Source organism: Ambystoma mexicanum, chromosome 10, assembly GCF_040938575.1.
Source record: "Ambystoma mexicanum isolate Mex_15411 chromosome 10, UKY_AmexF1_1, whole genome shotgun sequence".
In the NCBI taxonomy this organism is placed as follows: Eukaryota; Metazoa; Chordata; class Amphibia; order Caudata; family Ambystomatidae; genus Ambystoma; species Ambystoma mexicanum.
The window spans coordinates 573,652,936-573,797,114 of NC_090932.1; positions in this window are offsets into that span (position 1 = coordinate 573,652,936).

A 144,179-nucleotide genomic window follows, 5' to 3' on the forward strand; every position below is an offset into this window, starting at 1 on the left:
CCCTTCCAAACCTGAGAGCCTTCCTATAGCATGAGATATGATATCCAAGTCCTTCCCATTCCAATCCTGGGACCCTTCCTATAACATGAGATGTGATATCCAACTCCTTCCCATTCCAACCTGAGACCCTTCCTATAGCATGAGATGGGATATCCAACTCCTTCCAGATCAAATCCTGATACCCTTCCGATAGCATGAGATGTGATATCCCAATGGTTCTACCAAACCTGAGACCCATACTATGGCATGAGTTGTGATATCAAACCCCTTCCCATTCCAATCCTGAGACCCTTCCTATAGCTTGAGATATCCAACTCCTTCCCATTCCAATTCTGAGACCCTTCCTATACCATGAGACTTGATATCTCAATGCTTCTAATACCAAACCTGAGACCCTTCCTATAGCATGAGATGTGATATCTCAATGCTTCTAATACCAAACCTGAGATCCTTCCGATAACATGAGATGTGATATCCAAATCCTTCCCCTTCCAAACCTGAGACCCTCCCTTTAGCATGAGATGTGATATCCAACTCCTTCCCATTCCCATCCTGAGACCCTTCTGATAGCATGAGATGTGATATCTCAATGCCTCCAATACCAAACCTGAGATCCTACCTCTAACATGAAATGTGATATCCACATCCTTCCCCTTCCAAACCTGAGACCCTCCCTTTAGCATGAGATGTGATATCCAACTCCGTCCCATTCCAAACCTGAGACCCTCCCTTTAGCATGAGATGTCATATCTCAATGCCTCTAATACCAAACCTGAGATCCTTCCGATAGCATGAGATGTGATATCTCAATGCTTCTAATACCAAACCTGAGATCCTTCCTATAACATGAGACGTGATATCCAAATCCTTCCCCTTCCAAACCTGAGACCCTCCCTTTGGCATGAGATGTGATATCCAACTACTTCCCATTCCAATCCTGAGACCCTTCTGATAGCATGAGATGTGATATCTCAATGCCTCTAATAGCAAACCTGAGATCCTACCTCTAACATGAAATGTGATATCCAACTCTTTCCCCTTCCAAACCTGAGAGCCTTCCTATAGCATGAGATGTGATATCCGACTCCTTCCCATTCCAATCCTGAGACCCTTCCGGAAGCATGAGATGTGATATCTCAATGCTTCTAATACCAAACCTGAGATCCTTCTTATAACATGTGATGTGATATCCAAATCCTTCCCCTTCCAAACCTGAGACCCTCCCTTTAGCATGAGATGTGATATCCAGCTCCTTCCCATTCCAATCCTGAGACCCTTATGATAGCTAGCATGAGATGTGATATCTCAATGCCTCTAATACCAAACCTGAGATACTTCCGATAGCATGAGATGTGATATCTCAATGCTTCTAATACCAAACCTGAGATCCTTCCTATAACATGAGATGTGATATCCAAATCCTTCCCCTTCCAAACCTGAGACCCTCCCTTTAGCATGAGATGTGATATCCAACTCCTTCCCATTCCAATCCTGAGACCCTTCCGATAGCATGAGATGTGATATCTCAATGCTTCTAATACCAAACCTGTGATCCTTCCTATAACAAGAGATGTGATATCCAAATCCTTCCCCTTCCAAACCTGAGACCCTCCCTTTAGCATGAGATGTGATATCTCAATGCCTCTAATACCAAACCTGAGATCCTTCCGATAACATGAGATGTGATATCTCAATGCTTCTAATACCAAACCTGAGATCCTTCCTATAACATGAGACGTGATATCCAAATCCTTCCCCTTCCAAACCTGAGACCCTCCCTTTAGCATGAGATGTGATATCCAACTCCTTCCCATTCCAATCCTGAGACCCTTCTGATAGCATGAGATGTGATATCTCAATGCCTCTAATACCAAACCTGAGATCCTACCTCTAACATGAAATGTGATATCCAACTCTTTCCCCTTCCAAACCTGAGAGCCTTCCTATAGCATGAGATGTGATATCCGACTCCTTCCCATTCCAATCCTGAGACCCTTCCGATAGCATGAGATGTGATATCTCAATGCTTCTAATACCAAACCTGAGATCCTTCTTATAACATGTGATGTGATATCCAAATCCTTCCCCTTCCAAACCTGAGACCCTCCCTTTAGCATGAGATGTGATATCCAACTCCTTCCCATTCCAATCCTGAGACCCTTATGATAGATAGCATGAGATGTGATATCTCAATGCCTCTAATACCAAACCTGAGATACTTCCGATAGCATGAGATGTGATATCTCAATGCTTCTAATACCAAACCTGAGATCCTTCCTATAACATGAGATGTGATATCCAAATCCTTCCCCTTCCAAACCTGAGACCCTCCCTTTAGCATGAGATGTGATATCCAACTCCTTCCCATTCCAATCCTGAGACCCTTCCGATAGCATGAGATGTGATATCTCAATGCTTCTAATACCAAACCTGAGATCCTTCTTATAACATGTGATGTGATATCCAAATCCTTCCCCTTCCAAACCTGAGACCCTCCCTTTAGCATGAGATGTGATATCCAACTCCTTCCCATTCCAATCCTGAGACCCTTATGATAGATAGCATGAGATGTGATATCTCAATGCCTCTAATACCAAACCTGAGATACTTCCGATAGCATGAGATGTGATATCTCAATGCTTCTAATACCAAACCTGAGATCCTACCTCTAACATGAAATGTGATATCCAACTCCTTCCCTTTCCAAACGTGAGACCCTCCCTATAGCATGAGATGTGATATCCTAGTCCTTCCCATTCCAATCCTGAGACCCTTCCTATAGCATGAGATGTGATATCTCAATGCTTCTAATACCAAACCTGAGACCCTTCCTATAACATAATATGGGATATCCAACTCCTTCCCATTCCAATCCTGAGACCCTTCCGATAGCAGAGATGTGATATCTCAATGCTTATACCAAACCTGAGACCCTTCCTGTGGCATGAGATGTGTTGGGTATTTTGTGGATATTTGGGGCTTTGCGGTATTTTCTTACCGCCAAAATACCTTTAGCAATAATCACTCTCTGTATTCATATTGGGTCACACATGACAATAATACATTGCATTATTTCAGAATTCAGACCTATTTAGATGATGTGCGCGGTAGTTTGCGTGGTTGGTTGGTATAGTGGTTGGTTTATTTGTGGCCCCAATATCCAACATCCCTTGTTTTTTATCTAGATTGTTCTTGATCACTAGAGAGACCTCAGGCCTACATTTTAGGGATACCACATTTTCAGTGTTAGTGTTGTGTGCCACCATGGGCTATTGTGGTATTTTTGTGGTAATTTCCACTACCTTATATACGGTAGGGAACTATGTCCAGGGAGTCTCTCTTCCCGTTGACTCATGTACCTCCAACAGGCTATGCTATAAACAGTCACTCACAACTGTCCATACTGAATAGAATCATGCACACATCTGTTTTAAAATGACAATTGCACTGTGTAAAAATCTACCCACGTTTAAACCTTTTCCCATGCAAAATGAAAGAGAGAAATAATACACACTAGCTATCTGTTTTCAAATGTTTTTGTATTATAGCAATTTCTTTTAAACACAGTTTAACTTTTTTTACAGAAATAAATGAAATGGTACAACATTATTTGTGATAAAATGAACAGAGAGCTGCGAGAATATATTCAATTGGTAACATTAAATATGCTGATAAGAGACTGAGACTCCCTTTAATACACTGACTGAACAGTTTCGCACACTTTCGCACAGCTCCCACTCGCTTCTGTAATTACCTTATCTGTTCAGCATGAGTTTTCTTCGGCTATTCTCTTTCTGAATTTGGCTCCCTTGAAAATCAACCCAGTGAGAACAAGCGTCTGCCGTTCTCAAACCGGGGTTATTGCCTGGAACTCTCAGCTTTTGCAGCAGGAATGCCTCAGCCAGGAAACAGATCCTTCTCCCAGCTCTGCAAGATCTCGATTGTTCTCCCTCCCCTCAAGCTTCTCCAGCAAAGTTCTAATCACAGCCTCTAGCATGATACTTGCTATGACGCTGCTCCAATCAGAATCAATCATGTCATCTCCTCCCTCACTACACAATGGCTCACTTCTACAGTAAAAATTGTAACAAACTGATTTCCTGTTCCTTCGAGCTCTTTGCTTCCTGTAGTTTTGTGGACAGAGCAGCAGAGAAAAAAAATGAATGTGCGTTTAAAAGTTCACTTTCAGAGTAGGCCTAATTCTGCAGTGGAGACACATTTTTATTAGTGGGTTATGTTAAATGAAGTTTTATTAGTCAGGTTAGTTATTAATAAGGTTAGTTATTAATTTTCAAATGTGTCTCTTGCAACATAGGCATTTCAGGTGAAAAATAGTGTGCATTTTGAATGTGCACATGTGTGCTTTTAACTGTAAAAATAGATTTGCATCTTATATGTAAAAATCGTTTTTGACTGAATAGCCTGTCTTTACTTATATGTCCATGTCACTCTGGCAACACATATAGCAATGCACCACACCCATGTGGTGGTGCTGCATCAAAAAAAAATGCTACCTGTGCAGTAGTGCTGTACTCTGTGCTATAACATGCCAAATATCCTTACAGATGTCATATACAACTCCTTCCCATTCCAATCCTGAGACCCTTCCTATAGCATGAGATGTGATATCTCAATGCTTATACCAAACCTGAGACCCTTCCTAAAGCATGAGATGTGATATCCAACTCCTTCTCATTCCAATCCTGAGACCCTTCCTATAACATGAGATGTGATGTCTCAATGCTTCTAATACCAAACCTGAGATCCTTCCTATGGCATGAGATGTGATATCTCAATGCTTCTAATACCAAACCTGAGATCATTCCTATAACACGAGATGTAATATCCAAATCCTTCCCCTTCCAAACCTGAGACCCTCCCTTTAGCATGAGATGTGATATCCAACTCCTTCCCATTCCAATCCTGAGACACTTCCTATAGCATGAGATGTGATGTCTCGATGCTTCTAATACCAAACCTGAGATCCTTCCTATAACATGAGATGTGATATCCAACTCCTTCCAATTCCAATCCTGAGACACTTCCTATAGCATGAGAAGTGATATCTCCATGCTTATACCAAACCTGAGACCCTTCCTATAGCATGAGATGTGATATCCAAATCCTTCCCATTCCAATCCTGAGACCCTTCCTATAGCATGAGATGTGATATCTCAATGCTTATACCAAACCTGAGAGCCTACCTATAGCATGAGATGTGATATCCAAGTCCATCCCATTCCAATCCTTAGACCCTTCCTACAGCATGCGATGTGATATCTCAATGATTCTAATACCAAACCAGAGACCCGTCCTATAACATGAGATGGGATATCCAACTCCTTCCCATTCCAATCCTAAGCCACTTCCGATAGCAGAGATGTGATATCTCAATGCTTATACCAAACCTGAGACCCTTCCTATAACATGAGATGTGATATCCAACTCCTTCCCGTTCCAAACCTGAGACCCTTCCTATAGCATATGTGATATCCAACTCCTTCCCATTCCAAACATGAGACCCTTCCTATAGCAAGAATGTAATATCCAACTCCTACCCATTCCAATCCTGAGACCATTCCTATAGCATGAGATGTGATATCTCAATGCTTCTAATACCAAACCTGAGATACTTCCTATGACATGAGATGTGATATCCAATTCCTTCCCATTCCAAACCTGAGATCCTTCCTACAGCATGCGATGTGATATCTCAATGCTTTTAATACCAAACCTGAGACCCGTCCTATAACATGAGATGTGATATCCAACTCCTTCCCGTTCCAAACCTGATACCCTTCCTATAGCATGAGATGTGATATCCAACTCCTTCCCATCCCAATCCTGAGACACCTCCGATAGCAGAGATGTGATATCTCAATGCTTATACCAAACCTGAGACTCTTCCTATAACATGAGATGTGATATCCAACTCCTTCCCGTTCCAAACCTGAGACCCTTCCTATAGCATGAGATGTGATATCCAACTCCTTCCCATTCCAATCCTGAGACCCTTCCGATAGCATGAGATGTGATATCTCAATGCTTATAATACCAAACCTGTGATCCTTCCTATAACATAAGATGTGATATCCAATCCTTCCCCTTCCAAACCTGAGACCCTCCCTTTAGCATGAGATGTGATATCCAACTCCTTCCCATTCCAATCCTGAGACCCTTCCTACAGCATGAGATGTGATATCTCAATGCTTCTAATACCAAACCTGAGACCCTTCCTATAACATGAGATGGGAATATCCAACTCCTTCCCATTCCAATCCTGAGACCCGTCCGATAGCAGAGATGTGATATCTCAATGCTTATACCAAACCTGAGATCCTTCCTATAACATGAGATGTGATATCCAACTCCTTCCCATTCCAATCCTGAGACCCTTCCTATAGCATGAGATGTGATATCTCACTGCTTATACCAAACCTGAGACCCTTCCTATAGCATGAGATGTGATATCCAACTCCTTCCCATTCCAATCCTGAGACCCTTCCTATAGCATGAGATGTGATATCTCAATGCTTCTAATATCAAACTTGAGACCCTCCCTATAGCATGAGATGTGATATCCAAGTCCTTCCCATTCCAATCCTGAGACACTTCCTACAGCATGAGATGTGATATCTCAATGCTTCTAATACCAAACCTGAGACTCTTCCTATAACATGAGATGGGATATCCAACTCCTTCCCATTCCAATCCTGAGACCCTTCCGATAGCAGAGATGTGATATCTCAATGCTTATACCAAACCTGAGACCCTTCCTACGGCATGAGATGTCATATACAACTCCTTTCCATTCCAATCCTGAGACCCTTCCTATAGCATGAGATGTGATATCCAACTCCTTCCCATTCCAATCCTGAGACCCTTCCTATAGCATGAGATGTGATGTCTCAATGCTTCTAATACCAAACCTGAGATCCTTCCTATAACATGAGATGTGATATCCAACTCCTTCCATTCCAATCCTGAGACCCTTCCTATAGCATGAGATGTGATAACTCAATGCTTATACCAAACCTGAGACCTTCCTATAGCATGAGATGTGATACCCAACTCCTTCCCATTCCAATCCTGAGACCCTTCCTATAGCATGAGATGTGATATCTCAATGCCTCTAATACCAAACCTAAGATCCTTCCTCTAACATGAAATGTGATATCCAACTCCTTCCCTTTCCAAACCTGAGAGCCTATCTATAGCATGAGATGTGATATCCAAGTCCTTCCCATTCCAATCCTTAGACCCTTCCTACAGCATGCAATATGATATCTCAATGATTCTAATAACAAACCTGAGACCCGTCCTATAACATGAGATGGGATATCCAACTCCTTCTCATTCCAATCCTGAGACACTTCCGATAGCAGAGATGTGATATCTCAATGCTTATACCAAACCTGAGACCCTGCCTATAACATGAGATGTGATATCCAACTCCTTCCCATTCCAAACCTGAGAGCCTTACTTTAGCATGAGATGTGACATCCAGCTCCTTCCCATTCCAATCCTGAGACACTTCCGATAGCATGAGATGTAATAACTCAATGCTTCTAATATCAAAACTGAGACCCTCCCTATAGCATGAGATGTGATATTTCAATGCTTCTACAAAACCTGAGACCCTTCCTTTAGCATGAGATGTGATATCCAACTCCTTCCCATTCCAATCCTGAGACCCTTCCTATAGCATGAGATGTGATATCTCAATACTTCTAATACCAAACCTGATATCCTTCCGATAACATGAGATGTGATATCCAAATCCTTCCCCTTCCAAACCTGAGACCCTCCCTTTAGCATGAGATGTGATATCCAACTCCTTCCCATACCAATCCTGAGACCCTTCTGATAGCATTAGATGTGATATCTCAATGCTTCTAATACCAAACCTGAGATCCTTCCGATAGCATGAGATGTGATATCCAACTCCTTCCCATTCCAACCTGAGACCCTTCCTATAGCATGAGATGGGATATCCAACTCCTTCCAAATCCAATCCTGATACCCTTCCGATAGCATGAGATGTGATATCCCAATGCTTCTACCAAACCTGAGACCCATACTATGGCATGAGATGTGATATCAAACTCCTTCCCATTCCAATCCTGAGACCCTTCCTATAGCTTGAGATGTGATATCCAACTCCTTCCCATTCCAATTCTGAGACCCTTCCTATACCATGAGACTTGATATCTCAATGCTTCTAATACCAAACCTGAGACCCGTCCTATAACATGAGATGTGATATCCAAATCCTTCCCCTTCCAAACCTTAGACCCTTCCTTTATCATGAGATGTGATATCCAGCTCCTTCCCATTCCAATCCTGAGACACTTCCGATAGCATGAGATGTGATATCTCAATGCTTCTAATATCAAAACTGAAACCCTCCCTATAGCATGATATGTGATACCTAAGTCCTTCCCATTCCAATCCTAAAACCCTTCCTATAGCATGAGATGTGATATCTCAATGCTTCTACCAAACCTGAGACCCTTCCTTTAGCATGAGATGGGATATCCAACTCCTTCCCATTCCAATACTGAGACCCTTCCTATAGCATGAGATGTGATATCTCAATACTTCTATTACCAAACCTGAGATCCTTCTCAATAACATGAGATGTGATATCCAAATCCTTCCCCTTCCAAACCTGAGACCCTCCCTTTAGCATGAGATGTGATATCCAACTCCTTCCCATTCCAATCCTGAGAGCCTTCTGATAGCATGAGATGTGATATCTCAATGTTTCTAATACCAAACCTGAGATCCTTCCGATAGCATGAGATGTGATATCTCAATGCTTCTAATACCAAACCTGAGATCCTTCCTATAACATGAGATGTGATATCCAAATCCTTCCCCTTCCAAACCTGAGACCCTCCCTTTAGCATGAGATGTGATATCCAACTCCTTCCCATTCCAATCCTGAGACCCTTCTGATAGCATGAGATGTGATATCTCAATGTCCCTAATACCAAACCTGAGATCCTACCTCTAACATGAAATGTGATATCCAACTCTTTCCCCTTCCAAACCTGAGAGCCTTCCTATAACATGAGATGTGATATCCAACTCCTTCCCATTCCAACCTGAGACCCTTCCTATAGCATGAGATGTGATATCTCAATGCCTCTAATACCAAACCTGAGATCCTTCCTGTAACATGAAATGTGATATCCAACTCCTTCCCTTTCCAAACCTGAGAGCCTATCTATAGCATGAGATGTGAAATCCAAGTCCTTCCCATTCCAATCCTTAGACCCTTCCTACAGCATGCAATATGATATCTCAATGATTCTAATAACAAACCTGAGACCCGTCCTATAACATGAGATGGGATATCCAACTCCTTCCCATTCCAATCCTGAGACACTTCCGATAGCAGAGATGTGATATCTCAATGCTTATACCAAACCTAAGATCCTTCCTATAACATGAGATGTGATATCCAACTCCTTCCCGTTCCAAAGCTGAGAGCCTTCCTTTAGCATGAGATGTGATATCCAGCTCCTTCCCATTCCAATACTGAGACACTTCCGATAGCATGAGATGTGATATCTCAATGCTTCTAATATCAAAACTGAGACCAACAAAAATGATATGTGATATCTAAGTCCTTCCCATTCCAATCCTGAGACCCTTCCTATAGCATGAGATGTGATATCTCAATGCTTCTAATTTCAAACTTGAGACCCTCCCTATAGCATGAGATGTGATATCCAAGTCCTTCCCATTCCAATCCTGAGACACTTCCTATAGCATGAGATGTGATATCTCAATGCTTCTAATACCAAACCTGAGACTCTTCCTATAACATGAGATGGGATATCCAACTCCTTCCCATTCCAATCCTGAGACTCTTCCGATAGCAGAGATGTGATATCTCAATGCTTATACCAAACCTGAGACCCTTCCTACGGCATGAGATGTCATATACAACTCCTTCCCATTCCAATCCTGAGACCCTTCCTATAGCATGAGATGTGATATCTCAATGCTTATACCAAACCTGAGACCCTTCCTATAGCATGAGATGTGATATCCAACTCCTTCCCATTCCAATCCTGAGACCCTTCCTATAGCATGAGATGTGATGTCTCAATGCTTCTAATACCAAACCTGAGATCCTTCCTATAACATGAGATCTGATATCCAACTCCTTCCATTCCAATCCTGAGACCCTTCCTATAGCATGAGATTTGATATATCAATGCTTATACCAAACCTGAGACCCTTCCTATAGCATGAGATGTGATATCCAACTCCTTCCCGTTCCAAACCTGAGACCCTTCCTTTAGCATGAGATGTGATATCCAGCTCCTTCCCATTCCAATCCTGAGACCCTCCCTATAGCATGAGATGTGATATCCAAGTCCTTCCCATTCCAATCCTGAGACCCTTCCTATAGCATGAGATGTGATATCTCAATGCTTCTAATACCAAACCTGAGACCCTTCCTATAACATGAGATGGGAATATCCAACTCCTTACCATTCCAATCCTGAGACCCTTCCAATAGCAGAGATGTGATATCTCAATGCTTATACCAAACCTGAGATCCTTCCTATAACATGAGATGTGATATCCAACTCCTTCCCATTCCAATCCTGAGACCCTTCCTATAGCATGAGATGTGATATCTCACTGCTTATACCAAACCTGAGACCCTTCCTATAGCATGAGATGTGATATCCAACTCCTTCCCATTCCAATCCTGAGACCCTTCCTATAGCATGAGATGTGATATCTCACTGCTTATACCAAACCTGAGACCCTTCCTATAGCATGAGATGTGATATCCAACTCCTTCCCATTCCAATCCTGAGACCCTTCCTATAGCATGAGATGTGATATCTCAATGCTTCTAATATCAAACTTGAGACCCTCCCTATAGCATGAGATGTGATATCCAAGTCCTTCCCATTCCAATCCTGAGACACTTCCTATAGCATGAGATGTGATATCTCAATGCTTCTAATACCAAACCTGAGACTCTTCCTATAACATGAGATGGGATATCCAACTCCTTCCCATTCCAATCCTGAGACCCTTCCGATAGCAGAGATGTGATATCTCAATGCTTATACCAAACCTGAGACCCTTCCTACGGCATGAGATGTCATATACAACTCCTTCCCATTCCAATCCTGAGACCCTTCCTATAGCATGAGATGTGATATCTCAATGCTTATACCAAACCTGAGACCCTTCCTATAGCATGAGATGTGATATCCAACTCCTTCCCATTCCAATCCTGAGACCCTTCCTATAGCATGAGATGTGATGTCTCAATGCTTCTAATACCAAACCTGAGATCCTTCCTATAACATGAGATGTGATATCCAACTCCTTCCATTCCAATCCTGAGACCCTTCCTATAGCAGAGATGTGATATCTCAATGCTTATACCAAACCTGAGACCCTTCCTATAACATGAGATCGGATATCCAACTCCTTCCCGTTCCAAACCTGAGACCCTTCCTTTAGCATGAGATGTGATATCCAGCTCCTTCCCATTCCAATCCTGAGACACTTCCGATAGCATGAGATGTGATATCTCAATGCTTCTAATATCAAATCTGAAACCCTCCCTATAGCATGATATGTGATATCTAAGTACTTCCCATTCCAATCCTAAGACCCTTCCTATAGCATGAGATGTGATATCTCAATGCTTCTACCAAACCTGAGACCCTTCCTTTAGCATGAGATGTGATATCCAACTCCTTCCCATTCCAATCCTGAGACCCTTCCTATAGCATGAGATGTGATATCTCAATACTTCTAATACCAAACCTGAGATCCTTCCGATAACATGAGATGTGATATCCAAATCCTTCCCCTTCCAAACCTGAGACCCTCCCTTTAGCATGAGATGTGATATCCAACTCCTTCCCATTCCAATCCTGAGACCCTTCTGATAGCATGAGATGTGATATCTCAATGTTTCTAATAATAAACCTGAGATCCTTCCGATAGCATGAGATGTGATATCTCAATGCTTCTAATACCAAACCTGAGATCCTTCCTATAACATGAGATGTGATATCCAAATCCTTCCCCTTCCAAACCTGAGACCCTCCCTTTAGCATGAGATGTGATATCCAACTCCTTCCCATTCCAATCCTGAGACCCTTCTGATAGCATGAGATGTGATATCTCAATGCCTCTAATACCAAACCTGAGATCCTACCTCTAACATGAAATGTGATATCCAACTCTTTCCCCTTCCAAACCTGAGAGCCTTCCTATAACATGAGATGTGATATCCAACTCCTTCCCATTCCAACCTGAGACCCTTCCTATAGCATGAGATGTGATATCTCAATGCCTCTAATACCAAACCTGAGATCCTTCCTCTAACATGAAATGTGATATCCAACTCCTTCCCTTTCCAAACCTGACAGCCTATCTATAGCATGAGATGTGATATCCAAGTCCTTCCCATTCCAATCCTTAGACCCTTCCTACAGCATGAGATGTGATATCTCAATACTTCTAATACCAAACCTGAGATCCTTCCGATAACATGAGATGTGATATCCAAATCCTTCCCCTTCCAATCCTGAGACCCTTCTGATAGCATGAGATGTGATATCTCAATGCTTCTAATACCAAACCTGAGATCCTTCCGATAGCATGAGATGTGATATCTCAATGCTTCTAATACCAAACCTGAGATCCTTCCTATAACATGAGATGTGATATCCAAATCCTTCCCCTTCCAAACCTGAGACCCTCCCTTTAGCATGAGATGTGATATCCAACTCCTTCCCATTCCAATTCTGAGCCCCTTCCTATACCATGAGACTTGATATCTCAATGCTTCTAATACCATACCTGAGACCCGTCCTATAACATGAGATGTGATATCCAAATCCTTCCCCTTCCAAACCTTAGACCCTTCCTTTATCATGAGATGTGATATCCAACTCCTTCCCATTCCAATCCTGAGACGCTGCCGATATCATGAGATGTGATATCTCAATGCTTCTAATATCAAACTTGAGACCCTCCCTATAGCATGAGATGTGATATCCAAGTCCTTCCCATTCCAATCCTGAGACCCTTCCTATAGCTTGAGATGTGACATCCAACTCCTTCCCATTCCAATTCTGATCCCCTTCCTATACCATGAGACTTGATATCTCAATGCTTCTAATACCAAACCTGAGACCCGTCCTATAACATGAGATGTGATATCCAAATCCTTCCCCTTCCAAACCTTAGACCCTTCCTTTATCATGAGATGTGATATCCAACTCCTTCCCATTCCAATCCTGAGACCCTTCCGATATCATGAGATGTAATATCTCAATGCTTCTAATATCAAACTTGAGACCCTCCCTATAGCATGAGATGTGATATCCAAGTCCTTCCCATTCCAATCCTGAGACCCTTCCTATAGCATGAGATGTGATATCTCAATGCTTCTAATACCAAACCTGAGACCCTTCCTATAACATGAGATTGGAATATCCAACTCCTTTCCATTCCAATCCTGAGACCCTTCCGATAGCAGAGATGTGATATCTCAATTCTTATACCAAACCTGAGATCCTTCCTATAACATGAGATGTGATATCCAAATCCTTCCCATTCCAATCCTGAGACACTTCCTATAGCATGCAATGTGATATCTCACTGCTTATACCAAACCTGAGACCCTTCCTATAGCATGAGATGTGATATCCAACTCCTTCCCATTCCAATCCTGAGACCCTTCCTATAGCATGAGATGTGATATCTCAATGCTTCTAAACCAAACCTGAGACTCTTCCTATAACATGAGATGGGATATCCACCTCCTTCCCATTCCAATCCTGAGACCCTTCCGATAGCAGAGATGTGATATCTCAATGCTTCTAATACCAAACCTGAGACCCTTCCTACAGCATGCGATGTGATATCTCAATGCTTCAAATATCAAACCTGAGACCCGTCCTATAACATGTGATGGGATATTCAACTCCTTCCCGTTCCAAACCTGATACCCTTCCTATAGCATGAGATGTGATATCCAATTCCTTCCCATCCCAATCCTGAGACACCTCCGATAGCAGAGATGTGATATCTCAATGCGTATACCAAACCTGAAACTCTTCCTATAACATAAGATGTGATATCCAACTCCTTCCCGTTTGAAACCTGAGACCCTTCCGATAGCATGAGATGTGATATCTCAATGCTTCTAATACCAAACCTGTGATCCTTCCTATAACAAGAGATGTGATATCAAAATCCTTCCCCTTCCAAACCTGAGACCCTCCCTTTAGCATGAGATGTGATATCTCAATGCCTCTAATACCAAACCTGAGATCCTTCCGATAGCATGAGATGTGATATCTCAATGCTTCTAATACCAAACCTGAGATCCTTCCTATAACATGAGATGTGATATCCAAATCCTTCCCCTTCCATTCCTGAGACCCTCCCTTTAGCATGAGATGTGATATCCAAGTCCTTCCCATTCCAATCCTGAGACCCTTCCTATAGCATGAGATGTGATATCTCAATACTTCTAATACCAAACCTGAGACCCTTCCTATAACATAAGATGGGATATCCAACTCCTTCCCATTCCAATCCTGAGACCCTTCCGATAGCAGAGATGTGATATCTCAATGCTTATACCAAACCTGAGACCCTTCCTGTGGCATGAGATGTCATATACAACTCCTTCCCATTCCAATCCTGAGACCATTCCTATAGCATGAGATGTGATATCGAACTCCTTCCCATTCCAATCCTGAGACCCTTCCTATAGCATGAGTTTTGATATCTCAATGCTTCTCATGCTAAAGGGAGGGTCTCAGGTTTGGAAGGGGAAGGATTTGGATATCACATCTCTTGTTATAGGAAGGATCACAGGTTTGGTATTAGAAGCATTGAGATATCACATCTCATGCTATCGGAAGGGTCTCAGGATTGGAATGGGACGGAGTTGGATATCACATCTCATGCTAAAGGGAGGGTCTCAGGTTTGGAAGGGGAAGGATGTGGATATCACATTTCATGTTAGAGGTAGGATCTCAGGTTTGGTATTGGAGGCATTGAGATATCACATCTCATGCTATCAGAAGGGTCTCAGGATGGGAATGGGAAGGAGTTGGATATCACATCTCATGCTAAAGGGAGGGTCTCAGGTTTGGAAGGGGAAGGATTTGGATATCACATCTCATGTTATCGGAAGGATCTCAGGTTTGGTATTAGAAGCATTGAGATATCACATCTCATGCTATAGGAAGGGTCTCAGGTTTGGTATTAGAAGCATTGAGATATCAAGTCTCATGGTATAGGAAGGGTCTCAGAATTGGAATGGGAAGGAGTTGGATATCTCAAGCTATAGGAAGGGTCTCAGGATTGGAATGGGAAGGGGTTTGATATCACAACTCATGCCATAGTATGGGTCTCAGGTTTGGTAGAAACATTGGGATATCACATCTCATGCTATCGGAAGGGTATCAGGATTTGATTTGGAAGGAGTTGGATATCCCATCTCATGCTATAGAAAGGGTCTCAGGTTGGAATGGGAAGGAGTTGGATATCACATCTCATGTTATAGGAAGGGTCCCAGGATTGGAATGGGAAGGACTTGGATATCATATCTCATGCTATAGGAAGGCTCTCAGGTTTGGAACGGGAAGGAGTTGGATATCACATTTCATGTTAGAGGAAGGATCTCAGGTTTGGTATTAGAGGCATTAAGATATCACATCTCATGTTATAGGAAGGGTCTCACGTTTGGTATAAGCATTGAGATATCACATCTCATGCTATAGGAAGGGTCTCAGGATTGGAATGGGAAGGAGTTGGATATCACATCTCAAGCTATAGGAAGGGTCTCACGTTTGGTATAAGCATTGAGATATCACATCTCATGCTATAGGAAGGGTCTGAGGATTGGAATGGGAAGGTGTTGGATATCACATCTCATGTTATAGGAAAGATCTCAGGTTTGGTATTAGAAGCATTGCGACATCACATCTCATGTTATAGGAAGGGTCTCAGGATTGGAATGGGAAGAAGTTGGCTATCACATCTCATGCTATAGGAAGGGTCTCAGGTTTGGTATAAGCATTGAGATATCACATCTCATGCTATAGGAAGGGTCTCAGGATTGGAATGGGAAGGAGTTGTATATGACATCTCATGCCATAGGAAGGGTCTCAGGTTTGGAATAAGCATTGAGATATCACATCTCATGCTATAGGAAGGGTCTCAGGATTGGAATGGGACGGACTTGGATATCACATCTCATGCTATAGGGAAGGTCTCAGGTTTGGAAGGGGAAGGATTTGGATATCACATCGCATGTTATAGGAAGGATCTCAGGTTTGGTAAGGGAAGGAGTTGGATATCACATTTCATGTTAGAGGTAGGATCTCAGGTTTGGTATTAGAGGCATTGAGGTATCACATCTCATGCTATCAGAAGGGTCTCAGGATTGGAATGGGAAGGAGTTGGATATCACATCTCATGCTAAAGGGAGGGTCTCAGGTTTGGAAGGGGAAGGATTTGGATATCACATCGCATGTTATAGGAAGGATCTCAGGTTTGGTATTAGAATCATTGAGATATCACATCTCATGCTATCGGAAGTATCTCAGGTTTGGTATTAGAGGCATTGAGATATCACATCTCATGCTATCATAAGGGTCTCAGGATTGGAATGGGAAGGAGTTGGATATCACTTCTCATGCTAAAGGGAGGGTCTCAGGTTTGGAAGGGGAAGGATTTGGATATCACATCACATGTTATAAGAAGGATCTCAGGTTTGGTATTAGAAGCATTGAGATATCACATCTCATGCTATCAGAAGGGTCTCAGGATTGGAATGGGAAGGAGTTGGATATCACATCTCATGCTATAGGAAGGGTCTCAGGTTTGGAACGGGAAGGAGTTGGATATCACATCTCATGTTATAGGAAGAGTCTCAGGTTTGGTATAAGCATTGAGATATCACATCTCTGCAATCGGAAGTGTCTCAGGATTGGGATGGGAAGGAGTTGGATATCACATCTCATGCTATAGGAAGGGTCTCAGGTTTGGAACGGGAAGGAGTTGGATATCCCATCTCATGTTATAGGACGGGTCTCAGGTTTGGTATTAGAAGCATTGAGATATCACATCGCATGCTGTAGGAAGGGTCTCAGGATTGGAATGGGAAGGAGTTGGATATTACATCTCATGCTATAGGAAGGGTCTCAGGTTTGGTATAAGCATTGAAATATCACATCTCTGCTATCGGAAGTGTCTCAGGATTGGAATGGGAAGGAGTTGGATATCCCATCTCATGTTATAGGACGGGTCTCAGGTTTGTTATTAGAATCATTGAGATATCATATTGCATGCTGTAGGAAGGGTCTAAGGATTGGAATGGGAAGGACTTGAATATCACATCTCATGCTATAGGTAGGCTCTCAGGTTTGGAAAGGGAAGGAGTTGGATATCACATTTCATGTTAGAGGAAGGATCTCAGGTTTGGTATTAGAGGCATTGAGATATCACATCTCATGCTATAGGAAGGGTCTCAGGATTGGAATGGGAAGGAGTTGGATATCACATCTCATGCTATAGGAAGGGTCTCAGGTGTGGTATAAGCATTGAGATGTCACATCTCATGCTATAGGAAGGGTCTCAGGATTGGAATGGGAAGGAGTTGGATATCACATCTCATGTTATAGGAAGGATCTCAGGTTTGGTATTAGAAGCATTGAGATATCACATCTCATGCTATAGGAAGGGTCTCAGGATTGGAATGGGAAGGAGTTGTATATGACATCTCATGCCATAGGAAGGGTCTCAGGTTTGGTATAAGCATTGAGATATCACATCTCTGCTATTGGAAGGGTCTCAGGATTGGAATGGGAAGGAGTTGGATATCCCATCTCATGTTATAGGAAGAGTCTCAGGTTTGGTATTAGAAGCATTGAGATATCACATCTGATGCTATAGGAAGTGTCTCAGGATTGGAATGGGAAGGAGTTTGATATCACATCTAATGCCATGTATGGGTCTCAGGTTTTGTAGAAGCATTGGGATATCACATCTCATGCTATCGGAAGGGTATCAGGATTGGATTTGGAAGGAGTTGGATATCACATCTCATGTTATAGGAAGGGTCTCAGGATTGGAATGGGAAGGACTTGGATATCACATCTCATGCTATAGGAAGGCTCTCAGGTTTGGAAGGGGAAGGAGTTGGATATCACATTTCATGTTATAGGAAGGATCTCAGGTTTGGTATTAGAAGCATTGAGATATCACATCTCATGCTATAGGAAGGGTCTCAGGATTGGAATGGGAAGGAGTTGGATATCACATCTCATGCTAAAGGGAGGGTCTCAGGTTTGGAAGGGGAAGGATTTGGATATCACATCTCATGTTATAGGAAGGATCTCAGGTTTGGTATTAGAAGCATTGAGATATCACATCTCATGCTATCGGAAGGATCTCAGGTTTGGTATTAGAAGCATTGAGATATCACATCGCATGCTGTAGGAAGGGTCTCAGGATTGGAATGGGAAGGAGTTGGATATTACATCTCATGCTATAGGAAGGGTCTCAGGTTTGGTATAAGCATTGAAATATCACATCTCTGCTATCGGAAGTGTCTCAGGATTGGAATGGGAAGGAGTTGGATATCCCATCTCATGTTATAGGACGGGTCTCAGGTTTGTTATTAGAATCATTGAGATATCATATTGCATGCTGTAGGAAGGGTCTAAGGATTGGAATGGGAAGGACTTGAATATCACATCTCATGCTATAGGTAGGCTCTCAGGTTTGGAAAGGGAAGGAGTTGGATATCACATTTCATGTTAGAGGAAGGATCTCAGGTTTGGTATTAGAGGCATTGAGATATCACATCTCATGCTATAGGAAGGGTCTCAGGATTGGAATGGGAAGGAGTTGGATATCACATCTCATGCTATAGGAAGGGTCTCAGGTGTGGTATAAGCATTGAGATGTCACATCTCATGCTATAGGAAGGGTCTCAGGATTGGAATGGGAAGGAGTTGGATATCACATCTCATGTTATAGGAAGGATCTCAGGTTTGGTATTAGAAGCATTGAGATATCACATCTCATGCTATAGGAAGGGTCTCAGGATTGGAATGGGAAGGAGTTGTATATGACATCTCATGCCATAGGAAGGGTCTCAGGTTTGGTATAAGCATTGAGATATCACATCTCTGCTATTGGAAGGGTCTCAGGATTGGAATGGGAAGGAGTTGGATATCCCATCTCATGTTATAGGAAGAGTCTCAGGTTTGGTATTAGAAGCATTGAGATATCACATCTGATGCTATAGGAAGTGTCTCAGGATTGGAATGGGAAGGAGTTTGATATCACATCTAATGCCATGTATGGGTCTCAGGTTTTGTAGAAGCATTGGGATATCACATCTCATGCTATCGGAAGGGTATCAGGATTGGATTTGGAAGGAGTTGGATATCACATCTCATGTTATCAGAAGGGTCTCAGGATTGGAATGGGAAGGAGTCGGATATCACATCTCATGCTAAAGGGAGGGTCTCAGGTTTGGAAGTGGAAGGATTTGGATATCACATCTCATGTTATAGGAAGGATCTCAGGTTTGGTATTAGAAGCATTGAGATATCACATCTCATGCTATAGGAAGGGTCTCAGGATTGGAATGGGAAGGAGTTGGATATCACATCTCAAGCTATAGAAAGGGTCTCAGGATTGGAATGGGAAGGAGTTGGATATCACATCTCAAGCTATAGTAAGGGTCTCAGGATTGGAATGGGAAGGAGTTGGATATCACATCTCATGCTATAGGAAGGGTCTCAGGTTTGGTATTAGCATTGAGATATCCCATCTCATGCTATAGGAAGGGTCTCGGGTTTGGAATCGGAAGGAGTTGTATATGACATCTCATGCCATAGGTAGGGTGTCAGGTTTGGTATAAGCATTGAGATATCACATCTCTGCTATCGGAAGGGTCTCAGGATTGGAATGGGAAGGAGTTGGATATCCCATCTCGTTATAGGAAGGGTCTCAGGTTTGGTATTAGAAGCATTGAGATATCACATCTCATGGTATAGGACGGGTCTCAGAATTGGAATGGGAAGGAGTTGGATATCACATCTCAAGCTATAGGAAGGGTCGCAGGATTGGAATGGGAAGGACTTGGATATCACATCTCATGTTATAGGAAGGGTCTCAGGTTTGGTATTAGAAGCATTGAGATATCACATCTCATGCTATAGGAAGGGTCTTAGGATTGGAATGGGAAGGAGTTATATATCACATCTCAAGCTATAGGAAGGGTCTCAGGATTGGAATGGGAAGGACTTGGATATCACATCTCATGATATAGGAAGGGTCTCAGGTTTGGTATTAGAAGCATTGAGATATCACATCTCATGCTATAGGAAGGGTCTCAGGATTGGAATGGGAAGGACTTGGATAACACATCTCATGTTATAGGAAGGGTCTCAGGTTTGGTATTAGAAGCATTGAGATATCACATCTCATGCTATAGGAAGGGTCTCAGAATTGGAATGGGAAGGAGTTGGATATCACATCTCAAGCTATAGGAAGGGTCTCAGGATTGGAATGGGAAGGAGTCGGATATCACATCTCATGCTAAAGGGAGGGTCTCAGGTTTACTATTAGAAGCATTGAGATATCACATCTCATGTTATAGGAAGGAACTCAGGTTTGGTATTAGAGGCATTGAGATATCACATCTCATGCTATCAGAAGGGTCTCAGGATTGGAATGGGAAGGAGTCGGATATCACATCTCATGCTAAAGGGAGGGTCTCAGGTTTACTATTAGAAGCATTGAGATATCACATCTCATGTTATAGGAAGGAACTCAGGTTTGGTATTAGAGGCATTGAGATATCACATCTCATGCTATCAGAAGGGTCTCAGGATTGGAATGGGAAGGAGTCGGATATCACATCTCATGCTAAAGGGAGGGTCTCAGGTTTGGAAGGGGAAGGATTTGGATATCACATCTCATGTTATAGGAAGGATCTCAGGTTTGGTATTAAAAGCATTGAGATATCACATCTCATGCTATCGGAAGGATCTCAGGTTTGGTATTAGAGGCATTGAGATATCACATCTCATGCTATCAGAACGGTCTCGGGATTGGAATGGTAAGGAGTTGGATATCACATCTCATGCTAAAGGGAGGGTCTCGAGTTTGGAAGGGGAAGGATTTGGATATCACATATCATGTTATAGGAAGGATCTCAGGTTTGGTATTAGCATTGAGATATCCCATCTGATGCTATAGGAAGGGTCTCAGGTTTGGAATCGGAAGGAGTTGTATATGACATCTCATGCCATAGGAAGGGTCTCAGGTTTGGTATAAGCATTGAGATATCCCATCTGATGCTATAGGAAGGGTCTCAGGTTTGGAATCGGAAGGAGTTGTATATGACATCTCTGCTATCGGAAGGGTCTCAGGATTGGAATGGGAAGGAGTTGGATATCCCATCTCGTTATAGGAAGGATCTCAGGTTTGGTATTAGAAGCATTGAGATATCACATCTCATGGTATAGGACGGGTCTCAGAATTGGAATGGGAAGGAGTTGGATATCACATCTCAAACTATAGGAAGGGTCTCCGGATTGGAATGGGAAGGACTTGGATATCACATCTCATGTTATAGGAAGGGTCTCAGGTTTGGTATTAGAAGCATTAAGATATCACATCTCATGCTATAGGAAGGGTCTCAGGATTGGAATGGGAAGGACTTGGATATCACATCTCATGTTATAGGAAGGGTCTCAGGTTTGGTATTAGAAGCATTGAGATATCACATCTCATGCTAAAGGAAGGGTCTCTGGATTGGAATGGGAAGGACTTGGATATCACATCTCATGATAAAGGAAGGGTCTAAGGTTTGGAAGGGGAAGGATTTGGATATCACATCTCATGTTATAGGACCGGTCTCAGGTTTGGTATTAGAAGCATTGAGATATCAAGTCTCATGGTATAGGACGGGTCTCAGAATTGGAATGGGAAGCAGTTGGATATCACATCTCAAGCTATAGGAAGGGTCTCAGGATTGGAATGGGAAGGAGTTTGATATCACATCTCATGCCATGTATGGGTCTCAGGTTTTGTAGAAGCATTGGGATATCACATCTCATGCTATCGGAAGGGTATCAGGATTGGATCTGGAAGGAGTTGGATATCCCATCTCATGCTATAGAAAGGGTCTCAGGTTGGAATGGGAAGGAGTTGGATATCACATCTCATGTTATAGGAAGGGTCTCAGGATTGGAACGGGAAGGACTTGGATATCACATCTCGTGCTATAGGAAGGCTCTCAGGTTTGGAAGGGGAAGGAGTTGGATATCACATTTCATGTTAGAGGAAGGATCTCAGGTTTGGTATTAGAGGCATTGAGATATCACATCTCATGCTATCAGAAGGGTCTCAGGATTGGAATGGGAAGGAGTTGGATATCACATCTCATGCTAAAGGAAGGGTCTCAGGATTGGAATGGGAAGGAGTTTGATATCACATCTCATGCCATTTATGGGTCTCAGGTTTTGTAGAAGCATTGGGATATCACATCTCATGCTTTCGGAAGGGTATCAGGATTGGATCTGGAAGGAGTTGGATATCACATTTCATGTTAGAGGAAGGATCTCAGGTTTGGTATTAGAAGCATTGAGATATCAAGTCTCATGGTATAGGACGGGTCTCAGAATTGGAATGGGAAGGAGTTGGATATCACATCTCAAGCTATAGGAAGGGTCTCAGGATTGGAATGGGAAGGAGTTTGATATCACATCTCATGCCATGTATGGGTCTCAGGTTTTGTAGAAGCATTGGGATATCACATCTCATGCTATCGGAAGGGTATCAGGATTGGATCTGGAAGGAGTTGGATATCCCATCTCATGCTATCAGAAGGGTCTCAGGATTGGAATGGGAAGGTCTTGGATATCACATCTCATGATAAAGGAAGGGTCTAAGGTTTGGAAGGGGAAGGATTTGGATATCACATCTCATGTTATAGGACCGGTCTCAGGTTTGGTATTAGAAGCATTGAGATATCAAGTCTCATGGTATAGGACGGGTCTCAGAATTGGAATGGGAGGAGTTGGATATCACATCTCAAGCTATAGGAAGGGTCTCAGGATTGGAATGGGAAGGAGTTTGATATCACATCTCATGCCATGTATGGGTCTCAGGTTTTGTAGAAGCATTGGGATATCACATCTCATGCTATCGGAAGGGTATCAGGATTGGATCTGGAAGGAGTTGGATATCCCATCTCATGCTATAGGAAGGGTCTCAGGTTGGAATGGGAAGGAGTTGGATATCACATCTCATGTTATAGGAAGGGTCTCAGGATTGGAATGGGAAGGACTTGGATATCACATCTCATGCTATAGGAAGGCTCTCAGGTTTGGAAGGGGAAGGAGTTGGATATCACATTTCATGTTAGAGGAAGGATCTCAGGTTTGGTATTAGAGGCATTGAGATATCACATCTCATGCTATCAGAAGGGTCTCAGGATTGGAATGGGAAGGAGTTGGATATCACATCTCATGCTAAAGGGAGGGTCTCAGGTTTGGAAGGGGAAGGATTTGGAGATCACATCTCATGTTATAGGAAGAATCTCAGGTTTGGTATTAGAAGCATTGAGATATCACATCTCATGCTATCGGAAGGATCTCAGGTTTGGTATTAGAGGCATTGAGATATCACATCTCATGCTATCCGAAGGGTCTCAGGATTGGAATGGGAAGGAGTCGGATATCACATCTCATGCTAAATGGAGGGCCTCAGGTTTGGAAGTGGAAGGATTTGGATATCACATCTCATGTTATAGGAAGGATCTCAGGTTTGGTATTAGAAGCATTGAGATATCACATCTCATGCTATAGGAAGGGTCTCAGGATTGGAATGGGAAGGAGTTGGATATCACATCGCAAGCTATAGGAAGGGTCTCAGGATTGGAATCGGAAGGAGTTGGATATCACATCTCAAGCTATAGGAAGGGTCTCAGAATTGGAATGGGAAGGAGTTGGATATCACATCTCATGCTATAGGAAGGGTCTCAGGTTTGGTATAAGCATTGAGATATCCCATCTCATTCTATAGGAAGGGTCTCAGGTTTGGAATCGGAAGGAGTTGTATATGACATCTCATGCCATAGGAAGGGTCTCAGGTTTGGTATAAGCATTGAGATATCACATCTCTGCTATCGGAAGGGTCTCAGGATTGGAATGGGAAGGAGTTGGATATCCCATCTCGTTATAGGAAGGGTCTCAGGTTTGGTATTAGAAGCATTGAGATATCACATCTCATGCTATGGGAAGGGTTTCAGAATTGGAATGGGAAGGAGTTGGATATCACATCTCAAGCTATAGGAAGGGTCTCAGGATTGGAATGGGAAGGACTTGGATATCACATCTCATGTTATAGGAAGGGTCTCAGGTTTGGTATTAGAAGCATTGAGATATCACATCTCATGCTATAGGAAGGGTCTCAGGATTGGAATGGGAAGGACTTGGATATCACATCTCATGTTATAGGAAGGGTCTCAGGTTTGGTATTAGAAGCATTGAGATATCACATCTCATGCTATGGGAAGGGTCTCAGAATTGGAATGGGAAGGAGTTGGATATCACATCTCAAGCTATAGGAAGGGTCTCAGGATTGGAATGGGAAGGAGTTTGATATCAAATCTCATGCCATGTATGGGTCTCAGGTTTTGTATAAGCATTGGGATATCACATCTCATGCTATCGGAAGGGTATCAGGATTGGATTTGGAAGAAGTTGGATATCCCATCTCATGCTATAGGAAGGGTCTCAGGTTGGAATGGGAAGGAGTTGGATATCACATCTCATGTTATAGGAAGGATCTCAGGTTTGGTATTAGAAGCATTGAGATATCACATCTCATGCTATAGGAAGGGTCTCAGGATTGGAATGGGAAGGAGTTGGATATCACATCTCAAGCTATAGGAAGGGTCTCAGGATTGGAATCGGAAGGAGTTGGATATCACATCTCAAGCTATAGGAAGGGTCTCAGAATTGGAATGGGAAGGAGTTGGATATCACATCTCATGCTATAGGAAGGGTCTCAGGTTTGGTATAAGCATTGAGATATCCCATCTCATTCTATAGGAAGGGTCTCAGGTTTGGAATCGGAAGGAGTTGTATATGACATCTCATGCCATAGGAAGGGTCTCAGGTTTGGTATAAGCATTGAGATATCACATCTCTGCTATCGGAAGGGTCTCAGGATTGGAATGGGAAGGAGTTGGATATCCCATCTCGTTATAGGAAGGGTCTCAGGTTTGGTATTAGAAGCATTGAGATATCACATCTCATGCTATGGGAAGGGTTTCAGAATTGGAATGGGAAGGAGTTGGATATCACATCTCAAGCTATAGGAAGGGTCTCAGGATTGGAATGGGAAGGACTTGGATATCACATCTCATGTTATAGGAAGGGTCTCAGGTTTGGTATTAGAAGCATTGAGATATCACATCTCATGCTATAGGAAGGGTCTCAGGATTGGAATGGGAAGGACTTGGATATCACATCTCATGTTATAGGAAGGGTCTCAGGTTTGGTATTAGAAGCATTGAGATATCACATCTCATGCTATGGGAAGGGTCTCAGAATTGGAATGGGAAGGAGTTGGATATCACATCTCAAGCTATAGGAAGGGTCTCAGGATTGGAATGGGAAGGAGTTTGATATCAAATCTCATGCCATGTATGGGTCTCAGGTTTTGTATAAGCATTGGGATATCACATCTCATGCTATCGGAAGGGTATCAGGATTGGATTTGGAAGAAGTTGGATATCCCATCTCATGCTATAGGAAGGGTCTCAGGTTGGAATGGGAAGGAGTTGGATATCACATCTCATGTTATAGGAAGGGTCTCAGGATTGGAATGGGAAGGACTTGGATATCACATCTCATGCTATAGGAAGGCTCTCAGGTTTGGAAGGGGAAGGAGTTGGATATCACATTACATGTTAGAGGTAGTATCTCAGGTTTGGTATTAGAGGCATTGAGATATCACATCTCATGCTATCAGAAGGATCTCAGGATCAGAATGGGAAGGAGTTGGATATCACATCTCATGCTAAAGGGAGGGTCTCAGGTTTGGAAGAGGAAGGATTTGGATATCACATCTCATGTTATAGGAAGGATCTCAGGTTTGGTATTAGAAGCATTGAGATATCACATCTAATGCTATAGGAAGGGTCTCAGGATTGGAATGGGAAGGAGTTGGATATCACATCTCAAGCTATAGGAAGGGTCTCAGGATTGGAATCGGAAGGAGTTGGATATCACATCTCAAGCTATAGGAAGGGTCTCAGGATTGGAATGGGAAGGAGTTGGATATCACATCTCATGCTATAGGAAGGGTCTCAGGTTTGGTATTAGAAGCATTGAGATATCACATCTCATTCTATAGGAAGGGTCTCAGGTTTGGAATCGGAAGGAGTTGTATATGACATCTCATGCCATAGGAAGGGTCTCAGGTTTGGTATAAGCATTGAGATATCACATCTCTGCTATCGGAAGGGTCTCAGGATTGGAATGGGAAGGAGTTGGATATCCCATCTCGTTATAGGAAGGGTCTCAGGTTTGGTATTAGAAGCATTGAGATATCACATCTCATGCTATGGGAAGGGTTTCAGAATTGGAATGGGAAGGAGTTGGATATCACATCTCAAGCTATAGGAAGGGTCTCAGGATTGGAATGGGAAGGACTTGGATATCACATCTCATGCTATAGGAAGGCTCTCAGGTTTGGAAGGGGAAGGAGTTGGATATCACATTACATGTTAGAGGTAGTATCTCAGGTTTGGTATTAGAGGCATTGAGATATCACATCTCATGCTATCAGAAGGATCTCAGGATCAGAATGGGAAGGAGTTGGATATCACATCTCATGCTAAAGGGAGGGTCTCAGGTTTGGAAGAGGAAGGATTTGGATATCACATCTCATGTTATAGGAAGGATCTCAGGTTTGGTATTAGAAGCATTGAGATATCACATCTAATGCTATAGGAAGGGTCTCAGGATTGGAATGGGAAGGAGTTGGATATCACATCTCAAGCTATAGGAAGGGTCTCAGGATTGGAATCGGAAGGAGTTGGATATCACATCTCAAGCTATAGGAAGGGTCTCAGGATTGGAATGGGAAGGAGTTGGATATCACATCTCATGCTATAGGAAGGGTCTCAGGTTTGGTATTAGAAGCATTGAGATATCACATCTCATGCTATCGGAAGGATCTCAGGTTTGGTATTAGAGGCATTGAGATATCACATCTCATGCTATCCGAAGGGTCTCAGGATTGGAATGGGAAGGAGTCGGATATCACATCTCATGCTAAATGGAGGGCCTCAGGTTTGGAAGTGGAAGGATTTGGATATCACATCTCATGTTATAGGAAGGATCTCAGCTTTGGTATTAGAAGCATTGAGATATCACATCTCATGCTATAGGAAGGGTCTCAGGATTGGAATGGGAAGGAGTTGGATATCACATCTCAAGCTATAGGAAGGGTCTCAGGATTGGAATCGGAAGGAGTTGGATATCACATCTCAAGCTATAGGAAGGGTCTCAGGATTGGAATGGGAAGGAGTTGGATATCACATCTCATGCTATAGGAAGGGTCTCAGGTTTGGTATAAGCATTGAGATATCCCATCTCATTCTATAGGAAGGGTCTCAGGTTTGGAATCGGAAGGAGTTGTATATGACATCTCATGCCATAGGAAGGGTCTCAGGTTTGGTATAAGCATTGAGATATCACATCTCTGCTATCGGAAGGGTCTCAGGATTGGAATGGGAAGGAGTTGGATATCACATCTCAAGCTATAGGAAGGGTCTCAGGATTGGAATGGGAAGGACTTGGATATCACATCTCATGTTATAGGAAGGGTCTCAGGTTTGGAATGGGAAGGACTTGGATATCACATCTCATGTTATAGGAAGGGTCTCAGGTTTGGTATTAGAAGCATTGAGATATCACATCGCATGCTATAGGAAGGGTCTCAGGATTGGAATGGGAAGGACTTGGATATCACATCTCATGTTATAGGAAGGGTCTCAGGTTTGGTATTAGAAGCATTGAGCTATCACATCTCATGCTATGGGAAGGGTCTCAGAATTGGAATGGGAAGGAGTTGGATATCACATCTCAAGCTATAGGAAGGGTCTCAGGATTGGAATGGGAAGGAGTTTGATATCAAATCTCATGCCATGTATGGGTCTCAGGTTTTGTAGAAGCATTGGGATATCACATCTCATGCTATCGGAAGGGTATCAGGATTGGATTTGGAAGAAGTTGGATATCCCATCTCATGCTATAGGAAGGGTCTCAGGTTGGAATGGGAAGGAGTTGGATATCACATCTCATGTTATAGGAAGGGTCTCAGGATTGGAATGGGAAGGACTTGGATATCACATCTCATGCTATAGGAAGGCTCTCAGGTTTGGAAGGGGAAGGAGTTGGATATCACATTACATGTTAGAGGTAGGATCTCAGGTTTGGTATTAGAGGCATTGAGATATCACATCTCATGCTATCAGAAGGATCTCAGGATCAGAATGGGAAGGAGTTGGATATCACATCTCATGCTAAAGGGAGGGTCTCAGGTTTGGAAGAGGAAGGATTTGGATATCACATCTCATGTTATAGGAAGGATCTCAGGTTTGGTATTAGACGCATTGAGATATAACATCTCATGCTATCGGAAGGATCTCAGGTTTGGTATTAGAGGCATTGAGATATCACATCTCATGATATCAGAAGGGTCTCAGGATTGGAATGGGAAGGAGTCGGATATCACATCTCATGCTAAAGGGAGGGTCTCAGGTTGGGTATTAGAAGCATTGAGATATCACATCTCATGTTATAGGAAGGGTCTCAGGTTTGGTATTAGAAGCATTGAGACATCACATCTCATGCTATCAGAAGGGTCTCAGGATTGGAATGGGAAAGAGTCGGATATCACATCTCATGCTAAAGGGAGGTTCTCAGGTTTGGAAGGGGAAGGATTTGGATATCACATCTCATGTTATAGGAAGGATCTCAGGTTTGGTATTAGAAGCATTGAGATATCAGATCTCATGCTATCGGAAGGATCTCAGGTTTGGTATTAGAGGCATTGAGATATCACATCTCATGCTATCAGAAGGGTCTCGGGATTGGAATGGGAAGGAGTTGGATATCACATCTCATGTGGGTCTCGGGTTTGGAAGGGGAAGTATTTGGATATCACATCTCATGTTACAGGAAGGATCTCAGGTTTGGTATTAGCATTGAGATATCACATCTCATGCTATCGGAAGGGTATCAGGATTGGATCTGGAAAGAGTTGGATATCCCATCTCATGCTATAGGAAGGGTCTCAGGTTTGGTATAAGCATTGAGATATCCCATCTCATGCTATAGGAAGGGTCTCAGGTTTGGAATCGGAAGGAGTCGTATATGACATCTCATGCCATAGGAAGGGTCTCAGGTTTGGTATAAGCATTGAGATATCACATCTCTGCTATCTGAAGGGTCTCAGGATTGGAATGGGAAGGAGTTGGATACCCCATCCCGTTATAGGAAGGGTCTCAGGTTTGGTATTAGAAGCATTGAGATATCACATCTCATGGTATAGGACGGGTCTCAGAATTGGAATGGGAAGGAGTTGGATATCACATCTCAAGCTATAGGAAGGGTCTCAGTATTGGAATGGGAAGGACTTGGATATCACATCTCATGTTATAGGAAGGATCTCAGGTTTGGTATTAGAAGCATTGAGATATCACATCTCATGCTATAGGAAGGGTCTCAGGATTGGAATGGGAAGGACTTGGATATCACATCTCATGTTATAGGAAGGGTCTCAGGTTTGGTATTAGAAGCATTGAGATATCATATCTCATGCTATGGGAAGGGTCTCAGAATTGGAATGGGAAGGAGTTGGATATCACATCTCAAGCTATAGGAAGGGTCTCAGAATTGGAATGGGAAGGAGTTGGGTATCACATCTCATGCTATAGGAAGGGTCTCAGGTTTGGTATAAGCATTGAGATATCCCATCTCATTCTATAGGAAGGGTCTCAGGTTTGGAATCGGAAGGAGTTGTATATGACATCTCATGCCATAGGAAGGGTCTCAGGTTTGGTATAAGCATTGAGATATCACATCTCTGCTATCGGAAGGGTCTCAGGATTGGAATGGGAAGGAGTTGGATATCAGGGTCTCAGGTTTGGTATTAGAAGCATTGAGATATCACATCTCATGCTATGGGAAGGGTTTCAGAATTGGAATGGGAAGGAGTTGGATATCACATCTCAAGCTATAGGAAGGGTCTCAGGATTGGAATGGGAAGGACTTGGATATCACATCTCATGTTATAGGAAGGGTCTCAGGTTTGGTATTAGAAGCATTGAGATATCACATCTCATGCTATAGGAAGGGTCTCAGGATTGGAATGGGAAGGACTTGGATATCACATCTCATGTTATAGGAAGGGTCTCAGGTTTGGTATTAGAAGCATTGAGATATCACATCTCATGCTATGGGAAGGGTCTCAGAATTGGAATGGGAAGGAGTTGGATATCACATCTCAAGCTATAGGAAGGGTCTCAGGATTGGAATGGGAAGGAGTTTGATATCAAATCTCATGCCATGTATGGGTCTCAGGTTTTGTAGAAGCATTGGGATATCACATCTCATGCTATCGGAAGGGTATCAGGATTGGATTTGGAAGAAGTTGGATATCCCATCTCATGCTATAGGAAGGGTCTCAGGTTGGAATGGGAAGGAGTTGGATATCACATCTCATGTTATAGGAAGGGTCTCAGGATTGGAATGGGAAGGACTTGGATATCACATCTCATGCTATAGGAAGGCTCTCATGTTTGGAAGGGGAAGGAGTTGGATATCACATTACATGTTAGAGGTAGGATCTCAGGTTTGGTATTAGAGGCATTGAGATATCACATCTCATGCTATCAGAAGGATCTCAGGATCAGAATGGGAAGGAGTTGGATATCACATCTCATGCTAAAGGCAGGGTCTCAGGTTTGGAAGAGGAAGGATTTGGATATCACATCTCATGTTATAGGAAGGATCTCAGGTTTGGTATTAGAAGCATTGAGATATCACATCTAATGCTATAGGAAGGGTCTCAGGATTGGAATGGGAAGGAGTTGGATATCACATCTCAAGCTATAGGAAGGGTCTCAGGATTGGAATCGGAAGGAGTTGGATATCACATCTCAAGCTATAGGAAGGGTCTCAGGATTGGAATGGGAAGGAGTTGGATATCACATCTCATGCTATAGGAAGGGTCTCAGGTTTGGTATTAGAAGCATTGAGATATCACATCTCATGCTATCGGAAGGATCTCAGGTTTGGTATTAGAGGCATTGAGATATCACATCTCATGCTATCCGAAGGGTCTCAGGATTGGAATGGGAAGGAGTCGGATATCACATCTCATGCTAAATGGAGGGCCTCAGGTTTGGAAGTGGAAGGATTTGGATATCACATCTCATGTTATAGGAAGGATCTCAGGTTTGGTATTAGAAGCATTGAGATATCACATCTCATGCTATAGGAAGGGTCTCAGGATTGGAATGGGAAGGAGTTGGATATCACATCTCAAGCTATAGGAAGGGTCTCAGGATTGGAATCGGAAGGAGTTGGATATCACATCTCAAGCTATAGGAAGGGTCTCAGGATTGGAATGGGAAGGAGTTGGATATCACATCTCATGCTATAGGAAGGGTCTCAGGTTTTGTATAAGCATTGAGATATCCCATCTCATTCTATAGGAAGGGTCTCAGGTTTGGAATCGGAAGGAGTTGTATATGACATCTCATGCCATAGGAAGGGTCTCAGGTTTGGTATAAGCATTGAGATATCACATCTCTGCTATCGGAAGGGTCTCAGGATTGGAATGGGAAGGAGTTGGATATCCCATCTCGTTATAGGAAGGGTCTCAGGTTTGGTATTAGAAGCATTGAGATATCACATCTCATGCTATGGGAAGGGTTTCAGAATTGGAATGGGAAGGAGTTGGATATCACATCTCAAGCTATAGGAAGGGTCTCAGGATTGGAATGGGAAGGACTTGGATATCACATCTCATGTTATAGGAAGGGTCTCAGGTTTGGTATTAGAAGCATTGAGATATCACATCTCATGCTATAGGAAGGGTCTCAGGATTGGAATGGGAAGGACTTGGATATCACATCTCATGTTATAGGAAGGGTCTCAGGTTTGGTATTGGAAGCATTGAGCTATCACATCTCATGCTATGGGAAGGGTCTCAGAATTGGAATGGGAAGGAGTTGGATATCACATCTCAAGCTATAGGAAGGGTCTCAGGATTGGAATGGGAAGGAGTTTGATATCAAATCTCATGCCATGTATGGGTCTCAGGTTTTGTAGAAGCATTGGGATATCACATCTCATGCTATCGGAAGGGTATCAGGATTGGATTTGGAAGAAGTTGGATATCCCATCTCATGCTATAGGAAGGGTCTCAGGTTGGAATGGGAAGGAGTTGGATATCACATCTCATGTTATAGGAAGGGTCTCAGGATTGGAATGGGAAGGACTTGGATATCACATCTCATGCTATAGGAAGGCTCTCAGGTTTGGAAGGGGAAGGAGTTGGATATCACATTACATGTTAGAGGTAGGATCTCAGGTTTGGTATTAGAGGCATTGAGATATCACATCTCATGCTATCAGAAGGATCTCAGGATCAGAATGGGAAGGAGTTGGATATCACATCTCATGCTAAAGGGAGGGTCTCAGGTTTGGAAGAGGAAGGATTTGGATATCACATCTCATGTTATAGGAAGGATCTCAGGTTTGGTATTAGACGCATTGAGATATAACATCTCATGCTATCGGAAGGATCTCAGGTTTGGTATTAGAGGCATTGAGATATCACATCTCATGATATCAGAAGGGTCTCAGGATTGGAATGGGAAGGAGTCGGATATCAAATCTCATGCTAAAGGGAGGGTCTCAGGTTGGGTATTAGAAGCATTGAGATATCACATCTCATGTTATAGGAAGGGTCTCAGGTTTGGTATTAGAAGCATTGAGACATCACATCTCATGCTATCAGAAGGTTCTCAGGATTGGAATGGGAAAGAGTCGGATATCACATCTCATGCTAAAGGGAGGTTCTCAGGTTTGGAAGGGGAAGGATTTGGATATCACATCTCATGTTATAGGAAGGATCTCAGGTTTGGTATTAGAAGCATTGAGATATCAGATCTCATGCTATCGGAAGGATCTCAGGTTTGGTATTAGAGGCATTGAGATATCACATCTCATGCTATCAGAAGGGTCTCGGGATTGGAATGGGAAGGAGTTGGATATCACATCTCATGTGGGTCTCGGGTTTGGAAGGGGAAGTATTTGGATATCACATCTCATGTTACAGGAAGGATCTCAGGTTTGGTATTAGCATTGAGATATCACATCTCATGCTATCGGAAGGGTATCAGGATTGGATCTGGAAAGAGTTGGATATCCCATCTCATGCTATAGGAAGGGTCTCAGGTTTGGTATAAGCATTGAGATATCCCATCTCATGCTATAGGAAGGGTCTCAGGTTTGGAATCGGAAGGAGTCGTATATGACATCTCATGCCATAGGAAGGGTCTCAGGTTTGGTATAAGCATTGAGATATCACATCTTTGCTATCTGAAGGGTCTCAGGATTGGAATGTGAAGGAGTTGGATATCCCATCCCGTTATAGGAAGGGTCTCAGGTTTGGTATTAGAAGCATTGAGATATCACATCTCATGGTATAGGACGGGTCTCAGAATTGGAATGGGAAGGAGTTGGATATCACATCTCAAGCTATAGGAAGGGTCTCAGTATTGGAATGGGAAGGACTTGGATATCACATCTCATGTTATAGGAAGGATCTCAGGTTTGGTATTAGAAGCATTGAGATATCACATCTCATGCTATAGGAAGGGTCTCAGGATTGGAATGGGAAGGACTTGGATATCACATCTCATGTTATAGGAAGGGTCTCAGGTTTGGTATTAGAAGCATTGAGATATCATATCTCATGCTATGGGAAGGGTCTCAGAATTGGAATGGGAAGGAGTTGGATATCACATCTCAAGCTATAGGAAGGGTCTCAGGATTGGAATGGGAAGGAGTTTGATATCACATCTCATGCCATGTATGGGTCTCAGGTTTTGTAGAAGCATTGGGATATCACATCTCATGCTATCGGAAGGGTATCAGGATTGGATTTGGAAGGAGTTGGATATCCCATCTCATGCTATAGGAAGGGTCTCAGGTTGGAATGGGAAGGAGTTGGATATCACATCTCATGTTATAGGAAGGGTCTCAGGATTGGAATGGGAAGGACTTGGATATCACATCTCATGCTATAGGAAGGCTCTCAGGTTTGGAAGGGGAAGGAGTTGGATATCACATTACATGTTAGAGGTAGGATCTCAGGTTTGGTATTAGAGGCATTGAGATATCACATCTCGTGCTATCAGAAGGATCTCAGGATCGGAATGGGAAGGAGTTGGATATCACATCTCATGCTAAAGGGAGGGTCTCAGGTTTGGAAGGGGAAGGATTTGGATATCACATCTCATGTTATAGGAAGGATCTCAGGTTTGGTATTAGAAGCATTGAGATATCAGATCTCATGCTATCGGAAGGATCTCAGGTTTGGTATTAGAGGCATTGAGATATCACATCTCATGCTATCAGAAGGATCTCGGGATTGGAATGGGAAGGAGTTGGATATCACATCTCATGTGGGTCTCGGGTTTGGAAGGGGAAGTATTTGGATATCACATCTCATGTTACAGGAAGGATCTCAGGTTTGGTATTAGCATTGAGATATCACATCTCATGCTATCGGAAGGGTATCAGGATTGGATCTGGAAGGAGTTGGATATCCCATCTCATGCTATAGGATGGGTCTCAGGTTTGGTATAAGCATTGAGATATCCCATCTCATGCTATAGGAAGGGTCTCAGGTTTGGAATCGGAAGGAGTCGTATATGACATCTCATGCCATAGGAAGGGTCTCGGGTTTGGTATAAGCATTGAGATATCACATCTCTGGTATCTGAAGGGTCTCAGGATTGGAATGGGAAGGAGTTGGATATCCCATCTCGTTATAGGAAGGGCCTCAGGTTTGGTATTAGAAGCATTGAGATATCACATCTCATGGTATAGGACGGGTCTCAGAATTGGAAGGGGAAGGAGTTGGATATCACATCTCAAGCTATAGGAAGGGTCTCAGTATTGGAATGGGAAGGAGTTGGATATCCCATCTCGTTATAGGAAGGGTCTCAGGTTTGGTATTAGAAGCATTGAGATATCACATCTCATGCTATAGGAAGGGTCTCAGGATTGGAATGGTAAGGACTTGGATATCACATCTCATGTTATAGGAAGGGTCTCAGGTTTGGTATTAGAAGCATTGAGATATCATATCTCATGCTATGGGAAGGGTCTCAGAATTGGCATGGGAAGGAGTTGGATATCACATCTCAAGCTATAGGAAGGGTCTCAGGATTGGAATGGGAAGGAGTTTGATATCACATCTCATGCCATGTATGGGTCTCAGGTTTTGTAGAAGCATTGGGATATCACATCTCATGCTATCGGAAGGGTATCAGGATTGGATTTGGAAGGAGTTGGATATCCCATCTCATGCTATAGGAAGGGTCTCAGGTTGGAATGGGAAGGAGTTGGATATCACATCTCATGTTATAGGAAGGGTCTCAGGATTGGAATGGGAAGGACTTGGATATCACATCTCATGCTATAGGAAGGCTCTCAGGTTTGGAAGGGGAAGGAGTTGGATATCACATTACATGTTAGAGGTAGGATCTCAGGTTTGGTATTAGAGGCATTGAGATATCACATCTCATGCTATCAGAAGGATCTCAGGATCGGAATGGGAAGGAGTTGTATATCACATCTCATGCTAAAGGGAGGGTCTCAGGTTTGGAAGGGGAAGGATTTGGATATCACATCTCATGTTATAGGAAGGATCTCAGGTTTGGTATTAGATGCATTGAGATATCACATCTCATGCTATCGGAAGGATCTCAGGTTTGGTATTAGAGGCATTGAGATATAACATCTCATGCTATCAGAAGGGTCTCAGGATTGGAATGGGAAGGAGTCGGATATCACATCTCATGCTAAAGGGAGGGTCTCAGGTTTGGTATTAGAAGCATTGAGATATCACATCTCATGTTATAGGAAGGATCTCAGGTTTGGTATTAGAGGCATTGAGATATCACATCTCATGCTATCAGAAGGGTCTCAGGATTGGAATGGGAAGGAGTCGGATATCACATCTCATGCTAAAGGGAGGTTCTCAGGTTTGGATGGGGAAGGATTTGGATATCACATCTCATGTTATAGGAAGGATCTCAGGTTTGGTATTAGAAGCATTGAGATATCACATCTCATGCTATCGGAAGGATCTCAGGTTTCGTATTAGAGGCATTGAGATATCACATCTCATGCTATCAGAAGGGTCTCGGGATTGGAATGGGAAGGAGTTGGATATCACATCTCATGCTAAAGTGAGGGTCTCAGGTTTGGAAGGGGAAGGATTTGGATATCACATCTCATGTTATAGGAAGGACCTCAGGTTTGGTATTAGCATTGAGATATCCCATCTGATGCTATAGGAAGGGTCTCAGGTTTGGAATCGGAAGGAGTTGTATATGACATCTCATGCCATAGGAAGGGTCTCAGGTTTGGTATAAGCATTGAGATATCACATCTCTGCTATCGGAAGGGTCTCAGGATTGGAATGGGAAGGAGTTGGATATCCCATCTCGTTATAGGAAGGGTCTCAGGTTTGGTATTAGAAGCATTGAGATATCAAATCTCATGGTATAGGACGGGTCTCAGAATTGGAATGGGAAGGAGTTGGATATCACATCTCAAGCTATAGGAAGGGTCTCAGGATTGGAATGGGAAGGTTTTGGATATCACATCTCATGTTATAGGAAGGGTCTCAGGTTTGGTATTAGAAGCATTGAGATATCACATCCCATGCTATAGGAAGGGTCTCAGGATTGGAATGGGAAGGACTTGGATATCACATCTTATGTTATAGGAAGGGTCTCAGGTTTGGTATTAGAAGCATTGAGATATCACATCTCATGCTATAGGAAGGGTCTCAGGATTGGAATGGGAAGGTCTTGGATATCACATCTCATGATAAAGGAAGGGTCTAAGGTTTGGAAGGGGAAGGATTTGGATATCACATCTCATGTTATAGGACCAGTCTCAGGTTTGGTATTAGAAGCATTGAGATATCAAGTCTCATGGTATAGGATGGGTCTCAGAATTGGAATGGGAAGGAGTTGGATATCACATCTCAAGCTATAGGAAGGGTCTCAGGATTGGAATGGGAAGGAGTTTGATATCACATCTCATGCCATGTATGTGTCTCAGGTTTTGTAGAAGCATTGGGATATCACATCTCATGCTATCGGAAGGGTATCAGGATTGGATCTGGAAGGAGTTGGATACCCCATCTCATGCTATAGGAAGGGTCTCAGGTTGGAATGGGAAGGAGTTGGATATCACATCTCGTGTTATAGGAAGGGTCTCAGGATTGGAATGGGAAGGACTTGGATATCACATCTCATGCTATAGGAAGGCTCTCAGGTTTGGAAGGGGAAGGAGTTGGATATCACATTTCATGTTAGAGGAAGGATCTCACGTTTGGTATTAGAGGCATTGAGATATCACATCTCATGCTATCAGAAGCGTCTCAGGATTGGAATGGGAAGGAGTTGGATATCACATCTCATGCTAAAGGGAGGGTCTCAGGTTTGGAAGGGGAAGGATTTGGAGATCACATCTCATGTTATAGGAAGGATCTCAGGTTTGGTATTAGAAGCATTGAGATATCACATCTCATGCTATCGGAAGGATCTCAAGTTTGGTATTAGAGGCATTGAGATATCACATCTCATGCTATCAGAAGGGTCTCAGGATTGGAATGGGAAGGAGTCGGATATCACATCTCATGCTAAAGGGAGGGTCTCAGGTTTGGAAGTGGAAGGATTTGGATATCACATCTCATGTTATAGGAAGGATCTCAGGTTTGGTATTAGAAGCATTGAGATATCACATCTCATGCTATAGGAAAGGTCTCAGGATTGGAATGGGAAGGAGTTGGATATCACATCTCAAGCTATAGGAAGGGTCTCAGGATTGGAATGGGAAGGAGTTGGATATCACATCTCAAGCTATAGGAAGGGTTTCAGGATTGGAATGGGAAGGAGTTGGATATCAAATCTCATGCTATAGGAAGGGTCTCAGGTTTGGTATAAGCATTGAGATATCCCATCTCATGCTATAGGAAGGGTCTCAGGTTTGGAATCGGAAGGAGTTGTATATGACATCTCATGCCATAGGAAGGGTCTCAGGTTTGGTATAAGCATTGAGATATCACATCTCTGCTATCGGAAGGGTCTCAGGATTGGAATGGGAAGGAGTTGGATATCCCATCTCGTTATAGGAAGGGTCTCAGGTTTGGTATTAGAAGCATTGAGATATCACATCTCATGGTATAGGACGGGTCTCAGAATTGGAATGGGAAGGAGTTGGATATCACATCTCAAGCTATAGGAAGGGTCTCAGGATTGGAATGGGAAGGACTTGGATATCACATCTCATGTTATAGGAAGGGTCTCAGGTTTGGTATTAGAAGCATTGAGATATCACATCTCATGCTATAGGAAGGGTCTTAGGATTGGAATTGGAAGGACTTGGATATCACATCTCATGTTATAGGATGGGTCTCAGGTTTGGTATTAGAAGCATTGAGATATCAAATCTCATGGTATAGGACGGGTCTCAGAATTGGAATGGGAAGGAGTTGGATATCACATCTCAAGCTATAGGAAGGGTCTCGGGATTGGAATGGGAAGGACTTGGATATCACATCTCATGTTATAGGAAGGGTCTCAGGTTTGGTATTAGAAGCATTGAGATATCACATCTCATGCTATAGGAAGGGTCTTAGGATTGGAACGGGAAGGACTTGGATATCACATCTCATGTTATAGGATGGGTCTCAGGTTTGGTATTAGAAGCATTGAGATATCACATCTCATGCTATCGGAAGGGTATCAGGATTGGATTTGGAAGGAGTTGGATATCCCATCTCATGCTATAGGAAGGGTCTCAGGTTGGAATGGGAAGGAGTTGGATATCACATCTCATGTTATAGGAAGGGTCTCAGGATTGGAATGGGAAGGACTTGGATATCACATCTCATGCTATAGGAAGGCTCTCAGGATTAGAAGGGGAAGGAGTTGGATATCACATTACATGTTAGATGTAGGATCTCAGGTTTGGTATTAGAGGCATTGAGATATCACATCTCCTGCTATCAGAAGGATCTCAGGATCGGAATGGGAAGGAGTTGGATATCACATCTCATGCTAAAGCGAGGGTCTCGGGTTTGGAAGGGGAAGGATTTGGATATCACATCTCATGTTATAGGAAGGATCTCAGGTTTGGTATTAGACGCATTGAGATATCACATATGCTATCGGAAGGATCTCAGGTTTGGTATTAGAGGCATTGAGATATCACATCTCATGCTATAGGAAGGGTCTCAGGATTGGAATGGGAAGGACTTGGATATCACATCTCATGTTATAGGAAGGGTCTCAGGTTTGGTATTAGAAGCATTGAGATATCATATCTCATGCTATGGGAAGGGTCTCAGAATTGGAATGGGAAGGAGTTGGATATCACATCTCAAGCTATAGGAAGGGTCTCAGGATTGGAATGGGAAGGAGTTTGATATCACATCTCATGCCATGTATGGGTCTCAGGTTTTGTAGAAGCATTGGGATATCACATCTCATGCTATCGGAAGGGTATCAGGATTCGATTTGGAAGGAGTTGGATATCCCATCTCATGCTATAGGAAGGGTCTCAGGTTGGAATGGGAAGGAGTTTGATATCACATCTCATGTTATAGGAAGGGTCTCAGGATTGGAATGGGAAGGACTTGGATATCACATCTCATGCTATAGGAAGGCTCTCAGGTTTGGAAGGGGAAGGAGTTGGATATCACATTACATGTTAGAGGTAGGATCTCAGGTTTGGTATTAGAGGCATTGAGATATCACATCTCATGCTATCAGAAGGATCTCAGGATCGGAATGGGAAGGAGTTGGATATCACATCTCATGCTAAAGGGAGGGTCTCAGGTTTGGAAGGGGAAGGATTTGGATATCACATCTCATGTTATAGGAAGGATCTCAGGTTTGGTATTAGATGCATTGAGATATCACATCTCATGCTATCGGAAGGATCTCAGGTTTGGTATTAGAGGCATTGAGATATAACATCTCATGCTATCAGAAGGGTCTCAGGATTGGAATGGGAAGGAGTCGGATATCACATCTCATGCTAAAGGGAGGGTCTCAGGTTTGGTATTAGAAGCATTGAGATATCACATCTCATGTTATAGGAAGGATCTCAGGTTTGGTATTAGAGGCATTGAGATATCACATCTCATGCTATCAGAAGTTTCTCAGGATTGGAATGGGAATGAGTCGGATATCACATCTCATGCTAAAGGGAGGGTCTCAGGTTTGGAAGGGGAAGGATTTGGATATCACATCTCATGTTATAGGAAGGACCTCAGGTTTGGTATTAGCATTGAGATATCCCATCTGATGCTATCAGAAGGGTCTCGGGATTGGAATGGGAAGGAGTTGGATATCACATCTCATGACAAAGGGAGGGTCTCGGGTTTGGAAGGGGAAGGATTTGGATATCACATCTCATGTTACAGGAAGGACCTCAGGTTTGGTATTAGCATTGAGATATCCCATCTGATGCTATAGGAAGGGTCTCAGGTTTGGAATCGGAAGGAGTTGTATATGACATCTCATGCCATAGGAAGGGTCTCAGGTTTGGTATAAGCATTGAGATATCACATCTCTGCTATCGGAAGGGTCTCAGGATTGGAATGGGAAGGAGTTGGATATCCCATCTCGTTATAGGAAGGGTCTCAGGTTTGGTATTAGAAGCATTGAGATATCACATCTCATGATATAGGACGGGTCTCAGAATTGGAATGGGAAGGAGTTGGATATCACATCTCAAGCTATAGGAAGGGTCTCAGGATTGGAATGGGAAGGTTTTGGATATCACATCTCATGTTATAGGAAGGGTCTCAGGTTTGGTATTAGAAGCATTGAGATATCACATCTCATGCTATAGGAAGGGTCTCAGGATTGGAATGGGAAGGACTTGGATATCACATCTCATGTTATAGGAAGGGTCTCAGGTTTGGTATTAGAAGCATTGAGATATCACATCTCATGCTATAGGAAGGGTCTCAGGATTGGAATGGGAAGGTCTTGGATATCACATCTCATGATAAAGGAAGGGTCTAAGGTTTGGAAGGGGAAGGATTTGGATATCACATCTCATGTTATAGGACCAGTCTCAGGTTTGGTATTCGAAGCATTGAGATATCAAGTCTCATGGTATAGGATGGGTCTCAGAATTGGAATGGGAAGGAGTTGGATATCACATCTCAAGCTATAGGAAGGGTCTCAGGTTGGAATGGGAAGGAGTTGGATATCACATCTCATGTTATAGGAAGGGTCTCAGGATTGGAATGGGAAGGACTTGGATATCACATCTCATGCTATAGGAAGGCTCTCAGGTTTGGAAGGGGAAGGAGTTTGATATCACATTTCATGTTAGAGGAAGGATCTCACGTTTGGTATTAGAGGCATTGAGATATCACATCTCATGCTATCGGAAGGATCTCAGGTTTGGTATTAGAGGCATTGAGATATCACATCTCATGCTATCAGAAGGGTCTCAGGATTGGAATGGGAAGGAGTCGGATATCACATCTCATGCTAAAGGGAGGGTCTCAGGTTTGGAAGTGGAAGGATTTGGATATCACATCTCATGTTATAGGAAGGATCTCAGGTTTGGTATTAGAAGCATTGAGATATCACATCTCATGCTATAGGAAAGGTCTCAGGATTGGAATGGGAAGGAGTTGGATATCACATCTCAAGCTATAGGAAGGGTCTCAGGATTGGAATGGGAAGGAGTTGGATATCACATCTCAAGCTATAGGAAGGGTCTCAGGATTGGAATGGGAAGGAGTTGGATATCACATCTCATGCTATAGGAAGGGTCTCAGGTTTGGTATAAGCATTGAGATATCCCATCTCATGCTATAGGAAGGGTCTCAGGTTTGGAATCGGAAGGAGTTGTATATGACATCTCATGCCATAGGAAGGGTCTCAGGTTTGGTATAAGCATTGAGATATCACATCTCTGCTATCGGAAGGGTCTCAGGATTGGAATGGGAAGGAGTTGGATATCCCATCTCGTTATAGGAAGGGTCTCAGGTTTGGTATTAGAAGCATTGAGATATCACATCTCATGGTATAGGACGGGTCTCAGAATTGGAATGGGAAGGAGTTGGATATCACATCTCATGTTATAGGAAGGGTCTCAGGTTTGGTATTAGAAGCATTGAGATATCACATCTCATGCTATAGGAAGTGTCTTAGGATCAGAATGGGAAGGACTTGGATATCACATCTCATGTTATAGGATGGGTCTCAGGTTTGGTATTAGAAGCATTGAGATATCACATCTCATGCTATGGGAAGGGTCTCAGAATTGGAATGGGAAGGAGTTGGATATCACATCTCAAGCTATAGGAAGGGTCTCAGGATTGGAATGGGAAGGAGTTTGATATCACATCTCATGCCATGTATGGGTCTCAGGTTTTGTAGAAGCATTGGGATATCACATCTCATGCTATCGGAACGGTATCAGGATTGGATTTGGAAGGAGTTGGATATCCCATCTCATGCTATAGGAAGGGTCTCAGGTTGGAATGGGAAGGAGTTGGATATCACATCTCATGTTATAGGAAGGGTCTCAGGATTGGAATGGGAAGGACTTGGATATCACATCTCATGCTATAGGAAGGCTCTCAGGTTTAGAAGGGGAAGGAGTTGGATATCACATTACATGTTAGATGTAGGATCTCAGGTTTGGTATTAGAGGCATTGAGATATCACATCTCCTGCTATCAGAAGGATCTCAGGATCGGAATGGGAAGGAGTTGGATATCACATCTCATGCTAAAGCGAGGGTCTCAGGTTTGGAAGGGGAAGGATTTGGATATCACATCTCATGCTAAAGGGAGGGTCTCAGGTTTGGTATTAGAAGCATTGAGATATCACATCTCATGTTATAGGAAGGATCTCAGGTTTGGTATTAGAGGCATTGAGATATCACATCTCATGCTATCAGAAGTTTCTCAGGATTGGAATGGGAATGAGTCGGATATCACATCTCATGCTAAAGGGAGGGTCTCAGGTTTGGAAGGGGAAGGATTTGGATATCACATCTCATGTTATAGGAAGGACCTCAGGTTTGGTATTAGCATTGAGATATCCCATCTGATGCTATCAGAAGGGTCTCGGGATTGGAATGGGAAGGAGTTGGATATCACATCTCATGACAAAGGGAGGGTCTCGGGTTTGGAAGGGGAAGGATTTGGATATCACATCTCATGTTACAGGAAGGACCTCAGGTTTGGTATTAGCATTGAGATATCCCATCTGATGCTATAGGAAGGGTCTCAGGTTTGGAATCGGAAGGAGTTGTATATGACATCTCATGCCATAGGAAGGGTCTCAGGTTTGGTATAAGCATTGAGATATCACATCTCTGCTATCGGAAGGGTCTCAGGATTGGAATGGGAAGGAGTTGGATATCCCATCTCGTTATAGGAAGGGTCTCAGGTTTGGTATTAGAAGCATTGAGATATCACATCTCATGATATAGGACGGGTCTCAGAATTGGAATGGGAAGGAGTTGGATATCACATCTCAAGCTATAGGAAGGGTCTCAGGATTGGAATGGGAAGGTTTTGGATATCACATCTCATGTTATAGGAAGGGTCTCAGGTTTGGTATTAGAAGCATTGAGATATCACATCTCATGCTATAGGAAGGGTCTCAGGATTGGAATGGGAAGGACTTGGATATCACATCTCATGTTATAGGAAGGGTCTCAGGTTTGGTATTAGAAGCATTGAGATATCACATCTCATGCTATAGGAAGGGTCTCAGGATTGGAATGGGAAGGTCTTGGATATCACATCTCATGATAAAGGAAGGGTCTAAGGTTTGGAAGGGGAAGGATTTGGATATCACATCTCATGTTATAGGACCAGTCTCAGGTTTGGTATTAGAAGCATTGAGATATCAAGTCTCATGGTATAGGATGGGTCTCAGAATTGGAATGGGAAGGAGTTGGATATCACATCTCAAGCTATAGGAAGGGTCTCAGGTTGGAATGGGAAGGAGTTGGATATCACATCTCATGTTATAGGAAGGGTCTCAGGATTGGAATGGGAAGGACTTGGATATCACATCTCATGCTATAGGAAGGCTCTCAGGTTTGGAAGGGGAAGGAGTTTGATATCACATTTCATGTTAGAGGAAGGATCTCACGTTTGGTATTAGAGGCATTGAGATATCACATCTCATGCTATCGGAAGGATCTCAGGTTTGGTATTAGAGGCATTGAGATATCACATCTCATGCTATCAGAAGGGTCTCAGGATTGGAATAGGAAGGAGTCGGATATCACATCTCATGCTAAAGGGAGGGTCTCAGGTTTGGAAGTGGAAGGATTTGGATATCACATCTCATGTTATAGGAAGGATCTCAGGTTTGGTATTAGAAGCATTGAGATATCACATCTCATGCTATAGGAAAGGTCTCAGGATTGGAATGGGAAGGAGTTGGATATCACATCTCAAGCTATAGGAAGGGTCTCAGGATTGGAATGGGAAGGAGTTGGATATCACATCTCAAGCTATAGGAAGGGTCTCAGGATTGGAATGGGAAGGAGTTGGATATCACATCTCATGCTATAGGAAGGGTCTCAGGTTTGGTATAAGCATTGAGATATCCCATCTCATGCTATAGGAAGGGTCTCAGGTTTGGAATCGGAAGGAGTTGTATATGACATCTCATGCCATAGGAAGGGTCTCAGGTTTGGTATAAGCATTGAGATATCACATCTCTGCTATCGGAAGGGTCTCAGGATTGGAATGGGAAGGAGTTGGATATCCCATCTCGTTATAGGAAGGGTCTCAGGTTTGGTATTAGAAGCATTGAGATATCACATCTCATGGTATAGGACGGGTCTCAGAATTGGAATGGGAAGGAGTTGGATATCACATCTCATGTTATAGGAAGGGTCTCAGGTTTGGTATTAGAAGCATTGAGATATCACATCTCATGCTATAGGAAGTGTCTTAGGATCAGAATGGGAAGGACTTGGATATCACATCTCATGTTATAGGATGGGTCTCAGGTTTGGTATTAGAAGCATTGAGATATCACATCTCATGCTATGGGAAGGGTCTCAGAATTGGAATGGGAAGGAGTTGGATATCACATCTCATGCCATGTATGGGTCTCAGGTTTTGTAGAAGCATTGGGATATCACATCTCATGCTATCGGAACGGTATCAGGATTGGATTTGGAAGGAGTTGGATATCCCATCTCATGCTATAGGAAGGGTCTCAGGTTGGAATGGGAAGGAGTTGGATATCACATCTCATGTTATAGGAAGGGTCTCAGGATTGGAATGGGAAGGACTTGGATATCACATCTCATGCTATAGGAAGGCTCTCAGGTTTAGAAGGGGAAGGAGTTGGATATCACATTACATGTTAGATGTAGGATCTCAGGTTTGGTATTAGAGGCATTGAGATATCACATCTCCTGCTATCAGAAGGATCTCAGGATCGGAATGGGAAGGAGTTGGATATCACATCTCATGCTAAAGCGAGGGTCTCAGGTTTGGAAGGGGAAGGATTTGGATATCACATCTCATGTTATAGGAAGGATCTCAGGTTTGGTATTAGACGCATTGAGATATCACATATCATGCTATCGGAAGGATCTCAGGTTTGGTATTAGAGGCATTGAGATATCACATCTCATGCTATCAGAAGGGTCTCAGGATTGGAATGGGAAGGAGTCGGATATCACATCTCATGCTAAAGGGAGGGTCTCAGGTTTGGTATTAGAAGCATTGAGATATCACATCTCATGTTATAGGAAGGATCTCAGGTTTGGTATTAGAGGCATTGAGATATCACATCTCATGCTATCAGAAGGGTCTCAGGATTGGAATGGGAAAGAGTCGGATATCACATCTCATGCTAAAGGGGGGTCTCAGGTTTGGAAGGGGAAGGATTTGGATATCACATCTCATGTTATAGGAAGGATCTCAGGTTTGGTATTAGAAGCATTGAGAAATCACATCTCATGCTATCGGAAGGATCTCAGGTTTGGTATTAGAGGCATTGAGATATCACATCTCATGCTATCCGAAGGGTCTCGGGATTGGAATGGGAAAGAGTTGGATATCACATCTCATGCTAAAGGGAGGGTCTCCGGTTTGGAAGGGGAAGGATTTGGATATCACATCTCATGTTACAGGAAGGATCTCAGGTTTGGTATTAGCATTGAGATATCCCATCTGATGCTATAGGAAGGGTCTCAGGTTTGGAATCGGAAGGAGTTGTATATGACATCTCATGCCATAGGAAGGGTCTCAGGTTTGGTATAAGCATTGAGATATCACATCTCTGCTATCGGAAGGGTCTCAGGATTGGAATGGGAAGGAGTTGGATATCCCATCTCGTTATAGGAAGGGTCTCAGGTTTGGTATTAGAAGCATTGAGATATCACATCTCATGGTATAGGACGGGTCTCAAATTGGAATGGGAAGGAGTTGGATATCACATCTCAAGCTATAGGAAGGGTCTCAGGATTGGAATGGGAAGGAGTTGGATATCACATCTCATGCTATAGGAAGGGTCTCAGGAATGGAATGGGAAGGAGTTTTATATGACATCTCATGCCATAGGAAGGATCTCAGGTTTGGTATTAGAAGCATTGAGACATCACATCTCATGTTATAGGAAGGGTCTCAGGATTGGAATGGGAAGGAGTTGGATATCACATCTCATGCTATAGGAAGGGTCTCAGGTTTGGTATAAGCATTGAGATATCACATCTCATGCTATAGGAAGGGTCCCAGGATTGGAATGGGAAGGAGTTGTATATGACATCTCATGCCATAGGAAGGGTCTCAGGTTTGGTATAAGCATTGAGATATCACATCTCTGCTATCGGAAGGGTCTCAGGATTGGAATGAGAAGGAGTTGGATATCCCATCTTATGTTATAGGAAGGGTCTCAGGTTTGGTATTAGAAGCATTGAGATATCACATCTCATGCTATAGGAAGGGTCTCAGGATTGGAATGGGAAGGAGTTGGATATCCCATCTCGTTATAGGAAGGGTCTCAGGTTTGGCATTAGAAGCATTGAGATATCACATCTCATGATAAAGGAAGGGTCTAAGGTTTGGAAGGGAAAGGATTTGGATATCACATCTCATGTTATAGGACCAGTCTCAGGTTTGGTATTAGAAGCATTGAGATATCAAGTCTCATGGTATAGGACGGGTCTCAGAATTGGAATGGGAAGGAGTTGGATATCACATCTCAAGCTATAGGAAGGGTCTCAGGATGGGAATGGGAAGGTGTTTGATATCACATCTCATGCCATGGTATGGGTCTCAGGTTTTGTAGAAGCATTGGGATATCACATCTCATGCTATCGGAAGGGTATCAGGATTGGATTTGGAAGGAGTTGGATATCCCATCTCATGCTATAGGAAGGGTCTCAGGTTGGAATGGGAAGGAGTTGGATATCACATCTCATGTTATAGGAAGGGTATCAGGATTGGAATGGGAAGGACTTGGATATCACATCTCATGCTATAGGAAGGCTCTCAGGTTTGGAAGGGGAAGGAGTTGGATATCACATTTCATGTTAGAGGTAGGATCTCAGGTTTGGTATTAGAGGTATTGAAATATCACATCTCATGCTATCAAAAGGGTCTCAGGATTGGAATGGGAAGGAGTTGGATATCACATCTCACGCTAAAGGGAGGGTGTCAGGATTGGAAAGGGAAGGAGTTGGATATCACATTTCATGTTAGAGGAAGGATCTCAGGTTTGGTATTAGAGGCATTGAGATATCACATCTCATGCTATAGGAAGGGTCTCAGGATTGGAATGGGAAGGATTTGGATATCACATCTCATGCTATAGGAAGGATCTCAGGTTTGGTATAAGCATTGAGATATCACATCTCATGCTATAGGAAGGGTCTCAGGATTGGAATGGGAAGGAGTTGGATATCACATCTCAGGTTATAGGAAGGATCTCAGATTTGGTATTAGAAGCATTGAGACATCACATCTCATGCTATAGGAAGGGTCTCAGAATTGGAATGGGAAGGAGTTGGATATCACATCTCATGTTATAGGAAGGGTCTCAGGATTGGAATGGGAAGGACTTCGATATCACATCTCATGTTATAGGAAGGCTCCCAGGTTTGGAAGGGGAAGGAGTTGGATATCGCATTTCATGTTAGAGGTAGGATCTCACGTTTGGTATTAGAGGCATTGAGATATAACATCTCATGCTATCAGAAGGGTCTCAGGATTGGAATGGGAAGGAATTGGATATCACATCTCATGCTAAAGGGAGGGTCTCAGGTTTGGAAGGGGAAGGATTTGGATATCACATCTCGTGTTATAGGAAGGATCTCAGGTTTGGTATTAGAAGAATTGAAATATCACATCTCATGCTAGCGGAAGGATCTCAGGTTTGGTATTAGAAGCATTGAGATATCACATCTCATGCTATCAGAACGGTCTCAGGATTGGAATGGGAAGGAGTTGAATATCACATCTCATGCTAAAGGGAGGGTCTCTGGTTTGGAAGGGGAAGGATTTGGATATCACATTTCATGTTATAGGAAGGATCTCATGTTTGGTATTAGAAGCATTGAGATATCACATCTCATGCTATAGGAAGGGTCTCAGGATTGGAATGGGAAGGAGTTGGATATCACATCTCATGCTATAGGAAGGGTCTCAGGAATGGAATGGGAAGGAGTTTTATATGACATCTCATGCCATAGGAAGGATCTCAGGTTTGGTATTAGAAGCATTGAGACATCACATCTCATGTTATAGGAAGGGTCTCAGGATTGGAATGGGAAGGAGTTGAATATCACATCTCATGCTATAGGAAGGGTCTCAGGTTTGGTATAAGCATTGAGATATCACATCTCATGCTATAGGAAGGGTCTCAGGAATGGAATGGGAAGGAGTTGTATATGACATCTCATGCCATAGGAAGGGTCTCAGGTTTGGTATAAGCATTGAGATATCACATCTCTGCTATCGGAAGGGTCTCAGGATTGGAATGAGAAGGAGTTGGGTATCCCATCTTATGTTATAGGAAGGGTCTCAGGTTTGGTATTAGAAGCATTTAGATATCACATCTCATGCTATAGGAAGGGTCTCAGGATTGGAATGGGAAGGACGTGAATATCACATCTCATGCTATAGGGAGGCTCTCACGTTTGGAAAGGGAAGGAATTGGATATCACATTTCATGTTAGAGGTAGGATCTCAGGTTTGGTATTAGAGGCATTGAATATCACATCTCATGCTATCAGAAGGGTCTCAGGATTGGAATGGGAAGGAGTTGGATATCACATCTCATGCTAAAGGGAGGGTCTCAGGTTTGGAAGGGGAAGGATTTTGATATCACATCTCATGTTATAGGAAGGATCTCAGGTTTGGTATTAGAAGCATTGAGATATCACATCTCATGCTATCGGAAGGATCTCAGGTTTGGTATTAGAGGGATTGAGATATCCCATCTCATGCTATCGGAAGGGTATCAGGATTGGATTTGGAAGTAGTTGGATATCCCATCTCATGCTATAGGAAGGGTCTCAGGTTGGAATGGGAAGGAGTTGGATATCACATCTCATGTTATAGGATGGGTCTCAGGATTGGAATGGGAAATACTTCAATATCACATCTCATGCTATAGGAAGGCTATCAGGTTTGGAAGGGGAACGAGTTGGATATCACATTTCATGTTAGAGGTAGGATCTCAGGTTTGGTATTAGAGGCATTGAGATATCACAACTCATGCTATCAGAAGGCTCTCAGGATTGGAATGGGAAGGGCTTGGATATCACATCTCATGCTAAAGGGAGGGTCTCAGGTTTGGAAGGGGAAGGATTTGGCTATCACATCTCGTGTTATAGGAATGATCTCAGGTTTGGTATTAGAAGCATTGAGATATCAAATCTCATGCTATAGGAAGGGTCTCAGGATTGGAATCGGAAGGAGTTGGATATCACATCTCATGCTATAGGAAGGGTCTCAGGATTGGAATGGGAAGGAGTTTTATATGACATCTCATGCCATAGGAACGATCTCAGGTTTGGTATTAGAAGCATTGAGACATCACATCTCATGTTATAGTTAGGGTCTCAGGATTGGAATGGGAAGGAGTTGGATATCACATCTCATGTTATAGGAAGGGTCTCAGGTTTGGTATAAGCATTGAGATATCACATCTCTGCTATCGGAAGTGTCTCAGGATTGAAATGGGAAGGAGTTGGATATCCCATCTCATGTTATAGGACGGGTCTCAGGTTTGGTATTAGAATCATTGAGATATCACATCTCATGCTGTAGGAAGTGTCTAAGGATTGGAATGGGAAGGACTTGGATATCACATCTCATGCTATAGGTAGTCTCTCAGGTTTGGAAAGGGAAGGAGTTGGATATCACATTTCATGTTAGAGGAAGGATCTCAGGTTTGGTATTAGAGGCATTGAGATATCACATCTCATGCAATAGGAAGGGTCTCAGGATTGGAATGGGAGGATTTGGATATCACATCTCATGCTATAGGAAGGGTCTCAGGTTTGGTATAAGCATTGAGATATCACATCTCATGCTATAGGAAGGGTCTCAGGATTGGAATGGGAAGGAGTTGGATATCACATCTCATGCTATAGATAGGCTCTCAGGTTTGGAAAGGGAAGGATTTGGATATCACATTTCATGTTAGAGGAAGGATCTCAGGTTTGGTATTAGAGGCATTGAGATATCACATCTCATGCTATAGGAAGGGTCTCAGGATTGGAATGGGAAGGATTTGGATATCACATCTCATGCTATAGGAAGGGTCTCAGGTTTGGTATAAGCATTGAGATATCACATATCATGCTATAGGAAGGGTCTCAGGATTGGAATGGGAAGGAGTTGGATATCACATCTCATGTTATAGGAAGGATCTCAGATTTGGTATTAGAACCATTGAGACATCACATCTCATGCTATAGGAAGGGTCTCAGGATTGGAATGGGAAGAAGTTGGATATCACATCTCATGTTATAGGAAGGCTCCCAGGTTTGGAAGGGGAAGGAGTTGGATATCACATTTCATGCTATAGGAAGGGTCTCAGGTTTGGTATAAGCATTGAGATATCACATCTCATGCTAGAGGAAGGGTCTCAGGATTGGAATGGGAAGGAGTTGGATATCACATCTCATGCTATAGATAGGCTCTCAGGTTTGGAAAGGGAAGGATTTGGATATCACATTTCATGTTAGAGGAAGGATCTCAGGTTTGGTATTAGAGGCATTGAGATATCACATCTCATGCTATAGGAAGGGTCTCAGGATTGGAATGGGAAGGATTTGGATATCACATCTCATGCTATAGGAAGGGTCTCAGGTTTGGTATAAGCATTGAGATATCACATATCATGCTATAGGAAGGGTCTCAGGATTTGAATGGGAAGGAGTTGGATATCACATCTCATGTTATAGGAAGGATCTCAGATTTGGTATTAGAACCATTGAGACATCACATCTCATGCTATAGGAAGGGTCTCAGGATTGGAATGGGAAGAAGTTGGATATCACATCTCATGTTAGAGGTAGGATCTCAGGTTTGGTATTAGAGGCATTGAGATATAACATCTCATGCTATCAGAAGGGTCTCAGGATTGGAATGGGAAGGAGTTGGATATCACATCTCATGCTAAAGGGAGGGTCTCAGGTTTGGAAGGGGAAGGATTTGGATATCACATCTCATGTTATAGGAAGGATCTCAGGTTTATTATTAGAAGCATTGAGATATCACATCTCATGCTATAGGAAGGGTCTCAGGATTGGAATGGGAAGGAGTTGGATATCACATCTCATGCTATAGGAAGGGTCTCAGGTTTGGAAGGGGAAGGATTTGGATATCACATCTCGTGTTATAGGAATGATCTCAGGTTTGGTATTAGAAGCATTGAGATATCACATCTCATGTTATAGGAAGGGTCTCAGGATTGGAATGGGAAGGAGTTGGATATCACCTTTCATGTTAGAGGAAGGATCTCAGGTTTGGTATTAGAGGCATTGAGATATCACATCTCATGCTATAGGAAGGGTCTCAGGATTGGAATGGGAAGGATTTGGATATCACATCTCATGCTATAGGAAGGGTCTCAGGTTTGGTATAAGCATTGAGATATCACATCTCATGCTATAGGAAGGGTCTCAGGATTGGAATGGGAAGGAGTTGGATATCACATCTCATGCTATAGGAAGGGTCTCAGGTTTGGTATAAGCATTGAGATATCACATCTCATGCTATAGGAAGGGTCTCAGGATTGGAATGGGAAGGAGTTGGATATCACATCTCATGTTATAGGAAGGATCTTAGATTTGGTATTAGAAGCATTGAGACATCACATCTCATGCTATAGGAAGGGTCTCAGGATTGGAATGGGAAGGAGTTGGATATCACATCTCATGTTATAGGAAGGGTCTCAGGATTGGAATGGGAAGGACTTCGATATCACATCTCATGTCATAGGAAGGCTCCCAGGTTTGGAAGGGGAAGGAGTTGGATATCACATTTCATGTTAGAGGTAGTATCTCAGGTTTGGTATTAGAGGCATTGAGATATAACATCTCATGCTATCAGAAGGGTCTCAGGATTGGAATGGGAAGGAGTTGGATATCACATCTCATGCTAAAGGGAGGGTCTCAGGTTTGGAAGGGGAAGGATTTGGATATCACATCTCGTGTTATAGGAAGGATCTCAGGTTTGGTATTAGAAGAATTGAAATATCACATCTCATGCTATCAAAAGGATCTCAGGTTTGGTATTAGAAGCATTGAGATATCACATCTCATGCTATCAGAACGGTCTCAGGATTGGAATGGGAAGGAGTTGGATATCACATCTCATGCTAAAGGGAGGGTCTCTGGTTTGGAAGGGGAAGGATTTGGATATCACATCTCATGTTATAGGAAGGATCTCAGGTTTGTTGTTAGAAGCATTGAGATATCACATCTCATGCTATAGGAAGGGTCTCAGGGTTGGAATGGGAAGGAGTTGGATATCACATCTCATGCTATAGGAAGGGTCTCAGGAATGGAATGGGAAGGAGTTTTATATGACATCTCATGCCATAGGAAGGATCTCAGGTTTGGTATTAGAAGCATTGAGACATCACATCTCATGTTATAGGAAGGGTCTCAGGATTGGAATGCGAAGGAGTTGGATATCACATCTCATGCTATAGGAAGGGTCTCAGGTTTGGTATAAGCATTGAGATATCACATCTCATGCTATAGGAAGGGTCTCAGGATTGGAATGGGAAGGAGTTGGATATCCCATCTTATGTTATAGGAAGGGTCTCAGGTTTGGTATAAGCATTGAGATATCACATCTCTGCTATTGGAAGGGTCTCAGGATTGGAATGGGAAGGAGTTGGATATCCCATCTTATGTTATAGGAAGGGTCTCAGGTTTGGTATTAGAAGCATTGAGATATCACATCTCATGCTATAGGAAGGGTCTCAGGATTGGAATGGGAAGGACTTGAATATCACATCTCATGCTATATGGAGGCTCTCACGTTTGGAAAGGGAAGGAGTTGGATATCACATTTCATGTTAGAGGTAGGATCTCAGGTTTGGTATTAGAGGCATTGAAAATCACATCTCATGCTATCAGAAGGGTCTCAGGATTGGAATGGGAAGGAGTTGGATATCACATCTCATGCTAAAGGGAGGGTCTCAGGTTTGGAAGGGGAAGGATTTTGATATCACATCTCATGTTATAGGAAGGATCTCAGGTTTGGTATTAGAAGCATTGAGATATCACATCTCATGTTATCGGAAGGATCTCAGGTTTGGTATTAGAGGGATTGAGATATCACATCTCATGCTATTGGAAGGGTATCAGGATTGGACTTGGAAGTAGTTTGATATCCCATCTCATGCTATAGGAAGGGTCTCAGGTTGGAATGGGAAGGAGTTGGATATCACATCTCATGTTATAGGAAGGGTCTCAGGATTGGAATGGGAAATACTTCGATATCACATCTCATGCTATAGGAAGGCTCCAGGTTTGGAAGGGGAAGGAGTTGGATATCACATTTCATGTTAGAGGTAGGATCTCAGGTTTGGTATTAGAGGCATTGAGATATCACATCTCATGCTATAGGAAGGGTCTCAGGATTGGAATGGGAAGGAGTTGGATATCACATTTCATGTTAGAGGAAGGATCTTAGGTTTGGTATTAGAGGCATTGAGATATCACATCTCATGCTATAGGAAGGGTCTCAGGATTGGAATGGGAAGGATTTGGATATCACATCTCATGCTATAGGAAGGGTCTCAGGTTTGGTATAAGCATTGAGATATCACATCTCATGTTATAGGAAGGGTCTCAGGATTGGAATGGGAAGGAGTTGGATATCACATTTCATGTTAGAGGAAGGATCTCAGGTTTGGTATTAGAGGCATTGAGATATCACATCTCATGCTATAGGAAGGGTCTCAGGATTGGAATGGGAAGGATTTGGATATCACATCTCATGCTATAGGAAGGGTCTCAGGTTTGGTATAAGCAATGAGATATCACATCTCATGCTATAGGAAGGGTCTCAGGATTGGAATGGGAAGGAGTTGGATATCACATCTCATGTTATAGGAAGGATCTTAGATTTGGTATTAGAAGCATTGAGACATCGCATCTCATGCTATATGAAGGGTCTCAGGATTGGAATGGGAAGGAGTTGGATATCACATCTCATGTTATAGGAAGGGTCTCAGGATTGGAATGGGAAGGACTTCGATATCAAATCTCATGTTATAGGAAGGCTCCCAGGTTTGGTATAAGCATTGAGATATCACATCTCATGCTATAGGAAGGGTCTCAGGATTGGAATGGGAAGGAGTTGGATATCACATCTCACGCTAAAGGGAGGGTCTCAGGATTGGAAAGGGAAGGAGTTGGATATCACATTTCATGTTAGAGGAAGGATCTCAGGTTTGGTATTAGAGGCATTGAGATATCACATCTCATGCTATAGGAAGGGTCTCAGGATTGGAATGGGAAGGATTTGGATATCACATCTCATGCTATAGGAAGGATCTCAGGTTTGGTATAAGCATTGAGATATCACATCTCATGCTATAGGAAGGGTCTCAGGATTGGAATGGGAAGGAGTTGGATATCACATCTCAGGTTATAGGAAGGATCTCAGATTTGGTATTAGAAGCATTGAGACATCACATCTCATGCTATAGGAAGGGTCTCAGAATTGGAATGGGAAGGAGTTGGATATCACATCTCATGTTATAGGAAGGGTCTCAGGATTGGAATGGGAAGGACTTCGATATCACATCTCATGTTATAGGAAGGCTCCCAGGTTTGGAAGGGGAAGGAGTTGGATATCGCATTTCATGTTAGAGGTAGGATCTCACGTTTGGTATTAGAGGCATTGAGATATAACATCTCATGCTATCAGAAGGGTCTCAGGATTGGAATGGGAAGGAATTGGATATCACATCTCATGCTAAAGGGAGGGTCTCAGGTTTGGAAGGGGAAGGATTTGGATATCACATCTCGTGTTATAGGAAGGATCTCAGGTTTGGTATTAGAAGAATTGAAATATCACATCTCATGCTAGCGGAAGGATCTCAGGTTTGGTATTAGAAGCATTGAGATATCACATCTCATGCTATCAGAACGGTCTCAGGATTGGAATGGGAAGGAGTTGAATATCACATCTCATGCTAAAGGGAGGGTCTCTGGTTTGGAAGGGGAAGGATTTGGATATCACATTTCATGTTATAGGAAGGATCTCAGGTTTGGTATTAGAAGCATTGAGATATCACATCTCATGCTATAGGAAGGGTCTCAGGATTGGAATGGGAAGGAGTTGGATATCACATCTCATGCTATAGGAAGGGTCTCAGGAATGGAATGGGAAGGAGTTTTATATGACATCTCATGCCATAGGAAGGATCTCAGGTTTGGTATTAGAAGCATTGAGACATCACATCTCATGTTATAGGAAGGGTCTCAGGATTGGAATGGGAAGGAGTTGAATATCACATCTCATGCTATAGGAAGGGTCTCAGGTTTGGTATAAGCATTGAGATATCACATCTCATGCTATAGGAAGGGTCTCAGGAATGGAATGGGAAGGAGTTGTATATGACATCTCATGCCATAGGAAGGGTCTCAGGTTTGGTATAAGCATTGAGATATCACATCTCTGCTATCGGAAGGGTCTCAGGATTGGAATGAGAAGGAGTTGGGTATCCCATCTTATGTTATAGGAAGGGTCTCAGGTTTGGTATTAGAAGCATTTAGATATCACATCTCATGCTATAGGAAGGGTCTCAGGATTGGAATGGGAAGGACGTGAATATCACATCTCATGCTATAGGGAGGCTCTCACGTTTGGAAAGGGAAGGAATTGGATATCACATTTCATGTTAGAGGTAGGATCTCAGGTTTGGTATTAGAGGCATTGAATATCACATCTCATGCTATCAGAAGGGTCTCAGGATTGGAATGGGAAGGAGTTGGATATCACATCTCATGCTAAAGGGAGGGTCTCAGGTTTGGAAGGGGAAGGATTTTGATATCACATCTCATGTTATAGGAAGGATCTCAGGTTTGGTATTAGAAGCATTGAGATATCACATCTCATGCTATCGGAAGGATCTCAGGTTTGGTATTAGAGGGATTGAGATATCCCATCTCATGCTATCGGAAGGGTATCAGGATTGGATTTGGAAGTAGTTGGATATCCCATCTCATGCTATAGGAAGGGTCTCAGGTTGGAATGGGAAGGAGTTGGATATCACATCTCATGTTATAGGATGGGTCTCAGGATTGGAATGGGAAATACTTCAATATCACATCTCATGCTATAGGAAGGCTATCAGGTTTGGAAGGGGAACGAGTTGGATATCACATTTCATGTTAGAGGTAGGATCTCAGGTTTGGTATTAGAGGCATTGAGATATCACAACTCATGCTATCAGAAGGGTCTCAGGATTGGAATGGGAAGGGCTTGGATATCACATCTCATGCTAAAGGGAGGGTCTCAGGTTTGGAAGGGGAAGGATTTGGCTATCACATCTCGTGTTATAGGAATGATCTCAGGTTTGGTATTAGAAGCATTGAGATATCAAATCTCATGCTATAGGAAGGGTCTCAGGATTGGAATCGGAAGGAGTTGGATATCACATCTCATGCTATAGGAAGGGTCTCAGGATTGGAATGGGAAGGAGTTTTATATGACATCTCATGCCATAGGAACGATCTCAGGTTTGGTATTAGAAGCATTGAGACATCACATCTCATGTTATAGTTAGGGTCTCAGGATTGGAATGGGAAGGAGTTGGATATCACATCTCATGTTATAGGAAGGGTCTCAGGTTTGGTATAAGCATTGAGATATCACATCTCTGCTATCGGAAGTGTCTCAGGATTGAAATGGGAAGGAGTTGGATATCCCATCTCATGTTATAGGACGGGTCTCAGGTTTGGTATTAGAATCATTGAGATATCACATCTCATGCTGTAGGAAGTGTCTAAGGATTGGAATGGGAAGGACTTGGATATCACATCTCATGCTATAGGTAGTCTCTCAGGTTTGGAAAGGGAAGGAGTTGGATATCACATTTCATGTTAGAGGAAGGATCTCAGGTTTGGTATTAGAGGCATTGAGATATCACATCTCATGCAATAGGAAGGGTCTCAGGATTGGAATGGGAGGATTTGGATATCACATCTCATGCTATAGGAAGGGTCTCAGGTTTGGTATAAGCATTGAGATATCACATCTCATGCTATAGGAAGGGTCTCAGGATTGGAATGGGAAGGAGTTGGATATCACATCTCATGCTATAGATAGGCTCTCAGGTTTGGAAAGGGAAGGATTTGGATATCACATTTCATGTTAGAGGAAGGATCTCAGGTTTGGTATTAGAGGCATTGAGATATCACATCTCATGCTATAGGAAGGGTCTCAGGATTGGAATGGGAAGGATTTGGATATCACATCTCATGCTATAGGAAGGGTCTCAGGTTTGGTATAAGCATTGAGATATCACATATCATGCTATAGGAAGGGTCTCAGGATTGGAATGGGAAGGAGTTGGATATCACATCTCATGTTATAGGAAGGATCTCAGATTTGGTATTAGAACCATTGAGACATCACATCTCATGCTATAGGAAGGGTCTCAGGATTGGAATGGGAAGAAGTTGGATATCACATCTCATGTTATAGGAAGGCTCCCAGGTTTGGAAGGGGAAGGAGTTGGATATCACATTTCATGCTATAGGAAGGGTCTCAGGTTTGGTATAAGCTTTGAGATATCACATCTCATGCTAGAGGAAGGGTCTCAGGATTGGAATGGGAAGGAGTTGGATATCACATCTCATGCTATAGATAGGCTCTCAGGTTTGGAAAGGGAAGGATTTGGATATCACATTTCATGTTAGAGGAAGGATCTCAGGTTTGGTATTAGAGGCATTGAGATATCACATCTCATGCTATAGGAAGGGTCTCAGGATTGAAATGGGAAGGATTTGGATATCACATCTCATGCTATAGGAAGGGTCTCAGGTTTGGTATAAGCATTGAGATATCACATATCATGCTATAGGAAGGGTCTCAGGATTGGAATGGGAAGGAGTTGGATATCACATCTCATGTTATAGGAAGGATCTCAGATTTGGTATTAGAACCATTGAGACATCACATCTCATGCTATAGGAAGGGTCTCAGGATTGGAATGGGAAGAAGTTGGATATCACATCTCATGTTAGAGGTAGGATCTCAGGTTTGGTATTAGAGGCATTGAGATATAACATCTCATGCTATCAGAAGGGTCTCAGGATTGGAATGGGAAGGAGTTGGATATCACATCTCATGCTAAAGGGAGGGTCTCAGGTTTGGAAGGGGAAGGATTTGGATATCACATCTCATGTTATAGGAAGGATCTCAGGTTTATTATTAGAAGCATTGAGATATCACATCTCATGCTATAGGAAGGGTCTCAGGATTGGAATGGGAAGGAGTTGGATATCACATCTCATGCTATAGGAAGGGTCTCAGGTTTGGAAGGGGAAGGATTTGGATATCACATCTCGTGTTATAGGAATGATCTCAGGTTTGGTATTAGAAGCATTGAGATATCACATCTCATGTTATAGGAAGGGTCTCAGGATTGGAATGGGAAGGAGTTGGATATCACCTTTCATGTTAGAGGAAGGATCTCAGGTTTGGTATTAGAGGCATTGAGATATCACATCTCATGCTATAGGAAGGGTCTCAGTATTGGAATGGGAAGGATTTGGATATCACATCTCATGCTATAGGAAGGGTCTCAGGTTTGGTATAAGCATTGAGATATCACATCTCATGCTATAGGAAGGGTCTCAGGATTGGAATGGGAAGGAGTTGGATATCACATCTCATGCTATAGGAAGGGTCTCAGGTTTGGTATAAGCATTGAGATATCACATCTCATGCTATAGGAAGGGTCTCAGGATTGGAATGGGAAGGAGTTGGATATCACATCTCATGTTATAGGAAGGATCTTAGATTTGGTATTAGAAGCATTGAGACATCACATCTCATGCTATAGGAAGGGTCTCAGGATTGGAATGGGAAGGAGTTGGATATCACATCTCATGTTATAGGAAGGGTCTCAGGATTGGAATGGGAAGGACTTCGATATCACATCTCATGTTATAGGAAGGCTCCCAGGTTTGGAAGGGGAAGGAGTTGGATATCACATTTCATGTTAGAGGTAGTATCTCAGGTTTGGTATTAGAGGCATTGAGATATAACATCTCATGCTATCAGAAGGGTCTCAGGATTGGAATGGGAAGGAGTTGGATATCACATCTCATGCTAAAGGGAGGGTCTCAGGTTTGGAAGGGGAAGGATTTGGATATCACATCTCGTGTTATAGGAAGGATCTCAGGTTTGGTATTAGAAGAATTGAAATATCACATCTCATGCTATCAAAAGGATCTCAGGTTTGGTATTAGAAGCATTGAGATATCACATCTCATGCTATCAGAACGGTCTCAGGATTGGAATGGGAAGGAGTTGGATATCACATCTCATGCTAAAGGGAGGGTCTCTGGTTTGGAAGGGGAAGGATTTGGATATCACATCTCATGTTATAGGAAGGATCTCAGGTTTGTTGTTAGAAGCATTGAGATATCACATCTCATGCTATAGGAAGGGTCTCAGGGTTGGAATGGGAAGGAGTTGGATATCACATCTCATGCTATAGGAAGGGTCTCAGGAATGGAATGGGAAGGAGTTTTATATGACATCTCATGCCATAGGAAGGATCTCAGGTTTGGTATTAGAAGCATTGAGACATCACATCTCATGTTATAGGAAGGGTCTCAGGATTGGAATGCGAAGGAGTTGGATATCACATCTCATGCTATAGGAAGGGTCTCAGGTTTGGTATAAGCATTGAGATATCACATCTCATGCTATAGGAAGGGTCTCAGGATTGGAATGGGAAGGAGTTGGATATCCCATCTTATGTTATAGGAAGGGTCTCAGGTTTGGTATAAGCATTGAGATATCACATCTCTGCTATTGGAAGGGTCTCAGGATTGGAATGGGAAGGAGTTGGATATCCCATCTTATGTTATAGGAAGGGTCTCAGGTTTGGTATTAGAAGCATTGAGATATCACATCTCATGCTATAGGAAGGGTCTCAGGATTGGAATGGGAAGGACTTGAATATCACATCTCATGCTATATGGAGGCTCTCACGTTTGGAAAGGGAAGGAGTTGGATATCACATTTCATGTTAGAGGTAGGATCTCAGGTTTGGTATTAGAGGCATTGAAAATCACATCTCATGCTATCAGAAGGGTCTCAGGATTGGAATGGGAAGGAGTTGGATATCACATCTCATGCTAAAGGGAGGGTCTCAGGTTTGGAAGGGGAAGGATTTTGATATCACATCTCATGTTATAGGAAGGATCTCAGGTTTGGTATTAGAAGCATTGAGATATCACATCTCATGTTATCGGAAGGATCTCAGGTTTGGTATTAGAGGGATTGAGATATCACATCTCATGCTATTGGAAGGGTATCAGGATTGGACTTGGAAGTAGTTTGATATCCCATCTCATGCTATAGGAAGGGTCTCAGGTTGGAATGGGAAGGAGTTGGATATCACATCTCATGTTATAGGAAGGGTCTCAGGATTGGAATGGGAAATACTTCGATATCACATCTCATGCTATAGGAAGGCTCCAGGTTTGGAAGGGGAAGGAGTTGGATATCACATTTCATGTTAGAGGTAGGATCTCAGGTTTGGTATTAGAGGCATTGAGATATCACATCTCATGCTATAGGAAGGGTCTCAGGATTGGAATGGGAAGGAGTTGGATATCACATTTCATGTTAGAGGAAGGATCTTAGGTTTGGTATTAGAGGCATTGAGATATCACATCTCATGCTATAGGAAGGGTCTCAGGATTGGAATGGGAAGGATTTGGATATCACATCTCATGCTATAGGAAGGGTCTCAGGTTTGGTATAAGCATTGAGATATCACATCTCATGTTATAGGAAGGGTCTCAGGATTGGAATGGGAAGGAGTTGGATATCACATTTCATGTTAGAGGAAGGATCTCAGGTTTGGTATTAGAGGCATTGAGATATCACATCTCATGCTATAGGAAGGGTCTCAGGATTGGAATGGGAAGGATTTGGATATCACATCTCATGCTATAGGAAGGGTCTCAGGTTTGGTATAAGCAATGAGATATCACATCTCATGCTATAGGAAGGGTCTCAGGATTGGAATGGGAAGGAGTTGGATATCACATCTCATGTTATAGGAAGGATCTTAGATTTGGTATTAGAAGCATTGAGACATCGCATCTCATGCTATATGAAGGGTCTCAGGATTGGAATGGGAAGGAGTTGGATATCACATCTCATGTTATAGGAAGGGTCTCAGGATTGGAATGGGAAGGACTTCGATATCAAATCTCATGTTATAGGAAGGCTCCCAGGTTTGGTATAAGCATTGAGATATCACATCTCATGCTATAGGAAGGGTCTCAGGATTGGAATGGGAAGGAGTTGGATATCACATCTCATGTTATAGGAAGGATCTTAGATTTGGTATTAGAAGCATTGGGATATCACATCTCATGCCATCGGAAGGGTATCAGGATTGGATTTGGAAGGAGTTGGATATCCCATCTCATGCTATAGGAAGGGTCTCAGGTTGGAATCGGAAGGAGTTGGATATCACATCTCATGTTACAGGAAGGGTCTCCGGATTGGAATGAGAAGGACTTGGATATCACATCTCATGCTATAGGAAGGCTCTCAGGTTTGGAAAGGGAAGGAGTTGGATATCACATTTCATGTTAGAGGTAGTATCTCAGGTTTGGTATTACAGGCATTGAGATATAACATCTCATGCTATCAGAAGGGTCTCAGGATTGGAAGGGGAAGGATTTGGATATCACATCTCGTGTTATAGGAAGGATCTCAGGTTTGGTATTAGAAGAATTGAAATATCACATCTCATGCTATCAAAAGGATCTCAGGTTTGGTATTAGAAGCATTGAGATATCACATCTCATGCTATCAGAACGGTCTCAGGATTGGAATGGGAAGGAGTTGGTTATCACATCTCATGCTAAAGGGAGGGTCTCTGGTTTGGAAGGGGAAGGATTTGGATATCACATCTCATGTTATAGGAAGGATCTCAGGTTTGTTGTTAGAAGCATTGAGATATCACATCTCATGCTATAGGAAGGGTCTCAGGATTGGAATGGGAAGGAGTTGGATATCACATCTCATGCTATAGGAAGGGTCTCAGGAATGGAATGGGAAGGAGTTTTATATGACATCTCATGCCATAGGAAGGATCTCAGGTTTGGTATTAGAAGCATTGAGACATCACATCTCTTGTTATAGGAAGGGTCTCAGGATTGGAATGGGAAGGAGTTGGATATCACATCTCATGCTATAGGAAGGGTCTCAGGATTGGAATGGGAAGGAGTTGTATATGACATCTCATGCCATAGGAAGGGTCTCAGGTTTGGTATAAGCATTGAGATATCACATCTCTGCTATTGGAAGGGTCTCAGGATTGGAATGGGAAGGAGTTGGATATCCCATCTTATGTTATAGGAAGGGTCTCAGGTTTGGTATTAGAAGCATTGAGATATCACATCTCATGCTATAGGAAGGGTCTCAGGATTGGAATGGGAAGGACTTGAATATCACATCTCATGCTATATGGAGGCTCTCACGTTTGGAAAGGGAAGGAGTTGGATATCACATTTCATGTTAGAGGTAGGATCTCAGGTTTGGTATTAGAGGCATTGAAAATCACATCTCATGCTATCAGAAGGGTCTCAGGATTGGAATGGGAAGGTGTTGGATATCACATCTCATGCTAAAGGGAGGGTCTCAGGTTTGGAAGGGGAAGGATTTTGATATCACATCTCATGTTATAGGAAGGATCTCAGGTTTGGTACTAGAAGCATTGAGATATCACATCTCATGCTATCGGAAGGATCTCAGGTTTGGTATTAGAGGGATTGAGATATCACATCTCATGCTATCGGAAGGGTATCAGGATTGGACTTGGAAGTAGTTTGATATCCCATCTCATGCTATAGGAAGGGTCTCAGGTTGGAATGGGAAGGAGTTGGATATCACATCTCATGTTATAGGAAGGGTCTCAGGATTGGAATGGGAAATACTTCGATATCACATCTCATGCTATAGGAAGGCTCCAGGTTTGGAAGGAGAAGGAGTTGGATATCACATTTCATGTTAGAGGTAGGATCTCAGGTTTGGTATTAGAGGCATTGAGATATCACATCTCATGCTATCAGAAGGGTCTCAGGATTGGAATGGGAAGGAGTTGGATATCACATCTCATGCTAAAGGGAGGGTCTCAGGTTTGGAATGGGAGGATTTGGATATCACATCTCATGCTATAGGAAGGGTCTCAGGTTTGGTATAAGCATTGAGATATCACATCTCATGCTATAGGAAGGGTCTCAGGATTGGAATGGGAAGGAGTTGGATATCACATCTCATGCTATAGATAGGCTCTCAGGTTTGGAAAGGGAAGGATTTGGATATCACATTTCATGTTAGAGGAAGGATCTCAGGTTTGGTATTAGAGGCATTGAGATATCACATCTCATGCTATAGGAAGGGTCTCAGGATTGGAATGGGAAGGATTTGGATATCACATCTCATGCTATAGGAAGGGTCTCAGGTTTGGTATAAGCACTGAGATATCACATATCATGCTATAGGAAGGGTCTCAGGATTGGAATGGGAAGGAGTTGGATATCACATCTCATGTTATAGGAAGGATCTCAGATTTGGTATTAGAACCATTGAGACATCACATCTCATGCTATAGGAAGGGTCTCAGGATTGGAATGGGAAGAAGTTGGATATCACATCTCATGTTATAGGAAGGCTCCCAGGTTTGGAAGGGGAAGGAGTTGGATATCACATTTCATGCTATAGGAAGGGTCTCAGGTTTGGTATAAGCATTGAGATATCACATCTCATGCTATAGGAAGGGTCTCAGGATTGGAATGGGAAGGAGTTGGATATCACATCTCATGCTATAGATAGGCTCTCAGGTTTGGAAAGGGAAGGATTTGGATATCACATTTCATGTTAGAGGAAGGATCTCAGGTTTGGTATTAGAGGCATTGAGATATCACATCTCATGCTATAGGAAGGGTCTCAGGATTGGAATGGGAAGGATTTGGATATCACATCTCATGCTATAGGAAGGGTCTCAGGTTTGGTATAAGCATTGAGATATCACATATCATGCTATAGGAAGGGTCTCAGGATTGGAATGGGAAGGAGTTGGATATCACATCTCATGTTATAGGAAGGATCTCAGATTTGGTATTAGAACCATTGAGACATCACATCTCATGCTATAGGAAGGGTCTCAGAATTGGAATGGGAAGAAGTTGGATATCACATCTCATGTTAGAGGTAGGATCTCAGGTTTGGTATTAGAGGCATTGAGATATAACATCTCATGCTATCAGAAGGGTCTCAGGATTGGAATGGGAAGGAGTTGGATATCACATCTCATGCTAAAGGGAGGGTCTCAGGTTTGGAAGGGGAAGGATTTGGATATCACATCTCATGTTATAGGAAGGATCTCAGGTTTATTATTAGAAGCATTGAGATATCACATCTCATGCTATAGGAAGGGTCTCAGGATTGGAATGGGAAGGAGTTGGATATCACATCTCATGCTATAGGAAGGGTCTCAGGTTTGGAAGGGGAAGGATTTGGATATCACATCTCGTGTTATAGGAATGATCTCAGGTTTGGTATTAGAAGCATTGAGATATCACATCTCATGTTATAGGAAGGGTCTCAGGATTGGAATGGGAAGGAGTTGGATATCACATTTCATGTTAGAGGAAGGATCTCAGGTTTGGTATTAGAGGCATTGAGATATCACATCTCATGCTATAGGAAGGGTCTCAGGATTGGAATGGGAAGGATTTGGATATCACATCTCATGCTATAGGAAGGGTCTCAGGTTTGGTATAAGCATTGAGATATCACATCTCATGCTATAGGAAGGGTCTCAGGATTGGAATGGGAAGGAGTTGGATATCACATCTCATGCTATAGGAAGGGTCTCAGGTTTGGTATAAGCATTGAGATATCACATCTCATGCTATAGGAAGGGTCTCAGGATTGGAATGGGAAGGAGTTGGATATCACATCTCATGTTATAGGAAGGATCTTAGATTTGGTATTAGAAGCATTGAGACATCACATCTCATGCTATAGGAAGGGTCTCAGGATTGGAATGGGAAGGAGTTGGATATCACATCTCATGTTATAGGAAGGGTCTCAGGATTGGAATGGGAAGGACTTCGATATCACATCTCATGTTATAGGAAGGCTCCCAGGTTTGGAAGGGGAAGGAGTTGGATATCACATTTCATGTTAGAGGTAGTATCTCAGGTTTGGTATTAGAGGCATTGAGATATAACATCTCATGCTATCAGAAGGGTCTCAGGATTGGAATGGGAAGGAGTTGGATATCACATCTCATGCTAAAGGGAGGGTATCAGGTTTGGAAGGGGAAGGATTTGGATATCACATCTCGTGTTATAGGAAGGATCTCAGGTTTGGTATTAGAAGAATTGAAATATCACATCTCATGCTATCAAAAGGATCTCAGGTTTGGTATTAGAAGCATTGAGATATCACATCTCATGCTATCAGAACGGTCTCAGGATTGGAATGGGAAGGAGTTGGATATCACATCTCATGCTAAAGGGAGGGTCTCTGGTTTGGAAGGGGAAGGATTTGGATATCACATCTCATGTTATAGGAAGGATCTCAGGTTTGTTGTTAGAAGCATTGAGATATCACATCTCATGCTATAGGAAGGGTCTCAGGGTTGGAATGGGAAGGAGTTGGATATCACATCTCATGCTATAGGAAGGGTCTCAGGAATGGAATGGGAAGGAGTTTTATATGACATCTCATGCCATAGGAAGGATCTCAGGTTTGGTATTAGAAGCATTGAGACATCACATCTCATGTTATAGGAAGGGTCTCAGGATTGGAATGCGAAGGAGTTGGATATCACATCTCATGCTATTGGAAGGGTCTCAGGTTTGGTATAAGCATTGAGATATCACATCTCATGCTATAGGAAGGGTCTCAGGATTGGAATGGGAAGGAGTTGTATATGACATCTCATGCCATAGGAAGGGTCTCAGGTTTGGTATAAAATTTGAGATATCACATCTCTGCTATTGGAAGGGTCTCAGGATTGGAATGGGAAGGAGTTGGATATCCCATCTTATGTTATAGGAAGGGTCTCAGGTTTGGTATTAGAAGCATTGAGATATCACATCTCATGCTATAGGAAGGGTCTCAGGATTGGAATGGGAAGGACTTGAATATCACATCTCATGCTATATGGAGGCTCTCACGTTTGGAAAGGGAAGGAGTTGGATATCACATTTCATGTTAGAGGTAGGATCTCAGGTTTGGTATTAGAGGCATTGAAAATCACATCTCATGCTATCAGAAGGGTCTCAGGATTGGAATGGGAAGGAGTTGGATATCACATCTCATGCTAAAGGGAGGGTCTCAGGTTTGGAAGGGGAAGGATTTTGATATCACATCTCATGTTATAGGAAGGATCTCAGGTTTGGTATTAGAAGCATTGAGATATCACATCTCATGTTATCGGAAGGATCTCAGGTTTGGTATTAGAGGGATTGAGATATCACATCTCATGCTATCGGAAGGGTATCAGGATTGGACTTGGAAGTAGTTTGATATCCCATCTCATGCTATAGGAAGGGTCTCAGGTTGGAATGGGAAGGAGTTGGATATCACATCTCATGTTATAGGAAGGGTCTCAGGATTGGAATGGGAAATACTTCGATATCACATCTCATGCTATAGGAAGGCTCCAGGTTTGGAAGGGGAAGGAGTTGGATATCACATTTCATGTTAGAGGTAGGATCTCAGGTTTGGTATTAGAGGCATTGAGATATCACATCTCATGCTATAGGAAGGGTCTCAGGATTGGAATGGGAAGGAGTTGGATATCACATTTCATGTTAGAGGAAGGATCTCAGGTTTGGTATTAGAGGCATTGAGATATCACATCTCATGCTATAGGAAGGGTCTCAGGATTGGAATGGGAAGGATTTGGATATCACATCTCATGCTATAGGAAGGGTCTCAGGTTTGGTATAAGCATTGAGATATCACATCTCATGTTATAGGAAGGGTCTCAGGATTGGAATGGGAAGGAGTTGGATATCACATTTCATGTTAGAGGAAGGATCTCAGGTTTGGTATTAGAGGCATTGAGATATCACATCTCATGCTATAGGAAGGGTCTCAGGATTGGAATGGGAAGGATTTGGATATCACATCTCATGCTATAGGAAGGGTCTCAGGTTTGGTATAAGCAATGAGATATCACATCTCATGCTATAGGAAGGGTCTCAGGATTGGAATGGGAAGGAGTTGGATATCACATCTCATGTTATAGGAAGGATCTTAGATTTGGTATTAGAAGCATTGAGACATCACATCTCATGCTATATGAAGGGTCTCAGGATTGGAATGGGAAGGAGTTGGATATCACATCTCATGTTATAGGAAGGGTCTCAGGATTGGAATGGGAAGGACTTCGATATCAAATCTCATGTTATAGGAAGGCTCCCAGGTTTGGTATAAACATTGAGATATCACATCTCATGCTATAGGAAGGGTCTCAGGATTGCAATGGGAAGGAGTTGGATATCACATCTCATGTTATAGGAAGGATCTTAGATTTGGTATTAGAAGCATTGGGATATCACATCTCATGCCATCGGAAGGGTATCAGGATTGGATTTGGAAGGAGTTGGATATCCCATCTCATGCTATAGGAAGGGTCTCAGGTTGGAATCGGAAGGAGTTGGATATCACATCTCATGTTACAGGAAGGGTCTCCGGATTGGAATGAGAAGGACTTGGATATCACATCTCATGCTATAGGAAGGCTCTCAGGTTTGGAAAGGGAAGGAGTTGGATATCACATTTCATGTTAGAGGTAGTATCTCAGGTTTGGTATTAGAGGCATTGAGATATAACATCTCATGCTATCAGAAGGGTCTCAGGATTGGAATGGGAAGGAGTTGGATATCACATCTCATGCTAAAGGGAGGGTCTCAGGTTTGGAAGGGGAAGGATTTGGATATCACATCTCGTGTTATAGGAAGGATCTCAGGTTTGGTATTAGAAGAATTGAAATATCACATCTCATGCTATCAAAAGGATCTCAGGTTTGGTATTAGAAGCATTGAGATATCACATCTCATGCTATCAGAACGGTCTCAGGATTGGAATGGGAAGGAGTTGGATATCACATCTCATGCTAAAGGGGGGGTCTCTGGTTTGGAAGGGGAAGGATTTGGATATCACATCTCATGTTATAGGAAGGATCTCAGGTTTGTTGTTAGAAGCATTGAGATATCACATCTCATGCTATAGGAAGGGTCTCAGGATTGGAATGGGAAGGAGTTGGATATCACATCTCATGCTATAGGAAGGGTCTCAGGAATGGAATGGGAAGGAGTTTTATATGACATCTCATGCCATAGGAAGGATCTCAGGTTTGGTATTAGAAGCATTGAGACATCACATCTCTTGTTATGGGAAGGGTCTCAGGATTGGAATGGGAAGGAGTTGGATATCACATCTCATGCTATAGGAAGGGTCTCAGGATTGGAATGGGAAGGAGTTGTATATGACATCTCATGCCATAGGAAGGGTCTCAGGTTTGGTATAAGCATTGAGATATCACATCTCTGCTATTGGAAGGGTCTCAGGATTGGAATGGGAAGGAGTTGGATATCCCATCTTATGTTATAGGAAGGGTCTCAGGTTTGGTATTAGAAGCATTGAGATATCACATCTCATGCTATAGGAAGGGTCTCAGGATTGGAATGGGAAGGACTTGAATATCACATCTCATGCTATATGGAGGCTCTCACGTTTGGAAAGGGAAGGAGTTGGATATCACATTTCATGTTAGAGGTAGGATCTCAGGTTTGGTATTAGAGGCATTGAAAATCACATCTCATGCTATCAGAAGGGTCTCAGGATTGGAATGGGAAGGTGTTGGATATCACATCTCATGCTAAAGGGAGGGTCTCAGGTTTGGAAGGGGAAGGATTTTGATATCACATCTCATGTTATAGGAAGGATCTCAGGTTTGGTACTAGAAGCATTGAGATATCACATCTCATGCTATCGGAAGGATCTCAGGTTTGGTATTAGAGGGATTGAGATATCACATCTCATGCTATCGGAAGGGTATCAGGATTGGACTTGGAAGTAGTTTGATATCCCATCTCATGCTATAGGAAGGGTCTCAGGTTGGAATGGGAAGGAGTTGGATATCACATCTCATGTTATAGGAAGGGTCTCAGGATTGGAATGGGAAATACTTCGATATCACATCTCATGCTATAGGAAGGCTCCAGGTTTGGAAGGAGAAGGAGTTGGATATCACATTTCATGTTAGAGGTAGGATCTCAGGTTTGGTATTAGAGGCATTGAGATATCACATCTCATGCTATCAGAAGGGTCTCAGGATTGGAATGGGAAGGAGTTGGATATCACATCTCATGCTAAAGGGAGGGTCTCAGGTTTGGACGGGGAAGGATTTGGATATCACATCTCATGTTATAGGAAGGATCTCAGGTTTGTTGTTAGAAGCATTGAGATATCACATATCATGCTATAGGAAGGGTCTCAGGATCGGAATGGGAAGGAGTTGGATATCACATCTCATGCTATAGGAATGGTCTCAGGAATGGAATGGGAAGGCGTTTTAAATGACATCTCATGCCATAGGAAGGATCTCAGGTTTGGTATTAGAAGCATTGAGACATCACATCTCATGTTATAGGAAGGGTCTCAGGATTGGAATGGGAAGGAGTTGGATATCACATCTCATGCTATAGGAAGGGTCTCAGGTTTGGTATAAGCATTGAGATATCACATCTCATGCTATAGGAAGGGTCTCAGGATTGGAATGGGAAGGAGTTGTATATGACATCTCATGCCATAGGAAGGGTCTCAGGTTTGGTATAAGCATTGAGATATCACATCTCTGCTATCGGAAGGGTCTCAGGATTGGAATGGGAAGGAGTTGGATATCCCATCTTATGTTATAGGAAGGGTCTCAGGTTTGGTATTAGAAGCATTGAGATATCACATCTCATGCTATAGGAAGGGTCTCAGGATTGGAATGGGAAATACTTCGATATCACATCTCATGCTATAGGAAGGCTCTCAGGTTTGGAAGGGGAAGGAGTTGGATATCAAATTTCATGTTAGAGGTAGGATCTCAGGTTTGGTATTAGAGGCATTGAGATATCACATCTCATGCTATCAGAAGGGTCTCAGGATTGGAATGGGAAGAAGTTGGATATCACATCTCATGCTAAAGGGAGGGTCTCAGGTTTGGAAGGCGAAGGATTTGGATATCACATCTCGTGTTATAGGAATGATCTCAGGTTTGGTATTAGAAGCATTGAGATATCACATCTCATGCTATCGGAAGGATCTCAGGTTTGGTATTAGAAGCATTGAGATATCAAATCTCATGCTATAGGAAGGGTCTCAGGATTGGAATGGGAAGGAGTTGGATATCACATCTCATGCTATAGGAAGGGTCTCAGGATTGGAATGGGAAGGAGTTGGATATCACATCTCATGCCATAGGAAGGATCTCAGGTTTGGTATTAGAAGCATTGAGACATCACATCTCATGCTATCGGAAGGATCTCAGGTTTGGTATTAGAGGGATTGAGATATCACATCTCATGCTATCGGAAGGGTATCAGGATTGGACTTGGAAGTAGTTTGATATCCCATCTCATGCTATAGGAAGGGTCTCAGGTTGGAATGGGAAGGAGTTGGATATCACATCTCATGTTATAGGAAGGGTCTCAGGATTGGAATGGGAAATACTTCGATATCACATCTCATGCTATAGGAAGGCTCCAGGTTTGGAAGGAGAAGGAGTTGGATATCACATTTCATGTTAGAGGTAGGATCTCAGGTTTGGTATTAGAGGCATTGAGATATCACATCTCATGCTATCAGAAGGGTCTCAGGATTGGAATGGGAAGGAGTTGGATATCACATCTCATGCTAAAGGGAGGGTCTCAGGTTTGGACGGGGAAGGATTTGGGTATCACATCTCATGTTATAGGAAGGATCTCAGGTTTGTTGTTAGAAGCATTGAGATATCACATATCATGCTATAGGAAGGGTCTCAGGATCGGAATGGGAAGGAGTTGGATATCACATCTCATGCTATGAATGGTCTCAGGAATGGAATGGGAAGGCGTTTTAAATGACATCTCATGCCATAGGAAGGATCTCAGGTTTGGTATTAGAAGCATTGAGACATCACATCTCATGTTATAGGAAGGGTCTCAGGATTGGAATGGGAAGGAGTTGGATATCACATCTCATGCTATAGGAAGGGTCTCAGGTTTGGTATAAGCATTGAGATATCACATCTCATGCTATAGGAAGGGTCTCAGGATTGGAATGGGAAGGAGTTGTATATGACATCTCATGCCATAGGAAGGGTCTCAGGTTTGGTATAAGCATTGAGATATCACATCTCTGCTATCGGAAGGGTCTCAGGATTGGAATGGGAAGGAGTTGGATATCCCATCTTATGTTATAGGAAGGGTCTCAGGTTTGGTATTAGAAGCATTGAGATATCACATCTCATGCTATAGGAAGGGTCTCAGGATTGGAATGGGAAATACTTCGATATCACATCTCATGCTATAGGAAGGCTCTCAGGTTTGGAAGGGGAAGGAGTTGGATATCAAATTTCATGTTAGAGGTAGGATCTCAGGTTTGGTATTAGAGGCATTGAGATATCACATCTCATGCTATCAGAAGGGTCTCAGGATTGGAATGGGAAGAAGTTGGATATCACATCTCATGCTAAAGGGAGGGTCTCAGGTTTGGAAGGCGAAGGATTTGGATATCACATCTCGTGTTATAGGAATGATCTCAGGTTTGGTATTAGAAGCATTGAGATATCACATCTCATGCTATCGGAAGGATCTCAGGTTTGGTATTAGAAGCATTGAGATATCAAATCTCATGCTATAGGAAGGGTCTCAGGATTGGAATGGGAAGGAGTTGGATATCACATCTCATGCTATAGGAAGGGTCTCAGGATTGGAATGGGAAGGAGTTGGATATCACATCTCATGCCATAGGAAGGATCTCAGGTTTGGTATTAGAAGCATTGAGACATCACATCTCATGTTATAGGAAGGGTCTCAGGATTGGAATTGGAAGAAGTTGGATATCACATCTCATGCTATAGGAAGGGTCTCAGGTTTGGTATAAGCATTGAGATATCACATCTCATGCTATAGGAAGGGTCTCAGGATTGGAATGGGAAGGAGTTGTATATGACATCTCATGCCATAGGAAGGGTCTCAGGTTTGGTATAAGCATTGAGATATCACATCTCTGCTATCGGAAGGGTCTCAGGATTGGAATGGGAAGGAGTTGGATATCACATCTCTTGCTATAGGAAGGGCCTCAGGTTTTGAATTAGAAGCATTGAGACATCACATCTCATGCTATAGGAAGGGTCTCAGGTTTGGTATAAGCATTGAGATATCACATCTCTGCTATCGGAAGGGTCTCAGGATTGGAATGGGAAGGAGTTGGATATCCCATCTCATGTTATAGGAAGAGTCACAGGTTTGGTATTAGAAGCATTGAGATATCACATCTCATGCTATAGGAAGGGTCTCAGGATTGGAATGGGAAGGACTTGGATATCACATCTCATGCTATAGGGAGGGTGTCAAGTTTGATATTAGAAGCATTGAGATAACAAATCTCATGATATCGGAAGGGTCTCAGGATTGGAATGGGAAGGAGTTGGATATCACATCTCATGATAAAGTAAGGGTCTAAGGTTTGGAAGGGGAAGGATTTGGATATCACATCTCATGTTAGAGGAAGGGTCTCAGGATTGGAATGGGAAGGAGTTTAATATCACATCTCATGCCATAGTATGGGTCTCAGGTTTGGTAGAAGCATTGAGATACAACATCTCTGCTATTGGAAGGGTCTCAGGATTGGAATGGGAAGGAGTTGGATATCCCATCTTATGTTATAGGAAGGGTCTCAGGTTTGGTATTAGAAGCATTGAGATATCACATCTCATGCTATAGGAAGGGTCTCAGGATTGGAATGGGAAGGACTTGAATATCACATCTCATGCTATATGGAGGCTTTCACGTTTGGAAAGGGAAGGAGTTGGATATCACATTTCATGTTAGAGGTAGGATCTCAGGTTTGGTATTAGAGGCATTGAAAATCACATCTCATGCTATCAGAAGGGTCTCAGGATTGGAATGGGAAGGAGTTGGATATCACATCTCATGCTAAAGGGAGGGTCTCAGGTTTGGAAGGGGAAGGATTTTGATATCACATCTCATGTTATAGGAAGGATCTCAGGTTTGGTATTAGAAGCATTGAGATATCACATCTCATGCTATCGGAAGGAACTCAGGTTTGGTATTAGAGGGATTGAGATATCACATCTCATGCTATCGGAAGGGTATCAGGATTGGACTTGGAAGTAGTTTGATATCCCATCTCATGCTATAGGAAGGGTCTCAGGTTGGAATGGGAAGGAGTTGGATATCACATCTCATGTTATAGGAAGGGTCTCAGGATTGGAATGGGAAATACTTCGATATCACATCTCATGCTATAGGAAGGCTCCAGGTTTGGAAGGGGAAGGAGTTGGATATCACATTTCATGTTAGATGTAGGATCTCAGGTTTGGTATTAGAGGCATTGAGATATCACATCTCATGCTATCAGAAGGGTCTCAGGATTGGAATGGGAAGGAGTTGGATATCACATCTCATGCTAAAGGGAGGGTCTCAGGTTTGGACGGGGAAGGATTTGGATATCACATCTCATGTTATAGGAAGGATCTCAGGTTTGTTGTTAGAAGCATTGAGATATCACATATCATGCTATAGGAAGGGTCTCAGGATCGGAATGGGAAGGAGTTGGATATCACATCTCATGCTATAGGAAGGGTCTCAGGAATGGAATGGGAAGGCGTTTTAAATGACATCTCATGCCATAGGAAGGATCTCAGGTTTGGTATTAGAAGCATTGAGACATCACATCTCATGTTATAGGAAGGGTCTCAGGATTGGAATGGGAAGGAGTTGGATATCACATCTCATGCTATAGGAAGGGTCTCAGGTTTGGTATAAGCATTGAGATATCACATCTCATGCTATAGGAAGGGTCTCAGGATTGGAATAGGAAGGAGTTGTATATGACATCTCATGCCATAGGAAGGGTCTCAGGTTTGGTATAAGCATTGAGATATCACATCTCTGCTATCGGAAGGGTCTCAGAATTGGAATGGGAAGGAGTTGGATATCCCATCTTATGTTATAGGAAGGGTCTCAGGTTTGGTATTAGAAGCATTGAGATATCACATCTCATGCTCATAGGAAGGGTCTCAGGATTGGAATGGGAAGGACTTGAATATCACAACTCATGCTATATGGAGGCTCTCAAGTTTGGAAAGGGAAGGAGTTGGATATCACATTTCATGTTAGAGGTAGGATCTCAGGTTTGGTATTAGAGGCATTGAATATCACATCTCATGCTATCAGAAGGGTCTCAGGATTGGAATGGGAAGGAGTTGGATATCACATCTCATGCTAAAGGGAGGGTTTCAGGTTTGGAAGGGGAAGCATTTTGATATCACATCTCATGTTATAGGAAGGAACTCAGGTTTGGTATTAGAAGCATTGAGATATCACATCTCATGCTATCGGAAGGATCTCAGGTTTGGTATTAGAGGGATTGAGATATCACATCTCATGCTATCGGGAGGGTATCAGAATTGGATTTGGAAGTAGTTGGATATCCCATCTCATGCTATAAGAAGGGTCTCAGGTTGGAATAGGAAGGAGTTGGATATCACATCTCATGTTATAGGAAGGGTCTCAGGATTGGAATGGGAAATACTTCGATATCACATCTCATGCTATAGGAAGGCTCTCAGGTTTGGAAGGGGAAGGAGTTGGATATCAAATTTCATGTTAGAGGTAGGATCTCAGGTTTGGTATTAGAGGCATTGAGATATCACATCTCATGCTATCAGAAGGGTCTCAGGATTGGAATGGGAAGGAGTTGGATATCACATCTCATGCTAAAGGGAGGGTCTCAGGTTTGGAAGGCGAAGGATTTGGATATCACATCTCGTGTTATAGGAATGATCTCAGGTTTGGTATTAGAAGCATTGAGATATCACATCTCATGCTATCGGAAGGATCTCAGGTTTGGTATTAGAAGCATTGAGATATCACATCTCATGCTATCAGAACGGTCTCAGGATTGGAATGGGAAGGAGTTGGATATCACATCTCATGCTAAAGGGGGGGTCTCTGGTTTGGAAGGGGAAGGATTTGGATATCACATCTCATGTTATAGGAAGGATCTCAGGTTTGTTGTTAGAAGCATTGAGATATCACATCTCATGCTATAGGAATGGTCTCAGGATTGGAATGGGAAGGAGTTGGATATCACATCTCATGCTATAGGAAGGGTCTCAGGAATGGAATGGGAAGGAGTTTTATATGACATCTCATGCCATAGGAAGGATCTCAGGTTTGGTATTAGAAGCATTGAGACATCACATCTCTTGTTATGGGAAGGGTCTCAGGATTGGAATGGGAAGGAGTTGGATATCACATCTCATGCTATAGGAAGGGTCTCAGGATTGGAATGGGAAGGAGTTGTATATGACATCTCATGCCATAGGAAGGGTCTCAGGTTTGGTATAAGCATTGAGATATCACATCTCTGCTATTGGAAGGGTCTCAGGATTGGAATGGGAAGGAGTTGGATATCCCATCTTATGTTATAGGAAGGGTCTCAGGTTTGGTATTAGAAGCATTGAGATATCACATCTCATGCTATAGGAAGGGTCTCAGGATTGGAATGGGAAGGACTTGAATATCACATCTCATGCTATATGGAGGCTCTCACGTTTGGAAAGGGAAGGAGTTGGATATCACATTTCATGTTAGAGGTAGGATCTCAGGTTTGGTATTAGAGGCATTGAAAATCACATCTCATGCTATCAGAAGGGTCTCAGGATTGGAATGGGAAGGTGTTGGATATCACATCTCATGCTAAAGGGAGGGTCTCAGGTTTGGAAGGGGAAGGATTTTGATATCACATCTCATGTTATAGGAAGGATCTCAGGTTTGGTACTAGAAGCATTGAGATATCACATCTCATGCTATCGGAAGGATCTCAGGTTTGGTATTAGAGGGATTGAGATATCACATCTCATGCTATCGGAAGGGTATCAGGATTGGACTTGGAAGTAGTTTGATATCCCATCTCATGCTATAGGAAGGGTCTCAGGTTGGAATGGGAAGGAGTTGGATATCACATCTCATGTTATAGGAAGGGTCTCAGGATTGGAATGGGAAATACTTCGATATCACATCTCATGCTATAGGAAGGCTCCAGGTTTGGAAGGAGAAGGAGTTGGATATCACATTTCATGTTAGAGGTAGGATCTCAGGTTTGGTATTAGAGGCATTGAGATATCACATCTCATGCTATCAGAAGGGTCTCAGGATTGGAATGGGAAGGAGTTGGATATCACATCTCATGCTAAAGGGAGGGTCTCAGGTTTGGACGGGGAAGGATTTGGATATCACATCTCATGTTATAGGAAGGATCTCAGGTTTGTTGTTAGAAGCATTGAGATATCACATATCATGCTATAGGAAGGGTCTCAGGATCGGAATGGGAAGGAGTTGGATATCACATCTCATGCTATAGGAATGGTCTCAGGAATGGAATGGGAAGGCGTTTTAAATGACATCTCATGCCATAGGAAGGATCTCAGGTTTGGTATTAGAAGCATTGAGACATCACATCTCATGTTATAGGAAGGGTCTCAGGATTGGAATGGGAAGGAGTTGGATATCACATCTCATGCTATAGGAAGGGTCTCAGGTTTGGTATAAGCATTGAGATATCACATCTCATGCTATAGGAAGGGTCTCAGGATTGGAATGGGAAGGAGTTGTATATGACATCTCATGCCATAGGAAGGGTCTCAGGTTTGGTATAAGCATTGAGATATCACATCTCTGCTATCGGAAGGGTCTCAGGATTGGAATGGGAAGGAGTTGGATATCCCATCTTATGTTATAGGAAGGGTCTCAGGTTTGGTATTAGAAGCATTGAGATATCACATCTCATGCTATAGGAAGGGTCTCAGGATTGGAATGGGAAATACTTCGATATCACATCTCATGCTATAGGAAGGCTCTCAGGTTTGGAAGGGGAAGGAGTTGGATATCAAATTTCATGTTAGAGGTAGGATCTCAGGTTTGGTATTAGAGGCATTGAGATATCACATCTCATGCTATCAGAAGGGTCTCAGGATTGGAATGGGAAGAAGTTGGATATCACATCTCATGCTAAAGGGAGGGTCTCAGGTTTGGAAGGCGAAGGATTTGGATATCACATCTCGTGTTATAGGAATGATCTCAGGTTTGGTATTAGAAGCATTGAGATATCACATCTCATGCTATCGGAAGGATCTCAGGTTTGGTATTAGAAGCATTGAGATATCAAATCTCATGCTATAGGAAGGGTCTCAGGATTGGAATGGGAAGGAGTTGGATATCACATCTCATGCTATAGGAAGGGTCTCAGGATTGGAATGGGAAGGAGTTGGATATCACATCTCATGCCATAGGAAGGATCTCAGGTTTGGTATTAGAAGCATTGAGACATCACATCTCATGCTATCGGAAGGATCTCAGGTTTGGTATTAGAGGGATTGAGATATCACATCTCATGCTATCGGAAGGGTATCAGGATTGGACTTGGAAGTAGTTTGATATCCCATCTCATGCTATAGGAAGGGTCTCAGGTTGGAATGGGAAGGAGTTGGATATCACATCTCATGTTATAGGAAGGGTCTCAGGATTGGAATGGGAAATACTTCGATATCACATCTCATGCTATAGGAAGGCTCCAGGTTTGGAAGGAGAAGGAGTTGGATATCACATTTCATGTTAGAGGTAGGATCTCAGGTTTGGTATTAGAGGCATTGAGATATCACATCTCATGCTATCAGAAGGGTCTCAGGATTGGAATGGGAAGGAGTTGGATATCACATCTCATGCTAAAGGGAGGGTCTCAGGTTTGGACGGGGAAGGATTTGGATATCACATCTCATGTTATAGGAAGGATCTCAGGTTTGTTGTTAGAAGCATTGAGATATCACATATCATGCTATAGGAAGGGTCTCAGGATCGGAATGGGAAGGAGTTGGATATCACATCTCATGCTATAGGAATGGTCTCAGGAATGGAATGGGAAGGCGTTTTAAATGACATCTCATGCCATAGGAAGGATCTCAGGTTTGGTATTAGAAGCATTGAGACATCACATCTCATGTTATAGGAAGGGTCTCAGGATTGGAATTGGAAGGAGTTGGATATCACATCTCATGCTATAGGAAGGGTCTCAGGTTTGGTATAAGCATTGAGATATCACATCTCATGCTATAGGAAGGGTCTCAGGATTGGAATGGGAAGGAGTTGTATATGACATCTCATGCCATAGGAAGGGTCTCAGGTTTGGTATAAGCATTGAGATATCACATCTCTGCTATCGGAAGGGTCTCAGGATTGGAATGGGAAGGAGTTGGATATCCCATCTTATGTTATAGGAAGGGTCTCAGGTTTGTTATTAGAAGCATTGAGATATCACATTTCATGCTATAGGAAGGGTCTCAGGATTGGAATGGGAAATACTTCGATATCACATCTCATGCTATAGGAAGGCTCTCAGGTTTGGAAGGGGAAGGAGTTGGATATCAAATTTCATGTTAGAGGTAGGATCTCAGGTTTGGTATTAGAGGCATTGAGATATCACATCTCATGCTATCAGAAGGGTCTCAGGATTGGAATGGGAAGAAGTTGGATATCACATCTCATGCTAAAGGGAGGGTCTCAGGTTTGGAAGGCGAAGGATTTGGATATCACATCTCGTGTTATAGGAATGATCTCAGGTTTGGTATTAGAAGCATTGAGATATCACATCTCATGCTATCGGAAGGATCTCAGGTTTGGTATTAGAAGCATTGAGATATCAAATCTCATGCTATAGGAAGGGTCTCAGGATTGGAATGGGAAGGAGTTGGATATCACATCTCATGCTATAGGAAGGGTCTCAGGATTGGAATGGGAAGGAGTTGGATATCACATCTCATGCCATAGGAAGGATCTCAGGTTTGGTATTAGAAGCATTGAGATATCACATCTCATGCTATCGGAAGGATCTCAGGTTTGGTATTAGAAGCATTGAGATATCAAATCTCATGCTATAGGAAGGGTCTCAGGATTGGAATGGGAAGGAGTTGGATATCACATCTCATGCTATAGGAAGGGTCTCAGGATTGGAATGGGAAGGAGTTGGATATCACATCTCATGCCATAGGAAGGGTCTCAGGTTTGGTATAAGCATTGAGATATCACATCTCATGCTATAGGAAGGGTCTCAGGATTGGAATGGGAAGGAGTTGTATATGACATCTCATGCCATAGGAAGGGTCTCAGGTTTGGTATAAGCATTGAGATATCACATCTCTGCTATCGGAAGGGTCTCAGGATTGGAATGGGAAGGAGTTGGATATCACATCTCTTGCTATAGGAAGGGCCTCAGGTTTTGAATTAGAAGCATTGAGACATCACATCTCATGCTATAGGAAGGGTCTCAGGTTTGGTATAAGCATTGAGATATCACATCTCTGCTATCGGAAGGGTCTCAGGATTGGAATGGGAAGGAGTTGGATATCCCATCTCATGTTATAGGAAGAGTCACAGGTTTGGTATTAGAAGCATTGAGATATCACATCTCATGCTATAGGAAGGGTCTCAGGATTGGAATGGGAAGGACTTGGATATCACATCTCATGCTATAGGGAGGGTGTCAAGTTTGATATTAGAAGCATTGAGATAACAAATCTCATGATATCGGAAGGGTCTCAGGATTGGAATGGGAAGGAGTTGGATATCACATCTCATGATAAAGTAAGGGTCTAAGGTTTGGAAGGGGAAGGATTTGGATATCACATCTCATGTTAGAGGAAGGGTCTCAGGATTGGAATGGGAAGGAGTTTAATATCACATCTCATGCCATAGTATGGGTCTCAGGTTTGGTAGAAGCATTGAGATACAACATCTCTGCTATTGGAAGGGTCTCAGGATTGGAATGGGAAGGAGTTGGATATCCCATCTTATGTTATAGGAAGGGTCTCAGGTTTGGTATTAGAAGCATTGAGATATCACATCTCATGCTATAGGAAGGGTCTCAGGATTGGAATGGGAAGGACTTGAATATCACATCTCATGCTATATGGAGGCTTTCACGTTTGGAAAGGGAAGGAGTTGGATATCACATTTCATGTTAGAGGTAGGATCTCAGGTTTGGTATTAGAGGCATTGAAAATCACATCTCATGCTATCAGAAGGGTCTCAGGATTGGAATGGGAAGGAGTTGGATATCACATCTCATGCTAAAGGGAGGGTCTCAGGTTTGGAAGGGGAAGGATTTTGATATCACATCTCATGTTATAGGAAGGATCTCAGGTTTGGTATTAGAAGCATTGAGATATCACATCTCATGCTATCGGAAGGAACTCAGGTTTGGTATTAGAGGGATTGAGATATCACATCTCATGCTATCGGAAGGGTATCAGGATTGGACTTGGAAGTAGTTTGATATCCCATCTCATGCTATAGGAAGGGTCTCAGGTTGGAATGGGAAGGAGTTGGATATCACATCTCATGTTATAGGAAGGGTCTCAGGATTGGAATGGGAAATACTTCGATATCACATCTCATGCTATAGGAAGGCTCCAGGTTTGGAAGGGGAAGGAGTTGGATATCACATTTCATGTTAGATGTAGGATCTCAGGTTTGGTATTAGAGGCATTGAGATATCACATCTCATGCTATCAGAAGGGTCTCAGGATTGGAATGGGAAGGAGTTGGATATCACATCTCATGCTAAAGGGAGGGTCTCAGGTTTGGACGGGGAAGGATTTGGATATCACATCTCATGTTATAGGAAGGATCTCAGGTTTGTTGTTAGAAGCATTGAGATATCACATATCATGCTATAGGAAGGGTCTCAGGATCGGAATGGGAAGGAGTTGGATATCACATCTCATGCTATAGGAAGGGTCTCAGGAATGGAATGGGAAGGCGTTTTAAATGACATCTCATGCCATAGGAAGGATCTCAGGTTTGGTATTAGAAGCATTGAGACATCACATCTCATGTTATAGGAAGGGTCTCAGGATTGGAATGGGAAGGAGTTGGATATCACATCTCATGCTATAGGAAGGGTCTCAGGTTTGGTATAAGCATTGAGATATCACATCTCATGCTATAGGAAGGGTCTCAGGATTGGAATGGGAAGGAGTTGTATATGACATCTCATGCCATAGGAAGGGTCTCAGGTTTGGTATAAGCATTGAGATATCACATCTCTGCTATTGGAAGGGTCTCAGGATTGGAATGGGAAGGAGTTGGATATCCCATCTTATGTTATAGGAAGGGTCTCAGGTTTGGTATTAGAAGCATTGAGATATCACATCTCATGCTATAGGAAGGGTCTCAGGATTGGAATGGGAAGGACTTGAATATCACATCTCATGCTATATGGAGGCTCTCACGTTTGGAAAGGGAAGGAGTTGGATATCACATTTCATGTTAGAGGTAGGATCTCAGGTTTGGTATTAGAGGCATTGAAAATCACATCTCATGCTATCAGAAGGGTCTCAGGATTGGAATGGGAAGGAGTTGGATATCACATCTCATGCTAAAGGGAGGGTCTCAGGTTTGGAAGGGGAAGGATTTTGATATCACATCTCATGTTATAGGAAGGATCTCAGGTTTGGTATTAGAAGCATTGAGATATCACATCTCATGCTATCGGAAGGATCTCAGGTTTGGTATTAGAGGGATTGAGATATCACATCTCATGCTATCGGAAGGGTATCAGGATTGGACTTGGAAGTAGTTTGATATCCCATCTCATGCTATAGGAAGGGTCTCAGGTTGGAATGGGAAGGAGTTGGATATCACATCTCATGTTATAGGAAGGGTCTCAGGATTGGAATGGGAAATACTTCGATATCACATCTCATGCTTTTGGAAGGCTCCAGGTTTGGAAGGAGAAGGAGTTGGATATCACATTTCATGTTAGAGGTAGGATCTCAGGTTTGGTATTAGAGGCATTGAGATATCACATCTCATGCTATCAGAAGGGTCTCAGGATTGGAATGGGAAGGAGTTGGATATCACATCTCATGCTAAAGGGAGGGTCTCAGGTTTGGACGGGGAAGGATTTGGATATCACATCTCATGTTATAGGAAGGATCTCAGGTTTGTTGTTAGAAGCATTGAGATATCACATATCATGCTATAGGAAGGGTCTCAGGATCGGAATGGGAAGGAGTTGGATATCACATCTCATGCTATAGGAATGGTCTCAGGAATGGAATGGGAAGGCGTTTTAAATGACATCTCATGCCATAGGAAGGATCTCTGGTTTGGTATTAGAAGCATTGAGACATCACATCTCATGTTATAGGAAGGGTCTCAGGATTGGAATGGGAAGGAGTTGGATATCACATCTCATGCTATAGGAAGGGTCTCAGGTTTGGTATAAGCATTGAGATATCACATCTCATGCTATAGGAAGGGTCTCAGGATTGGAATGGGAAGGAGTTGTATATGACATCTCATGCCATAGGAAGGGTCTCAGGTTTGGTATAAGCATTGAGATATCACATCTCTGCTATCGGAAGGGTCTCAGGATTGGAATGGGAAGGAGTTGGATATCCCATCTTATGTTATAGGAAGGGTCTCAGGTTTGGTATTAGAAGCATTGAGATATCACATCTCATGCTATCAGAAGGGTCTCAGGATTGGAATGGGAAGAAGTTGGATATCACATCTCATGCTAAAGGGAGGGTCTCAGGTTTGGAAGGTGAAGGATTTGGATATCACATCTCGTGTTATAGGAATGATCTCAGGTTTGGTATTAGAAGCATTGAGATATCACATCTCATGCTATCGGAAGGATCTCAGGTTTGGTATTAGAAGCATTGAGATATCAAATCTTATGCTATAGGAAGGGTCTCAGGATTGGAATGGGAAGGAGTTGGATATCACATCTCATGCTATAGGAAGGGTCTCAGGATTGGAATGGGAAGGAGTTGGATATCACATCTCATGCCATAGGAAGGATCTCAGGTTTGGTATTAGAAGCATTGAGACATCACATCTCATGTTATAGGAAGGGTCTCAGGATTGGAATTGGAAGAAGTTGGATATCACATCTCATGCTATAGGAAGGGTCTCAGGTTTGGTATAAGCATTGAGATATCACATCTCATGCTATAGGAAGGGTCTCAGGATTGGAATGGGAAGGAGTTGTATATGACATCTCATGCCATAGGAAGGGTCTCAGGTTTGGTATAAGCATTGAGATATCACATCTCTGCTATCGGAAGGGTCTCAGGATTGGAATGGGAAGGAGTTGGATATCACATCTCTTGCTATAGGAAGGGCCTCAGGTTTTGAATTAGAAGCATTGAGACATCACATCTCATGCTATAGGAAGGGTCTCAGGTTTGGTATAAGCATTGAGATATCACATCTCTGCTATCGGAAGGGTCTCAGGATTGGAATGGGAAGGAGTTGGATATCCCATCTCATGTTATAGGAAGAGTCACAGGTTTGGTATTAGAAGCATTGAGATATCACATCTCATGCTATAGGAAGGGTCTCAGGATTGGAATGGGAAGGACTTGGATATCACATCTCATGCTATAGGGAGGGTGTCAAGTTTGATATTAGAAGCATTGAGATAACAAATCTCATGATATCGGAAGGGTCTCAGGATTGGAATGGGAAGGAGTTGGATATCACATCTCATGATAAAGTAAGGGTCTAAGGTTTGGAAGGGGAAGGATTTGGATATCACATCTCATGTTAGAGGAAGGGTCTCAGGATTGGAATGGGAAGGAGTTTGATATCACATCTCATGCCATAGTATGGGTCTCAGGTTTGGTAGAAGCATTGAGATACAACATCTCTGCTATTGGAAGGGTCTCAGGATTGGAATGGGAAGGAGTTGGATATCCCATCTTATGTTATAGGAAGGGTCTCAGGTTTGGTATTAGAAGCATTGAGATATCACATCTCATGCTATAGGAAGGGTCTCAGGATTGGAATGGGAAGGACTTGAATATCACATCTCATGCTATATGGAGGCTTTCACGTTTGGAAAGGGAAGGAGTTGGATATCACATTTCATGTTAGAGGTAGGATCTCAGGTTTGGTATTAGAGGCATTGAAAATCACATCTCATGCTATCAGAAGGGTCTCAGGATTGGAATGGGAAGGAGTTGGATATCACATCTCATGCTAAAGGGAGGGTCTCAGGTTTGGAAGGGGAAGGATTTTGATATCACATCTCATGTTATAGGAAGGATCTCAGGTTTGGTATTAGAAGCATTGAGATATCACATCTCATGCTATCGGAAGGATCTCAGGATCGGAATGGGAAGGAGTTGGATATCACATCTCATGCTATAGAAAGGGTCTCAGGAATGGAATGGGAGGCGTTTTAAATGACATCTCATGCCATAGGAAGGATCTCAGGTTTGGTATTAGAAGCATTGAGACATCACATCTCATGTTATAGGAAGGGTCTCAGGATTGGAATGGGAAGGAGTTGGATATCACATCTCATGCTATAGGAAGGGTCTCAGGTTTGGTATAAGCATTGAGATATCACATCTCATGCTATAGGAAGGGTCTCAGGATTGGAATGGGAAGGAGTTGTATATGACATCTCATGCCATAGGAAGGGTCTCAGGTTTGGTATAAGCAATGAGATATCACATCTCTGCTATCGGAAGGGTCTCAGGATTGGAATGGGAAGGAGTTGGATATCCCATCTTATGTTATAGGAAGGGTCTCAGGTTTGGTATTAGAAGTATTGAGATATCACATCTCATGCTATAGGAAGGGTCTCAGGATTGGAATGGGAAGGACTTGAATATCACATCTCATGCTATATGGAGGCTCTCACGTTTGGAAAGGGAAGGAGTTGGATATCACATTTCATGTTAGAGGTAGGATCTCAGGTTTGGTATTAGAGGCATTGAATATCACATCTCATGCTATCAGAAGGGTCTCAGGATTGGAATGGGAAGGAGTTGGATATCACATCTCATGCTAAAGGGAGTGTCTCAGGTTTGGAAGGGGAAGGATTTTGATATCACATCTCATGTTATAGGAAGGATCTCAGGTTTGGTATTAGAAGCATTGAGATATCACATCTCATGCTATCGGAAGGATCTCAGGTTTGGTATTAGCGGGAATGAGATATCACATCTCATGCTATCGGAAGGGTATCAGAATTGGATTTGGAAGTAGTTGGATATCCCATCTCATGCTATAGGAAGGGTCTCAGGTTGGAATGGGAAGGAGTTGGATATCACATCTCATGTTATAGGAAGGGTCTCAGGATTGGAATGGGAAATACTTCGATATCACATCTCATGCTATAGGAAGGCTCTCAGGTTTGGAAGGGGAAGGAGTTGGATATCAAATTTCATGTTAGAGGTAGGATCTCAGGTTTGGTATTAGAGGCATTGAGATATCACATCTCATGCTATCAGAAGGGTCTCAGAATTGGAATGGGAAGGAGTTGGATATCACATCTCATGCTAAAGGGAGGGTCTCAGGTTTGGAAGGCAAAGGATTTGGATATCACATCTCGTGTTATAGGAATGATCTCAGGTTTGGTATTAGAAGCATTGAGATATCACATCTCATGCTATCGGAAGGATCTCAGGTTTGGTATTAGAAGCATTGAGACATCACATCTCATGTTATAGGAAGGGTCTCAGGATTGGAATGGGAAGGAGTTGGATATCACATCTCATGCAATAGGAAGGGTCTCAGGATTGGAATGGGAAGGAGTTTTATATGACATCTCATGCCATAGGAAGGATCTCAGGTTTGGTCTCAGAAGCATTGAGACATCACATCTCATGTTATAGGAAGGGTCTCAGGATTGGAATGGGAAGAAGTTGGATATCACATCTCATGCTATAGGAAGGGTCTCAGGTTTGGTATAAGCATTGAGATATCACATCTCATGCTATAGGAAGGGTCTCAGGATTGGAATGGGAAGGAGTTGTATATGACATCTCATGCCATAGGAAGGGTCTCAGGTTTGGTATAAGCATTGAGATATCACATCTCTGCTATCGGAAGGGTCTCAGGATTGGAATGGGAAGGAGTTGGATATCACATCTCTTGCTATAGGAAGGGCCTCAGGTTTTGAATTAGAAGCATTGAGACATCACATCTCATGCTATAGGAAGGGTCTCAGGTTTGGTATAAGCATTGAGATATCACATCTCTGCTATCGGAAGGGTCTCAGGATTGGAATGGGAAGGAGTTGGGTATCCCATCTCATGTTATATTAAGAGTCTCAGGTTTGGTATTAGAAGCATTGAGATATCATATCTCATGCTATAGGAAGGGTCTCAGGATTGGAATGGGAAGGACTTGGATATCACATCTCATGCTATAGGGAGGGTGTCAAGTTTGATATTAGAAGCATTGAGATAACAAATCTCATGATATCGGAAGGGTCTCAGGATTGGAATGGGAAGGAGTTGGATATCACATCTCATGATAAAGTAAGGGTCTAAGGTTTGGTAGGGGAAGAATTTGGATATCACATCTCATGTTAGAGGAAGGGTCTCAGGATTGGAATGGGAAGGAGTTTGATATCACATCTCATGCCATAGTATGGGTCTCAGGTTTGGTAGAAGCATTGAGATATCAAGTCTCATGGTATAGGAAGGGTCTCCGAATTGGAAAGGGAAGGAGTTGGATATCACATCTCAAGCTATAGGAAGGGTCTCAGGATTGGAATGGGAAGGAGTTTGATATCAGATCTCATGTCATAGTATGGGTCTCAGGTTTGGTAGAAGCATTGGGATATCACATCTCATGCCATCGGAAGGGTATCAGGATTGGATTTGGAAGTAGTTGGATATCCCATCTCATGCTATAGGAAGGGTCTCAGGTTGGAATGGGAAGGAGTTGGATATCACATCTCATGTTATAGGAAGGGTCTCAGGATTGGAATGGGAAATACTTCGATATCACATCTCATGCTATAGGAACGCTCTCAGGTTTGGAAGGGGAAGGAGTTGGATATCAAATTTCATGTTAGAGGTAGGATCTCAGGTTTGGTATTATAGGCATTGAGATATCACATCTCATGCTATCAGAAGGGTCTCAGGATTGGAATGGGAAGGAGTTGGATATCACATCTCATGCTAAAGGGAGGGTCTCAGGTTTGGAAGGCGAAGGATTTGAATATCACATCTCGTGTTATAGGAATGATCTCAGGTTTGGTATTAGAATCATTGATATATCACATCTCATGCTATCGGAAGGATCTCAGGTTTGGTATTAGAAGCATTGAGATATCAAATCTCATGCTATAGGAAGGGTCTCAGGATTGGAATTGGAAGGAGTTGGATATCACATCTCATGCTATAGGAAGGGTCTCAGGATTGGAATGGGAAGGAGTTTTATATGACATCTCATGCCATAGGAAGGATCTCAGGTTTGGTATTAGAAGCATTGAGACATCACATCTCATGTTATAGGAAGGGTCTCAGGATTGGAATGGGAAGAAGTTGGATATCACATCTCATGCTATAGGAAGGGTCTCAGGTTTGGTATAAGCATTGAGATATCACATCTCATGCTATAGGAAGGGTCTCAGGATTGGAATGGGAAGGAGTTGTATATGACATCTAAAGCCATTGGAAGTGTCTCAGGTTTGGTATAAGCATTGAGATATCACATCTCTGCTATCGGAAGGGTCTCAGGATTGGAATGGGAAGGAGTTGGATATCACATCTCTTGCTATAGGAAGGGCCTCAGGTTTTGAATTAGAAGCATTGAGACATCACATCTCATGCTATAGGAAGGGTCTCAGGTTTGGTATAAGCATTGAGATATCACATCTCTGCTATCGGAAGGGTCTCAGGATTGGAATGGGAAGGAGTTGGATATCCCATCTCATGTTATAGGAAGAGTCTCAGGTTTGGTATTAGAAGCATCACATCTCATGCTATAGGAAGCGTCTCAGGATTGGAATTGGAAGGACTTGGATATCACATCTCATGCTATAAGGAGGGTGTCAAGTTTGATATTAGAAGCATTGAGATAACAAATCTCATGATATCGGAAGGGTCTCAGGATTGGAATGGGAAGGAGTTGGATATCACATCTCATGATAAATTAAGGGTCTAAGGTTTGGAAGGGGAAGGATTTGGATATCACATCTCATGTTAGAGGAAGGGTCTCAGGATTGGAATGGGAAGGAGTTTGATATCACATCTCATGCCATAGTATGGGTCTCAGGTTTGGTAGAAGCATTGAGATATCAAGTCTCATGTTATAAGAAGAGTCTCCGAATTGGAAAGGGAAGGAGTTGGATATCACATCTCAAGCTATAGGAAGGGTCTCAGGATTGGAATGGGAAGGAGTTTGATATCAGATCTCATGTCATAGTATGGGTCTCAGGTTTGGTAGAAGCATTGGGATATCACATCTCATGCCATCGGAAGGGTATCAGGATTGGATTTGGAAGGAGTTGGATATCCCATCTCATGCTATAGGAAGGGTCTCAGGTTGGAATCGGAAGGAGTTGGATATCACATCTCATGTTATAGGAAGGGTCTCCGGATTGGAATGAGAAGGACTTGGATATCACATCTCATGCTATAGGAAGGCTCTCAGGTTTGGAAAGGGAAGGAGTTGGATATCACATTTCATGTTAGAGGTAGGATCTCAGGTTTGGTATTAGAGGCATTGAGATATCACATCTCATGCTATCAGAAGGGTCTCAGGATTAGAATGGGAACGAGTTGGATATCAAATCTCATGCTAAAGGGAAGGTCTCAGGTTTGGAAGGGGAAGGATTTGGATATCACATCTCATGTTACAGGAAGGATCTCAGGTTTGGTATTAGAAGCATTGAGATATCACATCTCATGCTATCGGAAGGATCTCAGGTTTGGTATTAGAGGCATTGAGATATCACATCTCATGCTATCGGAAGGGTCTCAAATTGGAATGGGAAGGAGTTGGATATCACATCTCATGCTATAGGAAGGTTCTCAGGTTTGGAACGGGAAGGAGTTGGATATCACATCTCATGTTATAGGAAGGGTCTCAGGTTTGGTATAAGAATTGAGATATCACATCTCTGCTATCGAAAGTGTCTCAGTATTGGGATGGGAAGGAGTTGAATATCACATCTCATGCTATAGGAAGGGTCTCAGGTTTTGAACAGGAAGGAGTTGGATATCCCAACTCATGTTATAGGACAGGTCTCAGGTTTGGTATTAGAAGCATTGAGATATCACATCACATGCTGTAGGAAGGGTCTCAGGTTTGGAATGGGAAGGAATTGGATATCACATCTCATGTAATAGGAAGGATCTCAGGTTTGGTATTAGAAGCATTGAGATATCACATCTCATGCTATAGGAATGGTCTCAGGATTGGAATGGTAAGGAGTTGGATATTACATTCTTGCCATAGGAAGGGTCTCATGTTTGGAATGGGAAGGAGTTGGATATCACATATGCTATAGGAAGGGTCTCAGGTTTGGAACGGGAAGGAGTTGGATATCACATCTCATGTTATAGGAAGGGTCTCAGGTTTGGTATAAGCATTGAGATATCACATTTCTGCTATCGGAAGTGTCTCAGGATTGAAATGGGAAGGAGTTGGATATCCCATCTCATGTTATAGGACGGGTCTCAGGTTTGGTATTAGAATCATTGAGATATCACATCTCATGCTGTAGGAAGTGTCTAAGGATTGGAATGGGAAGGACTTGGATATCACATCTCATGCTATACGTAGGCTCTCAGGTTTGGAAAGGGAAGGAATTGGATATCACATTTCATGTTAGAGGAAGGATCTCTGGTTTGGTATTAGAGGCATTGAGATATCACATCTCATTCTATAGGAAGGGTCTCACGATTGGAATGGGAAGGAGTTGGATATCACATCTCATGCTATAGGAAGGGTCTCAGGTTTGGTATAAGCATTGAGATATCACATCGAATGCTATAGGAAGGGTCTCAGGATTGGAATGGGAAGGAGTTGTATATGACATCTCAGGCCATAGCAAGGGTCTCAGGTTTGGTATAAGCATTGAGAGATCACATCTCTGCTATCGGAAGGGTCTCAGGATTGGCATGGGAAGGAGTTGGATATCCCATCTCATGTTATAGGAAGGGTCTCAGGTTTGGTATTAGAAGCATTGAGATATCACATCTCATGCTATAGGAAGGGTCTCAGGATTCGAATGGGAAGGAGTTGGATATCCCATCTTATGTTATAGGAAGGGTCTCAGGTTTGGTATTAGAAGCATTGAGATATCACATCTCATGCTATAGGAAGGGTCTCAGGATTGGAATGGGAAGGACTTGAATATCACATCTCATGCTATATGGAGGCTCTCACGTTTGGAAAGGGAAGGAGTTGGATATCACATTTCATGTTAGAGGTAGGATCTCAGGTTTGGTATTAGAGGCATTGAAAATCACATCTCATGCTATCAGAAGGGTCTCAGGATTGGAATGGGAAGGAGTTGGATATCACATCTCATGCTAAAGGGAGGGTCTCAGATTTGGAAGGGGAAGGATTTTGATATCACATCTCATGTTATAGGAAGGATCTCAGGTTTGGTATTAGAGGGATTGAGATATCACATCTCATGCTATCGGAAGCGTATCAGGATTGGACTTGGAAGTAGTTTGATATCCCATCTCATGCTATAGGAAGGGTCTCAGGTTGGAATGGGAAGGAGTTGGATATCACATCTCATGTTATAGGAAGGGTCTCAGGATTGGAATGGGAAATACTTCGATATCACATCTCATGCTATAGGAAGGCTCCAGGTTTGGAAGGGGAAGGAGTTGGATATCACATTTCATGTTAGAGGTAGGATCTCAGGTTTGGTATTAGAGGCATTGAGATATCACATCTCATGCTATCAGAAGGGTCTCAGGATTGGAATGGGAAGGAGTTGGATATCACATCTCATGCTAAAGGGAGGGTCTCAGGTTTGGACGGGGAAGGATTTGGATATCACATCTCATGTTATAGGAAGGATCTCAGGTTTGTTGTTAGAAGCATTGAGATATCACATATCATGCTATAGGAAGGGTCTCAGGATCGGAATGGGAAGGAGTTGGATATCACATCTCATGCTATAGGAAGGGTCTCAGGAATGGAATGGGAAGGCGTTTTAAATGACATCTCATGCCATAGGAAGGATCTCAGGTTTGGTATTAGAAGCATTGAGACATCACATCTCATGTTATAGGAAGGGTCTCAGGATTGGAATGGGAAGGAGTTGGATATCACATCTCATGCTATAGGAAGGGTCTCAGGATTGGAATGGGAAGGAGTTGTATATGACATCTCATGCCATAGGAAGGGTCTCAGGTTTGGTATAAGCATTGAGATATCACATCTCTGCTATCGGAAGGGTCTCAGGATTGGAATGGGAAGGAGTTGGATATCCCATCTTATGTTATAGGAAGGGTCTCAGGTTTGGTATTAGAAGCATTGAGATATCACATCTCATGCTATAGGAAGGGTCTCAGGATTGGAATGGGAAGGACTTGAATATCACATCTCATGCTATATGGAGGCTCTCACGTTTGGAAAGGGAAGGAGTTGGATATCACATTTCATGTTAGAGGTAGGATCTCAGGTTTGGTATTAGAGGCATTGAATATCACATCTCATGCTATCAGAAGGGTCTCAGGATTGGAATGGGAAGGAGTTGGATATCACATCTCATGCTAAAGGGGGGGTTTCAGGTTTGGAAGGGGAAGCATTTTGATATCACATCTCATGTTATAGGAAGGATCTCAGGTTTGGTATTAGAAGCATTGAGATATCACATCTCATGCTATCGGAAGGATCTCAGGTTTGGTATTAGAGGGATTGAGCTATCACATCTCATGCTATCGGAAGGGTATCAGAATTGGATTTGGAAGTAGTTGGATATCCCATCTCATGCTATATGAAGGGTCTCAGGTTGGAATAGGAAGGAGTTGGATATCACATCTCATGTTATAGGAAGGGTCTCAGGATTGGAATGGGAAATACTTCGATATCACATCTCATGCTATAGGAAGGCTCTCAGGTTTGGAAGGGGAAGGAGTTGGATATCAAATTTCATGTTAGAGGTAGGATCTCAGGTTTGGTATTAGAGGCATTGAGATATCACATCTCATGCTATCAAAAGGGTCTCAGGATTGGAATGGGAAGGAGTTGGATATCACATCTCATGCTAAAGGGAGGGTCTCAGGTTTGGAAGGCGAAGGATTTGGATATCACATCTCGTGTTATAGGAATGATCTCAGGTTTGGTATTAGAAGCATTGAGATATCACATCTCATGCTATCGGAAGGATCTCAGGTTTGGTATTAGAAGCATTGAGATATCAAATCTCATGCTATAGGAAGGGTCTCAGGATTGGAATGGGAAGGAGTTGGATATCACATCTCATGCTATAGGAAGGGTCTCAGGATTGGAATGGGAAGGAGTTTTATATGACATCTCATGCCATAGGAAGGATCTCAGGTTTGGTATTAGAAGCATTGAGACATCACATCTCATGTTATAGGAAGGGTCTCAGGATTGGAATTGGAAGAAGTTGGATATCACATCTCATGCTATAGGAAGGGTCTCAGGTTTGGTATAAGCATTGAGATATCACATCTCATGCTATAGGAAGGGTCTCAGGATTGGAATGGGAAGGAGTTGTATATGACATCTCATGCCATAGGAAGGGTCTCAGGTTTGGTATAAGCATTGAGATATCACATCTCTGCTATCGGAAGGGTCTCAGGATTGGAATGGGAAGGAGTTGGATATCACATCTCTTGCTATAGGAAGGGCCTCAGGTTTTGAATTAGAAGCATTGAGACATCACATCTCATGCTATAGGAAGGGTCTCAGGTTTGGTATAAGCATTGAGATATCACATCTCTGCTATCGGAAGGGTCTCAGGATTGGAATGGGAAGGAGTTGGATATCCCATCTCATGTTATAGGAAGAGTCACAGGTTTGGTATTAGAAGCATTGAGATATCACATCTCATGCTATAGGAAGGGTCTCAGGATTGGAATGGGAAGGACTTGGATATCACATCTCATGCTATAGGGAGGGTGTCAAGTTTGATATTAGAAGCATTGAGATAACAAATCTCATGATATCGGAAGGGTCTCAGGATTGGAATGGGAAGGAGTTGGATATCACATCTCATGATAAAGTAAGGGTCTAAGGTTTGGAAGGGGAAGGATTTGGATATCACATCTCATGTTAGAGGAAGGGTCTCAGGATTGGAATGGGAAGGAGTTTGATATCACATCTCATGCCATAGTATGGGTCTCAGGTTTGGTAGAAGCATTGAGATATCACATCTCTGCTATTGGAAGGGTCTCAGGATTGGAATGGGAAGGAGTTGGATATCCCATCTTATGTTATAGGAAGGGTCTCAGGTTTGGTATTAAAAGCATTGAGATATCACATCTCATGCTATAGGAAGGGTCTCAGGATTGGAATGGGAAGGACTTGAATATCACATCTCATGCTATATGGAGGCTCTCACGTTTGGAAAGGGAAGGAGTTGGATATCACATTTCATGTTAGAGGTAGGATCTCAGGTTTGGTATTAGAGGCATTGAAAATCACATCTCATGCTATCAGAAGGGTCTCAGGATTGGAATGGGAAGGAGTTGGATATCACATCTCATGCTAAAGGGAGGGTCTCAGGTTTGGAAGGGGAAGGATTTTGATATCACATCTCATGTTATAGGAAGGATCTCAGGTTTGGTATTAGAAGCATTGAGACATCACATCTCATGTTATAGGAAGGGTCTCAGGATTGGAATGGGAAGGAGTTGGATATCACATCTCATGCTATAGGAAGGGTCTCAGGTTTGGTATAAGCATTGAGATATCACATCTCATGCTATAGGAAGGGTCTCAGGATTGGAATGGGAAGGAGTTGTATATGACATCTCATGCCATAGGAAGGGTCTCAGGTTTGGTATAAGCATTGAGATATCACATCTCTGCTATCGGAAGGGTCTCAGGATTGGAATGGGAAGGAGTTGGATATCCCATCTTATGTTATAGGAAGGGTCTCAGGTTTGGTATTAGAAGCATTGAGATATCACATCTCATGCTATAGGAAGGGTCTCAGGATTGGAATGGGAAGGACTTGAATATCACATCTCATGCTATATGGAGGCTCTCACGTTTGGAAAGGGAAGGAGTTTGATATCACATTTCATGTTAGAGGTAGGTTCTCAGGTTTGGTATTAGAGGCATTGAATATCACATCTCATGCTATCAGAAGGGTCTCAGGATTGGAATGGGAAGGAGTTGGATATCACATCTCATGCTAAAGGGAGGGTCTCAGGTTTGGAAGGGGAAGGATTTGGATATCACATCTCATGTTATAGGAAGGATCTCAGGTTTGGTATTAGAAGCATTGAGATATCACATCTCATGCTATCGGAAGGATCTCAGGTTTGGTATTAGCGGGAATGAGATATCACATCTCATGCTATCGGAAGGGTATCAGAATTGGATTTGGAAGTAGTTGGATATCCCATCTCATGCTATAGGAAGGGTCTCAGGTTGGAATGGGAAGGAGTTGGATATCACATCTCATGTTATAGGAAGGGTCTCAGGATTGGAATGGGAAATACTTCGATATCACATCTCATGCTATAGGAAGGCTCTCAGGTTTGGAAGGGGAAGGAGTTGGATATCAAATTTCATGTTAGAGGTAGGATCTCAGGTTTGGTATTAGAGGCATTGAGATATCACATCTCATGCTATCAGAAGGGTCTCAGGATTGGAATGGGAAGGAGTTGGATATCACATCTCATGCTAAAGGGAGGGTCTCAGGTTTGGAAGGCGAAGGATTTGGATATCAGATCTCGTGTTATAGGAATGATCTCAGGTTTGGTATTAGAAGCATTGAGTATCACATCTCATGCTATCGGAAGGATCTCAGGTTTGGTATTAGAAGCATTGAGATATCAAATCTCATGCTATAGGAAGGGTCTCAGGATTGGAATGGGAAGGAGTTGGATATCACATCTCATGCAATAGGAAGGGTCTCAGGATTGGAATGGGATGGAGTTTTATATGACATCTCATGCCATAGGAAGGATCTCAGGTTTGGTCTCAGAAGCATTGAGACATCACATCTCATGTTATAGGAAGGGTCTCAGGATTGGAATGGGAAGAAGTTGGATATCACATCTCATGCTATAGGAAGGGTCTCAGGTTTGGTATAAGCATTGAGATATCACATCTCATGCTATAGGAAGGGTCTCAGGATTGGAATGGGAAGGAGTTGTATATGACATCTCATGCCATAGGAAGGGTCTCAGGTTTGGTATAAGCATTGAGATATCACATCTCTGCTATCGGAAGGGTCTCAGGATTGGAATGGGAAGGAGTTGGATATCATATCTCTTGCTATAGGAAGGGCCTCAGGTTTTGAATTAGAAGCATTGAGACATCACATCTCATGCTATAGGAAGGGTCTCAGGTTTGGTATAAGCATTGAGATATCACATCTCTGCTATCGGAAGGGTCTCAGGATTGGAATGGGAAGGAGTTGGATATCCCATCTCATGTTATATTAAGAGTCTCAGGTTTGGTATTAGAAGCATTGAGATATCACATCTCATGCTATAGGAAGGGTCTCAGGATTGGAATGGGAAGGACTTGGATATCACATCTCATGCTATAGGGAGGGTGTCAAGTTTGATATTAGAAGCATTGAGATAACAAATCTCATGATATCGGAAGGGTCTCAGGATTGGAATGGGAAGGAGTTGGATATCACATCTCATGATAAAGTAAGGGTCTAAGGTTTGGTAGGGGAAGAATTTGGATATCACATCTCATGTTAGAGGAAGGGTCTCAGGATTGGAATGGGAAGGAGTTTGATATCACATCTCATGCCATAGTATGGGTCTCAGGTTTGGTAGAAGCATTGAGATATCAAGTCTCATGGTATAGGAAGGGTCCCCGAATTGGAAAGGGAAGGAGTTGGATATCACATCTCAAGCTATAGGAAGGGTCTCAGGATTGGAATGGGAAGGAGTTTGATATCAGATCTCATGTCATAGTATGGGTCTCAGGTTTGGTAGAAGCATTGGGATATCACATCTCATGCCATCGGAAGGGTATCAGGATTGGATTTGGAAGTAGTTGTATATCCCATCTCATGCTATAGGAAGGGTCTCAGGTTGGAATGGGAAGGAGTTGGATATCACATCTCATGTTATAGGAAGGGTCTCAGGATTGGAATGGGAAATACTTCGATATCACATCTCATGCTATAGGAACGCTCTCAGGTTTGGAAGGGGAAGGAGTTGGATATCAAATTTCATGTTAGAGGTAGGATCTCAGGTTTGGTATTATAGGCATTGAGATATCACATCTCATGCTATCAGAAGGGTCTCAGGATTGGAATGGGAAGGAGTTGGATATCACATCTCATGCTAAAGGGAGGGTCTCAGGTTTGGAAGGCGAAGGATTTGAATATCACATCTCGTGTTATAGGAATGATCTCAGGTTTGGTATTAGAATCATTGAGATATCACATCTCATGCTATCGGAAGGATCTCAGGTTTGGTATTAGAAGCATTGAGATATCAAATCTCATGCTATAGGAAGGGTCTCAGGATTGGAATGGGAAGGAGTTTTATATGACATCTCATGCCATAAGAAGGATCTCAGGTTTGGTATTAGAAGCATTGAGACATCACATCTCATGTTATAGGAAGGGTCTCAGGATTGGAATGGGAAGAAGTTGGATATCACATCTCATGCTATAGGAAGGGTCTCAGGTTTGGTATAAGCATTGAGATATCACATCTCATGCTATAGGAAGGGTCTCAGGATTGGAATGGGAAGGAGTTGTATATGACATCTCATGCCATAGGAAGGGTCTCAGGTTTGGTATAAGCATTGAGATATCACATCTCTGCTATCGGAAGGGTCTCAGGATTGGAATGGGAAGGAGTTGGATATCACATCTCTTGCTATAGGAAGGGCCTCAGGTTTTGAATTAGAAGCATTGAGACATCACATCTCATGCTATAGGAAGGGTCTCAGGTTTGGTATAAGCATTGAGATATCACATCTCTGCTATCGAAAGTGTCTCAGTATTGGGATGGGAAGGAGTTGAATATCACATCTCATGCTATAGGAAGGGTCTCAGGTTTTGAACGGGAAGGAGTTGGATATCCCACTTCATGTTATAGGACAGGTCTCAGGTTTGGTATTAGAAGCATTGAGATATCACATCACATGCTGTAGGAAGGGTCTCAGGTTTGGAATGGGAAGGAATTGGATATCACATCTCATGTAATAGGAAGGATCTCAGGTTTGGTATTAGAAGCATTGAGATATCACATCTCATGCTATAGGAATGGTCTCAGGATTGGAATGGTAAGAAGTTGGATATTACATTCTTGCCATAGGAAGGGTCTCATGTTTGGAATGGGAAGGAGTTGGATATCACATATGCTATAGGAAGGGTCTCAGGTTTGGAACGGGAAGGAGTTGGATATCACATCTCATGTTATAGGAAGGGTCTCAGGTTTGGTATAAGCATTGAGATATCACATTTCTGCTATCGGAAGTGTCTCAGGATTGAAATGGGAAGGAGTTGGATATCCCATCTCATGTTATAGGACGGGTCTCAGGTTTGGTATTAGAATCATTGAGATATCACATCTCATGCTGTAGGAAGTGTCTATGGATTTGAATGGGAAGGACTTGGATATCACATCTCATGCTATACGTAGGCTCTCAGGTTTGGAAAGGGAAGGAATTGGATATCACATTTCATGTTAGAGGAAGGATCTCAGGTTTGGTATTAGAGGCATTGAGATATCACATCTCATTCTATAGGAAGGGTCTCACGATTGGAATGGGAAGGAGTTGGATATCACATCTCATGCTATAGGAAGGGTCTCAGGTTTGGTATAAGCATTGAGATATCACATCGAATGCTATAGGAAGGGTCTCAAGATTGGAATGGGAAGGAGTTGTATATGACATCTCAGGCCATAGCAAGGGTCTCAGGTTTGGTATAAGCATTGAGAGATCACATCTCTGCTATCGGAAGGGTCTCAGGATTGGCATGGGAAGGAGTTGGATATCCCATCTCATGTTATAGGAAGGGTCTCAGGTTTGGTATTAGAAGCATTGAGATATCACATCTCATGCTATAGGAAGGGTCTCAGGATTGGAATGGGAAGGACTTGGATGTCACATCTCATGCTATAGGGAGGGTCTCAAGTTTGATATTAGAAGCATTGAGATAACAAATCTCATGATATCGGAAGGGTCTCAGGATTGGAATGGGAAGGAGTTGGATATCACATCTCATGATAAAGTAAGGGTCTAAGGTTTGGAAGGGGAAGGATTTGGATATCACATCTCATGTTAGAGGAAGGGTCTCAGGATTGGAATGGGAAGGAGTTTGATATCACATCTCATGCCATAGTATGGGTCTCAGGTTTGGTAGAAGCATTGAGATATCAAGTCTCATGGTATAGGAAGGGTCTCCGAATTGGAAAGGGAAGGAGTTGGATATCACATCTCAAGCTATAGGAAGGGTCTCAGGATTGGAATGGGAAGGAGTTTGATATCAGATCTCATGTCATAGTATGGGTCTCAGGTTTGGTAGAAGCATTGGGATATCACATCTCATGACATCGGAAGGGTATCAGGATTGGATTTGGAAGGAGTTGGATATCCCATCTCATGCTATAGGAAGGGTCTCAGGTTGGAATCGGAAGGAGTTGGATATCACATCTCATGTTATAGGAAGGGTCTCCGGATTGGAATGAGAAGGACTTGGATATCACATCTCATGCTATAGGAAGGCTCTCAGGTTTGGAAAGGGAAGGAGTTGGATATCACATTTCATGTTAGAGGTAGGATCTCAGGTTTGGTATTAGAGGCATTGAGATATCACATCTCATGCTATCAGAAGGGTCTCAGGATTAGAATGGGAATGAGTTGGATATCAAAACTCATGCTAAAGGGAAGGTCTCAGGTTTGGAAGGGGAAGGATTTGGATATCACATCTCATGTTACAGGAAGGATCTCAGGTTTGGTATTAGAAGCATTGAGATATCACATCTCGTGCTATCGGAAGGATCTCAGGTTTGGTATTAGAGGCATTGAGATATCACATCTCATGCTATCGGAAGGGTCTCAAATTGGAATGGGAAGGAGTTGGATATCACATCTCATGCTATAGGAAGGTTCTCAGGTTTGGAACGGGAAGGAGTTGGATATCACATCTCATGTTATAGGAAGGGTCTCAGGTTTGGTATAAGAATTGAGATATCACATCTCTGCTATCGAAAGTGTCTCAGTATTGGGATGGGAAGGAGTTGAATATCACATCTCATGCTATAGGAAGGGTCTGAGGTTTTGAACGGGAAGGAGTTGGATATCCCAACTCATGTTATAGGACGGGTCTCAGGTTTGGTATTAGAAGCATTGAGATATCACATCACATGCTGTAGGAAGGGTCTCAGGTTTGGAATGGGAAGGAATTGGATATCACATCTCATGTCATAGGAAGGATCTCAGGTTTGGTATTAGAAGCATTGAGATATCACATCTCATGCTATAGGAATGGTCTCAGGATTGGAATGGTAAGGAGTTGGATATTACATTCTTGCCATAGGAAGGGTCTCATGTTTGGAATGGGAAGGAGTTGGATATCACATATGCTATAGGAAGGGTCTCAGGTTTGGAACGGGAAGGAGTTGGATATCACATCTCATGTTATAGGAAGGGTCTCAGGTTTGGTATAAGAATTGAGATATCACATCTCTGCTATCGGAAGTGTCTCAGGATTGAAATGGGAAGGAGTTGGATATCCCATCTCATGTTATAGGACCGGTCTCAGGTTTGGTATTAGAATCATTGAGATATCACATCTCATGCTGTAGGAAGTGTCTAAGGATTGGAATGGGAAGGACTTGGATATCACATCTCATGCTATACGTAGGCTCTCAGGTTTGGAAAGGGAAGGAATTGGATATCACATTTCATGTTAGAGGAAGGATCTCAGGTTTGGTATTAGAGGCATTGAGATATCACATCTCATTCTATAGGAAGGGTCTCACGATTGGAATGGGAAGGAGTTGGATATCACATCTCATGCTAAAGGGAGAGTCTCAGGTTTGGTATAAGCATTGAGATATCACATCTCATGCTATAGGAAGGGTCTCAGGATTGGAATGGGAAGGAGTTGGATATCCCATCTCATGTTATAGGAAGGGTCTCAGGTTTGGTATTAGAAGCATTGAGATATCACATCTCATGCTATAGGAAGGGTCTCAGGATTGGAATGGGAAGGACTTGGATGTCACATCTCATGCTATAGGGAGGGTCTAAGGTTTGGAAAAGGAAGGATTTGAATATCACATCTCATGTTATAGGAAGCATTGAGATATCACATCTCATGCTATAGGAAGTGTCTCAGGATTGGAATGGGAAGGAGTTTGATATCACATCTCCTGCCATGTATGGGTCTCAGGTTTTGCAGAAGCATTGGGATATCACATCTCATGCTATCGGAAGGGTATCAGGATTGGATTTGGAAGGAGTTGGATATCCCATCTCATGCTATAGGAAGGGTCTCAGGTTGGAATGGGAAGGAGTTGGATATCACATCTGATGTTATAGGAAGGGTCTCAGGATTGGAATGGGACGGACTTGGATATCACATCTCATGCTATAGGAAGGCTCTCAGGTTTGGAAGGGGAAGGAGTTGGATATCACATTTCATGTTAGAGGTAGGATCTCAAGTTTGGTAAAGAGGCATTGAGATATCACATCTCATGCTATAGGAAGGGTCTCAGGATTGGAATGGGAAGGAGTTGGATATCACATCTCATGTTATAGGAAAGATCTCAGGTTTGGTATTAGAAGCATTGAGACATCACATATCATGTTATAGGAAGGGTCTCAGGATTGGAATGGGAAGGACTTGGATATCACATCTCATGCTATAGGAAGGCTCTCAGATTTGGAAGGGGAAGGAGTTGGATATCACATTTCATGTTAGAGGTAGGATCTCAGGTTTGGTAAAGAGGCATTGAGATAATACATCTCATGCTATCGGAAGGGTCTCAGGATTGGAATGGGAAGGAGTTGGATATCACATCTCATGCTATAGGAAGGGTCTCAGGTTTGGAACGGGAAGGAGTTGGATATCCCATCTCATGTTATAGGAAGAGTCTCAGGTTTGGTATAAGCATTGAAATATCACATCTCTGCAATCGGAAGTGTCTCAGGATTGGAATGGGAAGGAGTTGGATATCACATCTCATGCTATAGGAAGGGTCTCAGGTTTGGTATAAGCATTGAGATATCACATCTCATGCTATAGGAAGGGTCTCAGGATTGGAATGGGAAGGAGTTGTATGTGACATCTCATGCCGTAGGAAGGGTCTATGGTTTGGTATAAGCATTGAGATATCACATCTCTGCTATCGGAAGGGTCTCGGGCTTGGAATGGGAAGGAGTTGGATATCCCATCTCATGTTATAGGAAGAGTCTTAGGTTTGGTATTAGAAGCATTGAGATATCACATCTCATGCTATAGGAAGTGTCTCAGGATTGGAATGGGAAGGACTTGGATATCACATCTCATGCTATAGGGAGGGTCTCAAGTTTGATATTAGAAGCATTGAGATATCACATCTCATGCTATAGGAATGGTCTCAGGATTGGAATGGGAAGGAGTTGGATATCACATCTCATGCTATAGGAAGGGTCTCAGGTTTGGTATAAGCAGTGAGATATAACATATCATGCTATAGGAAGGGTCTCAGGATTGGAATGGGAAGGAGTTGGATATTCCCATCTCATGTTGTAGGAAGGGTCTCAGGATTGGAATGGGAAGGAGTTGGATATCACATCTCATGCTATAGGAAGGGTCTCAGGTTTGGAACGGGAAGGAGTTGGATATCACATCTCATGTTATAGTAAGAGTCTCAGGTTTGGTATAAGCATTGAGATATCACATCTCTGCTATCGGAGGTGTCTCAGGATTGGGATGGGAAGGAATTGGATATCACATCTCATGCTATAGGAAGGGTATCAGGTTTGGAACGGGAAGGAGTTGGATATCCCATCTCATGTTATAGGACGGGTCTCAGGTTTGATATTAGAAGCATTGAGATATCACATCGCATGCTGTAGGAAGGGTCTCAGGTTTGGAATGGGAAGGATTTGAATATCACATATCATGTCATAGGAAGGATCTCAGGTTTGGTATTAGAAGCATTGATATATCACATCTCATGCTATAGGAATGGTCTCAGGATTGGAATGGGTAGGAGTTGGATATTACATTCTTGCTATAAGAAGGGTCTCATGTTTGGAATGGGAAGGAGTTGGATATCACATATGCTATAGGAAGTGTCTCAGGTTTGGAACGGGAATGAGTTGGATATCACATCTCATGTTATAGGAAGGGTCTCAGGTTTGGTATAAGCATTGAGATATCACATCTCTGCTATTGGAAGTGGCTCAGGATTGGAATGGGAAGGAGTTGGATATCCCATCTCATGTTATAGGACGGGTCTCTGGTTTGGTAAGCATTGAGATATCACATCTCATGCTATCGGAAGGGTATCAGGATTGGATTTGGAAGGAGTTGGATATCCCATCTCATGCTATAGGAAGGGTCTCAGGTTGGAATGGGAAGGAGTTGGATATCACATCTGATGTTATAGGAAGGGTCTCAGGATTGGAATGGGACGGACGGGTCTCAGGTTTGGTATTAGAAGCATTGAGATATCAAGTCTCATGGTATAGGAAGGGTCTCAGAATTGGAATGGGAAGGAGTTGGATATCACATCTCAAGCTATAGGAAGGGTCTCAGGATTGGAATGGGAAGGAGTTTGATATCACATCTCATGCCATAGTATGCGTCTCAGGTTTGGTAGAAGCATTGGGATATCACATCTCATGCTATCGGAAGGGTATCAGGATTGGATTTGGAAGGAGTTGGATCTCCCATCTCATGCTATAGGAAGGGTCTCAGGTTGGAAAGATTTCGTAATTGTAGGGAATTTTCCTTCCATGTGGCAACCCCTAAACTTTTTGCTATTGTTTTTAACCTTGTTCTTGACTTTGCCAGAGAAGTACAGCCTTCTGCCGCACTTCTCTGGGCTTTCGCTCCTTTTCTTACGGGGAAACTGACATGCCCTTAAGACAGTCAGTACCGGGGAACGCTGTTTCCCGTAGTTTCTTTTATCGTGTTGCGGCTTTAGTGCAACATGACACAAGAGGGCACTGTAAGCTAAGTTACAGCTCTCTTGGGTCTCTAGCCTTCTACAGACCCTAGATACTCTTTTAGGATGGTATTTGATTGGTGCAAGTCATTCAGGGACTCGAATGGTGGCAGCGATCGTTTTGTTTATTTTGAGCTCCTTTTGGCGTTCTGAGCACGTTTTTGCCCTGAACCCAAAATGGTGGCCTGGCTCTCCAAAATGGCCAGACCACGAGGCTCCTTTGTCTTGTCCACTGACCGTCTTGCTCCCTTCACCTTCCCCAGGTCGGGCGACCCGGGGCCTTCCTTATTTGGGCATGTACTTTCCCGCGAAACGTGGTTGCTTTCGCGGGCTTCTACATGTCGATTGTGTGCCTCCAGGGTGTGGGCTGGGATGTCTGGTCCCAATACACATCCTGGGTGCCAGAGAGTCTGGGGTGGTGTGAATGCCTGGGACCACCGTGGTCCGTGATTGGTCCACGTATGGTATGTGTGTTGATGAGCGGATCTCCCATTGGCTCCCCTCCGTTTTGGCGCGAAGGGAACCGTGGATAAGAGGGAGCTGGAAACACCACTACCATGTCGATCTCCTGAGTTCTCACGAACGAAGGAATACAGGAGCCAAGTATCCTGCAACCACGAGGCTGGACCGAGGAATCGCTGGTGACCCGCTGAAGGAATCCTCCTTTGCACTGCTGTCATCCTGTGAAACCCTTTCCTCCTTGGATCGAACCAGAAGGCCTGTACTGGTGCTTCGACCTTTGGAATAGCAGGAACAGCTATTCCCGGCGACTTCATCATCTCCTGCCAAGTAAGCCTTCGGAAGTGTCTCTGGGCCATCCAGTTGACTGACCAGCTTACAAGGGAGTCCTGCTCTGTAACTGCCGCCAGGTTGTGTTGTATTTCGAGTCCTTGTCACTCTCCCACGCTTCGTACACTTGGCGTTCCCAAGTCTGAAGGGAGGAGTGTACATTTGGCTTGAATACATACGGCCGCTCCGTTGTCCTGCTGCGGCAACAAAACTGTGCTGGTTTCGTCGATTGGGACGTCTTTTTGCTCTACACGACTACGAGGCGTTCCCTGCTCTTCTGAACCTGCCAGCTGCTGAAACTAACGTGGAGAAGCCTGGGTCTGCTTGCTTCGGGGACCGGTGAGTAGTTTAGCTAGGATCTGGTCGCCCTCCTGCAGTATCCCATTGCTTTTCCCTGCTGTGTAAAAACAGCACCCTTTTGCCGTACTCGCGCTCTGCTTCTGCTCGCTGTGGAGGCTGCGCTTGAGTTGCGGAACCTGTTCTCCTTCTGCTGTGCACTAACCCGAACTGCCTGACTTCCTCCGAAGAGCTTCCCCTTTTGCCCGTTGGCACCGGCGTGGCAGGTACTTTGAGCACAAGGCTCCACTCTTCGCAGGGCTCGGACTTCCATCTAGTTAGGTGCCTCTAAAGGCAAACTGAGTCTAAAGCGTTATCGCACTGCCTGTTTTCCTTTCCTTTCAGGTGGACTACATATTTCGTGCTTTAAACACTTGCGACTGTGTATTTGTATATATATTGTGTTGATATGGTATGTGTTGGTTTAATATTGTGATATTGTGATTTTCTTGCTACGGTCATTATTTTAAAGGCCTTAAAATAAATGTGTATCTATTTTTGATATAACAACTGTTTGGAGTAGTTTGTAAGCGCTCTTGCTTTGTGTGCTCATTGCGGGCTTTCAGTCACCCTCACCCCTCTTGAGACCTAGTCTTGACCGCCGCGATCGCTACCTTGATTGGTCTGGCTCGTCCAGAGGTTACCCTGTTCCAAGTAATTAGGTTGGCCTTCTGAACTTCTGCGCCACCAGGACAGAGTTCAGAAATCCGTCTTAACAAATTGGTGTACAGCGGTGGGATACGACTGAAGGTATCCAGTGTTGCGCTCGAACTAAGGCATTTCAGGTTATTCCAAACAGTACACGTAGTGAATTGTTGTAATATAACTTTTAAAAGGCCATAGTCCTATCAAACAGTATGGAAGCAAATACCTTGTTAACTTTAAATGCTTCCAAATCAGAAACGCTGAAAAAGATGTGTGCAGAGAGAGGTGTTTCCTCTCAAGGCACTAAATTGGAAATGATCCGAAGAATCGTGGCGTGGCAAGAAGCGCAGCTTGACGCTATAACTTCTGAGGACAGTGCGGAAGGTGGTGGGGCTGCTCTCACTGGCAGAACCGACGGTTCTGCCGGTGCACTGATCCATCGCGACCACGAGGACAGGGAGGATGTAATGTCTAATGTTTCCTCTGCCAGTGCTGATGGGGAGGCTATGCTTGAATTCAAGAAGCAAGAGCTGCGGTTTAGGCAGCAGGAGCTTGAATTCAGCATAGCCAAACTAAAAATCGAACAGGCAGAAAAACAGAAAGACAGGGATCACCAGTTGGAACTGGCCAAGCTTCAGGTTGCAAATGGATCCAAGGGTCCTAGACATGGGTCTGGGGCTTCCTCTCATCCACGGTTTCCAAAAGATCTGCTCAGTGTGTATGAAGAAAGGAATGACATTATGGACTGGCTGAATGCGTTTGAGTATGCATGCGAGGTTCAAGAAGTTGACAATGCTGATAAGATTGCGTGGTTGCTCAGTAGACTGCCCCATTCTGGCTGCAGTGCCATTATGGAAATGTCGAAGGCTGAGCGGGCTGATTTCGCAATGTTAAAGCAAACTCTCATTTTAAAGTTTGGGAAGACTCCGGCCCAATATTTAAAGCGTTTTCGAGAGTATAAGAAAAAGGAAGGTGGTACTTGGGTATCTTATGTCGCTGAATCTTTGAAAAACTTAACTGGCTGGGTCGAAGGTTATAAGGTTTCTACCTTCGAAGGCATGATAAATCTTGTCATGCTGGAACACATTTTTGCTTCTTCTTCCCCGGAGCTTAAGCAGCATTTGGCCGATTCGAAGGAGATAGATCCTAAGAAGCTGGCCATTGCTGCAGACTTATGGGTGTCACATCGAGTGTCCCATAAGGACAAAACTCATCCTGGTAAGCAGGAGGAAGGGAAAAAGTCCAAAGATGTGGAGGGTGGGGAATCTGCTAAATCTTCTTCCCATAAGGGCCACAAAAAGAAAAACAAGGGTAAGACACAAGAGAACTCACAGGGTAGTGGAGGTCAGCCTCCGAAACAGAACTCTGGTTACAATAAGCCTCCATAAGTAAACAGACCCAATGGGGCTTGTTTTTCTTGTGGAGCAACTGACCATGTGAAGGGGGATCCCCGTTGTAAGGTTAGACCTTTGGGGGTCCACTCCGCTAATCTGGCCTTCTCCTCCTACGAGGAAGAAGAGATTACAGGAGCATCCTTCTCCTCAGACTCATTTCCCAGCGGAATAGAGGCTGAGGTAGTTTTAGTGTCCCTGGGTTCCTGGGAGCCTAAAGTCGCAGAGGCTTATGCTAGGATTCCGGATAATACCAAGCACTACTTTAAAGACAGTGTGCTGATCAATGGAGTGGATACTCCAGCTCTTAGGGATAGTGGGTGCAGTCGCACTGTAGTGGATTCTACCTTGGTAGACTCAGAGGAAGTTGCCAGAGCTACTCTGATGCCCACTAAGTTGGCTGACGGCCCCCTCCGTATGTTTCCCGTGATCCCTGTAAATCTTACTTTAAATGGTACAGCAGTCAGGATTCCAGTGAGCATTCAGAGAAACGTCCCGGGAAAGGTCTTGTTGGGCAATGATCTCAGAGCTTTAGGGCTCGTAGGAGACACTGCCGAAAGACCCTACACACGGTCTCAAGCACGGGCAGCATTGGCCAAGTCCAATACGCCGCCCCAGCCGAAGGGGAAACCCAAGGCGAAAGGAGTCTACAAGTCAAGACGAGGGAAAGAGAATATTCCCCCGAGCTCGCCTACCACTGCGGTGGAGGAAGTTGGTCAATCGCCCGGGCCTGACGAGGAGGTGGCGATGCCTGAAGTATTCGACCCCAACGATCATCCTGAACTAAAAGACTTGTTAGTTGAAGGAGGTCCTGATAGGGACGAATTCAGTAAAGGCCAACGTGAGTGCCCATCTCTGGAAGGCCTAAGGAGACAGGCCTGCTCCCAGCTTGAGGGTGAACCTCCTGGGATGCATAGGATTTACCAGGAAGGTGGACTCCTGTATAGTGAGCCCACAGAGTCTACAGAAGGAGACCATAGGAGGTTGGTGGTTCCCCTTGCTGTTAGGCCCTTCCTCCTGCAGTTGGCGCATGAAGTTCCCCTTGCTGGTCACCTCGGTATGAGGAAGACCACGCAAAGGTTATCCATGCACTTCTACTGGCCCAAGATGGGGGAGCAAGTAGAAAGTCACTGCAGGAGTTGTGCCGCCTGCCAGTTGTCTGGTAAGGTTGGCGCGACAATCCAAGCTCCGTTGGTACTGCTCCCAGTTGTGGGGGTACCATTTGAAAGGGTAGGGATCGACATGGTTGGTCCCCTTGACCCGCAAACATCCTCAGGCAATAGGTTTATCCTGGTGCTGGTCGACCAGGCACCCAGGTATCCTGAGGCCGTCCCATTTACAACTGTAACTGCCAAGCCAGTTGCAGAAGCTTTACTCGGCATGTTTACTAGGGTTGGCTTCCCTAAAGAAGCTGTGTCGGATCATGGCAGCAACTTTATGTCGAAGTATAGGCAGGCTATGTGGAAAGAATGTGGGGACACCTACAGGTTCTCTTCTGCATACCGCCCCCAGACCAATGGTCTGGGGGGGCGTTTCAGCAGGACGTTAAAGAGCATGATTGGGGCTCTGGAGGAGCCTCAGAGAAGGAAATGGGATCTTCTTGTTTCATGCTTACTGTTTGCCTACCGAGAGGTACCACAGGAGGGTGTTGGCTTCAGCCCCTTCGAACTTCTGTTCGGTCATCCCGTACGGGGACCCTTAGCCATTGTCAAGGAGGGATGGGAGATGCCCACTCCCCCTGTTACTACCAATGTAGTTGATTATGTGCTAGGGCTCAGAAAACGGATGGTACTTCTGATGGGCTTGGCTAGTGATAAATTGAAGGCAGGGCAAGCGCTGGTGAAACATTGGTACGACCAGAAAGCTTCCCTCATCAACTTTACACTTGGTCAGCAAGTCCTGATCATGAATCTCATAAGGCCTCGAGCTTTACAGGACAAATGGTCAGGCCCTTACCCAGTGGTGGAGCCCCTGGGTGAGGTTAACTATTCAGTGGACCTTGGAAGGCCTGGACAGGCTCCCAAAGTGTTTCACATGAATAGGCTGAAGGCTTTCGTCCCAAGCGGCGAAATCGCAGCACTGCTATTGGCTTCAGACGTTGAGGAAGAGGAGTCTGAACCTCTCCCTGACCTGTTCCAAAGCAGTCCTTCAGAAAGCTCTTTTGAGGGTGTCCGAGTGGCCCCTCACCAAAATGGACCAGGCTCAGTGGTTTGCCTTGGACATGAAGTAGGTGGAGGGAGGAGACAGCCTCTATCCAGTAAAGTACAAGCAGTACAAGACTGGCCTACCCCCACTACGCAAACCCAAGTGAGAGCCTTCTTAGGACTCATGGGGTATTATCGCAATTTTGTGGCAGACTATGGCACCATAGCTGCTCCTCTGACTGCCCTCACAACTCCGAAGAAACCCAAGAAGGTAACTTGGACCGACGAGTGTGAGAAGGCCTTCAATGGCTTAAAAGACTCCTTGTGCCAGGCCCCTGTGCTCAGGGCCCCTGATTATCAAAGACCTTTTATCGTGCAGACGGATGCCTCTGACACTGGGATAGGAGCTGTACTATCACAAGTAGATGAGAAGGGTAAGGAACACCCTATCGGTTTTATTAGTCGCCAGCTTAAGGACAGAGAGCTCAGATGGTCCACGGTAGAGAAAGAATGTTTCTCTGTTGTGTGGGCCCTAAGGAAGCTGAGGCCCTACCTCTATGGGACCCACTTCACTGTGCAGACTGACCATAAGCCGTTAAAGTGGCTAATGAACATGAAGGAGGAGAATCCAAAGTTGCTTAGGTGGTCCATAAGTCTACAAGGCTTCGACTTCACTATTGAGCATAGGCCAGGTGTCCAACATAGCAATGCTGATGGGTTGTCCAGAATGTTTAACCGACCTGAACAAGAGACTCATCCAGGGGTGGATTAGTTCCCCCTGTCCATAGTCTGGGAGGGGCGAGTGTTAGGAAAGATTTCGTAATTGTAGGGAACTTTCCTTCCATGTGGCAACCCCTAAACTTTTTGCTATTGTTTTTAACCTTGTTCTTGACTTTGCCAGAGAAGTACAGCCTTCTGCCGCACTTCTCTGGGCTTTCGCTCCTTTTCTTACGGGGAAACTGACATGCCCTTAAGACAGTCAGTACCGGGGAACGCTGTTTCCCGTAGTTTCTTTTATCGTGTTGCGGCTTTAGTGCAACATGACACAAGAGGGCACTGTAAGCTAAGTTACAGCTCTCTTGGGTCTCTAGCCTTCTACAGACCCTAGATACTCTTTTAGGATGGTATTTGATCGGTGCAAGTCATTCAGGGACTCGAATGGTGGCAGCGATCGTTTTGTTTATTTTGAGCTCCTTTTGGCGTTCTGAGCACGTTTTTGCCCTGAACCCAAAATAGTGGCCTGGCTCTCCAAAATGGCCAGACCACGAGGCTCCTTTGTCTTGTCCACTGACCGTCTTGCTCCCTTCACCTTCCCCAGGTCGGGCGACCCGGGGCCTTCCTTATTTGGGCATGTACTTTCCCGCGAAACGTGGTTGCTTTCGCGGGCTTCTACATGTCGATTGTGTGCCTCCAGGGTGTGGGCTGGGATGTCTGGTCCCAATACACATCCTGGGTGCCAGAGAGTCTGGGGTGGTGTGAATGCCTGGGACCACCGTGGTCCGTGATTGGTCCACGTATGGTATGTGTTTTGATGAGCGGATCTCCCATTGGTTCCTCTCCGTTTTGGCGCGAAGGGAACCGTGGATAAGAGGGGGCTGGAAACACCACTACCATGTCGATCTCCTGAGTTCTCACGAACAAAGGAATACAGGAGCCAAGTATCCTGCAACCAAGAGGCTGGACCGAGGAATCGCTGGTGACCCGCTGAAGGAATCCTCCTTTGCACTGCTGTCGTCCGGAGAACCCCTGTCCTCCTTTGATCGAACCAGAAGGCCTGTACTGGTGCTTCGACCTTTGGAATAGCAGGACCAGCTATTCCCGGCATCTTCAACCATCTCCTGCCAAGTAAGCCTTCGGAAGCGTCTCTGGGCCATCCAGTTGACTGACCAGCTTACAAAGGAGTTTGGCTCTGCAACCGCCGCCAGGTTGTGTTGTATTGCGAGTCCTTGTCACTCTCCCACGCTTCGTGCACTTGGCGTTCCCAGGTCTGAAGGGAGGAGTGTTCATTTGGCTCGAATACACACGGCCGCTCCGTTGTCCTGTGCGGCAACAAAACTGTGCCGGTTTCGTCGATTGGGACGTCTTTTTGCTCTACACGACTACAAGGCGTTCCCTGCTCTTCTGAACCTGCCAGCTGCTGAAACTAACGTGGAGAAGCCTGGGTCTGCTTGCTTCGGGGACCGGTGAGTAGTATATCTAGGATCTGGTCGCCCTCCTGCAGTATCCCATTGCTTTTCCCTGCTGTGTAAAAACAGCACCCTTTTCGTCCGTACTCGCGCTCTGCTTCTGCCCGCTGTGGAGGCTGCGCTTGAGTTGCGGAACCTGTTCTTCTTCTGCTGTGCACTAACGCGAACTGCCTGACTTCCTCCGAAGAGCTTCCCCTTTTGCCCGTTGGCACCGGCGTGGCAGGTACTTTGAGCACAAGGCTCCACTCTTCGCAGGGCTCGGACTTCCATCTAGTTAGGTGCCTATGAAGGCGAACTAAGTCGAAAGCATTATCGCACTGCCTGTTTTCCTTCCCTTTCAGGTGGACTACATATTTCGTGCTTTAAACGCTTGCGACTGTGTATTTGTATATATATTGTGTTGATATGGTATGTGTTGGTTTAATATTGTGATATTGTGATTTTCTCGCTACGGTCGTTGTTTTAAAGGCCTTAAAATAAATGTGTGTTTATTTTTGATATAACAACTGTTTGGAGTAGTTTGTTAGCGCTCTTGCTTCGTGTGCTCATTGAGAGCTTTCAGTCACCCTCACCCCTCTTGAGATCTAGTCTTGACCGCCGCGATCGCTACCTTGATTGGTCTGGCTTGTCCAGAGGTTACCCTGTTCCAAGTAATTAGGTTGGCCTTCTGAACTTCTGCGCCACCAGGACAGAGTTCAGAAATCCGTCTTAACAAATTGGTGTACAGCGGTGGGATACGACTGAAGGTATCCAGTGTTGCGCTCGAACTAGGGCATTTCAGGTTATTCCAACCAGTGCACGTAGTGAATTGTTATAGTATAACTTTAAAAAGGCCATAGTCCTATCACACAGTATGGAAACAAGTACGTTGTTAACTTTAAATGCTTCCAAATCAGAAACGCTGAAAAAGATGTGTGCAGAGAAAGGTGTTTCCTCTCAAGGTACAAAATTGGAAATGATCCAGAGAATCGTGGCGTGGCAAGAAGCGCAGCTTGACGCTATTACTTCTGAGGACAGTGCGGAAGGTGGTGGGGCTGCTCTCACTGGTAGAACCGACGGTTCTGCCGCCGCACTGATCCACCGCGACCACGAGGACAGGGAGGACGAGATGTCTAATGTTTCCTCTGCCAGTGCTGATGGGGAGGCTATGCTTAAATTCAAGAAGCAAGAGCTGCGGTTTAGGCAGCAGGAGCTTGAATTCAGCATAGCCAAACTAAAAATCGAACAGGCAGAAAAACAAAAAGACAGGGATCACCAGTTGGAACTGGCCAAGCTTCAGGTTGCAAATGGGTCCACGGGTCCTGGACATGGGTCTGGGGCCTCCTCTCATCCACGGTTTCCAAAAGATCTGCTCAGTGTGTATGAAGAACGGAATGACATTATGGACTGGCTGAATGCGTTTGAGTATGCATGCGAAGTCCAGAAAGTTGACAATGCTGATAAGATTGCGTGGTTGCTCAGTAGACTGCCCCATTCTGGCTGTAGTGCCATTATGGAGATGTCGAAGGCTGAGCGAGCTGATTTCGCAATGTTGAAGCAGACTCTCATTTTAAAGTTTGGGAAGACTCCGGCCCAATATTTAAAGCGTTTTCGAGAGTATAAGAAAAAGGAAGGTGGTACTTGGGTATCTTATGTCGCTGAATCTTTGAAAAACTTAACTGGCTGGGTCAAAGGCTATAAGGTTTCTACCTTCGACGGCATGATAAATCTTGTCATGCTGGAACACATTTTTGCTTCTTCTTCCCCGGAGCTTAAGCAGCATTTGGCCGATTCGAAGGAGATAGATCCTAAGAAGCTGACCATGGCAGCAGACTTATGGGTGTCACATCGAGTGTCCCATAAGGACAAAACTCATCCTGGTAAGCAGGAGGAGGGGAAAAAGTCCAAAGATATGGAGGGTGGGGAATCTGCTAAATCTTCTTCCCAAAAGGGCCACAAAAAGAAAAACAAGGGTAAGACACAAGAGAACTCACAGGGTAGTGGACGTCCGCCTCCGAAACAGAACTCCGGTTACAATAAGCCTCCCTACGTAAACAGACCCATTGGATCTTGTTTTGCTTGTGGAGCAACTGACCATGTGAAGGGGGATCCCCGTTATAAGGTTAGACCTTTGGGGGTCCACTCGGCTAATCTGGCCTTCTCCTCCTACGAGGAAGAAGAGATTACAGGAGCATCCTTCTCCTCAGACTCATTTCCCAGCGGAATAGAGGCTGAGGTAGTTTTAGTGTCCCTGGGTTCCTGGGAGCCTAAAGTCGCAGAGGCGTATGCTAGGATTCCGGATAATACCAAGCACTACTTTAAAGACAGTGGGCCTCATTACGACCCTGGCGGTAAGGGGTTAGCGCCAGCGTTAGCTGCGCCGACCCCTTACCGCCAATTACGAGTTCCCTTTCCGCCATGGCGGTTTTTACACCTGCTTTTAGCGGGTGTAAAAAACCATGGCGGTAAGGGAACTTGGTGTTAATTACGCCACCGTAATTTACGGTGGCGTAATTAACGCCTTCCCCACTCCCATTATGCCCTATGGGGCAAAAATGGGAATGGGGAAGGGTAAATGGGGATTGGGGATTTACCGCCCCGCCAAGGTCGGAATGGGGCGGTAAATCCCCTTACCGCCATGGCGTTAACGTAGTTAGCACCATGGCGGTAAAGTCACGGCCCTGGCGGTAACTTACCGCCAGGGTCGTAATGAGGCCCAGTGTGCTGATCAATGGAGTAGATACTCCAGCTCTTAGGGATAGTGGGTGCAGTCGCACTGTAGTGGATTCTACCTTGGTAGACTCAGAGGAAGTTGCCAGAGCTACTCTGATGCCCACTAAGTTGGCTGACGGCCCCCTCCGTATGTTTCCCGTGATCCCTGTAAATCTTACTTTAAATGGTACAGCAGTTAGGATTCCAGTGAGCATTCAGAGAAACGTCCCGGGAAAGGTCTTACTAGGTAATGATCTCAGAGCTCTAGGGCTCGTAGGAGACACTGCCGAACGACCCTACACACGGTCTCAAGCACGGGCAGCATTGGCCAAGTCCAATACGCCGCCCCAGCCGAAGGGGAAACCCAAGGCGAAAGGAGTCAACAAGTCACGACGAGGGAAAGAGAATATTCCCCCGAGCTCGCCTACCACTGCGGTGGAGGAAGTTGGTCGATCGCCCGAGCCTGACGAGGAAGTGGCGATGCCTGAAGTATTCGACCCCAACGATCATCCTGAACTAAACGACTTGTTAGTTGAAGGAGGTCCTGATAGGGACGAATTCAGTAAAGGCCAACGCGAGTGCCCATCTCTGGAAGGCCTAAGGAGACAGGCCTGCTCCCAGCTTGAGGGTGAACCTCATGGGACGCATAGGATTTATTGGGAAGGTGGACTCCTGTATAGTGAGCCCACAGAGTCTACAGAAGGAGACCATAGGAGGTTGGTGGTTCCCCTTGCTGTTAGACCCTTCCTCCTGCAGTTGGCGCATGAAGTTCCCCTTGCTGGTCACCTTGGTAGGAAGAGGACCAAGCAAAGGTTATCCATGCACTTCTACTGGCCCAAGATGGGGGTGCAAGTAGAAAGTCACTGCAGGAGTTGTGCCTCCTGCCAGTTGTCTGGCAAGGTTGGCGCGACAATCCAAGCTCCGTTGGTACCGCTCCCAGTTGTGGGGGTACCATTTGAAAGGGTAGGGATCGACATCGTTGGTCCCCTTGACCCGCAAACATCCTCGGGCAATAGGTTTATCCTGGTGCTGGTCGACCATGCAACCAGGTATCCTGAGGCCATCCCATTAAAAACCGTAACTGCCAAGTCAGTTGCAAAAGCTTTACTCGGCATATTTACTAGGGTTGGCTTCCCTAAAGAAGTTGTGTCAGATCGTGGCAGCAACTTTATGTCGAAGTATATGCAGGCTATGTGGAAAGAATGTGGGGTAACCTACAAGTTCTCTTCTGCATACCACCCCCAGACCAATGGTCTGGTGGAACGCTTCAACAGAACGTTAAAGAGCATGATTGGGGCTCTGGAGGAGCCCCAGAGAAGAAAATGGGATCTTCTTTTACCATGCTCGCTGTTTGCCTACCGAGAGGTACCACAGGAGGGTGTTGGCTTCAGCCCCTTCGAACTTCTGTTCGGTCATCCCGTACGGGGACCCTTAGCCATTGTCAAGGAGGGATGGGAGATGCCCACTCCCCCTGTTACTACCAATGTAGTTGACTATGTGCTAGGGCTCAGAAAACGGATGGTACTTCTGATGGGCTTGGCTAGTGATAAATTGAAGGCAGGGCAAGCGCTGGTGAAACATTGGTACGACCAGAAAGCTTCCCTCATCAACTTTACACCTGGTCAGCAAGTCCTGATCATGAATCCCATAAGGCCTCGCGCTTTACAGGACAAATGGTCAGGCCCTTACACAGTGGTGGAGCCCCTGGGTGAGGTGAACTATTTAGTGGACCTTGGAAGGCCTGGACAGGCTCCAAAAGTGTTCCACGTAAATAGGCTGAAGGCTTTCGTCCCAAGAGTCGAAATCGCAGCACTGCTACTGGCTTCAGACGTTGAGGAAGAGGAGTCAGAACCTCTCCCCGACCTGTTCCACGGCGGTCCTTCAGATAGCTCCATTGAGGGTGTCCGAGTGGCCCCTCACCTGACTTCTGATCAGCAGGTTGAGGTGAAAAATTTGCTTAGGCAGTTTTCCCCCCTGTTTTCACAGTCGCCTGGTTTGACACCTTGGTGCAAACATAACATTGACACAGGAGACAGTGTACCTACCAAAAGTAGGGGATACAGAATGTCGGATAAAGTACGGTCTTATATTAAGACCGAGGTCAACAAGATGTTAGACCTTGGGGTGATTGAACCCTCTAGTAGTCCTTGGTCCAGCCCTGTGGTCTTGGTTCCAAAGGCAGGCACTTCTGAATTGAGGTTCTGCGTGGATTACAGGGCTCTGAATGCTGTCACCAAGACAGATGCCCACCCCTTGCCTCGAACAGATGAGCTGGTGGATACTTTGGGTGCCTCCAAGTACCTCAGCACGTTTGACCTCACTGCTGGCTATTGGCAAATAGCTTTAGCAGAACATGCCAGGGAGAAGACAGCATTTTCTACTCCAGACGGCCTTTACCAATTCCGGGTAATGCCGTTCGGGTTGAAGAATGCACCTGCCACTTTCCAGAGGCTTGTGAATCATGTGTTGAATGGGTTGGACGAATTCTGTCTTGCATATCTGGACGATATAGCAGTTTTCAGTGCCACCTGGGAAGACCATGTGAAACACCTCGGGATTGTGCTCCAGGCTCTTCAGAAAGCCCACTTGACCATAAAGGCTAGTAAATGCCAGATTGGACAAGGCTCAGTGGTTTACCTTGGACATGAAGTAGGTGGAGGGAGGATATAGCCTCTACCCAGTAAAGTACAAGCAGTACAAGACTGGCCTACCCCCACTACGCAAACCCAAGTGAGAGCCTTCTTAGGACTCACGGGGTATTATCGGAATTTTATGGCAGACTATGGCACCATAGCTGCTCCTCTGACTGCCCTCACAACTCCGAAGAAACCCAAGAAGGTAACTTGGACCGACGAGTGTGAGAAGGCCTTCAATGGCTTGAAAGACTCCTTGTGCCAGGCCCCTGTCCTCAGGGCCCCTGATTATCAAAGACCTTTTATCGTGCAGACGGACGCCTCTGACACTGGGATAGGAGCTGTACTATCACAAGTAGATGAGAAGGGTAAGGAACACCCTATCGGTTTTATTAGTCGCCAGCTTAAGGACAGAGAGCTCAGATGGTCCACGGTAGAGAAAGAATGTTTCTCTGTTGTGTGGGCCCTAAGGAAGCTGAGGCCCTACCTCTATGGGACCCACTTCACTGTGCAAACTGACCATAAGCCGTTAAAGTGGCTAATGAACATGAAGGGGGAGAATCCAAAGTTGCTTAGGTGGTCCATAAGTCTTCAAGGCTTCGACTTCACTATTGAGCATAGGCCAGGTGTCCAACATAGCAATGCTGATGGGTTGTCCAGAATGTTTAACCGACCTGAACAAGAGACTCATCCAGGGGTGGATTAGTTCCCCCTGTCCATAGTCTGGGAGGGGCGAGTGTTAGGAAAGATTTCGTAATTGTAGGGAATTTTCCTTCCATGTGGCAACCCCTAAACTTTTTGCTATTGTTTTTAACCTTGTTCTTGACTTTGCCAGAGAAGTACAGCCTTCTGCCGCACTTCTCTGGGCTTTCGCTCCTTTCTTACGGGGAAACTGACATGCCCTTAAGACAGTCAGTACCGGGGAACGCTGTTTCCCGTAGTTTCTTTTATCGTGTTGCGGCTTTAGTGCAACATGACACAAGAGGGCACTGTAAGCTAAGTTACAGCTCTCTTGGGTCTCTAGCCTTCTACAGGCCCTAGATACTCGTTTAGGATGGTATTTGATCGGTGCAAGTCATTCAGGGACTGGAATGGTGGCAGCGATCGTTTTGTTTATTTTGAGCTCCTTTTGGCGTTCTGAGCACGTTTTTCGCACTGAACCCAAAATGGTGGCCTGGCTCCCAAAATGGCCAGACCACGAGGCTCCTTTGTCCTGTCCACTGACCGTCTTGCTCCCTTCACCTTCCCCAGGTCGATCGACCCGGGGCCTTCCTTATTTGGGCATGTACTTTCCCGCGAAACGCAGATGCTTTCGCGGGCTTCTACATGTCGTTTGTGTGCCTCCAGGGTGTGGACTGGGATGTCTGGTCCCAATACACATCCTGGGTGCCAGAGAGTCTAGGGTGGTGTGAATGCCTGGGACCACCGTGGTCCGTGATTGGTCCACGTATGGTATGTGTGTTGATGAGCGGATCTCCCATTGGCTCCCCTCCGTTTTGGCGCGAAGGGAACCGTGGATAAGAGGGGGCTGGAAACACCACTACCATGTCGATCTCCTGAGTTCTCACGAACGAAGGAATACAGGAGCCAAGTATCCTGCAACCACGAGGCTGGACCGAGGAATCGCTGGTGACCCGCTGAAGTAATCCTCCTTTGCACTGCTGTCGTCCTGTGAAACCCTTTCCTCCTTGATCGAACCAGAAGGCCTGTACTGGTGCTTCGACCTTTGGAATAGCAGGAACAGCTATTCCCGGCATCTTCAACCATCTCCTGCCAAGTAAGCCTTCGGAAGCGTCTCTGGGCCATACAGTTGACTGACCAGCTTACAAGGGAGTCTTGCTCTGTAACCGCCACCAGGTTGTGCAGTATCCCGAGTCCTTGTCACTCTCCCACGCTTCGTGCACTTGGCGTTCCCAGTTCTGAAGGGAGGAGTGTACTTTTGACTCAGGTACGCACGGCCGCTCCGTTGTCCTGCTGCGGCAACAAACTGTGCCGGTTTCGTCGATTGGGACGTCTTTTTGCTCTACACGACTACAAGGCGTTCCCTGCTCTTCTGAACCTGCCAGCTGCTGAAACTAACGTGGAGAAGCCTGGGTCTGCTTGCTTCGGGGACCGGTGAGTAGTATATCTAGGATCTGGTCGCCCTCCTGCAGTATCCCATTGCTTTTCCATGCTGTGTAAAAACAGCACCCTTTTGCCGTACTCGCGCTCTGCTTCTGCCCGCTGTGGAGGCTGCGCTTGAGTTGCGGAACCTGTTCTTCTTCTGCTGTGCACTAACCCGAACTGCCTGACTTCCTCCGAAGAGCTTCTCCTTTTGCCCGTTGGCACCAGCGTGTGCAGGTACTTTGAGCACAAGGCTCCACTCTTCGCAGGGCTCGGACTTCCATCTAGTTAGGTGCCTATGAAGGCGAACTGAGTCGAAAGCATTATCGCACTGCCTGTTTTCCTTCCCTTTCAGGTGGACTACATATTTCGTGCTTTAAACGCTTGCGACTGTGTATTTGTATATATATTGTGTGGATATGGTATGTGTTGGCTTAGTATTGTGATATTGTGATTTTCTCGCTACGGTCATTATTTTAAAGGCCTTAAAATAAATGTGTATCTATTTTTGATATAACAACTGTTTGGAGTAGTTTGTAAGCGCTCTTGCTTTGTGTGCTCATTGCGAGCTTTCAGTCACCCTCACCCCTCTTGAGACCTAGTCTTGACCGCCGCGATCGCTACCTTGATTGGTCTGGCTTGTCCAGAGGTTACCCTGTTCCAAGTAATTAGGTTGGCCTTCTGAACTTCTGCGCCGCCAGGACAGAGTTCAGAAATCCGTCTTAACAATACCAAACCTGAGATCCTTCCTATATCATGAGATGTGAGATCCAAATACTTCCCCTTCCAAACCTGAGACCCTCCCTTTAGCATGAGATGTGATATCCAACTCCTTCCCATTCCAATCCTGAGACCTTTCTGATAGCATAAGATGTGATATCTCAATGCCTCTAATACCAAACCTGAGATCCTACCTCTCACATGAAATGTGATATCCAACTCCTTCCCATTCCAATCCTGAGACCCTTCCTATAGCATGAGATGTGATATCTCAATGCTTCTAAAACCAAACCTGAGACTCTTCCTATAACATGAGATGGGATATCCAACTCCTTCCCATTCCAATCCTGAGACCCTTCCGATAGCAGAGATGTGATATCTCAATGCTTATACCAAACCTGAGACCCTTCCTACGGCATGAGATGTCATATACAACTCCTTCCCATTCCAATCCTGAGACCCTTCCTATAGCATGAGATGTGATATCTCAATGCTTATACCAAACCTGAGACCCTTCCTATAGCATGAGATGTGATATCCACCTCCTTCCCATTCCAATCCTGAGACCCTTCCTATAGCATGAGATGTGATGTCTCAATGCTTCTAATACCAAACCTGAGATCCTTCCTATAACATGAGATGTGATATCCAACTCCTTCCATTCCAATCCTGAGACCCTTCCTATAGCATGAGATTTGATATCTCAATGCTTATACCAAACCTGAGACCCTTCCTATAGCATGAGATGTGATACCCAAGTCCTTCCCATTCCAATCCTTAGACCCTTCCTACAGCATGCAATATGATATCTCAATGATTCTAATAACAATCCTGAGACCCGTCCTATAACATGAGATGGGATATCCAATTCCTTCCCATTCCAATCCTGAGACTCTTCCGATAGCAGAGATGTGATATCTCAATGCTTATACCAAACCTGAGACCCTTCCTATAACATGAGATCGGATATCCAACTCCTAACCGTTCCAAACCTGAGACCCTTCCTTTAGCATGAGATGTGATATCCAGCTCCTTCCCATTCCAATCCTGAGACACTTCCGATAGCAAGAGATGTGATATCTCAATGCTTCTAATATCAAAACTGAAACCCTCCCTATAGCATGATATGTGATATCTAAGTCCTTCCCATTCCAATCCTAAGACCCTTCCTATAGCATGAGATGTGATATCTCAATGCTTCTACCAAACCTGAGACCCTTCCTTTAGCATGAGATGTGATATCCAACTCCTTCCCATTCCAATCCTGAGACCCTTCCTATAGCATGAGATGTGATATCTCAATACTTCTAATACCAAACCTGAGATCCTTCCGATAACATGAGATGTGATATCCAAATCCTTCCCCTTCCAAACCTGAGACCCTCCCTTTAGCATGAGATGTGATATCCAACTCCTTCCAATTCCAATCCTGAGACCCTTCTGATAGCATGAGATGTGATATCTCAATGCTTCTAATACCAAACCTGAGATCCTTCCGATAGCATGAGATGTGATATCTCAATGCTTCTAATACCAAACCTGAGATCCTTCCTATATCATGAGATGTGAGATCCAAATCCTTCCCCTTCCAAACCTGAGACCCTCCCTTTAGCATGAGATGTGATATCCAAGTCCTTCCCATTCCAATCCTGAGACCTTTCTGATAGCATGAGATGTGATATCTCAATGCCTCTAATACCAAACCTGAGATCCTACCTCTCACATGAAATGTGATATCCAACTCTTTCCCCTTCCAAACCTGAGAGCCTTCCTATAACATGAGATGTGATATCCAACTCCTTCCCATTCCAACCTCAGACCCTTCCTATAGCATGAGATGTGATTTCTCAATGCCTCTAATACCAAACCTGAGATCCTTCCTCTAACATGAAATGTGATATCCAACTCCTTCCCTTTCCAAACCTGAGAGTCTATCTATAGCATGAGATGTGATATCCAAGTCCTTCCCATTCCAATCCTTAGACCCTTCCTACAGCATGCAATATGATATCTCAATGATTCTAATAACAAACCTGAGACCCGTCCTATAACATGAGATGGGATATCCAACTCCTTCCCATTCCAATCCTGAGACACTTCCGATAGCAGAGATGTGATATCTCAATGCTTATACCAAACCTGAGACCCTTCCTATAACATGAGATGTGATATCCAACTCCTTCCCGTTCCAAACCTGAGACCCTTCCTTTAGCATGAGATGTGATATCCATCTCCTTCCCATTCCAATACTGAGACACTTCCGATAGCATGAGATGTGATATCTCAATGCTTCTGATATCAAAACTGAGACCAACAAAAATGATATGTGATATCTAAGTCCTTCCCATTCCAAACTTGAGACCCTCCCTATAGCATGAGATGTGATATCCAAGTCCTTCCCATTCCAAACCTGAGACACTTCCTATAGCATGAGATGTGATATCTCAATGCTTCTAATACCAAACATGAGACTCTTCCTATAACATGAGATGGGATATCCAACTCCTTCCCATTCCAATCCTGAGACTCTTCCGATAGCAGAGATGTGATATCTCAATGCTTCTGATATCAAAACTGAGACCAACAAAAATGATATGTGATATCTAAGTCCTTCCCATTCCAATCCTGAGACCCTTCCTATAGCATGAGATGTGATATCGCAATGCTTTTAATATCAAACTTGAGACCCTCCCTATAGCATGAGATGTGATATCCAAGTCCTTCCCATTCCAAACCTGAGACACTTCCTATAGCATGAGATGTGATATCTCAATGCTTCTAATACCAAACCTGAGACTCTTCCTATAACATGAGATGGGATATCCAACTCCTTCCCATTCCAATCCTGAGACTCTTCCGATAGCAGAGATGTGATATCTCAATGCTTATACCAAACCTGAGACCCTTCCTACGGCATGAGATGTCATATACAACTCCTTCCCATTCCAATCCTGAGACCCTTCCTATAGCATGAGATGGGATATCTCAATGCTTATACCAAACCTGAGACCCTTCCTAGAGCATGAGATGTGATATCCAACTCCTTCCCATTCCAATCCTGAGACCCTTCCTATAGCATGAGATGTGATGTCTCAATGCTTCTAATACCAAACCTGAGATCCTTCCTATAACATGAGATGTGATATCCAACTCGTTCCATTCCAATCCTGAGACCCTTCCTATAGCATGAGATTTGATATCTCAATGCTTATACCAAACCTGTGACCCTTCCTATAGCATGAGATGTGATATCCAAGTCTTTCCCATTCCAATCCTTAGACCCTTCCTACAGCATGCAATATGATATCTCAATGATTCTAATAACAATCCTGAGACCCGTCCTATAACATGAGATGGGATATCCAATTCCTTCCCATTCCAATCCTGAGACACTTCCGATAGCAGAGATGTGATATTTCAATGCTTATACCAAACATGAGACCCTACCTATAACATGAGATCGGATATCCAACTCCTTCCCGTTCCAAACCTGAGACCCTTCCTTTAGCATGAGATGTGATATCCAGCTCCTTCCCATTCCAATCCTGAGACACTTCCGATAGCATGAGATGTGATATCTCAATGCTTCTAAAATCAAAACTGAAACCCTCCCTATAGCATGATATGTGATATCTAAGTCCTTCCCATTCCAATCCTAAGACCCTTCCTATAGCATGAGATGTGATATCTCAATGCTTCTACCAAACCTGAGACCCTTCCTTTAGCATGAGATGTGATATCCAACTCCTTCCCATTCCAATCCTGAGACCCTTCCTATAGCATGAGATGTGATATCTCAATACTTCTAACACCAAACCTGAGATCCTTCCGATAACATGAGATGTGATATCCAAATCCTTCCCCTTCCAAACCTGAGACCCTCCCTTTAGCATGAGATGTGATATCCAACTCCTTCCCATTCCAATCCTGAGACCCTTCTGATAGCATGAGATGTGATATCTCAATGCTTCTAATACCAAACCTGAGATCCTTCCGATAGCATGAGATGTGATATCTCAATGCTTCTAATACCAAACCTGAGATCCTTCCTATAACATGAGATGTGATATCCAAATCCTTCCCCTTCCAAACCTGAGACCCTCCCTTTAGCATGAGATGTGATATCCAACTCCTTCCCATTCCAATCCTGAGACCCTTCTGATAGCATGAGATGTGATATCTCAATGCCTCTAATACCAAACCTGAGATCCTACCTCTAACATGAAATGTGATATCCAACTCTTTCCCCTTCCAAACCTGAGAGCCTTCCTATAACATGAGATGTGATATCCAACTCCTTCCCATTCCAACCTCAGACCCTTCCTATAGCATGAGATGTGATATCTCAATGCCTCTAATACCAAACCTGAGATCCTTCCTCTAACATGAAATGTGATATCCAACTCCTTCCCTTTCCAAACCTGAGAGCCTATCTATAGCATGAGATGTGATATCCAAGTCCTTCCCATTGTAATCCTTAGACCCTTCCTACAGCATGCAATATGATATCTCAATGATTCTAATAACAAACCTGAGACCCGTCCTATAACATGAGATGGGATATCCAACTCCTTCGCATTCCAATCCTGAGACACTTCCGATAGCAGAGATGTGATATCTCAATGCTTATACCAAACCTGAGACCCTTCCTATAACATGAGATGTGATATCCAACTCCTTCCCGTTCCAAACCTGAGACCCTTCCTTTAGCATGAGATGTGACATCCAGCTCCTTCCCATTCCAATCCTGAGACCCTTCCTATAGCATGAGATGTGATATCTCAATGCTTCTAATATCAAACTTGAGACCCTCCCAATAGCATGAGATGTGATATCCAAGTCCTTCCCATTCCAATCCTGAGACACTTCCTATAGCATGAGATGTGATATCTCAATGCTTCTAATACCAAACCTGAGACTCTTCCTATAACATGAGATGGGATATCCAACTCCTTCCCATTCCAATCCTGAGACTCTTCCGATAGCAGAGATGTGATATCTCAATGCTTATACCAAACCTGAGACCCTTCCTACGGCATGAGATGTCATATACAACTCCTTCCCATTCCAATCCTGAGACCCTTCCTATAGCATGAGATGTGATATCTCAATGCTTATACCAAACCTGAGACCCTTCCTATAGCATGAGATGTGATATCCAACTCCTTCCCATTCCAATCCTGAGACCCTTCCTATAGCATGAGATGTGATGTCTCAATGCTTCTAATACCAAACCTGAGATCCTACCTCTAACATGAAATGTGATATCCAACTCTTTCCCCTTCCAAACCTGAGAGCCTTCCTATAACATGAGATGTGATATCCAACTCCTTCCCATTCCAACCTCAGACCCTTCCTATAGCATGAGATGTGATATCTCAATGCCTCTAATACCAAACCTGAGATCCTTCCTCTAACATGAAATGTGATATCCAACTCCTTCCCTTTCCAAACCTGAGAGCCTATCTATAGCATGAGATGTGATATCCAAGTCCTTCCCATTCCAATCCTTAGACCCTTCCTACAGCATGCAATATGATATCTCAATGATTCTAATAACAAACCTGAGACCCGTCCTATAACATGAGATGGGATATCCAACTCCTTCGCATTCCAATCCTGAGACACTTCCGATAGCAGAGATGTGATATCTCAATGCTTATACCAAACCTGAGACCCTTCCTATAACATGAGATGTGATATCCAACTCCTTCCCGTTCCAAACCTGAGACCCTTCCTTTAGCATGAGATGTGACATCCAGCTCCTTCCCATTCCAATCCTGAGACCCTTCCTATAGCATGAGATGTGATATCTCAATGCTTCTAATATCAAACTTGAGACCCTCCCAATAGCATGAGATGTGATATCCAAGTCCTTCCCATTCCAATCCTGAGACACTTCCTATAGCATGAGATGTGATATCTCAATGCTTCTAATACCAAACCTGAGACTCTTCCTATAACATGAGATGGGATATCCAACTCCTTCCCATTCCAATCCTGAGACTCTTCCGATAGCAGAGATGTGATATCTCAATGCTTATACCAAACCTGAGACCCTTCCTACGGCATGAGATGTCATATACAACTCCTTCCCATTCCAATCCTGAGACCCTTCCTATAGCATGAGATGTGATATCTCAATGCTTATACCAAACCTGAGACCCTTCCTATAGCATGAGATGTGATATCCAACTCCTTCCCATTCCAATCCTGAGACCCTTCCTATAGCATGAGATGTGATGTCTCAATGCTTCTAATACCAAACCTGAGATCATTCCTATAACATGAGATGTGATATCCAACTCCTTCCATTCCAATCCTGAGACCCTTCCTATAGCATGAGATTTGATATCTCAATGCTTATACCAAACCTGAGACCCTTCCTATAGCATGAGATGTGATATCCAAGTCTTTCCCATTCCAATCCTTAGACCCTTCCTACAGCATGCAATATGATATCTCAATGATTCTAATAACAATACTGAGACCCGTCCTATAACATGAGATGGGATATCCAATTCCTTCGCATTCCAATCCTGAGACACTTCCGATAGCAGAGATGTGGTATCTCAATGCTTATACCAAACCTGAGACCCTTCCTATAACATGAGATCGGATATCCAACTCCTTCCCGTTCCAAACCTGAGACACTTCCGATAGCATGAGATGTGATATCTCAATGCTTCTAATATCAAAACTGAAACCCTCCCTATAGCATGATATGTGATATCTAAGTCCTTCCCATTCCAATCCTGAGACCCTTCCTATAGCATGAGATGTGATATCTCAATGCTTCTACCAAACCTGAGACCCTTCCTTTAGCATGAGATGTGATATCCAACTCCTTCCCATTCCAACCTGAGACCCTTCCTATAGCATGAGAAGGGATATCCAACTCCTTCCCAATCCAATCCTGAGACCCTTCCGATAGCAGAGATGTGATATCTCAATGCTTATACCAAACCTGAGACCCTTCCTATGGCATGAGATGTGATATCCAACTCTTTGCCATTCAAATCCTGAGATCCTCCCTATAACACGAGATGTCATATCCAACTCCTTCCCATTCCAAACCTGAGACCCTTCCTTTAGCATGAGATGTGATATCCAAATCCTTCACATTCCAATCCGGAGACCCTTCCTATAACATGAGATGTGATATCCAACTCCTTCCCAATCCAATCCTGAGACCCTTCCGATAGCAGAGATGTGATATCTCAATGCTTATACCAAACCTGAGACCCTTCCTATGGCATGAGATGTGATATCCAACTCCTTGCCATTCAAATCCTGAGACCCTCCCTATAACAAGAGATGTCATATCCAACTCCTTCCCATTCCAAACCTGAGACCCTTCCTTTAGCATGAGATGTGATATCTCAATGCTTCTAATACCAAACCTGAGACCCTTCCGATAGCATGAGATGTGATATCTCAATGCTTCAAAAACCAAACATGAGAACCATCCTATAACATGAGATGTGAAATCCAAATCCTTCCCTTCCCAAACCTGAGACTCTTCCTATAGCATGAGATGTGATATCTCAATGCTTCTACCAAACCTGAAACCCTTCCTATAGCATGAGATGTGATATCCAGCTCCTCCCATTCCAATCCTGAGACCCTTCCGATAGCATGAGATGTGATATCTCAATGCTTCTAATATCAAAACTGAGACCCTCCCTATAGCATGAGATGTGATATCTAAGTCCTTCCGATTCCAATCCTGAGACCCTTCCGATAGCAGAGATGTGATATTTCAATTCTTACACCAAACCTGAGACCCTTCCTATAGCATGAGATGTGATATCCAACTCCTTCCGATTCCAATCCTGAGACCCTTCCTATAGCATGAGATGTGATATCGCAATGCTTCTACCAAAACTGAGACCCTTCCTTTAGCATGAGATGTGATATCCAACTCCTTCCCATTCCAATCCTGAGACCCTTCCTATAGCATGAGATGTGATATCTCAATGCTTCTAATACCAAACCTGAGATCCTTCTGATAGCATGAGATGTGATATCTCAATGCTTCTAATACCAAACCTGAGATCCTTCCTATAACATGAGATGTTGTATCCAAATCCTTTCCCTTCCAAACCTGAGACCCTCCCTTTAGCATGAGATGTGATATCCAACTCCTTCCCATTCCAATCCTGATACCCTTCTGATAGCATGAGATGTGATATCTCAATGCCTCTAATACCAAACCTGAGATCCTACCTCTAACATGAAATGTGATATCCAACTCCTTCCCTTTCCAAACCTGAGAGCCTTCCTACAGCATGAGATGTGATATCCAAGTCCTTCCCATTCCAATCCTGAGACCCTTCCTATAACATGAGATGTGATATCCAACTCTTTCCCATTCCAACCTGAGACCCTTCCTATAGCATGAGATGGGATATCCAACTCCTTCCAAATCCAATCCTGATACCCTTCCGATAGCATGAGATGTGATATCCCAATGCTTCTACAAAACCTGAGACCCATACCATGGCATGATGTGATATCAAACTCCCGTCCTATACCATGAGACTTGATATCTCAATGCTTCTAATACCAAACCTGAGACCGGTCCAATAACATGAGATGTGATATCCAAATCCTTCCCCTTCCGAACCTTAGACCCTTCCTTTATCATGAGATGTGATATCCAAGTCCTTCCCATTCCATTCCTGAGACCCTTCCTATAGCATGAGATGTGATATCTCAATGCTTCTAATACCAAACCTGAGACCCTTCCTATAACATGAGATGTGATATCCAAGTCCTTCCCATTCCAATCCTGAGACCCTTCCTATAGCATGAGATGTGATATCTCAATGCTTCTAATACCAAACCTGAGACCCTTCCTATAACATGAATTGTGATATCCAAGTCCTTCCCATTCCAATCCTGAGACCCTTCCGATAGCAGAGATGTGATATCTCAATGCTTATACCAAACCTGAGACCCTTCCGATAGCATGAGATGTGATATCTCAATGCTTCTAATACCAAACCTGAGATCCTTCATATAACATGAGATGTGATGTCCAAATCCTTCCCCTTCCAAATCTTAGACCCTCCCTTTAGCATGAGATGTGATATCCAACTCCTTCCCATTCCAATCCTGAGACCCTTCTGATAGCATGAGATGTGATATCTCAATGCCTCTAATACCAAACCTGAGATCCTACCTCTACATGAAATGTGATATCCAACTCCTTCCCTTTCCAACCCTGAGAGCCTTCCTATAGAATGAGATGTGATATCCAAGTCCTTCCCATTCCAATCCTGAGACCCTTCCTATAACATGAGATGTGATATCCAACTCCTTCACATTCCAACCTTAGGCCCTTCCTATAGCATGAGATGGGATATCCAACTCCTTCCAAATCCAATCCTGATACCCTTCTGATAGCATGAGATGTGATATCCCAATGCTTCTACAAAACCTGAGACCCATACAATGGCATGAGATGTGATATCAAACTCCTTCCCATTCCAATCCTGAGACCCTTCCTATAGCTTGAGATGTGATATCCAACTCCTTCCCATTCCAATTCTGAGACCCGTCCTATACCATGAGACTTGATATCTCAATGCTTCTAATACCAAACCTGAGACCGGTCCTATAACATGAGATGTGATACCCAAATCCTTCCCCTTCCAAACCTTAGACCCTTCCTATAGCATGAGATGTGATATCTCAATGCTTCTAATACCAAACCTGAGATCCTTCCTATAACATGAGATGTGATATCCAACTCCTTCCCATTCCAATCCTGAGACACTTCCTATAGCATGAGATGTGATATCTCACTGCTTATACCAAACCTGAGACCCTTCCTATAGCATGAGATGTGATATCCAACTCCTTCCCATTCCAATCCTGAGACCCTTCCTATAGCATGAGATGTGATATCTCAATGCTTCTAATATCAAACTTTAGAGCCTCCCTATAGCATGAGATGTGATATCCAAGTCCTTCCCATTCCAATCCTGAGACACTTCCTATAGCATGAGATGTGATATCTCAATGCTTCTAATACCAAACCTGAGACTCTTCCTATAACATGAGATGGGATATCCAACTCCTTCCCATTCCAATCCTGAGACCCTTCCGATAGCAGAGATGTGATATCTCAATGCTTATACCAAACCTGAGAACCTTCCTACGGCATGAGATGTCATATACAACTCCTTCCCATTCCAATCCTGAAACCCTTCCTATAGCATGAGATGTGATATCTCAATGCTTATACCAAACCTGAGACCCTTCCTATAGCATGAGATGTGATATCCAACTCCTTCCCATTCCAATCCTGAGACCCTTCCTATAGCATGAGATGTGATATCTCAATGCTTATACCAAACCTGAGACCCTTCCTACGGCATGAGATGTCATATACAACTCCTTCCCATTCCAATCCTGAGACCCTTCCTATAGCATGAGATGTGATATCTCAATGCTTATACCAAACCTGAGACCCTTCCTATAGCATGAGATGTGATATCAAACTCCTTCCCATTCCAATCCTGAGACCCTTCCTATAGCATGAGATGTGATATCTCAATGCTTCTACCAAACCTGAGACCCTTCCTTTAGCATGAGATGTGATATCCAACTCCTTCCCATTCCAATCCTGAGACCCTTCCTATAGCATGAGATGTGATATCTCAATTCTTCTAATACCAAACCTGAGATCCTTCCGATAACATGAGATGTGATATCCAAATCCTTCCCCTTCCAAACCTGAGACCCTTCTGATAGCATGAGATGTGATATCTCAATGCTTCTAATACCAATCCTGAGATCCTTCCAATAGCATGAGATGTGATATCTCAATGCTTCTAATACCAAACCTGAGATCCTTCCTATAACATGAGATGTGATATCCAAATCCTTCCCCTTCCAAACCTGAGACCCTCCCTTTAGCATGAGATGTGATATCCAACTCCTTCCCATTCCAATTCTGAGCCCCTTCCTATACCATGAGACTTGATATCCAACTCCTTCCCATTCCAATTCTGAGCCCCTTCCTATACCATGAGACTTGATATCTCAATGCTTCTAATACCAAACCTGAGACCCGTCCTATAACATGAGATGTGATATCCAAATCCTTCCCCTTCCAAACCTTAGACCCTTCCTTTATCATGAGATGTGATATCCAACTCCTTCCCATTCCAATCCTGAGACCCTTCCGATATCATGAGATGTGATATCTCAATGCTTCTAATATCAAACTTGAGACCCTCCCTATAGCATGAGATGTGATATCCAAGTCCTTCCCATTCCAATCCTGAGACCCTTCCTATAGCTTGAGATGTGACATCCAACTCCTTCCCATTCCAATTCTGATCCCCTTCCTATAACATGAGACTTGATATCTCAATGCTTCTAATACCAAACCTGAGACCCGTCCTATAACATGAGATGTGATATCCAAATCCTTCCCCTTCCAAACCTTAGACCCTTCCTTTATCATGAGATGTGATATCCAACTCCTTCCCATTCAAATCCTGAGACCCTTCCGATATCATGAGATGCAATATCTCAATGCTTCTAATATCAATCTTGAGACCCTCCCTATAGCATGAGATGTGATATCCAAGTCCTTCCCATTCCAATCATGAGACCCTTCCTATAGCATGAGATGTGATATCTCAATGCTTCTAATACCAAACCTGAGACCCTTCCTATAACATGAGATTGGAATATCCAACTCCTTCCCATTCCAATCCTGAGACCCTTCCGATAGCAGAAATGTGATATCTCAATTCTTATACCAAACCTGAGATCCTTCCTATAACATGAGATGTGATATCCAACTCCTTCCCATTCCAATCCTGAGACACTTCCTATAGCATGAGATGTGATATCTCACTGCTTATACCAAACCTGAGACCCTTCCTATAGCATGAGATGTGATATCCAACTCCTTCCCATTCCAATCCTGAGACCCTTCCTATAGCATGAGATGTGATATCTCAATGCTTCTAATATCAAACTTGAGAGCCTCCCTATAGCATGAGATGTGATATCCAAGTCCTTCCCATTCCAATCCTGAGAAACTTCCTATAGCATGAGATGTGATATCTCAATGCTTCTAATACCAAACCTGAGACTCTTCCTATAACATGAGATGGGATATCCACCTCCTTCCCATTCCAATCCTGAGACCCTTCCGATAGCAGAGATGTGATATCTCAATGCTTATACCAAACCTGAGACCCTTCCTACGGCATGAGATGTCATATACAACTCCTTCCCATTCCAATCCTGAGACCCTTCCTATAGCATGAGATGTGATATCTCAATGCTTATACCAAACCTGAGACCCTTCCTATAGCATGAGATGTGATATCCAACTCCTTCCCATTCCAATCCTGAGACCCTTCCTATAGCATGAGATGTGATATCTCAATGCTTATACCAAACCTGAGACCCTTCCTACGGCATGAGATGTCATATACAACTCCTTCCCATTCCAATCCTGAGACCCTTCCTATAGCATGAGATGTGATATCTCAATGCTTATACCATACCTGAGACCCTTCCTACAGCATGAGATGTGATATCCAACTCCTTCCCATTCCAATCCTGAGACCCTTCCTACAGCATGCAATATGATATCTCAATGATTCTAATAACAATCCTGAGACCCGTCATATAACATGAGATGGGATATCCAACTCCTTCCCATTCCAATCCTGAGACACTTCCGATAGCAGAGATGTGATATCTCAATGCTTATACCAGACCTTAGACCCTTCCTATAACATGAGATCGGATATCCAACTCCTTCCCATTCCAAACCTGAGACCCTTCCTTTAGCATGAGATGTGATATCCAGCTCCTTCCCATTCCAATCCTGAGACACTTCCGATAGCATGAGATGTGATATCTCAATGCTTCTAATATCAAAACTGAAACCCTCCCTATAGCATGATATGTGATATCTAAGTCCTTCCCATTCCAATCCTGAGACCCTTCCTATAGCATGAGATGTGATATCTCAATGCTTCTACCAAACATGAGACCCTTCCTTTAGCATGAGATGTGATATCCAACTCCTTCCCATTCCAATCCTGAGACCCTTCCTATAGCATGAGATGTGATATCTCAATACTTCTAATACCAAACCTGAGATCCTTCCGATAACATGAGATGTGATATCCAAATCCTTCCCCTTCCAAACCTGAGACCCTCCCTTTAGCATGAGATGTGATAACCAACTCCTTCCCATTCCAATCCTGAGACCCTTCTGATAGCATGAGATGTGATATCTCAATGCTTCTAATACCAAACCTGAGATCCTTCCGATAGCATGAGATGTGATATCTCAATCCTTCTAATACTAAACCTGAGATCCTTCCTATAACATGAGATGTGATATCCAAATCCTTCCCCTTCCAATTCTGAGACCCTCCCGTTAACATGAGATGTGATATCCAACTCCTTCCCATTCCAATCCTGAGACCCTTCTGATAGCATGAGATGTGATATCTCAATGCCTCTAATACCAAACCTGAGATCCTACCTCTAACATGAAATGTGATATCCAACTCTTTCCCCTTCCAAACCTGAGAGCCTTCCTATAACATGAGATGTGATATCCAACTCCTTCCCATTCCAACCTTTGACCCTTCCTATAGCATGAGATGTGATATCTCAATGCCTCTAATACCAAACCTGAGATCCTTCCTCTAACATGAAATGTGATATCCAACTCCTTCCCTTTCCAAACCTGAGAGCCTATCTATAGCATGAGATGGGATATCCAAGTCCTTCCCATTCCAATCCTGAGACACTTCCGATTGCAGAGATGTGATATCTCAATGCTTATACCAAACCTGAGACCCTTCCTATAACATGAGATGTGATATCCAACTCCTTCCCGTTCCAAACCTGAGACTCTTCCTTTAGCATGAGATGTGATATCCAGCTCCTTCCCATTCCAATCCTGAGACACTCACGATAGCATGAGATGTGATATCTCAATGCTCCTAATATCAAAACTGAGACCCTCCCTATAGTATGATATGTGATATCTAAGTCCTTCCCATTCCAATCCTGAGACCCTTCCTATAGCATGAGATGTGATATCTCAATGCTTCTACCAAACCTGAGACCCTTCCTTTAGCATGAGATGTGATATCCAACTCCTTCCCATTCCAATCCTGAGACCCTTCCTATAGCATGAGATGTGATATCTCAATACTTCTAATACCAAACCTGAGATCCTTCCGATAACATGAGATGTGATATCCAAATCCTTCCCCTTCCAAACCTGAGACCCTCCCTTTAGCATGAGATGTGATATCCAACTCCTTCCCATTCCAATCCTGAGACCCTTCTGATAGCATGAGATGTGATATCTCAATGCTTCTAATACCAAACCTGAGACCCTTCCTACAGCATGCGATGTGATATCTCAATGCTTCTAATATCAAACCTGAGACCCGTCCTATAACATGAGATGGGATATCCAACTCCTTCCCGTTCCAAACCTGATACCCTTCCTATAGCATGAGATGTGATATCCAATTCCTTCCCATCCCAATCCTGAGACACCTCTGATAGCACAGATGTGATATCTCAATGCTTATACCAAACCTGAGACTCTTCCTATAACATGAGATGTGATATCCAACTCCTTCCCGTTCCAAACCTGAGACCCTTCCTATAGCATGAGATGTGATATCCAACTCCTTCCCGTTCCAAACCTGAGACCCTTCCTTTAGCATGAGATGTGATATCCAGCTCCTTCCCATTCCAATCCTGAGACACTTCCGATAGCATGAGATGTGATATCTCAATGTTTCTAATATCAAAAATGAGACCCTCCCTATAGCATGATATGTGATATCTAAGTCCTTCCCATTCCAATCCTGAGACCCTTCCTATAGCATGAGATGTGATATCTCAATGCTTCTACCAAACCTGAGACCCTTCCTTTAGCATGAGATGTGATATCCAACTCCTTCCCATTCCAATCCTGAGACCCTTCCTATAGCCTGAGATGTGATATCTCAATACTTCTAATACCAAACCTGAGATCCTTCCGATAACATGAGATGTGATATCCAAATCCTTCCCCTTCCAAACCTGAGACCCTCCCTTTAGCATGCGATGTGATATCCAACTCCTTCCCATTCCAATCCTGAGACCGTTCTGATAGCATGAGATGTGATATCTCAATGCTTCTAATACCAAACCTGAGACCCTTCCTACAGCATGCAATGTGATATCTCAATGCTTCTAATATCAAACCTTAGACCCGTCCTATAACATGAGATGGGATATCCAACTCCTTCCCGTTCCAAACCTGATACCCTTCCTATAGCATGAGATGTGATATCCAATTCCTTCCCATCCCAATCCTGAGACACCTCCGATAGCAGAGATGTGATATCTCAATGCTTATACCAAACCTGAGACTCTTCCTATAACATAAGATGTGATATCCAACTCCTTCCCGTTCAAAACCTGAGACCCTTCCGATAGCATGAGATGTGATATCTCAATGCTTCTAATACCAAACCTGAGACCCTTCCTATAACATGAGATGGGATATCCAACTCCTTCCCATTCCAATCCTGAGACACTTCCGATAGCAGAGATGTGATATCTCAATGCTTATACCAGACCTTAGACCCTTCCTATAACATGAGATCGGATATCCAACTCCTTCCCGTTCCAAACCTGAGACCCTTCCTTTAGCATGAGATGTGATATCCAGCTCCTTCCCATTCCAATCCTGAGACACTTCCGATAGCATGAGATGTGATATCTCAATGCTTCTAATATCAAAACTGAAACCCTCCCTATAGCATGATATTTGATATCTAAGTCCTTCCCATTCCAATCCTGAGACCCTTCCTATAGCATGAGATGTGATATCTCAATGCTTCTACCAAACATGAGACCCTTCCTTTAGCATGAGATGTGATATCCAACTCCTTCCCATTCCAATCCTGAGACCCTTCCTATAGCATGAGATGTGATAGCTCAATACTTCTAATACCAAACCTGAGATCCTTCCGATAACATGAGATGTGATATCCAAATCCTTCCCCTTCCAAACCTGAGACCCTCCCTTTAGCATGAGATGTGATATCCAAATCCTTCCCATTCCAATCCTGAGACCCTTCCTATAGCATGAGATGTGATATCTCAATACTTCTAATACCAAACCTGAGATCCTTCCGATAACATGAGATGTGATATCCAAATCCTTCCCCTTCCAAACCTGAGACCCTCCCTTTAGCATGAAATGTGTTATCCAACTCCTTCCCATTCCAATCCTGAGACCCTTCTGATAGCATGAGATGTGATATCTCAATACTTCTAATACCAAACCTGAGATCCTTCCGATAACATGAGATGTGATATCCAAATCCTTCCCCTTCCAAACCTGAGACTCTCCCTTTAGCATGAGATGTGATATCCAACTCCTTCCCATTCCAATCCTGAGACCCTTCGGATAGCAGAGATGTGATATCTCAATGCTTATACCAAACCTGAGACCCTTCCTGTGGCATGAGATGTCATATACAAATCCTTCCCATTCCAATCCTGAGACCCTTCCTATAGCATGAGATGTGATATCGAACTCCTTCCCATTCCAATCCTGAGACCCTTCCTATAGCATGAGTTTTGATATCTCAATGCTTCTAATACCAAACCTGAGATCCTTCCGATAGCATGAGATGTGATATCTCAATGCTTCTAATACCAAACCTGAGATCATTCCTATAACACGAGATGTAATATCCAAATCCTTCCCCTTCCAAACCTGAGACCCTCCCTTTAGCATGAGATGTGATATCCAACTCCTTCCCATTCCAATCCTGAGACCCTTCCTATAGCATGAGATGTGATGTCTCAATGCTTCTAATACCAAACCTGAGATCCTACCTCTAACATGAAATGTGATATCCAACTCTTTCCCCTTCCAAACCTGAGAGCCTTCCTATAACATGAGATGTGATATCCAACTCCTTCCCATTCCAACCTCAGACCCTTCCTATAGCATGAGATGTGATATCTCAATGCCTCTAATACCAAACCTGAGATCCTTCCTCTAACATGAAATGTGATATCCAACTCCTTCCCTTTCCAAACCTGAGAGCCTATCTATAGCATGAGATGTGATATCCAAGTCCTTCCCATTCCAATCCTTAGACCCTTCCTACAGCATGCAATATGATATCTCAATGATTCTAATAACAAACCTGAGACCCGTCCTATAACATGAGATGGGATATCCAACTCCTTCGCATTCCAATCCTGAGACACTTCCGATAGCAGAGATGTGATATCTCAATGCTTATACCAAACCTGAGACCCTTCCTATAACATGAGATGTGATATCCAACTCCTTCCCGTTCCAAACCTGAGACCCTTCCTTTAGCATGAGATGTGACATCCAGCTCCTTCCCATTCCAATCCTGAGACCCTTCCTATAGCATGAGATGTGATATCTCAATGCTTCTAATATCAAACTTGAGACCCTCCCAATAGCATGAGATGTGATATCCAAGTCCTTCCCATTCCAATCCTGAGACACTTCCTATAGCATGAGATGTGATATCTCAATGCTTCTAATACCAAACCTGAGACTCTTCCTATAACATGAGATGGGATATCCAACTCCTTCCCATTCCAATCCTGAGACTCTTCCGATAGCAAAGATGTGATATCTCATTGCTTATAGCAAACCTGAGACCCTTTCCTACGGCATGAGATGTCATATACAACTCCTTCCCATTCCAATCCTGAGACCCTTCCTATAGCATGAGATGTGATATCTCAATGCTTATACCAAACCTGAGACCCTTCCTATAGCATGAGATGTGATATCCAACTCCTTCCCATTCCAATCCTGAGACCCTTCCTATAGCATGAGATGTGATGTCTCAATGCTTCTAATACCAAACCTGAGATCCTTCCTATAACATGAGATGTGATATCCAACTCCTTCCATTCCAATCCTGAGACCCTTCCTATAGCATGAGATTTGATATCTCAATGCTTATACCAAACCTGAGACCCTTCCTATAGCATGAGATGTGATATCCAAGTCTTTCCCATTCCAATCCTTAGACCCTTCCTACAGCATGCAATATGATATCTCAATGATTCTAATAACAATCCTGAGACCCGTCCTATAACATGAGATGGGATATCCAATTCCTTCGCATTCCAATCCTGAGACACTTCCGATAGCAGAGATGTGGTATCTCAATGCTTATACCAAACCTGAGACCCTTCCTATAACATGAGATCGGATATCCAACTCCTTCCCGTTCCAAACCTGAGACCCTTCCTTTAGCATGAGATGTGATATCCAGCTCCTTCCCATTCCAATCCTGAGACACTTCCGATAGCATGAGATGTGATATCTCAATGCTTCTAATATCAAAACTGAAACCCTCCCTATAGCATGATATGTGATATCTAAGTCCTTCCCATTCCAATCCTGAGACCCTTCCTATAGCATGAGATGTGATATCTCAATGCTTCTACCAAACCTGAGACCCTTCCTTTAGCATGAGATGTGATATCCAACTCCTTCCCATTCCAACCTGAGACCCTTCCTATAGCATGAGAAGGGATATCCAACTCCTTCCCAATCCAATCCTGAGACCCTTCCGATAGCAGAGATGTGATATCTCAATGCTTATACCAAACCTGAGACCCTTCCTATGGCATGAGATGTGATATCCAACTCTTTGCCATTCAAATCCTGAGATCCTCCCTATAACACGAGATGTCATATCCAACTCCTTCCCATTCCAAACCTGAGACCCTTCCTTTAGCATGAGATGTGATATCCAAATCCTTCACATTCCAATCCGGAGACCCTTCCTATAACATGAGATGTGATATCCAACTCCTTCCCAATCCAATCCTGAGACCCTTCCGATAGCAGAGATGTGATATCTCAATGCTTATACCAAACCTGAGACCCTTCCTATGGCATGAGATGTGATATCCAACTCCTTGCCATTCAAATCCTGAGACCCTCCCTATAACAAGAGATGTCATATCCAACTCCTTCCCATTCCAAACCTGAGACCCTTCCTTTAGCATGAGATGTGATATCTCAATGCTTCTAATACCAAACCTGAGACCCTTCCGATAGCATGAGATGTGATATCTCAATGCTTCAAAAACCAAACATGAGAACCATCCTATAACATGAGATGTGAAATCCAAATCCTTCCCTTCCCAAACCTGAGACTCTTCCTATAGCATGAGATGTGATATCTCAATGCTTCTACCAAACCTGAAACCCTTCCTATAGCATGAGATGTGATATCCAGCTCCTCCCATTCCAATCCTGAGACCCTTCCGATAGCATGAGATGTGATATCTCAATGCTTCTAATATCAAAACTGAGACCCTCCCTATAGCATGAGATGTGATATCTAAGTCCTTCCGATTCCAATCCTGAGACCCTTCCTATAGCAGAGATGTGATATTTCAATTCTTACACCAAACCTGAGACCCTTCCTATAGCATGAGATGTGATATCCAACTCCTTCCGATTCCAATCCTGAGACCCTTCCTATAGCATGAGATGTGATATCGCAATGCTTCTACCAAAACTGAGACCCTTCCTTTAGCATGAGATGTGATATCCAACTCCTTCCCATTCCAATCCTGAGACCCTTCCTATAGCATGAGATGTGATATCTCAATGCTTCTAATACCAAACCTGAGATCCTTCTGATAGCATGAGATGTGATATCTCAATGCTTCTAATACCAAACCTGAGATCCTTCCTATAACATGAGATGTTGTATCCAAATCCTTTCCCTTCCAAACCTGAGACCCTCCCTTTAGCATGAGATGTGATATCCAACTCCTTCCCATTCCAATCCTGATACCCTTCTGATAGCATGAGATGTGATATCTCAATGCCTCTAATACCAAACCTGAGATCCTACCTCTAACATGAAATGTGATATCCAACTCCTTCCCTTTCCAAACCTGAGAGCCTTCCTACAGCATGAGATGTGATATCCAAGTCCTTCCCATTCCAATCCTGAGACCCTTCCTATAACATGAGATGTGATATCCAACTCTTTCCCATTCCAACCTGAGACCCTTCCTATAGCATGAGATGGGATATCCAACTCCTTCCAAATCCAATCCTGATACCCTTCCGATAGCATGAGATGTGATATCCCAATGCTTCTACAAAACCTGAGACCCATACCATGGCATGATGTGATATCAAACTCCCGTCCTATACCATGAGACTTGATATCTCAATGCTTCTAATACCAAACCTGAGACCGGTCCAATAACATGAGATGTGATATCCAAATCCTTCCCCTTCCGAACCTTAGACCCTTCCTTTATCATGAGATGTGATATCCAAGTCCTTCCCATTCCATTCCTGAGACCCTTCCTATAGCATGAGATGTGATATCTCAATGCTTCTAATACCAAACCTGAGACCCTTCCTATAACATGAGATGTGATATCCAAGTCCTTCCCATTCCAATCCTGAGACCCTTCCTATAGCATGAGATGTGATATCTCAATGCTTCTAATACCAAACCTGAGACCCTTCCTATAACATGAATTGTGATATCCAAGTCCTTCCCATTCCAATCCTGAGACCCTTCCGATAGCAGAGATGTGATATCTCAATGCTTATACCAAACCTGAGACCCTTCCGATAGCATGAGATGTGATATCTCAATGCTTCTAATACCAAACCTGAGATCCTTCATATAACATGAGATGTGATGTCCAAATCCTTCCCCTTCCAAATCTTAGACCCTCCCTTTAGCATGAGATGTGATATCCAACTCCTTCCCATTCCAATCCTGAGACCCTTCTGATAGCATGAGATGTGATATCTCAATGCCTCTAATACCAAACCTGAGATCCTACCTCTACATGAAATGTGATATCCAACTCCTTCCCCTTCCAACCCTGAGAGCCTTCCTATAGAATGAGATGTGATATCCAAGTCCTTCCCATTCCAATCCTGAGACCCTTCCTATAACATGAGATGTGATATCCAACTCCTTCACATTCCAACCTTAGGCCCTTCCTATAGCATGAGATGGGATATCCAACTCCTTCCAAATCCAATCCTGATACCCTTCTGATAGCATGAGATGTGATATCCCAATGCTTCTACAAAACCTGAGACCCATACAATGGCATGAGATGTGATATCAAACTCCTTCCCATTCCAATCCTGAGACCCTTCCTATAGCTTGAGATGTGATATCCAACTCCTTCCCATTCCAATTCTGAGACCCGTCCTATACCATGAGACTTGATATCTCAATGCTTCTAATACCAAACCTGAGACCGGTCCTATAACATGAGATGTGATACCCAAATCCTTCCCCTTCCAAACCTTAGACCCTTCCTATAGCATGAGATGTGATATCTCAATGCTTCTAATACCAAACCTGAGATCCTTCCTATAACATGAGATGTGATATCCAACTCCTTCCCATTCCAATCCTGAGACACTTCCTATAGCATGAGATGTGATATCTCACTGCTTATACCAAACCTGAGACCCTTCCTATAGCATGAGATGTGATATCCAACTCCTTCCCATTCCAATCCTGAGACCCTTCCTATAGCATGAGATGTGATATCTCAATGCTTCTAATATCAAACTTTAGAGCCTCCCTATAGCATGAGATGTGATATCCAAGTCCTTCCCATTCCAATCCTGAGACACTTCCTATAGCATGAGATGTGATATCTCAATGCTTCTAATACCAAACCTGAGACTCTTCCTATAACATGAGATGGGATATCCAACTCCTTCCCATTCCAATCCTGAGACCCTTCCGATAGCAGAGATGTGATATCTCAATGCTTATACCAAACCTGAGAACCTTCATACGGCATGAGATGTCATATACAACTCCTTCCCATTCCAATCCTGAGACCCTTCCTATAGCATGAGATGTGATATCTCAATGCTTATACCAAACCTGAGACCCTTCCTATAGCATGAGATGTGATATCAAACTCCTTCCCATTCCAATCCTGAGACCCTTCCTATAGCATGTGATGTGATATCTCAAAGCTTCTACCAAACCTGAGACCCTTCCTTTAGCATGAGATGTGATATCCAACTCCTTCCCATTCCAATCCTGAGACCCTTCCTATAGCATGAGATGTGATATCTCAATTCTTCTAATACCAAACCTGAGATCCTTCCGATAACATGAGATGTGATATCCAAATCCTTCCCCTTCCAAACCTGAGACCCTTCTGATAGCATGAGATGTGATATCTCAATGCTTCTAATACCAATCCTGAGATCCTTCCAATAGCATGAGATGTGATATCTCAATGCTTCTAATACCAAACCTGAGATCCTTCCTATAACATGAGATGTGATATCCAAATCCTTCCCCTTCCAAACCTGAGACCCTCCCTTTAGCATGAGATGTGATATCCAACTCCTTCCCATTCCAATTCTGAGCCCCTTCCTATACCATGAGACTTGATATCCAACTCCTTCCCATTCCAATTCTGAGCCCCTTCCTATACCATGAGACTTGATATCTCAATGCTTCTAATACCAAACCTGAGACCCGTCCTATAACATGAGATGTGATATCCAAATCCTTCCCCTTCCAAACCTTAGACCCTTCCTTTATCATGAGATGTGATATCCAACTCCTTCCCATTCCAATCCTGAGACCCTTCCGATATCATGAGATGTGATATCTCAATGCTTCTAATATCAAACTTGAGACCCTCCCTATAGCATGAGATGTGATATCCAAGTCCTTCCCATTCCAATCCTGAGACCCTTCCTATAGCTTGAGATGTGACATCCAACTCCTTCCCATTCCAATTCTGATCCCCTTCCTATACCATGAGACTTGATATCTCAATGCTTCTAATACCAAACCTGAGACCCGTCCTATAACATGAGATGTGATATCCAAATCCTTCCCCTTCCAAACCTTAGACCCTTCCTTTATCATGAGATGTGATATCCAACTCCTTCCCATTCAAATCCTGAGACCCTTCCGATATCATGAGATGCAATATCTCAATGCTTCTAATATCAATCTTGAGACCCTCCCTATAGCATGAGATGTGATATCCAAGTCCTTCCCATTCCAATCATGAGACCCTTCCTATAGCATGAGATGTGATATCTCAATGCTTCTAATACCAAACCTGAGACCCTTCCTATAACATGAGATTGGAATATCCAACTCCTTCCCATTCCAATCCTGAGACCCTTCCGATAGCAGAAATGTGATATCTCAATTCTTATACCAAACCTGAGATCCTTCCTATAACATGAGATGTGATATCCAACTCCTTCCCATTCCAATCCTGAGACACTTCCTATAGCATGAGATGTGATATCTCACTGCTTATACCAAACCTGAGACCCTTCCTATAGCATGAGATGTGATATCCAACTCCTTCCCATTACAATCCTGAGACCCTTCCTATAGCATGAGATGTGATATCTCAATGCTTCTAATATCAAACTTGAGAGCCTCCCTATAGCATGAGATGTGATATCCAAGTCCTTCCCATTCCAATCCTGAGAAACTTCCTATAGCATGAGATGTGATATCTCAATGCTTCTAATACCAAACCTGAGACTCTTCCTATAACATGAGATGGGATATCCACCTCCTTCCCATTCCAATCCTGAGACCCTTCCGATAGCAGAGATGTGATATCTCAATGCTTATACCAAACCTGAGACCCTTCCTACGGCATGAGATGTCATATACAACTCCTTCCCATTCCAATCCTGAGACCCTTCCTATAGCATGAGATGTGATATCTCAATGCTTATACCAAACCTGAGACCCTTCCTATAGCATGAGATGTGATATCCAACTCCTTCCCATTCC